The sequence below is a fragment of the Armigeres subalbatus genome, chromosome 1, assembly GCF_024139115.2.
Source record: "Armigeres subalbatus isolate Guangzhou_Male chromosome 1, GZ_Asu_2, whole genome shotgun sequence".
Taxonomy (NCBI): domain Eukaryota; kingdom Metazoa; phylum Arthropoda; class Insecta; order Diptera; family Culicidae; genus Armigeres; species Armigeres subalbatus.
In genome coordinates this window covers 309,094,144-309,218,532 of record NC_085139.1, presented here as the reverse complement: position 1 = coordinate 309,218,532, position 124,389 = coordinate 309,094,144, and the positions used below count along the sequence as shown (strand labels likewise).

At 42.4% G+C, this 124,389-nt stretch overlaps 1 protein-coding gene across 2 annotated transcripts; it reads left to right on the top strand.

The window, feature by feature from the left end:
• The first annotated feature begins 22,148 nt into the window (after window positions 1–22,148).
• On the top strand, window positions 22,149–97,217 carry LOC134207902 (zinc finger protein 2). Of its 2 annotated transcripts, none has more exons than XM_062683943.1 (6): window positions 22,149–22,196; window positions 53,799–54,235; window positions 54,302–57,437; window positions 57,495–57,680; window positions 92,215–96,077; window positions 96,137–97,217. In XM_062683943.1, exons 2-6 carry the CDS (start codon window positions 54,044–54,046, stop codon window positions 96,446–96,448), a joined length of 7,689 nt encoding a protein of 2,562 aa, XP_062539927.1. In that variant the 5' UTR covers window positions 22,149–22,196; window positions 53,799–54,043; the 3' UTR covers window positions 96,449–97,217. The 2 variants fall into 2 exon arrangements, with proteins under 2 accessions (XP_062539927.1, XP_062539926.1); XM_062683942.1 differs by having other exon boundaries at window positions 22,156–22,861.
• The last annotated feature ends 27,172 nt before the right edge of the window (window positions 97,218–124,389 follow it).

Here is a 124,389-nt window from a genome sequence, read left to right as displayed (position 1 = left end):
TCTTACCAGAACCCGTTCCACCGAACGTGTGACATCTGCCATGTACGAGTCATACATGTGCTGAAAGAGTACTCTCTCCACATAACTCCAAACTCGTTGTAGCTGTAAAGCCAGATGTAAAGCATCGAAGATGTTCTATCGAACGACCCAGCATAATAGACAGCAATGTTTCTAGTAATATGCCCTTATCTACTGTAAGGGTTGCTTCCTAAAAAATATCCATACTAAATTAAGGATTTTGTGCACCCGGATAACAGAAAAGTGTTCAAACATCACCTCGACCTGTTTCCTAGTTAGATTTGTGCCGACTTTTCTTAATTCTTTATGAGGGCAGCAACACCATGAGTGACTGTGACGGATTTCAAGTAGTTCGTTAAAATTGTGTAATTCTTGATTCCAAGCTCTCATGGACACCTAACATTAAGTTCAGAGTTAAAAAGGCGTGCATGGCTTTCAGCCAATGCCGGCGTACTTTTGGTAAAACTTGGGGAGACCAGTAGGATATAATTTAAATTAAATATTTGTAACGGCCTAATTTGCTTTCATGAGTCGATATCGAGTCATAGAGCATCAACTCATGGAGGTTTGACTGTACTTGATCATCCAAGTCCGTGTACGCAAAACAAATCGCAGGTTAACCTTATTATCATTGTGCATTTTGACTCAAATTAATTTTGGAGCACCTTGGACATTGGATCTCATGTTCATGGAAATAAGGATCATATGCTTATTACGCCGGATTGGGTAAATATCGATAATGAAGATATTGCGAAAGTCTTGATCGATCTGATAGATACCGTGGTCTGAACTACAGAACGTTTTGGAGTACCTTGAGCATCTCGTATTCCTGAAAATGAATCACAGGCCTAACGTTCAGGATGGCTCAACTTGTTTGCAGAACTATCAAGCAATGTGATTTAGGATTTACACATGCCAGATTAATTTGCTTGCGCTCACAAGCGAAATCTTCTCAAGGTTTCGGGTATCTGGGTTTTCAGAGTATAGTCCAACTTGACCCCTGATATTTTTCATGCAAAGCCAACATCCTGCTGGACAGTTTTGCTCTTCTCCGGAGGTGCAAGAGGTTGAAGATTCAAGGCCGGTTCTTCAACTTCAGCATAATCAACGTCCATAGCCCACACTCCGGAAGCACTGATGATGATAAGGACGCATTCTATGCGCAGTTGTAACGTGAGTACGACAGCTGCCCAAGCTACGACGTCAAAATCATCATAGGAGATTTGAACGCTCAGGTTAGCCAAGAGGAGGAGTTTAGACCAAACATTAGAAAGTTCAGTGCTCACCGGCTGAAGAGCGAAAACGGCCTACGACTAATTGCTTCCGCCGCCTTCAAGAATATGGCCATTCGCAGCACCTACTTCCAAAAAAGCCTTCAGTATCGGTACACCTGGAGAACACCTCTGCAGATAGAATCACAAATCGACCACGTTCTGATTGATGGACGGCACTTCTCTGACATTTTTGACGTCATGACATATCCTAGCGCTAACATCGACTCTGACCACTATCTGGTGAAGGTTAAACTGCGCCCAAAATTATCCTTCATCAACAATGTTGCCGCAGTACGACCTAGAGCTACTGAAGCAACCTGATGTCGCCTCTGCATTTGCGCAGCATTTCGAGGCAGCGTTGTCGGAAGACGGTGATCTTGATGGAACCCCTTCTGAGGATTGCTGGGATACAGTTAAAGCAGCCATTAACGACGCCTCGGAAAAAAGGTCGGGTATGTGGGACGAAGTCGACGGAACGATTGGTTCAACAAAGAGTGCAGACAGATTCTGGAGGAGAAGGACGCAGCGCGGGCGGTCGCGCTGCAGCAAGGTACCCGGCAGAACGTGGAACATTATAGACGGAAGCGGAGACAGCAGACCCGCCTTTTTTCAGGAGAAGAAACACCTCCTGGAAAAAGCGGAGTGCGAGGAGATGGAACAGCTATGCCGTTCTCAAGAAACACGCAAGTTCTATCAGAAGCTCAACGCATCCCGTAAAGGCTTCGCGCCGCGAGCAGAAATGTGCCGGGATAAGGATGGGAGCATCTTGACGGACGATTGTGTGGTGCTCGAAAAGTGGAAGCAGCACTACGAGGAACATTTAAATGGCATTGAGAATACAGGCAATGAAAGTCAAGACAGCGGAGGAGAAGACTACGTAAGTTCAGCGGACCATGGAAGCCAACCAGCCCCCACCTTGAGGGAAGTTAAGGATGCCATCCAACAGCTAAAGATCAATAAAGCAGCAGGAAAACCAGGACACTTGCACAAACTGATAGTCAGAATCTGGGAAACTGAACAGCTGCCGGAGGAGTGGAAGAAAGGGGTATGCCTCATCTACAAGAAAGGTGACAAGCAGGAGCGTAAGAACTTTCGAGCGATCACCATCCTTAGTGCCGCCACCAATAGTGAATGAGTTCGTCGAAGTTGTCAAGCCAACTTCGTTGACGACCGCTCGACAACAGACCAGATCTTTACTATACGGCAAATCATTCAAAAATGCCGTGAATACCAGGTCCCAACGTACCATCCTGTTAATTGATTTCATGCAACAGCATAGATCGCGTAGAGCTATGGAAAATTATGGACGAGAACAGCTTCCCTGGGAAGCTTACCAGACTGATCAAAACAACGGTGGATGGTGTGCAAAACTGTGTGAAGATTTCGGGCGAACACTCCAGTACGTTTGAGTCGCGCCGGGGACTAAGACAAGGTGATGGACTTTCGAGCCTGTTGTTCAACATTGCGCTAGAAAGTGTCATGCGGAAAGCCGGGTGTAAGAGCCGGGGTACGATTTTCAACAGAACCAGCCAATTTAATTGTTTCGCGTATGACATGCACATTATTGTCGGCCGAACATTTGCAAAGGTGGCAGAACTGTACACCCGCCTGAAACGTGAAGCAACAAAAGTTGGACTGGTGGTGAATGCGTCGAAAACAAAGTACATGCTTGTGGGCGGAACCGAGCGCAGCAGGTCCCGCCTGGGAAGCAGTGTTACTATAGACGGGGAAACCTTCGAGGTGGTCGATGAATTCGTCTACCTAGGATCCTTGCTTACGGCTGACAATACTGTTAGTCGTGAAATACGAAGGCGCATCATCTGTGGAAGTCGGGTCTATTACAGGCTTCAGAAGAAACTGCGGTCAAAAAAGATTCATAAACCCAACCAAATGTATCATGTACAAAATACCGGTAGTCCTTTAAGGACATGAAACTTGGACAATGCTCGAGGAGGACTTGCAAGCACTCGGAGTACTCGAGAGACTGGTGCGTAAGATCATCTTAGGTGGTGTACAAGAAGACGGAACAACATTTTTAACACAATACAATACAATCTAACAACTTTATATTATTTTAATGAAGTATCTGTACATATTAAAAACTTGCAGAATTGTACACACTTACTAAACAAATCATTAAATCCCTAAATTGCTAAACAGCACCAGAGAAAAGTGAAAATTTACCAACTAGCCAATCAAAAAATGCTGAACGCTTTTGTAGAGGCCCTAGATGATGTTTTCTTTATTCTTTTTCTCCGGGTGAGCTACCATTTTGAAAATTATTTCCGTCGTGCTGATTGGCGCGTTTTCAAAAGTGAATTTTTCAGCCACAGATTGCATAGCTGTGTAAAACAAGTGAAATGCATCATGTTTATGTTTATGTTTATGTTTATGTTTATGTTTATGTTTATGTTTATGTTTATGTTTATGTTTATGTTTATGTTTATGTTTATGTTTATGTTTATGTTTATGTTTATGTTTATGTTTATGTTTATGTTTATGTTTATGTTTATGGTTATGTTTATGTTTATGTTTATGTTTATGTTTTATGTTTATGTTTATGTTTATGTTTATGTTTATGTTTATGTTTATGTTTATGTTTATGTTTATGTTTATGTTTATGTTTATGTTTATGTTTATGTTTATGTTTATGTTTATGTTTATGTTTATGTTTATGTTTATGTTTATGTTTATGTTTATGTTTATGTTTATGTTTATGTTTATGTTTATGTTTATGTTTATGTTTATGTTTATGTTTATGTTTATGTTTATGTTTATGTTTATGTTTATGTTTATGTTTATGTTTATGTTTATGTTTATGTTTATGTTTATGTTTATGTTTATGTTTATGTTTATGTTTATGTTTATGTTTATGTTTATGTTTATGTTTATGTTTATGTTTATGTTTATGTTTATGTTTATGTTTATGTTTATGTTTATGTTTATGTTTATGTTTATGTTTATGTTTATGTTTATGTTTATGTTTATGTTTATGTTTATGTTTATGTTTATGTTTATGTTTATGTTTATGTTTCAGATTCAAACATGTCCAACGAACATCGCATCAAGGGTCTCAAATTGCTTTTGAAAGGCCTCATCGATCATCATCACCAAGGTATTCGTTAACGACCTCGACAGAAAAGCTTTATCTTTATTGGGAGTAGGGAAAAGCCCGTTCGAGTAGTGCTCGTATAGGCACTTTCTCGAATGGGCGCAAAACCTTCTCATCTTTTCGTATCAACAGAATTTACATTGACTCCAAATGATACATTATGGTCTTAAATATACAATTATACACTACTTATAACTAACATATGTACAGAAACAATTTCAAGAAAAACACTATACAATAAAACAAACAAAAAACTTGCTAACGTGTAGAGTTGGTAGTGGTAGTGATAAGAAAGGTGAATTTCTTTTTGAGGGTCAATCGTGAAAGGTGAAAATCGAATTCCGATGAACAACGGTTGAACGTTCTACACATACCAGTGAGAGGCTCATTATGTCCGTAATTTGTGCGAGCACCGTGAAGAAACAGAAAATTGTTTGACCGAAGCTGTCTATAGGGAATATTCAGACTAGATAAAAGGCTAGGGCAATCAACTTTGGAATTCAGAAGATCAGAAACATAAAGCGCTTTGGAGACGTCGCGGCGCACACTTAAAGGTTCTAATTCTATAAGCTTACAACGATCATCGTAACTGGGAAGATTGAAGGGATCGTTCCATGGTAGGTGGCGCAGAGCAAAATGTAAGAATTTGCGTTGAATGGTTTCAATACGTTGAATACTGTTGAGATAGTATGGTGCCCAAACAATGCACGAGTATTCTAAAATCGATCTCACTAGTGAACAATACAGGGATTTGAGACATTGAATGTTTTTGAAATTTTTAGCTATGCGGAAGATGAAACCGAGTGTTTTAGAGGCTTTTGAGGTGATGTATCCGATGTGGTCCTTAAAAGTCAGCTTCGAATCTAACAGAACACCTAGATCTTTGATCACTGATTCTCTTTTTAGACTGACAGCGCCAACTTTGTAGTCAAAATCGAGCGAAGAGCGTCGGCAGGAGAATGAAATTATCGAGCATTTACTAGCGTTCAAATCCATGCGGTTAACTGTACACCAATCGGTGAACCGCTCTAGGAATAGGGCATCGATTGTAGGAATAGGACACCGTGTACAGTATTAACTATCCAATATAGTTTGAAATCATCAGCAAATGAAAGCTTGAGGCATTTCAAATGTGGATGGACATCATTCAGGTAGACCAAGAAAATTAGCGGACCTAAGTGACTACCTTGTGGCACCCCGAGTTAACGAGGAAATAGGATGATATGATATCCCCAATCTTAATGGCCATTTCCCGGCCATTTAGGTAGGACTGTAACCAGCGAAGAAATGATCCAGAGAATCCCAATCGCTCAAACTTGGCGATAGTAATTTGATAATTAATCTTGTCAAATGCGGCAGAGAAATCGGTGTAAATTGAGTCGACTTGTTGACCTTTCTGAAGAGCTTTTGAGATGAAAGAAGAGTACAGCAGCAAATTATTATTCGTTGAGCTCAACGTTAAAGCTCAACGGATTAGGCTTCAGTAGGATTAGAAAAGCTGACCAAATTGGGGTCAGACTACGGAACGAATCAAAGTGAACTTGAGTCGCTAGATTAAGTGACGTAAGACGTATATCTGAAAAAACGAACTTCACCAGAGACAACATATTACAGGCATACCTCGATAGTATGTACCATCGATAGTACGTACCCTCGATTGTACGTACATTTTACCTGGATAGTACGTACAAAAAAAAAACAATTTTTTTTTCGTTCAATTTTCTGTACGATTTTAGTAAAAATTTGAATATGCTTTGATCATGGCACATGCGAGGTCCTTCATATGTTACGTAATAATTTTACAACTGATTTATACATCATCGTGTGGTTATAACGGTTAGTAGCAAAACTTTGAAAAAAGCAGCGGGTCATAAATGTTTTCCAGTCTTACGTAACACATATTATAGGGGGAATGACGGCTTTGGCAGGTTTTGTTCTATTATTGGCAGGGGGGTTTTTATGACTGACTAGGCTCAAATTTGGCCTAAACATTCTTTGCATATCAAAGAATATTGTGGCCAAATTTCATAAAATTTGGTCGACAAAAACCCCCCTGCCAATAATAGAACAAAACCTGCCAAAGCCGTCTTTTCCCCTACTATCATTTTGAACAATTTAAGGAACATCTGGAACAGCTGAGCGATGCGGAGCGCGTCCAAGCCCTCATCAAGCAGAATATCAGCAAGAGGAATTCTTTTGTCTTGGACGCGTTCGCACACGCACTCGCAAGAGTTTGTCACCGGCATAAGAGTGTTATCAGCAATAATTGAAATTTTATGGGTATAATTTTCTTAGAAAGCAGATTAGCTATCCACTTAATTGAACAATTATTATGTTTATGAATTATTTTATCTATCAAGGAAATTAGTTCCAGTTCTAGAACCCTTCCCCAAGCATTAGTTCATCTGATAGACCAGAAAATATTTCCCCGAGGATAAATTAATTCCATCATGGGAATGGTGATTCATAAAATTGAATTTTCGGCAAGATATTTTACTGTTTAATTAAGTTTACATTACATTTAGTTCCAATTTTTTTTTCTTGAGAAACAAATTAGCAGCGTTACTAAAATGAGGAAAAATTTTGGTCGAAAATTTCCTCTGAGACGTCTTACTGGGATTTCCGAGAAGTTTATCCTGGAACAGTAGTTCCTCCCAAGGGTTCTTGGTAGTTAGGTCGAAAATTCCATACATTATTTAACTCAATATTCTATCTAGACCTGCACGCCGATTGAAATTTTATCGACGGTGAGGCGTGATAGATAATTTTCACTCGGTGGCAGTGGCGTGGTGGTGATTAGCGGCGGCGTGAGTCAGCGTGAATCAATTTCATGTATTACAAGTTTTCCGGAATTTATCTGGATGTTCCTCCAGGAATTCCTTCGAAAGTTTCTCCGGGAATTCCTACGACAGTTTTTCCAGATATTTCTCTGAAAGTTCCTCCAGGAATTCCTCTGAAAGTTTCTTCAGAAATTCCTCCGGAAGTTCCTCTAGGAATTTCTCCGCGAATTTTTACGAAATTTCTCCGAACATCCACCTTAAATTATAGCCAAATATTTATCTGTTAATCCTTCCAAATATACCCTCTAAATTCCATTATTTTCTCTGTAATTTCTTCAGCCATTCACTTAGGAATTCTCTTAGAAATTTCCATATCCCCTTTCTCAGAACTTCCACCAGAAAATCATTCAGAAATTCCCATGTAAACTCCTCCGCGCATTCCCTCTGGAGTTACTCCAGAAATTACATCAAGATCTCTGAAGCTCTGGAAGCCCTTGATACTCACGCCCCGGAAATTCTTCCGGAAATTCTTGCAAGAACTCTCCCGGAAAATTGTTCCCGTTTTTTTTCTTCGGGAATTCTCTTGGAAATTCCATGCAAAATTCGTCTGCGAATTCATCTGGCTACAAAAATTAAATTTTGTCAAAACCAGTGCTGGAAATACTCGCTTCACGAATAAGAAAAGAGTGTTATTTACCAAGATACAATCATCCTTTATCACACCAAACCATTAAATCATCGACAAATCAGCGCAATTCAGTACAATAATAAACAGAAAACATCGAAGAAATGAAATCGATCTATACAAATATGTCCCTATGAAACTAAGCGCGAGAATTGTGTTCTTGCTCGAACATCCGTGAGAATCATGTTCCGAGGTTGGTTTATGACATTTTGCAAATTAACCCAAATGACTCGCGAAGCTCCACGAACATTTCTCGGGGTTCGCTTGTCTGTTTTCTCTGCGAGTAGTTGGTAGGTAAGAAAAGGCAAAAAAAGTGTTCGCGAGTATTTTGCATGGCCTACTTCTTGTTTTATGAACAAGGTTCACAGATTTTCACCACTGGTCAAAACTCTTTCGAAATTACCTACAAAAAATCCCCTAGAAATACCTCTAGAAATTATTTAAGGGATTCTCCCGGAAGATCCTGCAGCCATTCTCAAATTTTTTACGGTACTTTGCTTAAAATTTCTATAAAAAACCATCCAAAATGCCCTTCAGTATTTTCCGTAAGTAATTTTTTTCAGGAATTCGCAGCAATATCTTAAAACAATAACCCCGAAAATTATTCGAGAAACTCTCTCACTTTTTATTCCAGAAATTCCTCCATGTATTCCCCAAAAAATCCGCCAATAGTTTCCCCGGAAATTACTTGAAGAACTTCTTCAGAAATCTCTTTTGAAGTTCCCCCGAAAAGTTCTTCAAGAATTATCTGGGAATTCGTTTCGGAATTCCCACAGAATTTTCTCAAATTATTCTGGAGAAAATTCCTTCAAGTTCTTTTTTCAGGAAAAATAGGAGTATCCGAAAGGATTTACTGAAGAATTTCCTAAAGTAATTTTTGAAAAAACTTCACGATGGATTTCTTGGTTTGAGTTTGAGTATTAAAAAATTTTGATGGATTTACCTATGGATTTTCTGGAGATATTTTCGGAAAAAAAAATCCTAGAAGAATATCTGAAACAAATCTAGGAGAAATTTGAAACTATGAAGTTTTTTGAATGAATTTCCTAAGGAATTTTTAGACGAAAATATTTATGAATGTCAAAACAAATTTCAAATAAAGTTTTGAAATAATTTCAAATTAAAATAGGAAAAAAAATTGTAGAATTTCAGAGGGTGTTCTTGGAGTAATTCCTTAGTTTCCTGAAGAACAAACCCACATTTTCAGAAAAAGTATCTTTATGTTTGGCCGAGAATGTGTTGAATAGTGGCTATGTTGCCAAAAATTATCCCACGTCGCACTTTTTGGCCAGAGATCCACGCTAGTTGTAGTTAGATTCAAATACTTTATCGCCAGACACCAGTGGTACCTTAATTCATCAAGCTGATACCGATCAAGTATATAAAAGCCGGCCCTCCAGGCCTCCTATCCAAAAATCGTTTTTGCAGTTTATAGCCTTTTCGTTACATATTGTTGTACGAGAAAGGCATAAACGATTCTACAGACGAGAAAATTAATTTCGCTTTGGTAAGGAAGCGTCAATGGAGCCAATAGTGACAGTGACAGTTCAGGACAACCTTAAAACTTTTCATTTACATAAAATCTATAGGTGGAATCCATAAAATACGTCACGTAAAAATGTTGTTATCCACCCCCAATCGTCACTTTTTATAGTAACTTGCATAATTATGCATGATGTGTAACATATCTTTGAAACGTCACGAATATCACGTAATTTATGGATGTTCCGAAGCATTAACATACACAGAAAAAATAAAGAACCTAAAAAAAAAGTTTAAAGAACTCAACTTTGAGTACGAAGTTCAAATTTTTAACTCAATATTAGGTAGTTTTCTCACTCCCTCTCATGAATGATATTATAAACAAAGAGAGCTGCATCGACCCAACGTATGCTGTTCCGTGCACTGCAAAAAAATTTGACTTCTACTGGTAATGTAATCAATGAAACTAATGTAAATGCAGATCATGTAATCGTTTTCTCAATGTAATAATGCGTTGAAAATCATGCACATAAACAGAGCATGATTTAAACCGTATAAATACATTACCTTACCATTATTACTACACTCTGTTGACAACAATACTTTATTCACCATGAAAATTCATTTATAAACCATTAAGTTTACATGATATTATGTGAACCGAAACAAAAGATGGCCACGCTTGCGACGATCTCGGTAGAATGTAAACAAAACAAACAATTCCATCACAGCAGCGGCAAATGCAGCGGGAAACCTTCGTTTTCGACCACAGTCATATACTAAAGTGAAGATTTTCCATCACGACTACAAAGCAACATCCATTATGCTGCATTTCATCGGTGTACTTCATCAGGCGTTTACTAAAAGCGTTGGAAAAACTTCGAATTCTTGCACTTCATCCAGTCAGATTTTTCCCCCTGACGATGCGCATGCGTTTACTCAGAACATGTAAATTTACATTACCTAGACAGCACCCGATCACGACGGGTTCGATACTGGTATATTTGAATCGTCATAACTCAGAACATGTTACTCTTTGGGCAACATTGGATTCAAGAAGTGAAGCCGGTAGAGTGGTATCAGAACGGGCTATCACTCTGCGGACCTGAGTTCGATTCTCATGCTAACCATTTTTTATTTATATAGCATAAAATAGAAAATGTAAATTTAAAACAACACAAAAATTTGGGATGTTAAGAGATGTAAAAATAAAATGAAATGTATATTTCTATTGTTTATCACGCTCCAATTATGTGCATGATATTTGATGTAAATGTACATGATTCGTTCGAACAGTGTGGAAGAAGCCAAATTTGAGTTGTTTTCACTATAGTCTCGAGTGAGTGAAAATAACATAAATTTGAGTAGGTGAAACTTCATAGTGGGTGAAAATTCAACACGGGAGTAAAGGCAAAGTACTCACTGGATTTTTTCGCATTTTACTTATTTTTGGCTTCTTCCACGCAAGGGCGGATTTGAGTGAAAGGAACCGTAAAGTGAGTTGTTTCGCGGTTCCGTGTACAATATTTCATAAAAACAATAGCCTAATATTTACAAAGACGATAATTTTGCGCAATGCTACATGTAGGCACCATTTCAAGAAAAATCTGCATCATGCTAATCCGTTATGTACTATATCAAATATAAATTTGCTTAGAATACAGAGCCTTTTATCGAAATTTTGGCTTCCGAGCGGTTTTATAAACATTACACCAGTCCCAAATAAATAGAAAGGCAAAAAAAATGTTTTTGTTCGGTGATTTTTTGCTTCGCTACACTAAAATTACGGAGGTGTACATACTATCGAGGTATGCCTGTATCAGATAGCAGGTTTGCTATCCGCCCACAACGGATTTGCAGGCAGCTGCTTTTCCTTTGTAGGCATTACATCTTCCCCAAGAACATTGTTGCCAAAGGAAGCAGATGCAATTTCCAACCCGAAAATTCTCCTAACGGGATCGGGAATCGACCAGCTACCCTTTTTTAATTTGACGAGACAGTACCAAACAGAGGGTTTCGTCTGTCCAGTTTTTCTATATTGATATTATACCACAATACAATGCAATTCAAATAATTTTCCATACCAACATAACATAAAATTAATATAAGTTTCAAATATTTTATCATTCCGAAGAATTTCATGCAGGTGACTGCTGATTCCCAATTCTCGTCGTTCGATATCATATCGTCGGTCATGCTGAATTGAAAGATGTCGGTAGCATGTCGTTCATATTACCTACCTACGTATTTTTGAGAAGATGGAGGAAGCCTATATAAGACTGAAGAGGGAAGCTTAGCGGATCGGACTAGTCATCAACACGTACAAGACGAAGTACTTGATTGGAAAAGGCTTAAGCCGTTCACCACAACTTTGAATCGGTGGTGACGAAAACAAGATGAGATGGCTAAAGAATTCGTTTACTTGAGCTCACTAGTGACCACCGAAAATGATAGCAAAGGCATTCGGAGATGCATCGTGGCTGGAGATCATACGTACTTTGTACTCCGCAAGATTTTTTTATCAGATAGAGTTCGCCGCTGTACCAAACATACTATCTACAAATCGCTCATTAGACCGGTAGTTTCCTACGGACACGAGACCGTGACAATGCTCGTGGAAGACCAAGGTACACCTGGAGTGCTGAAAAGTGTTGAGTACTATCTATGGCAGGGTGCAAATGGAAGACGTTGCATGGAGAAAGCGAATAAACCACGAGTTGCAACAGCTTTTGAGAAAACCTTTCATCATTCATACCACGAGGATCGGACGACTATGTATGGGCCGAGCACATAGACAGAGTGTCAGATAGTAACCGGTGAAAATGGTTCTCGACAGTGATCCGACGTCGGCGTCGGTCAACCGGGCGGGTTCCGAGCCCGAGGACGGAAAGGGGTCCTCGTCAAGGCTGGGGCAGGCGTAGGCACCGCGTCGGCAAGTCCCTCTGTGTGCTGGCGAATAGGCCCTATCGCAGAAAGGTCAATTTGGGGTGCACGCGGCATCATCATTCTTGATACCAGTCGTGCAGAGGGAAGCAGGCGCGAAGTCGACCCTGCCCACCTTCCGAGGACATAGGGCGTGGTAAGGCCACCTGGAAAGCCGGCAATGCGCTGGCACGACACCATGGTATTCTTCTAAAAAAGCGAGTCACGATGTTCGATGCTGCAAGGACACGCAACTAACCTCGAGGGTGCGTTATGCACTGCCCCCCTTTGAAGCATTACTTTCTGGTTGTACCGAAGGGACGATGGGCTTGGCGGCAATGGAAACGGTTTAGCTGGTCGGGGATGCAGTCTTGCCTCCGTCATTGAAGGTGGCCCCTAACCCAGCACTTCCTGGTCAACCCAGGATGTCTGTTGAGCAGATTCCCCCTCCATTGTCTAGGAAGAAAAAAAAAAAAAAAAGTGATCCGACGGGCATAAGAAAGCCAGGCACGTAGTGATTAAGGTGGATCGATAAGGTGGAAGATAATTTTGCGGACCATCCGTGGTCGATTATTGGATCGAAAACTTTGAAATGAAGATGTAAATGTGAACAAAGCACAGTGTTGCTAACACTAATGGACTGCACTGCTGCCTGCCATTCATCTTTGCATTTGCAAAACAAAGGCAACATCGACTGGTGTTGCTGAGGTCATAAGTACTTTTCCATTTTGTGCCCTCGTCCACTACGTTCAGATAAGTCAGGACTCAACGCAAAACTGCAGGATTCATCGTTTCTAGGATTCGAAACTGAATCGCACATCAACGTCCTGTAACGCCATAGAATCTACTGCACATAACGTCTCTGAAGTCTGTCCGTAAATAACGGTTTTTAATCGGTACCGCCGCGCTTTGTTCGTAGTCAAGATAGCCAGGACTGAATCATGCTGCGCGTTCAATAACTTCATACTTGACCAAAAATCGTTCAAAATCCATATGTGAGGTACCCAATACTGTTTGACATCGTATATCAGGAAACCCCGCAAGCAAAATATGTTATCAGTCAGGACTAGTTCGTTGTTCCGGAGAAGACGACTATGAAAGCAGTCGCAACGGAGAGAAGGCACGTTTAAAAGGACGCGATTCTGGCAATACGGTCCCGGCGTAGTGGCAAAAGGTGTTTGTGCAGCACGTGTTCAAGGAAAAAAAACAGAAAGCCGTTCCCGAAAATGTCAGATTCTAAGACTAAAACTTCTTCTACACAAAATTCTACAAAAGTGTTGTCCCGATATAGATGCAGTATGAAGCATTATGAGTCAAACGATGTCCTGTCCCACTCAATAAGATTGGACGTCGCTGGAGCGTAGGGCAGCTGCTACTGAACCTCCGTAATAATGATTAAAGCCTAGGTAACCTAATTTGCGGACACATATTTAAGTTCATTGGGTTCAGTTTTAGTGCAGCCATGCTTCGGAAGTCGATTTCATATCTCGTTGAAAAACCCTGGAAAATCCACCTATCGGTGTTGGGGTCTTTCTTGTGAAAAAATTTACAAAAAAAATATGGATGAGTATTTTTTAGTGTGTTTTGGGCATAAAAAAATATTATTTTGGCCATAGCTTCTGATCCCATAGTCTGATCTGATAAATTTTTAATAGCACATGGGGTAGGACATGGGATTCTCCGTCGAATGGAACTTGTTCCGAGTATTTCGGACAATGCTAAGTTCCACAAAATGTTTTTACAAAATCTGTACACATACACATACACACACGCACATACCCACACACATACAGTCATCATCTCTGTTCGTCAAGTTTAGTTGATTGATATGTATATAATACTATGAGTCTTCGGGCATCCTATCGAAAATTCGTTTTTGAACTGATCATATAGCCGTTCGGTTTCTTTGTTGTACGAGAAAGGCAAAACGTCGTAGGGTTGATTTCTTCACCTCGGCTCAGGCCTTAAACCATTGGCTAACGAAAAATTCTAGGGGGGGCTAATTTTTGACGTAGGATTACGTCCTTTGCGAAGATAGGGAGGTAATTCTGCATATTCAAATTTGAGACCTTCACGAAAAGTACCGATTTTTGAGATTTTGGTATCAATCGACCGACGAACTCTTTAAGATTTTGCCCAACTATTAAAAAAAAATGGATTAGAATGCACTGGCCTGTGATGTTCTTCAATACAATACATATTATAAGTAAGCAATTCCACGTTTATTCACCGTAAACATTATTATTTATTCACACTCTACAATAACACTCAAATGCACGTCTACCGCAAACTACTCACTTTTAATCTACACTGTTATTCCAGAATACCACATCCTCCCCTGACAGCAATTATAATGTAACAGAAAAATGTAATCGACAGATGTGGTCAGAACGTTCATTCGTTCTTAAGTCCGTACGGTTGATGCTTTGTAGGTGTTGTGGCCGTTCGATTCATGCAGTACGATTATAGGTTGATAAGCGTTCATAGATACAATTTAATTGTCGTTTAATTCCATCTTCCTCCGGTGACACTAAAAGAAAGTGAATAATTAAGTTATATTTGTTGAAATAATAGAAATAAATTAACACAATTTATCAAACTGCTTGATTTCTATCCTTTAACATTTGGTTTTCTTTAGCATTCTTAGTAGCTTCCTACTTATATCTATGGCAATCCATTCCAGGGTGCTTGTTCTTTGACTGTCAATCATCAGTCTTCCTGTTCTCTGAATGCACATTATACGTCTTCTGCGTTTTCATATTTACAGACAACGAGCGTTGGGTCTCTGCAAAACATAACGGTACAGCTCTCTTATTTGGCAAACAAACTACATGTCCAGGCCACTGTAATGTTCCGTAGTATAAAGGCCTGTAGATGTCTATATTGTTGTCCACTTAGTACAGCTCATGATTCATGCGTCTGTGTAATTCACCGTTTTGTACCGAGCCACCAAGTATTGAACGTAGATTTTTTTTTACTAAAACACTCCGGGAATTTGATAATCTGTCTTGTTCTTCCGAGCTTCAGGACCGTATAGGGCGTCTGGAGGAATCAACGATTTATACAGAGCTAGATTTGGCCGTATTCATATACTGAATACTGTAAATTGCAATAATCCGACTCATTATAACACTCCATTAGCAGATGATTAGGTAGAATAAAGTAAGCAATAAATATCGTTGCAAAACAAATGAACTCGTCGATAACCATTAATCGTTTGAACTGCCTCGTTATTTATCCATATACTTGGTTTAGTTAGACATAGTTTTTGATCAGTCATAATATTTCTTTTTTTCAGTTTGCAAAACATGAAAGCTTTTTTTACTACTCTGCAAATGATGTCGACGCCATCCGCCAAGCCAAAATTAATATGTAAAACTTGTTGATAATGGTTCCGTTTTTTTCCAACGTCATATTGTATAGCAGTTTGGAGAGTGTATCGGCCTGATTCAATCCATCTAATGTCACGGGAAAATCGGATATCTCACTGGTTGTTCTGAAGCTCGATTTTGACCCATCCAACGCCGCGCAAATCAATTGCCACAGTTGGATCCATTTCATTGAGTCGCAGGCTGCCTCAAAGTCCACAAATAAATGATGAGTCCGTTAGAACGTAATTAATAGAGAATCTAAGGGAATATCAACACAAATTTTAACTGATTTATCATTACGTTTCGGAACTATTACCAAAAAAAACTTATTTCACACAGTAACGCTTGTAGTTTGAAAGCGAATAGTATAACACGAATATTTTTTTATATTTATGATAAAATTCCTAATATAAAATAAAAATATTATAGTAATCATTCACATATGTACAAAATAGTTTCTATCTTCTTGAAAAAAAAAACAATTTAATTTACATATATTTTTTTCGCCTTTTTTTTCACATAGCAACATATCAACAAATTGGGTTTCTTAGATCATGTCGGCATAATTTGTCTACTGCTGAGATGCTAACAAGACAACACCTTGAATTTAAGTCTCTTGATTATCATAAATCTGTACAAGCTCTATAATAATCTGGGTATAATAATCTAACAAATATTTTTTTTTCTGCACTTATATTTCTGCACATAATTATATCCATTTTTTCGGTTTATATATACGTATCAGCCTGGTGTAGCCATTTCTCCAATATTTTTTTTTTAATATTATTTAATGATTTAATTGAAACTACCTCTAATTTAACTAACTAATAGGTGACATCTTCTAGCGCAATTTTGAACAGAGAGATGGAAAGTAAGAAATCATCTATTTCCTCCTTGTTTCATCCATATAAGCTTAGAATAAGTGATCGCGATGCAAATGGTCATAAATTTGAATTATTCTCGTCGATTAAAAACAAATACCTGACATTAGCTAATGTTTTAGACTTAAATTAAAAAATGAAACACAGTACTGGTGGTGTTTAAGTTATTAGATAATGTTGGGTTCAACCAGATTCGTTTGTTTCAAATATTTATTTGTTTGAGGCATGTTAAAAACTTCTGTTAAATATGATTCATATTACACAGACTTTACTTTAGTAAATGTTTAACATCATGTGTATAATTTTTTTCAATGGTTAGGGAAAAATCAATGCTTTCATATGGTCACATGATAATCCCATGTGAATGTTTATATCTCAATGAGGCTAAACATTGTCTAAAATGTCGAATTCACATTTCCAATCAACTCAAACACCAAATACTTCATTTATAATAACAAGGTGAAATGCGAATGTAAGAGCTGCGGGATTCAATCCAAGTTTTAAGATATTTTGCTTGAAACCCGCAAATTTTCTTTTTTTTTTGTCTTTATTATCGAGACTTTCAGCCCGAGGCTGGCTCGTCTCGACAAATTTTCTCTCAATGCTTAATGTACACGTTACTATTTTCTCACAATAACTTATTATTATGCCCATCCTTTATTTTTTTTATTATTCCAAGGATTTCGTCGATTGCTTTGCATATGTAAAATAATTAATTCCGTTCATTCATATTAAAATCCTCAAAAGCTTTTGAATTACTGAAGAACTTGAATTTTGTTTGGAATGAACTATAGATAATAAGATTCAGTTTATTCTTTCGGCTTACAACTTTTCTCGGTGGATTAAATACTTTTTGACAATTTGCAGACTCTACCCGCAGTGCACAGATGTGAACGAAGTTTGAACGCGTACTGAGAACCCCGTATATTCTACAATATAACATGTCAAAAATATTATTGGGCAAGTTGATTGCATTGGTCACATTATCGATGAAACAAACTTCGGATGGCTTGAGTTTAACTTCTCACAACGATGTAACAAACACCAAATCTTGGGCTTTACTCGGTTCAACTTGTCCAACTATGTTACAAACAACAGATGGCCTTAGGCTTAACTCGACTCATCTAACTCCAATGTGAAAACAATGACTGGATGGCCGTGGGCTTAACCCGACTCATCTTTTTGAACTATGTAACGAACACCAAATGATCCTGGGCTTGAACCACTTATCTATCTCCGCAATGAAAACAATCACCAGATGGCCTTGGGCTTAACCCGACTCATCTCTTCCAACTATAACACGAACACCAGATGGCCTTGGGATTAACCCGACTCATCTAACTCCAACGTGATGACAATCACTGGATGGCCTTGGGCTTAACCCGACTCATCTCTTTGAACTATGTAACGAACACCAAATGATCTTGGGCTTGACCCATTCATCTATCTCCGCAATGAAAATAATCACCAGATGGCCTTGGGCTTAACCCGACTCATCTCTTCGAACTATGGCACGAACACCAGATGGCCTTGAGCTTAACCCGACTCATCTATCTTCGCAATGCAAAAATAAAACACTAGATGGCCTTGGGCTTGACCCGACTCATCTCTTCCAACTATGTATCGAACACCAGATGGCCTTGGGCTTAACCCGACTCATCTCATCCATCTATGCAACGAATACAGATGGCCTTGGGCTTAACCCGACTCATCTCTTCGAACTATGGCTCGAACATCAGATGGCCTTGAGCTTAACCCGACTCATCTATCTTCGCAATGCAAAAATAAAACACTAGATGGCCTTGGGCTTGACCCGACTCATCTCTTCCAACTATGTATCGAACACCAGATGGCCTTGGGCTTAACCCGACTCATCTCATCCATCTATGCAACGAATACAGATGGCCTTGGGCTTCACCCGACTCATCTATCACACTCGGCGCTTCTATTCGGTCTTGAAAAAAATATCAAAATGCAATGGCTAATTAAGCCCCAATTATACATCGTCTTCAGCTTTTGCTATCAGTTCTTGAAGAAATACACATTCCGATTCAAATCATTTAACTAAAAAATTCACACATTTTTACTGTCAAAAATCTATAAGTTCAGCCAATGATGTCTATAATCTCTATAATAGCACACCCAACCACTCAGCACCTCATATTCAAATGAAACGTATGTGTGGCCTCGTATAAGCAACAATTGAATTCAAGTGCAGCATCATATTATATTTGAGTGGTGCTATAGCAAAAACTAAAGTGTCTGCGATATGCATCTACAATGAAAAAAATAGACTTTTTTTTTTTACCTCACCTTTATTTAACAAAACCCGACTGATTCCTCACCATTCCCTTTCAGGCACATTTTTTTCAATAAAACGGTTTCCAAGTTTCCGAAACAAGTAATAAAACACAAACACTCAAACACATGCACCCTTTTTGAAAGTTACTCTCGAGCCCAAAAGATCTTTCTTCAAATACAAATACTGAAATACCCAATACAGTTGTAATATTTCCTTCAAATCGAAACCATTTCTATCTAAAGAATTTTCTCAGTATTGCAATGCAAATTTACATTTTCTTTTTTAATAATCATTCAATGAATACATCCCAAACAGAATCAACGATTGAGTAAATGCAAAAGATAAAATAATTAAATTGCATTATGTTATGAGTAATGTTTTATTTATTTTCCACTTAATTCGACTTTTATTCGAATTTATTTCTGAGCCGATTCACTTTACCGTGTATTTTCAAGAACTAACAGGGCATATAGACGAATTCACCAAGTCTCAATTCTCCTGTCACAATCTCACAATCATCGCATGATGGCTCCTGGATGGCTCCAACGCGATAGAAAAAATTTACCGTTTGCCAAAACAAAATACTTCGGTTTACTTCTCGTATCAATATTACCTTTCTTCCAGCGCACTTTTTCATGGCTAGGATCGCCAATGTGATGTTCTTCAATACAATACATATTATAAATAAGCAATTCCACGTTTATTCACCGTAAACATTATTATTTATCCACACTCTACAATAACACTCAAATGCACGTCTACAGCAAACTACTCACTTTTAATCTACACTGTTATTCCAGAATACCACATGGCCGTCGCCGAAAATAGCAGTACTCAAGAGAAATATCCACGCAATGCCTCTAATTGTATGCGCACGATAACCTTTGTAAGGGTGTGTAGCTTGAATCGCTCCACTCTGGCGGCTTGGTCAAATGGTACGCCTGTTTTTTTTTTAATTTTTTTTAAAGGATTACGGCAGGTATTAAATCAGTGACATCTTTAACAGTTTGAGGGATGTACTTAGATCAGTCATGCAATACTGCCTGCGACAAATTTTAGGCTCTGTTAGTAGATTGTCTTAATCTGTCACCTCAACTTTAAGGCCATCTTCAATGCCTTGTACTTGACTTGTCAGGCTTACAGTTGAGGTCGAAATTCGTATCAGTAGAGATTACAACATGGTGGAATTAAATGGAATAGTGCTAAACTAAACGTGTAATATTTGTTTCAAAACATTGCACCACAGTCCAAATGGCAAACTTTTGGAATAAAAACAATGTATTAGAATGCGCTGGCCGTCGCCGAAAATAACAGTACTCAAGAGAAATATCCACGCAATGCTTCGACTATCGTTTCGCTTCTATCAGTGATTAGAAAAGCCCTTTGTGGAAAGAAAATCTGTTCTTTTTAGGCGTCGATTACGGTCTCGGGATATCAGTGGTGGTGCTGAACTTTTATTCTTAGCGTCTTAGCGGTAAATAATCGAGCAGCCGTCGGACAGCAGCAGCAGTGAATTTTTAACGCAAGGTTCGGATTAACGTTTGATTGCTGTGAGTGATTCGGAAGACGTATTGTGGATTGAAAATCGACTCTGATCAGGACCAGCAGTTTATGAAAAGAAAGGGTTGATAGCAAACAATGACGTCGGTTGCATTCCCGCGGTACTGAAGGAAGTTTTCGTCAGTATTAGAATCACAAACGCTCGTCGGAGAGCAACGCCGCAGAAACGTTGGCGTCAGTAGCAGTCAAGTGATATTTTCTTCCAAAATTCAGATTTTATTTCTGTTTGTAATAGGAAAGGAAAATTATTGAAAACAAATCAGTTTTTCTCAGATACACTAGAGGAGGTAGACCCGAGACGAACATACTTCAAAGTGCAAATAATAATCGCTTGGCGACGATGCAGAAGTTTTTTCTTCATGGATGGCAAATCATCTGACGTTGATGTCAGAGTAGACAAAAGAAATTTTCTTTCAAAATTCTGATTATGCCTGTGATTGGAAAGGCGCATTGTCGGTTCGTCTGAGAACCATCATTTCACAAGAGGTTGAGTGTGCGTGACGATTTTTTTGTCGTCAGATTCCATAAAAACTTTATGTGATTAGAAAGACATATGAGCTTATAGTAAGACGCCTGTGAAGTCTTATTCATCCGAAAGAATTCCAATTCCTTTCTTATTTAATTTTTTGTTATGTCTTCTTGAAAACTCAAGATTTTGCCTTTCTGGAATCTCTTAATTGATTTTCTGGAAATAGCAGGAAAATCTCCCAAATTACCCTTCAAAGCTACAGAAAGAAATGCTTTCAAAATATCTGGATAAATACAGACATATGATACGTAGTATTTGGATCTCTCTTTTTCGGAAGGATTCTTTTGATAATTCTTTCAGAAGGCCATGCATCTTTAAAAACTATGAACACGCTAGGTTTAATTAAATATACTCGCAAAACTCTGTAAAAACTTTAAAATATTTAAAGATTAAATACTTGCTGAGAAAAACAATTTTAAATCAGGATTTTTTAGAAATATGCCGATAAGCTAAGCATCCTGTGTTCCTTAAACAATTTGTCCAACATTTTATGCTGTGTCAATATTAAGACCATACAGACAGTTCAGTATGCCACTAGAACTTTCTTTATCCAATCAAAATTTTAGAAACTGTGTTTGTTTTCTTAGTCTGTTGCTTCTATTATTTATTTAATCAGCATTCAATTTCCTGAAGTAATGATATATGGCGCTGGAGAATCAAGGGAGCGTACTATTTTTTGTGTTTAACATTCCTATCGTAAGATATAACAATTGTTCGAAGTTCGAAAATTTGTTAAAATAGATTCAATGTTTCGTAGAGAGAGAGAGAAAGAGATGTGAATGAAGAGAACTCATTCCTGGCAGTTACGCCTATATATGATCAGAGAAAACTGTTCATGCAAAATGACAAAAATTCTAGGGGGACTAATTTAGTTCTAGATGGGGCTATAGCCCCCCTAGCCCCCCTGTAGTTACGCCAATGCCTTAAACCATGTTTAAGCGTATGGGTAAGCACCGCTCAAAAGTCAAGCGGAGGTGAAGAATCTGGCCCTTAGATGCTACAAATTGGCAATGTGCAAAGATTCTTCATCGAGAGTCGAGACCACCCCATTTTACTTTCAGTGTAAAAATAGTCGACGTACATATCCCGCCAGATGTCTCTAACTGTCACCAACAAGCGCATTTCACCCATCAACGCAACCCTGCCCATTTGCGTGAGTCCCTGCCGATGCGAGTGCCCATCGCTCACTCGCTCCGCCTGAACTGGAGAAAAAGTCAATGTAATCTTAAGAATAGCAAACTCAACAGCTTCATTCGTGCTATCGCTGCAGAATTCGAATGGTCCTGGATTACTTTGGCTATTGGCTAAGTAGAATTAGTGCGTAGTGTGTAGTGCAAGCCGCGGGCTACTGAAATTTGGTAAAATCCACCGGAAACGGTCCCGATCGGGGTCATTTTTTGGCATTTTTCGTCGTGACCAGTGCCTGGGATCGTCGCCTTTTTTTCTGGTGAAGGAAATGTCGTCCGTCGTCTCTTGTTGGAAAAATTACTGCGCGAGTGTCCGCCTCGGGTGGTTGTGAGTGTGCGTGGACTGGATTGAACTCTGGAGGTGTGCGCCGGTGTGAGTGCGAAGGTGTATGGACACGGGAATAAGTGGGGTGGTGTTTGCGATTTTTTTTGTTCGTTTTCGGTCTCTCTTGGTAGCAGAGCTGGGAGTTGCGAGTGCAGAAGACAGAACCGATGGTTGTGGGGGTGGCCCGCGCTGGAAGGGAAGCCGAACGAACGAGATTCAATTAAAGCATCATTTGATAATGGATGACACTTTTTTCTCTGCCATTTCGGTGTGTTTGTGACTCGTGTGTCGCGTGAGACAGGTTTTTTTTCGGGGCTAATGGATGCAGAATGAAATCACAAATTAGTGCGCTCGGAGGGACGGAACAGTTAATCACGGGAAAGCAGAGACCAAAGCACGGCTGCTCTTTAAAAGCAAGTTCCAATTAGAATGTGTAAGTTTGGATCGGTGTGAAATCAAGTGCATGTGAAACACAGAAGACGGACAGCGCAGTGCAGAAATACGGCAGAAGAAGGCAGCTGCACTGTTCAGGAGGATTTTTTTTCTTTCCGTCATCTTGATTTTTTCGCTCCCTCATTATCATAAAAAGAGTCTCGTCGCGTCCCACGATATGAAGTGGAGAAAAAAGCGAAGCTGCTAGAGCTGCCGTTTCCCGTGATTCCAAGTGGGGCCACCTACTGGCTGTGTGGTATTGTGCGGTCGGTGAAGCAGGCGACGACTACGACGACGACGACATCGACGATGAGAAACATCAAATTGGTAGAGCGGAGTAGGCGATGGGTGCGCTTGCTAATTAGGGTGGCTACTTTGATGTGTGGTGGTTATTTTACCTTGGAATGGTATAATTACATGTTTGTCACAAGTGGCGCTGGCGGTTGGCGTGCATGTCGAAGAAGAAAATCAAATCGAATGACTTGGTGATGATTTTCGATGAAAACTGTGATTAGTTTGTTGGTGTGACGTACGTGAGTTGGGGTTCGTGTGCCTTATAGCTACGCATGCAACGAAAGTGCGGTGAATTGATTCAATCAACATTAGAGTATTACAACTTTAGAGATCTATTTGGATCTTTTTTTTTCGAACGTTTGAAGCTTTCAATTAGACTAACCTTCGAGATGAGATAAAATCTATTTAGTAATATGGGAAATGAATTATTTACCCACAAATGAACAGATTAGAACGCATGGTGATGCACCTTTGGACTTTCCAAAAAAAACCCAAAGAAAAGTTTATGGACACTCAGAATACTGAAATATGTAATAAGATTCTTTACTATCAAAAATATAAGGCCCATTTTCAATATCCATTTTAGACAGGCCCAAACAATATATATTTTTTAAATTTGTTATTTTTATGGAATCATATTTTTGTGGATCTTGTTTTTGCCCTTCTCGAATACTATTTAAGTCTACATACAGACTACAGAATTAGTCCAAAACCAAAGAATCGCTACAATGCATTCAAAGGAACACGAATAGAGGTAAAATGATGGAAATCGAGGAATTTATTTACCAAAAGTGATATTTTTGCCTCTCTCTGGTGTTTTCTCATTACATTTGGTAATAAGGGAGAAAGGCTAAGTGGATTTTTTAGATTTTACTTATTAATCTACAGCGACATTAATGCACACAGCTGTAAGACCATTTTTCCAAGCATTAGAAAGACAATTAATGTGTGCTTAAAATCTACTACGAAAACTAAAAATCGGAAAGAATGTTTGCTCCGTCCGTGAGTACTCCCGAAAATCCATTGGCAGGTTTTGGAAGTTGTAACGGATTCATGGATAAATGTCCGTAGACTTGTGCTCTGGAAGTTAAACAAAGCCTCGATGGAAAAAACAGAAGGAGAATTCCCTTGAAGTTTGTGGAATGGATTTATTTTTCAGAAGATATGACAACATTATTGAATAGTTTTCATAATGTATTGACAGTCATTCGAAAAAGTGTGTTTTTTTTTCTCAAACTAAGGGCTGATTTCGTCACCCTCGCTTAGTCACTAAACTAGGTTTAATCGTGGCCGCAGTGGCTGCAGAATTCTAAAAGTGTGCAAGGATTGATTTAAATTCGTGACGGATTTCAAACGAAAAATAACTCACATTTTACCCAGAATGTAGTCTGGGAGAAAACTTATTCGGTTTTCTGGATGAAACTTCCCCAAATTCCCTGGGAAATTTTCTGGCTTTTCGAAGTGAAATTCTGTGACTATGAAAATTCTCCGATTTAATGGAGGGATACTCTTTGATTTTACGGAAGGAAATTTCTGATTTTCCGGGAGAGTTTTTTCCGCTTTTTTGGAAGGGCTTTAAATTTCCGGAGAGAAATAATCCAATTTTTCGAAGGGATACTCTGCGATTTTTCAGAGGGAAATTGTTTGATCTGGAGGAAAATTCTCAACTTTTCCCCAGGGAAAATTCGGATTTTACAATTTTTCGTACGGAAATTATCCGATTTTCCGAAGGGATATTCCTCGATTCCCTGAGGAAAATTATTCGACTTTTCGGAGGGAAGTCCTCCGATTTCGCCAAACGGGAAATTTACCGATTTTCCGGAAGCCGGAGTTGCTCTTTAAGAGGGAGAAGTTTTCGGAGGGAAATTTTTGGATTTTTCAATTTTCCCGGGGGAAATTCTTAGACTTTTCCAAGGTATATTTTACGATTCTCCGAAGGATAATTCTCCAATTTTTGGGAGAGATACTCCGAATTTCCGGATGTTAATTCTCAAACGTTCTGGAAGAAAATTCTACTATTATCCGGACGGAATTTCTTTGATTTTCTGGATGAAAATTCTTCGATTCTGCGGATTGCCGAAGTTTCTGGAGGAATATTCTCTAACTTTCCTTTCTCCCCTTTTCCTGATCGGAATTTCTCAATTTTTCGGAGAGGTAATGTTCCAATTTTCCGGAGGAAAATTCTTAGATTTATTTGAAAGAAATTCTCCGATTTTCCGAAAATAGGAGTGCGGAGGTAAACTCTCTTTTTTCTGAAAGAAAATTTTCCCATTTTCCGGAGTAAAATGCTCCTCTTTTCCGAAGAAAAATGCTCCTTATTTCCAAAGGAAAATTCTTCGATTTTCCAAAGGAAAATTCTTCGATTTTCCAAAGGAAAATTCTTCGATTTTCCAAAGGAAAATTCTTCGATTTTCCAAAGGAAAATTCTTCGATTTTCCAAAGGAAAATTCTTCGATTTTCCAAAGGAAAATTCTTCGATTTTCCAAAGGAAAATTCTTCGATTTTCCAGAGGAAAATCCTTCGATTTTCCAGAGGAAAATCCTTCGATTTTCCAGAGGAAAATCCTTCGATTTTCCAGAGGAAAATCCTTCGATTTTCCAGAGGAAAATCCTTCGATTTTCCAGAGGAAAATCCTTCGATTTTCCAGAGGAAAATCCTTCGATTTTCCAGAGGAAAATCCTTCGATTTTCCAGAGGAAAATCCTTCGATTTTCCAGAGGAAAATCATCCTTCGATTTTCCAGAGGAAAATCCTTCGATTTTCCAGAGGAAAATCCTTCGATTTTCCAGAGGAAAATCCTTCGATTTTCCAGAGGAAAATCCTTCGATTTTCCAGAGGAAAATCCTTCGATTTTCCAGAGGAAAATCCTTCGATTTTCCAGAGGAAAATCCCTCGATTTTCCAGAGGAAAATCCCTCGATTTTCCAGAGGAAAATCCCTCGATTTTCCAGAGGAAAATCCCTCGATTTTCCAGAGGAAAATCCCTCGATTTTCCAGAGGAAAATCCCTCGATTTTCCAGAGGAAAATCCCTCGATTTTCCAGAGGAAAATCCTCGATTTTCCAGAGGAAAATCCTCGATTTTCCAGAGGAAAATCCCTCGATTTTCCAGAGGAAAATCCCTCGATTTTCCAGAGGAAAATCCCTCGATTTTCCAGAGGAAAATCCCTCGATTTTCCAGAGGAAAATCCCTCGATTTTCCAGAGGAAAATCCCTCGATTTTCCAGAGGAAAATCTCTCGATTTTCCAGAGGAAAATCCCTCGATTTTCCAGAGGAAAATCCCTCGATTTTCCAGAGGAAAATCCCTCGATTTTCCAGAGGAAAATCCCTCGATTTTCCAGAGGAAAATCCCTCGATTTTCCAGAGGAAAATCCCTCGATTTTCCAGAGGAAAATCCCTCGATTTTCCAGAGGAAAATCCCTCGATTTTCCAGAGGAAAATCCCTCGATTTTCCAGAGGAAAATCCCTCGATTTTCCAGAGGAAAATCCCTCGATTTTCCAGAGGAAAATCCCTCGATTTTCCAGAGGAAAATCCTTCGATTTTCCAGAGGAAAATCCTTCGATTTTCCAGAGGAAAATCCTTCGATTTTCCAGAGGAAAATCCTTCGATTTTGCAGAGGAAAATCCTTCGATTTTCCAGAGGAAAATCCTTCGATTTTCCAGAGGAAAATCCTTCGATTTTCCAGAGGAAAATCCTTCGATTTTCCAGAGGAAAATCCTTCGATTTTCCAGAGGAAAATCCTTCGATTTTCCAGAGGAAAATCCTTCGATTTTCCAGAGGAAAATCCTTCGATTTTCCAGAGGAAAATCCTTCGATTTTCCAGAGGAAAATCCTTCGATTTTCCAGAGGAAAATCCTTCGATTTTCCAGAGGAAAATCCTTCGATTTTCCAGAGGAAAATCCTTCGATTTTCCAGAGGAAAATCCTTCGATTTTCCAGAGGAAAATCCTTCGATTTTCCAGAGGAAAATCCTTCGATTTTCCAGAGGAAAATCCTTCGATTTTCCAGAGGAAAATCCTTCGATTTTCCAGAGGAAAATCCTTCGATTTTCCAGAGGAAAATCCTTCGATTTTCCAGAGGAAAATCCTTCGATTTTCCAGAGGAAAATCCTTCGATTTTCCAGAGGAAAATCCTTCGATTTTCCAGAGGAAAATCCTTCGATTTTCCAGAGGAAAATCCTTCGATTTTCCAGAGGAAAATCCTTCGATTTTCCAGAGGAAAATCCTTCGATTTTCCAGAGGAAAATCCTTCGATTTTCCAGAGGAAAATCCTTCGATTTCCAGAGGAAAATCCTTCGATTTTCCAGAGGAAAATCCTTCGATTTTCCAGAGGAAAATCCTTCGATTTTCCAGAGGAAAATCCTTCGATTTTCCAGAGGAAAATCCTTCGATTTTCCAGAGGAAAATCCTTCGATTTTCCAGAGGAAAATCCTTCGATTTTCCAGAGGAAAATCCTTCGATTTTCCAGAGGAAAATCCTTCGATTTTCCAGAGGAAAATTCCTAGATTTTCCAGAGGAAAATCCCTAGATTTTCCAGAGGAAAATCCCTAGATTTTCCAGAGGAAAATCCCTAGATTTTCCAGAGGAAAATCCCTAGATTTTCCAGAGGAAAATCCCTAGATTTTTCAGAGGAAAATCCCTAGATTTTCCAGAGGAAAATCCCTAGATTTTCCAGAGGAAAATCCCTAGATTTTCCAGAGGAAAATCCCTAGATTTTCCAGAGGAAAATCCCTAGATTTTTCAGAGGAAAATCCCTAGATTTTCCAGAGGAGAATCCCTAGATTTTCCAGAGGAAAATCCCTAGATTTTCCAGAGGAAAATCCCTAGATTTTCCAGAGGAAAATCCCTAGATTTTCCAGAGGAAAATCCTTCGATTTTCCAGAGGAAAATCCCTAGATTTTCCAGAGGAAAATCCCTAGATTTTCCAGAGGAAAATCCCTAGATTTTTCAGAGGAAAATCCCTATATTTTAGAGAAGGAGTGTCGTTGACTGTGCAGGGGATATTCCCTAGATTTTCCAGAGGAAAATCCCTAGATTTTCCAGAGGAAAATCCCTAGATTTTTCAGAGGAAAATCCCTAGATTTTCCAGAGGAAAATCCCTAGATTTTCCAGAGGAAAATCCCTAGATTTTCCAGAGGAAAATCCCTAGATTTTCCAGAGGAAAATCCCTAGATTTTCCAGAGGAAAATCCCTAGATTTTCCAGAGGAAAATCCTTAGATTTTCCAGAGGAAAATCCTTCGATTTTCCAGAGGAAAATCCTTCGATTTTCCAGAGGAAAATCCTTCGATTTTCCAGAGGAAAATCCTTCGATTTTCCAGAGGAAAATCCTTCGATTTTCCAGAGGAAAATCCTTCGATTTTCCAGAGGAAAATCCTTCGATTTTCCAGAGGAAAATCCTTTGATTTTCCAGAGGAAAATCCTTCGATTTTCCAGAGAAAAATCCTTCGATTTTCCAGAGAAAAATCCTTCAATTTTCCAGAGGAAAATCCTTCGATTTTCCAGAGGAAAATCCTTCGATTTTCCAGAGGAAAATCCTTCGATTTTCCAGAGGAAAATCCTTCGATTTTCCAGAGGAAAATCCTTCGATTTTCCAGAGGAAAATCCTTCGATTTTCCAGAGGAAAATCCTTCGATTTTCCAGAGGAAAATCCTTCGATTTTCCAGAGGAAAATCCTTCGATTTTCCAGAGGAAAATCCTTCGATTTTCCAGAGGAAAATCCTTCGATTTTCCAGAGGAAAATCCTTCGATTTTCCAGAGGAAAATCCTTCGATTTTCCAGAGGAAAATCCTTCGATTTTCCAGAGGAAAATCCTTCGATTTTCCAGAGGAAAATCCTTCGATTTTCCAGAGGAAAATCCTTCGATTTTCCAGGAGAAAATCCTTCGATTTTCCAGAGGAAAATCCTTCGATTTTCCAGAGGAAAATCCTTCGATTTTCCAGAGGAAAATCCTTCGATTTTCCAGAGGAAAATCCTTCGATTTTCCAGAGGAAAATCCTTCGATTTTCCAGAGGAAAATCCTTCGATTTTCCAGAGGAAAATCCTTCGATTTTCCAGAGGAAAATCCTTCGATTTTCCAGAGGAAAATCCTTCGATTTTCCAGAGGAAAATCCTTCGATTTTCCAGAGGAAAATCCTTCGATTTTCCAGAGGAAAATCCTTCGATTTTCCAGAGGAAAATCGTTCGGTTTTCCAGAGGAAAATCCTTTGATTTTCCAGAGGAAACTCCTTCGATTTTCCAGAGGAAACTCCTTCGAGTTTCCAGATGAAAATCCCTCGATTTTCCAGAGGAAAATCCCTAGATTTTCCAGAGGAAAATCCCTAGATTTTCCAGAGGAAAATCCTCGATTTTCCAGAGGAAAATCCTCGATTTTCCAGAGGAAAATCCTCGATTTTCCAGAGGAAAATCCTCGATTTTCCAGAGGAAAATCCTCGATTTTCCAGAGGAAAATCCTCGATTTTCCAGAGGAAAATCCTCGATTTTCCAGAGGAAAATCCCTCGATTTTCCAGAGGAAAATCCTCGATTTTCCAGAGGAAAATCCTCGATTTTCCAGAGGAAAATCCTCGATTTTCCAGAGGAAAATCCTCGATTTTCCAGAGGAAAATCCCTCGATTTTCCAGAGGAAAATCCCTCGATTTTCCAGAGGAAAATCCCTCGATTTTCCAGAGGAAAATCCCTCGATTTTCCAGAGGAAAATCCCTCGATTTTCCAGAGGAAAATCCTTCGATTTTCCAGAGGAAAATCCTTCGATTTTCCAGAGGAAAATCCTTCGATTTTCCAGAGGAAAATCCTTCGATTTTCCAGAGGAAAATCCTTCGATTTTCCAGAGGAAAATCCTTCGATTTTCCAGAGGAAAATCCTTCGATTTTCCAGAGGAAAATCCTTCGATTTTCCAGAGGAAAATCCTTCGATTTTCCAGAGGAAAATCGCTTCGATTTTCCAGAGGAAAATCCTTCGATTTTCCAGAGGAAAATCCTTCGATTTTCCAGAGGAAAATCCTTCGATTTTCCAGAGGAAAATCCTTCGATTTTCCAGAGGAAAACCCTTCGGCTTTCCGGAGGAAAATCGCTTCGATTTTCCAGAGGAAAATCCTTCGATTTTCCAGAGGAAAATCCTTCGATTTTCCAGAGGAAAATCCTTCGATTTTCCAGAGGAAAATCCTTCGATTTTCCAGAGGAAAATCCTTCGATTTTCCAGAGGAAAATCCTTCGATTTTCCAGAGGAAAATCCTTCGATTTTCCAGAGGAAAATCCTTCGATTTTCCAGAGGAAAATCCTTCGATTTTCCAGAGGAAAATCCTTCGATTTTCCAGAGGAAAATCCTTCGATTTTCCAGAGGAAAATCCTTCGATTTTCCAGAGGAAAATCCTTCGATTTTCCAGAGGAAAATCCTTCGATTTTCCAGAGGAAAATCCCTAGATTTTCCAGAGGAAAATCCCTAGATTTTCCAGAGGAAAATCCCTAGATTTTCCAGAGGAAAATCCCTCGATTTTCCAGAGGAAAATCCCTCGATTTTCCAGAGGAAAATCCCTCGATTTTCCAGAGGAAAATCCCTCGATTTTCCAGAGGAAAATCCCTCGATTTTCCAGAGGAAAATCCCTCGATTTTCCAGAGGAAATCCCTCGATTTTCCAGAGGAAAATCCCTCGATTTTTCAGAGGAAAATCCCTCGATTTTCCAGAGGAAAATCCTCGATTTTCCAGAGGAAAATCCTCGATTTTCCAGAGGAAAATCCCTCGATTTTCCAGAGGAAAATCCTCGATTTTCCAGAGGAAAATCCTCGATTTTCCAGAGGAAAATCCTCGATTTTCCAGAGGAAAATCCTCGATTTTCCAGAGGAAAATCCTCGATTTTCCAGAGGAAAATCCTCGATTTTCCAAAGGAAAATTCTCGATTTTCCAAAGGAAAACTCTTTGATTTTCCAAAGGAAATTCCTTCGATTTTCCAGAGCAAAATCCTTCGATTTTCCAGGAAAAAATCCTTCGATTTCCCAGAGGAAAATCCTTCGATTTTCCAGAGGAAAATCCTTCGATTTTCCAGAGGAAAATCCTTCGATTTTCCAGAGGAAAATCCTTCGATTTTCCAGAGGAAAATCCTTCGATTTTCCAGAGGAAAATCCTTCGATTTTCCAGAGGAAAATCCTTCGATTTTCCAGAGGAAAATCCTTCGATTTTCCAGAGGAAAATCCTTCGATTTTCCAGAGGAAAATCCTTCGATTTTCCAGAGGAAAATCCTTCGATTTTCCAGAGGAAAATCCTTCGATTTTCCAGAGGAAAATCCTTCGATTTTCCAGAGGAAAATCCTTCGATTTTCCAGAGGAAAATCCTTCGATTTTCCAGAGGAAAATCCTTCGATTTTCCAGAGGAAAATCCTTCGATTTTCCAGAGGAAAATCCTTCGATTTTCCAGAGGAAAATCCTTCGATTTTCCAGAGGAAAATCTTTCGATTTTCCAGAGGAAAATCCTTCGATTTTCCACAGGAAAATCCTTCGATTTTCCACAGGAAAATCCTTCGATTTTCCACAGGAAAATCCTTCGATTTTCCACAGGAAAATCCTTCGATTTTCCACAGGAAAATCCTTCGATTTTCCACAGGAAAATCCTTCGATTTTCCACAGGAAAATCCTTCGATTTTCCACAGGAAAATCCTTCGATTTTCCACAGGGAAATCCTTCGTTAATCCAAAGGAAAAATTTTCGATTTTTCGGAGGAAATTCAACATCTTTCCGGAGAAAAGTGCTTCTATTTCCCGGAAGAAAATTCTTTGTTTTTCCAGATGAAATTTTTTTTTTTTTCGGAAGAAAATGCTACGATTTTCTAGAGGAAAACTCATAGATTTTCCTGAGGATTTCTTTTTGATTTTTCGTAAGGATATTTTTTATTTTCCACAGGGAATTCCTTCGATTTTTAAGTGGGATTTCTTCGATTTAATGAAAGGATATTCACCTGTTTCTAGGAGGGCAGTTCTGTGATTTTACGACGAGAAATTCTTCAATTTCTCGGAGGGGAATTCTCCGCTTTACTGAGGGAAACTACTCATTTATCGGAGGGAACTTCTCCGATTTTCCGAAGAGGAATTCTGTTTGTTTTCGATTTTCATGAGGAAAATTCTCTGATTTTCGGGTGGGAAATTTTTATTTTAGTAGGAAATTTGCAGAAGCAGATTTTTCTCAAATGTTAGCGAAAAATCCTTTAGGATATTTTTCAGAGTTTTCCCTTAATAATTTAGTTTTTTTTTAATAATTGATCGATTACAACTCCACCCGAATCACAGCCATCTGAAAGCACCCGCCAGCTCACTTTCGTACACCGAAGCGCACCCATCGCATCCCATGCTGTCGCAGTTTGGATGCGGTATTCCCATTAAAAATACAATCGACGATTCTGACGACTGGTGATTTGAATATTTTCACAACTTACTTTACTTGGAACGACACCACGACGACGGACGATTATAGGAGCGGGACGCCCAACCACAACAACATCAACATAAACAAGTTGACACAATCAAAGTAGCAAGTGACAATGAATGAATGCGTGTGAAAGTGTAAGTGCGAGCATCGAATGTGCGACGATGTTGATGATGATGAGAGACCCCAAGTGCGCGCGTACGGGAAAAAAATTACAATAGGGCGCGTTCAATTAAAAATATTTCTTTGTATTGTCGGAGATTATTTCCAGTTATTCTTTTGCGCTTGGTTCGCCGCACCTCGGCCACGTCCTCGTGCGTTCGTACGTTCGTCGTCGTCGTTGCTAATGTTCGGTTTAATTACACTCGAAATAGGTTTTCCGTTTCGTTCTCGCTCTGTTGTACGGACACACAGCACCGTGACGGAGTCTCAGCGGCGGCGTTGATGGTTTTGTTGATTCGGTTCGGTCCGAGCTCTGGCTTTGATTGTAATTAGGGACATGTGGGCTTCCAGTTGCTTCGCGTAATTAGACCGTAATTAACCATTTCCTTCCAAATTTCAGCTAGAGCGTGCTTAAAATAGAATTCTTTCATTCAACAAGATACGGCTGCTGCTTAATAAAGTTTGTTTCTCAAAACCGCTGAAAAATTGTGTTTTATTTATCTTTGCAAATCAATCATATTTCCTTTAGGTATTTATTGTTATAATCTGCTGGCTGCTATGAAAAATGTGTTTCTCCAAAAGAACAAAATGTAACAAGCAACAAATCTATATATTTATTGTAAACCAATCAACTATTTTTAGATTTTCCTGCAATTTTGATTATACAAAATTTGTATGAAGTAGTGAAATTCTTAAAATATTTGAATAACAATTTTGCAAATTTGCTAGATTGTGTACATGTTAGCAATATTATTCTAATTGTTTTATTTATTCCACTATTTCGTACAGATTTTCTATATATTTCTGATGCAGAATTGCAAGAAAATTAATCGATTTAGCGTCTCTTATCATATTTACTACCTCAAGCAATTTCTCTGAAACTCAACTTGAAACAATCAAAAATGGCTGCTTTTCGCAAATCCCCCGACTACCAACGAATGGCATTTATAACTCATTAAATATTCCAGCGAAGCAGCCACACGAGAGGGTGGAAAAGGAAGGCACTCGCTCTTGCTGTACAAGGGAAGATCCTTCTTTACGACACCTCCGACTACCAACACCATCACATCTCGTTTCCACCCCTCGCCGAGTTTTCTTTTTTTTTAATTCGTTTCACTTCCTCGGAATTGCTTTTTTTCACTTTTTCGCGTTAAATTTTTCCGTTCATTTGCGTTCGTTTCCCTCTGCTCTGGTGGGTGCGCGCTGGCTTGGGTGGGTTGAGCCACCCTCGCAGTTTTTTTCTTCTGTAACTCGTAGATGTAGATTCTAGGGATATCGTTACTTGCAGATTTTTTTTCCTTTGAGTTGCCAAGCGAGGGGTGAGATGAGATAGGGAAAACTCGGGGGAAAATTTTCATTTTTTATGTGGTGGATTTTGTATTAATTTATCTAATTCGTTTCGTTTTTAATTCCTGCTCTGTTCGGATTTTTTGAACGTTTTCTCAAAATTACAATTGCTTTTTAGCTTCGATATATTCTTGAATATGCAAGTTACAAATAATTAGTTTCCAAGGATACGTCAGTATAACGGAGATTTTACTTAAAACAGAATATGAGGAACAAATTTCAAGAGTTCTTGTCAATTGCTGAGAAAAAGACATAAACTTGTCTCTGACTATGTATTGTGAATTTTTTGGCAAAGAATTTTGAAATAGCATTATGTGCTGCCTGCGATCAGCATCAGCACCAGGTGATAATCATTTATCTATCATTACATGCTCATTTCAAATCCCCTACATATTAAAATCAAGGCCAAAATCTACCCAATTTCCGCTACAATCTAAACAAAAAATAAATCCAGCATAAACCATATTCAAATTCTATTCAAATACAATCCACATTCAAATTGAGTTTAGTCTAAATCCACTGTCGATCAAATACAAATCCAACTTCAAATCTGTAACTAATCAGAATCTAATTTGAATCGAAATCAAATCCATGTCCAGTTAAAATCCAACTCAAAACTGATTGGAATATAAATGCAACTCAAATTCAATCCAGGCACAATGAATTAGTGGCAGTGGCTGATTTTCAACCCGCCGCTTCCACATCCAGGTGCTATCGTATATGCGCAAATAGCCAGCATGAGTTGACCGCCAAAAATTTGTATGGCGAAACAAATCTAACGCGGGTTTTCTTGAAATTAGGAACTTTTCTTTAAAAACTGTTTGGTACCGGTTATGAAGGACGGTGTCCGCTACTACACCTATCAAATATATTTTCGATTAAGGTGCTTAATTTTGAGAAATCGAACCTTAGATGCCTTTCGCCATACTGAATTCCGAAAGTTAACTCCTAGTGTGCCGCTGTAAGCACGCTCAAAGCAGGCTATTCATTGAATTCAAATATGCTGCTTTCATTCTAAACCCTTTATGATTTTTTACAACCGACGTTTCATTGGCCAGTAAAGACTGGAAGCCAAAAATTTATTTTCGAGATTGAAACAGTCGAGAGCCTACTAAGCTTTCTAAATCCTTCGTAGGCATCGTGACCGTGCGAAGGATTTAGTGTGCCTTATTTTTTGCTGTAAATGAAAATCAGCGTAACTGAAAATGGATCTGAAAACTAACGGCAAATATCTCTAACGGCTCTCCATAAAGCGGGCTGAAATTTTTATTCTGTGCAACTTTCCAATTTACAAGCTTCTTACAGGACTTTTATGACTATTGAAAGCTTCTATGCCTGAACCAATTGGAAGTAGGCTTCTGTGCCTCTTGAAATGAGGCTTCCCAGCCTCTTGAAAGGAGGCTTCCGAACCTTTTGAAAGGAGGCTTCCAAGCCTCTTGAAAGAAGGCTTCCGGGCCTCTTGAAAGGAGGCTTCCGGGCCTCTTGAAAGGAGGCTTCCGGGCCTCTTGAAAAGAGGCTTCCGGGCCTTTTGAAAGGAGGCTTCCGGGCCTCTTGAAAGGAGGCTTCCGGGCCTCTTGAAAGGAGGCTTCCGGGCCTCTTGAAAGGAGGCTTCCGGGCCTCTTGAAAGGAGGCTTACAGGCCTTTTGAAAGGAGGGTTCCGGCCCTCTTGAAAGGAGGCTTCCGAGCCTCTTGAAAGGAGGCTTCCGAGCCTCTTGAAAGGAGGCTTCCGGGCCTTTTGAAAGGAGGCTTCCGGGCCTCTTGAAAGGAGGCTTCCGGCCTCTTGAAAGAGGATTCCGGGCCTCTTGAAAGAGGCTTCCGGGCCTCTTGAAAGGAGGCTTCCGGGCCTCTTGAAAGGAGGCTTCCGGGCCTCTTGAAAGGAGGCTTCCGGGCCTCTTGAAAGGAGGCTTCCGGGCCTCTTGAAAGGAGGCTTCCGGGCCTCTTGAAAGGAGGCTTCGGGCCTCTTGAAAGGAGGCTTGGGCCTCTTGAAAGGAGGCTTCCGGGCCTCTTGAAAGGAGGCTTCCGGGCCTCTTGAAAGGAGGCTTCCGGGCCTCTTGAAAGGAGGCTTCCGGGCCTCTTGAAAGGAGGCTTCGGGCCTCTTGAAAGGAGGCTTCCGGGCCTCTTGAAAGGAGGCTTCCGGGCCTCTTGAAATGAGGCTTCCGGGCCTCTTGAAAGGAGGCTTCGCGGCCTCTTGAAAGGAAGCTTCCGGGCCTCTTGAAGGAGGCTTCCGGGCCTCTTGAAGGGAGGCTGGGCCTCTTGAAAGGAGGCTTCCGGGGCTCTTGAAAGGAGGCTTGGGGGCTCTTGAAAGGAGGCTTCCGGGCCTCTTGAAAGGAGGCTTCCGGGCCTCTTGAAAGGAGGCTTCCGGGCCTCTTGAAAGGAGGCTTCCGGGCCTCTTGAAAGGAGGCTTCCGGGCCTCTTGAAAGGAGGCTTCCGGGCCTCTTGAAAGGAGGCTTCCGGGCCTCTTGAAAGGAGGCTTCCGGGCCTCTTGAAAGGAGGCTTCCGGGCCTCTTGAAAGGAGGGTTCCAGCTCATTGCGTATTTTTGTCCAAGGTATCCTCTGGGGCTAGCAAAGACACCCCCAGGGGTACATGTACCTCAGGTTGAGAACCGCTTTTCTAGACGCATGTGCTATGATGAGTGGGTTTTATTACCGCATGGTCAGAACAAAACATTTTCTGATACGAAAATTTTTCAACTCTCTGAGTGTTGTGTAAATATCCTGTTCTGTTTCTCGCCAGCTGCTAAGTGTGCAATCTTTGCGACCTGTATTCTGAAACGGTGACTCTGTTTTTATGAATTCAATACAAATGCTATCCAACACCAGTCCAATTTCGATTTTAAAACAAATTCACTTATAGTTCAATTCATATGCAATACAAAACCCAATCAGAATCCAGTTCAATCCAATCGATTTGCAATTCAAATCTCTACAAATCCAAAGCCAAACCGAATCCTCTACATTTCAAACAAAAACCAACTCTAATCTCAATTTTGTCTAACCCAATTTCAATTCAAAACTTAATACAATTCTAATGTCAATCGAAATATATTTCTTTTACAGTTCAACAAAATTCAATCTAAACCATTTCTATCGGATAAATCAAATCCAGTGTGAATACACTTCAATCGAATTCAGCCTCCATAAAAATTTCTCTCAATACATATAATTAGAATCGAATCTAGTTCAAATCGTTTAAAATCTGCATTCCATTTCAAGTACAAATCCATTCTAATATTCCAATGCAATAAAATCCACTCTGTTGGTCAATTGAAATCCAATAAGATTCCTTTTTCATTCAACCCAATTCTGATCCAAGCCTCATAAAAATCCAGTCCGAATGTAATTCAAATGCACAACAATCCCAAACATTACGAACAATTCTTATCAGCTTCCTCGAGAATGTTTTACTGAAGTTCCATCAATTTTATAATAGGGCCACAAAACAAAGTCATCTCGGGATTTTTTTTTTTTCATTTCCTAGGGATTTTTTTTAACTGTTCGAAATTTCCTCGAGAATTTCTTTTTTTTTGGTATTTTTTTTGGGGAGCTCATTGGAATTTCTTTGAGAAACTCTGCAATTGCATTAAGATTTCTTTTTCGATTTTCTTTTTCATTTTTTTTTTAATTCCTTAAGAAAATCTTTTAATAGATTAGTAGCGTGATAGATTTTGGACAACGGCGCACCGTTGCAAAAATGTCGATCACTTTTATATCTGAACCCCATCTAAGCCCAATTCATGTTGATTCAAAAATCTGACCAAATCCAATACAAATAAAATCCAAATCCAAATAAAATACACATGCAATTTAAATCAAATCCAAATTCATCTCAAATTCAATCCAAATCTAATTCAAACTCATTTCTATTCGAAATACAATCTCTTCTAATTCAATCCAAATCCAGTCGCATTTCAATCTAATTCTCATCTATTCAGTCGAATGCTCCATATGCTCCAGATAATTTAAATCCTGCCATACTCCATTCCAATAAAAAATCAATCCAAACTCAATAAAATACCACTTGAATTCAAATGCATTTCAAATTTAATTCACCTTTGATCTAAATATTATCTAAATTGAATCCATTTGCAATTCTAAACCAATCAAAATGGAGATAAAATTCAATTCAAAGCCAATCATTCGTACTTTTATGTGCACGTCATCCATTTTCAGAACCTTTCAATTTGAATTCTAATTCAAACTATCAGCTAAATAATTAAAATCCCACCCATCCTAGTCCAGTTTTGAACCGACCCAATTTCATTCTAGGCCCAACAAAAAATTACAAAAATTCAATCCATATCCAAATTTAATTCAAAACTAGCTAAAGGTACCCGACTTCGTTCGGGTGTTTATGTTGCGAATGTCACACACTGAACAATTTGCAACATCGCACTCTAGATCATTTGTGCGAATGTTTTGCTTTCCTCAACGACTGACCCTAAGTTGTATTCTATTTTTTTACCTTTCCCCGTAAAAAAGAACCCAACTTTTCGCATATACAAACCTTGCGGATCCCAAAAACGAAGGGATAAGGGGAAAAAAATATTGCAAATCGGTGAACCCGTTCGTGAGTTAAATCATCAGGAAGGAACTTTCAACTCATTTTCATTTTATTCAAAATTCCCTTGCAAATGCTATTAACCTTTCCGTTCCTGATGTCTCTTTTTAAAGTCACTCCTGACGGAATCCAAGTTTAAAAGTGCTCGCGTTTTCGGAAGCACACCACTCGATACGGAAGCAACGCACAACTGTCATTTTTATCATTTCACGCATGCTGCGATGCAGCAAAGCTAAATCAACAAAAATGACAGTTGTGCGCCGCCTCTGAATCGAGTGGTGTGTCCCCGAAAACGCGAGCACTTTGGAACTTGGATTCCGTCAGGAGTGACCTTAAGGGCTTTCAAAAATCTAAACTGCTGTAAAAACCTGTTAAAACTATATTTCTTGACCGATTTGGGTCAATCCTCATTACGGTTCCAGAATCCGTTGGGGTCAGATGTCCCCGGAAAAGTGGTCATTAACAAATTTAAGTCAAAGCAGGTCGTGTGACACTTAAAACTTCATGATTTCACAAAACAATTATAAGAATGATATTTTAAGAGATCTTGGGTCATCAGGGTTCAATCCGGCCACAAATCGGGGGACTCTACGACTCCCAAATGAGTCAATACTCCGAATGCCATTACCCCGATTTAATCATTATTTCATGTTTATACTTCATTTCAATGAAAATATACTCAATAAAAGTTTATTCAGAATTCATATGAATACATAGTTTGCTCTTCGCCTGGAATTGTTTCAGTGCGGCATAGAACTAAGCCCCAGTAACATTTTAAGTTTTAAAACGCTCTTGAAGACCATAATTTACTTTACAAGAGTGTTATAAAACCATCATAAAAACAAAATGTTACTAGGGAGTATTCTCCGTAAAATCCCGTTCGTATGGCACGCTTCCAGAGTCCTGAAAGGTAGGGGGAGATTATGCAGCACGTTCTCATGCACAATGCAACAAGGGCAACAAGGTTGAAATTGTTCCTTGGTCGCTGAGGTAAAAGCAACGGATTCTGGATGAAGCGTGGTCTAAATCTCAGAATCGACGATTGGGTTAATGGGTGAGCAGGGAATGAATATTCGAGCAACGCCTAACAATAAACCCTTTGTCGTCAACAGAGTTTGTTACAGACAAACAAAAGATATTTTAGTTACTAGATAAAGATTGTCGCTGTCGTCGCTGTCCGGAACATCTTTTGCTGGCGAGGATAGGGGAGCTAAATGTCAAAGAAGGAAAATCCATACGATTTGACAGGTATGTACCACACATGTTTCGGACAGCAGAACAAAGGGAACCGAAGCGACAATCTTTATCTAGTAACTAAAATATCTTTTAGACAAACACACCTCGCAACAAGCCTTTATCAGAACCCAAACACAGTATGACAAAAATCATTTGCCTTGCATGCACTGATATTTCCGAAAATACTATGCTAATTTTGTAATCATTGAATTTCTAGCTTGATATCAATAATAAAACTTCGGAAATATTTTTGTTACAAAAAAAAACATTTATTTTCCAACATTTATTGCGTTTATCATGCTTTTCAACCCAAAAACAATGGTAGTTTTGCGCAAATGCAAACTTGCTGATGAGCATCTGTCAAAATATCAACATTTTTGGTGGCTGCACAAAAAAAGGTTCCTTCATTCATAAGCCTTTAAATCGATAAATTTCCCATATCAAAGTGAAAACATGGCCGTACACCAAACTTGTGGAACGTTTTTCACAAATTACACGGAATTTACTTCATTTTCGCTTTATGCTGTTGATAATTGAAGCTTATTAGAGTGATCCATAATTGTGATCGGAATTATGGATCACTCTAATTATGGATCACTTTCCATCGAAGTACTTTCCCAAATCTAGTGTTTCTCAGACACTGCCGTGTCGTTCTTGGGACTTCGCAGGTCCGCTAAAACCACCGAGATCTAATATAGACCGAGAATCTGTGGAAATCCGTTGAAATTGAATTTCAATCAGATTTAGTTCAAACCAGCTATCACTGTTTTAATCCATAGAATACGTCACGCAAAAATTGACGATTTTTGAAACACCCTCCCCCCTTTGTCACACTTTTTGCAACATATGTCCTTCACAAAACCGTGAAAAAATACTTTTTAAACTCTTCGTCGAGAGGTGGTCCTGGTGTTTTCAAAAATAGATAAATATCGCCCTGATTCAGGCTAGGCTAGGTGTACCAGTTGTGGCTATAGCACCAGTTGTCGCACTAGTGCTTTATATGCCAAATGGCCAATCAAATCACCGTAAACCAAGTTCATATCGATGAAACATATTCATATGATACGATAACACCTTTGATTTCCTCCAAAACAAGCAAAGCATAATTGTAAAAATTGATTTTGCTTAATTTTTGACGTCCTTTGCACCAGTTGTCGCACTAGTGGTCCCTATTTGGCCAGTCCCATAAGAAAACAATGGGATTTGCCAAATAAGGAACCAAAATTAAGAATAGTGCCACAACTGGTGCATGCGTTCCTATTATGGATTAATCAATTTTTAGGATAATAACAAATTTTATTGTGGTTTTCACAGCTGTTCTAAGGAGCAGGAAATAAAACCTTTTGTTTGGTATATAAAGTCCACCCACATGCCTTTTACTTATTTTTTTAAAAATAGTTGTTCTTATGTATGGCGACAATTGGTACACCCACCCTATATAATGATCGAATGGCAAAAAAAGAATTAGGTGTCCGTTCACGATAAATGTGGACTATCTGTTACGTGACAATAGGAAAATCTTGAACTGGACAAAATTTCAGCCAAATCGGTCAACGTTTGGGCGGTGCTAAACTCGTTGGAAGTTTATATGCAAAAATGTATGCAAAAACATCCAAAAACAGTGAATTGCAGTTGGAAGGCACAACTTACGATTAAGAACTATGATACTCATTCAGATCTTGAAGAATTTAATACAGAATGTTATGCAGAAAACCGCGAGAAGATTAGAGTTTGCCCGGCTAAGTTATTAGCATTTCTCTGAAGTGGGGTTTGCGCATATTTCGTTTCTTTTACCTTTAGGGTAAGAGCCTTTAGGTAAGAGAGGGTGACTGTGTAAGGGGGAGCGAGTAAGTTAGTGAGTAAGAGTGAGTGCATGAGTAAAATTGAGTGAGTAAGAGAGAGTGAATAAGTATGATAAAATTAGCGAGCAGTAGTGAGTGAGCGAGTAAAAGTGAATGAGTGGTATGGATGAGCGAGTGAGTAGGAGCTCATGAGCAAGAGTGAGCTAGTGAGTAAAAGTGAGTGAGTAAGTAAGAGTGAGTGAGTGAGTAAGAGTAAGTTAGTTAGTAAATCGAGTTAGTATAGTTAATGAGTAAGTTAGTGAGTAAGAGTGAGTGAGTGACCAAGAGTGAATGCATGAGCGAGTAAGAGTGGGAGAGTAGAAGTAAGTGAGTAAGAGTGAGCGAGTGATTGAGAGTAAAGGAGTAAGTCACTGTGAGTGCAAGTGGAGTGAGTAAGAGTGGGTGATTGAATAAGAGTGAGTGAGTGAGTAATAATTAGTGTGACAGAGAAAGTGAGTGAGTAAGAGGGTGTGTATAAAAGAGAGGGAGATCTTCTTTGTTTCGGGAAGTCGCGTTGACTTAAAGAAGGCATCATTTCTGTTCGGCTTATATCGGGCAGACGCGTTACTTTTAAAAAGGCATAATTGTCATTTAAAGCAGGCAATATTTTCCCTCTGTGACTTATACCGAGCAGAGGCGTTCATTTAAGGAAGGCTCTTTTGCTCCATTTCGTAGAATAAGGTAGAATGACAGTTTAAGTTACTTAGGGCCGTTTTCTTCACCTCCGCTTAACTCGTAAGCGGTGCTTACCCATACGTTTAAACCAGGTTTAAGCACTAAGCGGAGGTGAAGAAATTGATTGTATGACATTTGCCAGAAAACCATTTGCCAGAATCAATTTGCCAGAACGATTTTTGCCAGAAACCCATTTGCCAGAATGGACCATATGCCAGAAAGCCATTCCCCAGAAATAGTAAAACTGGAAATTCCAATTATTATTGATGGCTAAAGAATAGAAAAAAATATAAAGAAGGTAATTTTGCATTATTTTGTGATGGAGGGATTTGCGGTATAATTAATTTTCATAAAAGGGATTATTCAACATGTTAGACAATTTTCAGAAAGATGGATACTATTTATCAAAAAAATCATATTTGTCCCATCCAATCCCAAGCAAACTGTTTACGAATGGATATCATATTTCTTCGTCTCATTCCACACGCAGACTTCATTTCAAAATTAAATCATATCTACAATTGGATAATATCATTTTAAGTCATACTAGACGCCATTTGCTTTCATTGAAGAAGTTATATCTACAAGTCTAGGCAAAATATCTATTTTGAAAGAAGGAATCATATCCACAATTGACATATTCAAACACGGACACGTGCCACCACCTACGTTTAAAGAATTGGCAGTACATCCCCACTGGGACATAGCCGCCTCACTGCTTAGTGTTCATTTAGTACTTCCACAGTTATTAACCGTGAAGTTTCTAAGTCAAGTTACCATTTTTGCATTTGTATATCATGAGGCTAACACGATGATACTTTTATGCCCAGGAAAGTCCAGACAATTTCCAAAGCAAAAATTGCCTAGACCGGCACCGGGAATCGAACCCAGTCATCCTCAGCATGGTCTTGCTTTATAGCCGAGCATCTTATCGCTAGGCTAAGGAGGACACTGGGATAACATCTATCCTTGCCTTAATCGGAGCAAGCAGCTTTTTTTAAGAAATGGATCATATCGACCATTGCTTCATTTCTGATAAACGCCTATTTTCAAAGAAGGGATCACATCCACTTTTGCTTTAAATTGGACAAGCGCCTACTTTTAAAGAAGGAATCACATCCATCATTGCTTCATTTGAGGCAAACGCCTACTTTTAAAGAAGGGACCACATCCACCATTGCCTTAATCCGAGCAAGCGCCTTCTTTTAAAGAATGAATTACATGCACAATTACCCTTATCCGGAAAAGCGCCTTCTTTTGAAGAAGGGATCATATCGACCATTGCCTTAATCCTGGCAAACACCTATTTTTAAAGAAGGGTTCACATCAACCATTGCCTTTATCGGGGCAAGCACCTAATTTCAAAGAAGGTATCACATTAACCATTGCCTTAATTCGGACAAGCGCCTTCTTTTGAAGAAGGGATCATATGCACCATTATTTTAATTTTGGCAATCGCCTATTTTTAAAGAAGGGTTCACATTTACCGTTGCCTTAATCCCGGCAAGTGCCTGCTTTTAAAGAAGGGATCACATCCACCATTGCCATAATCCGGGCAAGCGCTTACTTTTAAAGAAGGAATTACATCAACCATTGCGTTGATCCGGACAAATGCCTATTTTTAAAGAAGGAGTAACATCTACCATTACTTTAATCCGGGTAAGCACCTATTTTGGAAGAAGGGATCACACCCACCATTGCCTTAATCTGGGCAAACACCTATTTGAAAGAAAGGATCACATCCGCCATTTTTGCCTTAATCCTGGGGAATGGTGCATTCTGGCAAATGGCTTTCTGGGGAATGGTGCAATCTGGCAAACGACTTTCTGGGGAATGGTCCATTCTGGCAAATTGATTCTGGCAAAAGGCCTTCTGGCAAATGACTTTCTGGCGAATGTCATACAACCAAGAAATTGACCCTTAGACGAAAAACCAAAACTATTGGTTTAACAGAATCTTTAATGCTTTTCTCTAAGTAACTCTATTTTTTAATTCTTTGCCAAGATTGTCATTTTTCGACTCGTCGACATATGTTGGTGTTAGACATAATAATGAACTATTAAAGATTCGAAATGTTTTCGGGGTAATGGATTTCGGGATAGTGTCCCATTCTGGTTACTGACATTTGGGGTACTGAGGTACCGAGCATCCGGGACCTCCGAAATAGCCATTTCCAAAATTGAGACAAAACAGGTCGTGCGGCCTCCTTAGCCGTGCGGTAAGACGCGCGGCTACAAAGCAAGACCATGCTGAGGGTGGCTGGGTTCGATTCCCGGTGCCGGTCTAGGCAATTTTCGGATTGGAAATTTTCTCGACTTCTCTGGGCATAAAAGTATCATCGTGCTAGCCTCATGATATACGAATGCAAAAATGGTAACTTGGCTAAGAAACCTCGCAGTCAATAGCTGTGGAAGCGCTTAATGAACACTAAGCTGCGAGGCGGCTCTGTCCCAGTGTAGGGATGTAATGCCAATAGGAAGAAGAAGAAGAAGGTCGTGTGACACCTCAAACTTTATGATTTCACAAAGTGTTGATAAGAATGATATTTTCGGTTCCTGGGCCACTCGGGTTCATTCCAGAGGACAGAATGGAAAATTGAGTCAAAGCACGTCGTGTAACACCTTAAATTTCATGATTTCACAGTACAATGATGAGAAAGCTATTTGTAGGGTTCCTGGGCTGCTTGAGTTAAATCCGATATAAAAGTGGCACAATCCGGTGGACTTGCGGAATGGCCACTTCCTTTATTGAGTCAAAACAGAACATGTCACACATCGAACATCATGGATTTACAAAACAATGAGGAAATAATATTCTAAGGATTCCTGGGCCACTTGCGTTCAATCCGGTAACATCGGTCACAATCCGAAGACCTATGAAATGACACTTTTTAACCCAAGTGGCCAAGGAACCCCTTAAAATATTATTCTTATCATTGTTTTGTGATTTTGAGGCGTCACATGAACTATTTTGGCTCTATTTAGGGAATGGCCATTCCTGAGGTCCCCCGGATTGTGTTCGGATTGAACACAAATTGCGCAGGAACCCAAAAAATATTCCCAAAAAATATAACCATATGATGAACCACTAAGCATTGCAAACAAATGGCATGTAGGGTTCTACTTTATGATTTGAAGGTTGCAAAAATTTTCTTTCTTATTTTTATCTCGGTTCTCAAGTTTCTCAAAGGGTGTATTTGTTCTCGGATGGCAGTCGTCTAAGACAAAGACAAGACAAGGATGTGGCTAGGGCTCCGATGCATGGCCAAAAACAGTATCACTGTTCTGTTTTCTCAAGAAAGGATTGATTTCCTATTGATAAGGGGCGCGCCTTCAATGGGTTTGCTCTCTGTGAAGGGTCTAAATAGTGGGACCTTGTCATGTTGCTCTTGAGAAAACAAAACAACAACTGTATCGAAAACGATACTGCATTGCTTATCAATAGTAATGAAATAATTCGACATGCACTTAAACACTAAGAATACGGGTAACGCTACAATAGATCTAGTAACAGGTCGCAGTGGCACACCTGAACACGAAAAAAAATCGTTCTGGGGTTTCTGAAACTATTACTCATGTAATAAGTATATTGTTTGACCATCTATTTTCAAGCGGACCCCTTTTTACGAAGGGCGAGAAACGCGCCATTACCGCTAGGTGGATTAATCTGGATTTTTATCAATCGTTTGGTTACAAACTGAATTGATTGTTCAGGAAAATCTTGATGTCGTAACTATACTGCCCATAGCATATTTGTCCCATATGAATAGGAAATCCAGCAAAAATATGGGACTGATATGGGATCATAAGCAGTATATAAATCGCTAGTAGTGCGTATCATTGATACAATCGTTTGCTGAAACAAACCGAAATTATGCCGTAATATCTCTTTGCTCCAGGTAAGTATCCATTCCAAGAAAATTTAATCAAAACCCAGGTTGAATGCAAAAGTATCGTAGGACTACGCACACACCCGGCCAAAAGTTTAAGTTCACCCTCGAAAAAAATTGAAAAAATGTTGGCCCTATTTTTGCCGCCGATTTTCGATTTTTTATGTTGTTAGATCAGTACAAAGATTATGAGATTATTAAAACGATCAATTTTGAATTGTTTAAGCACTTAAATATTACCTTAAGATACAATTTTTTCTTAAATTTATGAGAATATGTTTTTTTCTCTTGAAATTGAGCCCACAAAATTTCGAAATAAAAAGTGGAATGAAACCCAACTTTAATTATTTTTGAAAGCCATTGATGAAATTTCGGAGAAAAAAAAATAGTTTTGTTTAAAAAAATCAAAATTTATAATCAAGTGCAAGGTCCCTAGCAGCAAAATTCGGACTGATTTGATTGCTGCAACTCAACGAGTCAAGTACGAGACACTGAAGTCGGCCTTACTGTTGAGGTCGAAATACGAAATATCTGTCAAGATACAATTAAGTGGTGGAATTCAATGGGATTGTACAAACTCGTCTTATGACAAGTGAACTAAAAATTGTTCGTTTTAAATACCTACTCATAATCTTTGCACTGATCAAACAATATACAAAATCGGATGTAAGACGCCAAAAATACGGCCAAAACGTTTGCTTATATTTTTCGAGAGAGAACCCAAACTGTTGGTCGGGATTATATTTCATCCTCCATTGTAAGGCCGTCTTCAGCGTCTCGTCCAAGACAGATTCCGGAAATAGCGAAACGGATCCCACTTGATCGGGTCAAGTACGCTCGGCCTTGCAGTTGAGGTTGAAATACGTATCTGAAAAGCTTACAAAGTGGTGGAATTAAACGGAATAGTTCTAAACTCGTCTTATAACAGATGTATTTTTTATCTTTATTAACCTTCCTAGTGCATTAAAAAAAAATGATACGTTGTGCATTAGTGGGTCAAAAACGACTCCAACTTCAATTCGTCCCCAAAAGCTCATTTTCAAACGAATGTTCAAACTTTTAGAAGCAAATTGAAGATATGGATTCCACGGACTAATTTTTTGTATTTTAGCCATTCTAGTTCCTTGGAATCGATTGCGAAGGAACATGGATTATTGGGCAAATTTTTGTCGTGATTTGGAATTGGAATTATGCCAAATTATGCCATAATAGAAATATATTTTCTGGGTTACCGTGATGGTCCCTTGAAACAGCTACTCGAGGATTTTCTATTCCACACCTCGATATTTCCATGAGTCGACGGTCCCTTCAATATCGACTCATGGAGGTTTGACTTTATCTTTAGAAAAAACCGCGTTTTTCTATGATCAGTTTCATGAGATCCAATTCACCACTTTTACGGATGTTCCGAATCTATTGGAGGACTTCCGGTTGCCGCACATATCCACCACAATCATTTGTTGCTCATAGCTCGATAATGGAAAGTTTTGAATAAACCCGCTTCCCATAATGACACTGGACCGTGGAAAAATGGGGAATTGTTATGATCCATGCAAAATAGACAATTGGTGCATTTTATTGGGATTTTAGCACCAACAAAATTGTGAGCATTTCCAAAATTACCCTTGGAAAAGCAATAAATCTAGACCAACATTTGAAAAAGGGCGTAACAGCCAAAATTTACTGCTTCTGATTCTCCGTCTACATATAAAGCTATGTATGGGGACAAAGAATCAGAAGGATTAAATTTTGGCTGTTATGCCCTTTTCAAATGTTGGTTTAGAAATCACGCCAAAATAGGCCTAAGAATCTACGATCCTTTAAAACCGATTACTGGGAGCCAGATTTGCTTAATTTCAAAAATCAGTCCGTAACGACATTTGTTATAATTTGGTTACAACAGATTGGAAATTGGTTCGAAAATGAATTTTTGGGAGCGATTGATGAGGTTGGGGTCATTTTTGACCCGCTCATGCACAATGTGTCTTTTGTTGTTGTTGTTGCGTTCCCTCAATTTTTCGTTTCCAAAGGAAAAGTCAGAAAATTTCAAGTCCCTACCTTATTTTGTGACAAAACTACAACGTTTTTAAATCATCTCTAGGCCAAAATAGACCCCAATGCACTAGCAAGGTTAACGAGATTTTCAGCCCGAGGCTGGCTCATCTCGTGACTGGTGAGATGAATTAATCTAGATATGAAACTTATTTAGGGTTCAGAGCATATCCTCTCATGGTCATAACAAAAATAGTACCAAGAGGCCCGTTTCGGATGGTTCTAACAGCCTGAATATGAATAAAGCCAATTTGGACACAAGTACAAATGATCTATAACAGAAGTAGAATACCTTCAGACATGGCTTTTTTGTGTAAATAAGGCGCTGTTTCGGACATAAGAAATACAGCTCGCGAATGACTTGAAATCCCACAAAAATTCTCCTATTGCCAATGGAATTCACTTCGGATAACAAGGTTGATCTGGAGAAACCAGATTACATTGCGAATCCAAAAATGGTTACTCGTTTGCAAATAATAAATCCGAGACAAATCTTATCAAATCCATCGAGAATCCGACATGAATCCCCTCTTGGGAGGCTGAGACAGATTTCTGTCGGTAGTCAAACACGAACTAACGGGAGTCTGAGACGGATTCCCGACGCACCTTTGAGACGAGAATTGCCGACGGAAGTCCTAGGCGGATCAGTTTCGGAAACCGGTCTCAGGCCGGTCCCGGATTGCTGCCGAAATCCTTGTTGGATCTCGACGAATCCTTTCCGCATATGAGACGGATCCCAAACGAGTCTCATCGAGAATCTGAGACGGATCCCATTGGGAATCCCGATGGGTGTTCGAAACGGATTCCTACCGGAAACCTGAGACGGATTGCAGACATAAGTTCGAGACAGATTCCTGTCAGCAGTTCAAGACGAATCCTCGTCGAGAGTTAGAGACGGATTCCTATCGGGAGTTCAAGATAGATTTTCGACGGTAGTCTGGTGTAGAATCCGTGACCAATCCCTACGAGAATCAGAGAAGGTTTCCACTGAGAATCTGATACAGATCCCATCGAAAATCTGAAATTGGTTCCGTCAAGAAACCGAAATTCCACCGAAAATCTGAAACGGATCCATTCTGGAGCCTAAGACGGATTCCAGACGTGAGTCGGGAATATGAGATGAACGTCTGAGACGGATTTCCGTCGGGAGTCCGACGCGGATCCGGTTCGGATTTCTGTCTCAGTAGAGAATCCAAGGCAGATCCGGTGGAAACTCAGAGACGGATCCCGTCGAGAATCGAAACGAGTCCCGTCAAGTCCCGATAAACTTGATCGTCGACGGATTCTCATCGGTAGTCCGAGATGGATTCCCATCGGGAATCCGTGAGTGACTCCCAACAAGAGTCCAAAACAGATTCCCGACGGGACTACGGAACGGATTCCCAAAGTGATACCGAGACGAATTCCGGACGGAAGTTTCAGACTGATACCCATCGGACGTCTGTTACCGATACGTCTCGGATACCTGAGTAGGATTTGTATCAGATCCGTTTCCGTGTTAGACTACCGAGTTGGATTGCATCGAGAATATTGAACAGATATCGTGGAGGATCTGAAAAGGACTTCAAACGGACATCTGACGAGAGTTCGAGATCGTTAATCCAAGACGGATTTCGGACAAGAATTTGAGACTGATTGCCAATCAAATCCTGTGATGCCAATGCCTGGTCCGTCGCGGAATCCGGTCTCAGATTTGAAACTACTGTTTCCCTGAATCGTCATCAATCAGTACCTAGGCCAGACCAGGACACAAGAGACTCTCCGGCAATCCCAGGGTCGGCTAACTACTGGGTAATCAAGGGTTTTTCGCTGTAAACAAAAACTAACAACACAGGAACTTTCACTTTACTTGTATAATTTTATTTTTCCTATTTGTGGCGTGTGCGTGTTGTTCTGTGTAATAAAACTATGTATTTTACCGGCCGGAATAGCCTGCACAGTGACTCCAGTCCAGCTGTGCGGCCAGAATTCTCGCCAGAATAGCGAAGCGGGTGGCAAGGCGGACGATTGTCGTCCAACAAGACCAGCGGGCGTTGCTGCACGATGGTGAGCAGGCGTCTTCCCTCGTAGGCGCGATCGACCGGCCGTGGCTTAGCCACCTTGGACGGCCGAGAGGGGAATTCCTCCTTGACGATTAGGGCCTACTGCCCGAGGAATCGTCCAGTGAAGGACGTCACAATCCTTGACGGATTAGGCGCGGAAGCCAAATGACTTCGCGGGCCAAACCGTGTGCTGGACGGAAAAGCAGTCCGAAAAAGACGTAGAAAAAGAAGTGGTCCTGAACTCTTTTCCCCAATGTGTTATTTAGCTCCTGCTAGAAAAAGGGGGGAGTTGGTCACTGTTCTCACTGCACTCAAGACACGTCTACAGCACACGGACGCCTGATATTAAAAGCCCGAAATTTGGCAATGGCTTCTCTTTTCAAAGAATTCCCTTAATAATATTCTCGCTAATTTGCATTTTTCATCCAACATGAAATTTGCAGAATCATGATGCCATGTTGGATATTTGGTACCACCCTCATGTATAGACAGCGGTACAACCCTAACGCTTCTGTGGTAACTTCTTCTTCTTCTTATAGGCATTACATCCCCACACTGGGACAGAGCCGCTTCACAGCTTAGTGTTCATTAAGCACTTCCACAGTTATTATAACTGCGAGGTTTCTAAGCCAAGTTACCATTTTTGCATTCGTATATCATGAGGCTAAAACGATGATACTTTTATGCCCAGGGAAGTGGAGACAATTTCCAATCCGAAAATTGTCTAGACCGGCACCGGGAATCGAACCCAGCCACCCTCAGCATGGTCTTGCTTTGTAGCCGCGCGTCTTACCACACGGCTAAGGAGGGCCCTGTGGTAGCTCTGCTGTTTTATACGAGAAACGTGAAAGTTCCGAAACATACAACAATATACCTAAAAAAATCTACAATTTGTAACCAAACGGTTACATATTCATCTCGGAACTGGTTGGGATCCACACCGGATTCCCGACGGGATGCGTAACGGATCCTCGAAGGAATTCGTATCTTCATTTCCTTCAGTTTCCCGATGGGAGTCCGAGACGATTTCCGTTTAGTTTTGACTCAAGCTTCCGTTGATGACCCGAGTATCAAACTTCCGACAAGGTCCGGGTATTGGTTTTCCGGGAGAATGGCCATTTGGCCGAATACTAATACGGCCAGATGCCATTTAGACGAAGGCCACTAGGCCGAAAATTGTTTGGCCGAATATACAATTTGGCAGAACAGACCATTATGCTGAAAGTCATTTGACCGAATGGGTCATGTGAAAAGTGAGACGTCTCACTTCTCACTGCTTACTTCCCACTTCTCACTGTAAAAAGTGAGTAGTACGAAGTGAGAAGTGAGACACCTCACTACTCACTTCTCATTTTTCACAGTGAGAAGAAAGACTTCGCACTACTTACTTTTCACTGTAAAAAGTTAGAAGCGCGAAGTGAGTAGTGAAACGTCTCACTATTTACTTCGCGCTTCTCACTTTTTACAGTGAGAAGTGTGAAATGAGGAGTGAAAATTTCACTGTGAAAAGTGAGAAGTGAGACGTCTCACTTCTCACTTCTTACTTTTCCCAGTGAGCAGCGAGAGTTTAGAAGTAAGACGTCTCACTTCTCACTCTTTATTTTCTACTTCTAACTGTAAGAAGTAAGTAGTGCGAAGTATGGCATGAGACGTCTCACTACTCATTTTTCACAGTGAGAAGTGAAAAATGACGAGTGAGAAGCGAGACGGATTCTTTCCAAAGGGAACTGTTCTGTTCGGCTTCCCAACGAGATTCGTATCTTCTAACCGGAAGAAATCCGATCCGGCTCCCGGTACCACTTTGAACCGGTTCGTTTCGGGAACCCAACACTCGGATCCCGTCGGGAATCCACAACTCGAATCCCACCGGGAATCCGCAACTTGGATCCAGTCATCCAGATCCTGTCGAGAATTCGGGGAAGGGTCGTTTGGCCGAAAGCTATTTGGCCGAATGCCATTAGCCCGAACAAATCATTAGGCCGAAACCCAAATAACTTATTCGGCCAAATGTCCTATTCGGCCAAATAACCTTTTTGGCCAAATGTCCTATTCGGCTGGATGACCCGTTCGGTCAAATGACTTTCAGCCAAATGAGTTTCGGCCTAATGGTTTGTTCGGGCTAGTGGCATTCGTCCAAATAGCTTTCGGTCGAATGGGTAACGGCCAAAAGACCCTTCTCCAAATTCCCGACGGGATCCGGATGACTGGATTCAAATTTCGGATTCCCGATGGGATCCGAGTGTCGGATTCCCGATGGGATCCGAGTGTCGGATTCCTGACGGAATCCAAGTTTTGGATTCCCAACGGAATCCGGGTTCCCGGCAGGATCCGGTTCGAAACAGTACCGGATTGCGTCGGGATGTCGGATACGAATCCCGTTGGATAGCCCAAACAGTTCCCTTTGGAAAGAAATCTGTAACGAAGCCACGATAGATCCACCGGCAAAGCCGAGATGAATCCCTTCGGGAAAAGGAAAATAATACTATCGGGAAGTCGGGCTGGATCCCGACTGAAATTATGCACCGGGTTCTACTGCGAATGATAGTCAGAATCGAGCTGCTGATCTCGGTTGGAGCCGTAGTGGATCCCTTCGGAAAGGAGTGAAAAATCACGCAAAGAAGCCAGGATGGGGCACATCCTGTCATAAAGGCGACATTAGTCTCATTCGTAAACCAAAATTTATCCTTTCTGGGGAAAGGGACAAATCCCGCCGGTAATCCCTGACGTATTGTTCTCACATCGGAATGGATTTCGTTAGAAATCCGGTAGGCTGTTGTAATCTGCCACGGATTCCGATTCCATTGGGAACCTGCTGTCAAACTGCTGCTAAATACATTCGTTGAGGATCAAAGTCAAATTCTGTTGAAAAACTCTCTTCATTGCCAAATAAATTAAATAGGTGGAATAATTATATTCAAAAGGGAGGAAAATCAAAAAAGTGAGTTCTATTAATTTCCTCACACTTTATTTTTATCCATCGATTCACATTTTTAACTGATTTTTTGTTACGATTTTGACTTGCTTTGAAAGGCGATAACAAAGCGACGTCACAAAAAGATTGAAATTCGCTTACCTGTCGAGATGCAAATAAATTATCGGAATGAAATAAAATATTACGGAATCTTTTTGATTTGTATGAACTTCTACTAAACACATTGTAAATGATTTAGCGTTTTATCTCTATGTATCACGAGCCAACACCAGGCTCCAAATCACCAAAAGAATTCTTTCAAATGTGACTGATCCAACGGGACCATAAAGGCTGCAAATGGTCCTGTTGGTATCATCAAAAAGTCACATTGGCGCCGAACGGACGGCCATCATCAATGGTAACAAGCTTTGGCTGCGTGCTACAAAGGTGTTCCCCCCGCGGTCCTACAGAACCAAAATCCTAACTTTCCCCGTTCTTGCATTTCCGCTCTCTCCGTTACCCATTGCAGATATCCCGTTCGATGAAACAAACACACCTAGCTATAATGAAATTACGAGAAAAAATACATTTTAAGATTTAAACTTTAGAAAAAGTTTTACAAAATCATAAACCTCGCATTATTTATAAATTAATTTTAACTATAATTAAATTTTAAAAACAAAATTATTATATATTAAATTAATTAAAACAAAACAATTGTAAACTAACACACGTAACTCGCAAACATTTTAAATCAAAAAACACAAACACAAAATGGCTTCTCGGAAAAACGCAAAATTCTCCACCAAAATCCAGTTCTATCTGAAACACAGGGAATCGCGGATACTGAAGCTATGCAACGACACCATCAGCCCGGTACCGAACGATTCGCTCACGCGAGCCATCTTCAAGCTGCTGTCGAAACCGGTGGACAACAGGCGGATCATTCAGCTTCTTGCCGACAAGGTGCGTAAGCGCGAAGCTTTGGTCGATCGGAATTACAATTGCTTATAACTGATTTTCCCATTGCAGAAACGTCCCTCCACCAAATCGACTGCCTCGCACAGCACCGTGAAGACGGCTCAACCAACGGCGGCGACAGCGACACCAACGCCGACAGGTTGCACAGTCACAGCAGCACTGACAGCGGCGGCCATCGCAGCATCGACAGCCACCTCGTCCACTGCTTCCACACCTGTCAGCGCCCTGTCCCTGTCTCTGCCCGAGTATCAGAAAGATGTGGAACGGTTTCGTGGCCGCATCATCTGCCAGGACAACACGTGCATCATCGATCCGGCGGCCTCTCCTAAGAACGACAACAATTCGAATCCTCGCACTCATTCCTTCCGAATTGTCTCGTTCAGCAAGGAGACCACCGGCACCGGCAGCAAGTCAGACACTTCCTCGTCGCCACTTGGCGGTAGCGACGGCGGACGAGATTCGGTCGGCGAAGAGCAGGCCCAGAATCTCAGTTCGTCGTCACCTTCGTCTACCGCATCGACACAAGCTGGCCACAAGGCAATTCTGATGTGCTTCAGCTGTAAGCTCAGCTTCGGCACTTGCCGATCGTTCATCGCCCACGCCAAGATGGAGCACAGTCTCACACTGAATGACTACGAGCGAATGTTGCTCGAGAGAAACTACAGCAGCGCCATCATCCAGACCAACACGGAGAGGCAGTTTTACTTCCTGGTTCCTTTCGAAGAGAAATCTTCAGCCAACAGCACCACCAATAACAACAACAACAGCATCAACACTAGCACTAGCATTAAGACGACGATGATGGATAGTGAAGAGCGGATAAGAAGCGGGAGCGGCATCAACAGCAATGGAGGAAGTCAACAAACGTCTCCACAGCAACAACAGTCCCTCCAACAGCAGCAGCAACATCAACAACAGGCGATACAACTGCAACAACAACAACAACAACAACAGCAACACCAACAGCCACAGCAGCAACAACTATCGCCTCAACTACAAACGCCGGATAAAAGCCCCGGTTCCATCAGCTTCGACGGTGGCTTCCCGAAACTCACCCCCAGCAGTATGCTCTACGACATGGACAACAAGCTGCAGGCGAGTTGGAAGCTGGCGGCCGAAAAGTACAACAACGCCATGAACGAAAGCGTTGCGGTGGCAGCAGCTGCTGCCGCCGCGGCTGCCGTGCAAGAAGAAAAGAACGCAGCCAGCGGAAAAGCGTTGGCAGATTTTCTGACTCAGCAAAAAATGCTGTCGGCTGCGGAAAATCTGTACAGCAAACAAAACAAGTTCCTGGAGTTGATGAACTCGAATCCACTGGCAGCGGCGGCAGCGAAAGCGGCTACCGTCAGCACAGGCGTCGATGGAGCTAGCGATTTTCACCTGGCCAAAAAGTACAATGCAATGGATCTTTACAAACAGTTGATGGCTGCCAACAACTTCCGACCGGAGGGGCTGGACACGCTCAAAGAAGAACTAAAGCCCGAACACCAGATAAGCGTTAAGAAATTGGAGACTGATCCGACAGGGGCGTTCCGCGGCAATTCCTTCGCACCAAATATTTCCACGAGGAATTCCTGCAAAACGCTCAAATGTCCCCAGTGTAATTGGCACTATAAGTACCAAGAAACGCTGGAAATCCACATGCGGGAGAAGCACCCGGACGGAGAAACAGCCTGCAGTTACTGCCTAGCTGGACAACAACATCCCCGTCTGGCGAGGGGCGAATCCTACACCTGCGGGTACAAACCGTACCGTTGCGACATTTGTAACTATTCCACCACTACGAAGGGTAACCTGTCTATTCATATGCAAAGCGACAAACATCTGAATAACATGCAGGATCTGAACGGAATGATGAACAAAAGTAATCAGAACTTTTTGAATCTTGCAACCCTTCAAACGAACGAGAAGGTTAACACGTCTCGCAACCAATACATGCAAGCCACCTCACCATTGTCCCTAACCACGAAGCTCACCCAACAGCAAGTCAAAGAAACTCAGCACAGCAACTACGATGCCAACCGGTCAAAGTCCTTCTTCAAATGTGACATCTGCAACTACGACACCAACATAGCTCGAAACCTGCGAATTCACATGACCAGCGAAAAACATATCAGCAATCTGAACTCCCTGCAATCCAGCTATAGTCAACTGAAGAACCTTCAAACCATGTCTTCACCGGAGGGCCTCGACTACTTGAGTGCGTTGAACCTCAACGCTCTCAAGGAAGACAACCCCCTCAACCGCGTGGAAGACTACACCAACAGTTCTCTCAAGTCCCTGTCCATCCCATCGTCCCCGTTTGCTCCCATCGATCCCACCCCAGTCAGCACCGCCAACAGCACCCCCACGCCAGAATCCCTCTTCCTCAACAACCCCTCACCTTTTTCCGGTGGCAGTGAACCCGATCGCAGCACAACCGGCCCCATCGACTTCCAACAACAGCTAGACGAAGACAAAAACCCGCTCCACTTCGAACCTCCGATCAGACTCACACTGGACCCGTCGGCTTACTACACCTGTCTGATCTGCTCGGACTTCGACACCAACAACCTGGAAGAGCTGAAGAAGCACGTGATCAAGGATCGCCTCACCTCAAACATTGCAATGGATAGTATAGTGATCGCGGCGGCCAGCTGCGAGTGTCACCTGTGCGGCTTCCGGTCGCCAACGGCGGACAAACACGACCTCGAACGCCATCTCAAAACGGAAGCCCACCTGAAGCGACTTGATCTGATGATTCATCTGCTCGAAGGGCGGGACAAGGCCATCGGCAAGCTGAAACAATTCTGCGGCCCGGAGCTGTTCAAGAAACTCTCGCTGATCTTCCCCCTGCCGGAGGAAACGAAATTTCCGTACGAAGAAATGCCAAGCATTGGTGAAATTTCGCGTTCTCCCCTGACGCTGCTGCTGGAACCGAAGACGGAACTGGTCGAGCGGGAGTTCAACGGAGACTGCGAGGGCACCCAACCGCACCCGGACAACGTCCAGATCAAGTGCAACTGCTGCAACTACTACACGACCTCGCTGGAGAAGATCGGCATCCACAGCCTGTCGGAAAAGCACATTTTCCGGCGGATCTGTTTCGACTACTTGCTGCTCATCTCGAGCGAGAAGAACGCAGCCGCCGCCGCCGGTGGCGGTTCGCTCAGTCCGTTGAACCTGCAGCAGAGCATTAAAAGTGAAGGTACGTGTGTTCTGGGAAGATACGAATGGTTGTGTTTATTTGGTGCGATCGTTTCAGATGGACGTCCGGGAAGTGCCGCAGCTATGTTGCTTCGTGGGAGCCAACTCATGTTGACGTGCGTACCGTGTGGCTTCAAAACGGATCACATCTACTACATGATCCACCATCTGAAGAAGTCGTGTAAGGCGGAGCAGAATATTAATCTGCTCGGACTGCGCAATATCTTCAAGTTGACCCCGAAGGGTAAGTACCGCATTCAACTTGCTGATAAACATGTTTAGTAATGAGGTTCAAAATGCTGCACAGTGAAAGAAAAGTGGTTAGAAAAGCTCACATATTCAATATCGTGATTCAGTGTGAACAATTATTTGAATAATTAAGAGGTAGTGATGAATGACAATGACCACAAAAAGCTGCAAGAAATAAATCCAGTTTTCCCCCGTACACGTCTAAGCGGGAGAAGAGTCATATTTCCGTTCATTTAATTTATTAGGCTTACATCTAAACAGATAACAATGAATCAACTATTTGACGACACAATACATGGTTCGAGGCCACATCTCTTCATCCTCGGTTGCTCCCCACGCTCGCCAACTCATTGTGAACCTGGTCAGCCAACCCCACATGCTGCGCTCCACGACTTCTTGTACCTGCCGGGTCGAAGGGAACACCACAACACCATCTGTGCACGGTTACTGTCCAGGATTCTTGCAACATGCCCTGCCCATTGTATTTTTCCAACTGGGTTCACCGTAGAGTTGGGCGAGCTCGTGGTTCATTATTCGCCGTCACACACCGTTCTCTGGCGGTGTGCCAAAAATGGTCCTAAGCACGCATCTCTCGAATACCCCGAGTGCTTGTAAGTCCTCCTCGAGCATGGTCCAAGTCTCATGTCCATAGAGGACCACTGGTCTTATGAGCGTTTTCTACATGACACGTTTGGTGCGGGTGTGAATCTTATTTGACCGCAATTTTATCTGTAGCCCGTAGTAGGCCCGACTTCCACATATGATGCGACTTCGTATTTCACGACTGACATTGTTATCAGCCGTTAGCAAGGATCCAAGGTAGATGAATGCCTCGACCACCTAGAAGGTATCCCCGTCCATTGTAACACTGTTTCCCAGGAGGGCCTTGTCGCGCTCCGTTACGCCCACTAGTACTTTGTCTTTGAAGCATTCACCACCAATAGAACTTTTGTTTCCTCATGTTTCAGGCAGGTGTACAGTTCTACCATCTTCACAAATGTTCGGAGAAGGGCCGTTTGGCCGAATACCGTACGGCCGAATGCCATTTGGCCGAAGGTCACTAGGCCGAAAGTTGTTTGGCCGAAAGCCATATGGCCGAAAGGGTCATTTGGCCGAATAGGACATTTGGTCGACTAGGTCATTTGAAAAGTGAGAAATGAGGAGTGCGATGTGAAACGTCTCCCTTCTCACTCCTCATTTCTCACTTCTCAAAGTGAAAAGTAAGTTTTGGAATATCTTACTAGAGTGAGAAGCGAGTCGTCCCACAACTCACTTCTCATTTGTCAGTGTAAAAAGTGCTCACTTTCTGCTCACTGTGAAAAGTGAGTAGTGGGATGTCTCACTACTCACTTCGCCGAATAGACTTCTCATCTCTCACTTCTCACTTTTTACAGTAAGCAGTGAGAAATGGTAAATTAATAGTGAGCTGTCTCACTTCTCACTCCTCAAATCGCACTTTTCAAATGACCTATTCGGCCAAATGTCCTATTCGGAACGGCCAAACGTCCAATTCGGCCAATCGTCCAATTCAGCCAAACGTCATTTTCGGCCAAGCATCTTAATCGGCCAAATGTCCTTTTCGGCCAAACGTTCTATTACACTCAGCGAACTGGACTATCGAAATTCATAACTGGCGCCTTATGAATCTTCGGCCGATTATTCCACCATTAGTGCTTCTTATACGCAGTTACCTTCCTGAGTATTCAAGCGTCGATGGGCGTGTGGTTTACATACCGGCCTCTCAACCCCGACACCCATGGTTCGAATCCAGTCTGCCGCACTTCACTTTTTTTTAAATGAAAATCATCATTCATAAGGCAATATATTGAAATTCATACCGATTCCTTGTGGCAAATTTTCATAAGGCGTTTGATTGAAAATCATACGTCCATTTTTCTCAGTGTAGGCCAAATGTCCTATTCGGCCTAATGGTCTGTTCGGTCAAATGCTATATTCGGCCAAAGAACTTTCGGCCCAGTGGCATTCAGCCAAATGGCATTCGGCCGAACGGTATTCGACCAAACGGCCCTTCCCCGTCCTTTTCGGCTAAACGTCCTATTCCGCCAAATAACATATTCAACCAAATGGGTTTTTCGGCCAGATGGGTTTCGGCCTAATGGTTTGTTCGGCCTAATGGTTCAGCCTAGTGGCATTCGGTCAAATGACTTTCGGCCGGATGGGTCCCCGCCAAACGACCCTCCCCCGTTCTGAGATTCAGATCCTCCAGATCACTAGGAACGAGGGTGAACGGAGAGAGAACACTCCCCTCCTTGTCGTAACGTTAAGCAGGACCTCAAGACCAGAGTACATCTACTTTGGTTTCTTGAGGTGCCCAACTAGACCATACTACCCGTCTACCATGCAGTGCTGATGGGAGTTCGGACACACTAAGACTAGATCTAAAGCCCCCAACGCCACTAGATCTAAAGCCCCACAACGCCAAGTGTAGCAGTGGCCAACACTCTCGCAGAAATAGAGCCTGCCCGGCGTATAGAATAGAAAACGACGTCCAACAGATAAAAGCCAACTGGGACTGTACCTACCCCGAAGCTTGATGTATCCTGCAGCTGGAAAAGAGTGGAGAGCTTTCTTTGGAGTCGTTCACTAATTACGTAAGCATTTTTTCTTGTTTTTTGGAGCCCCTCCCCCCTTGTAAGATTTTTCCCATCCAAATTATTTTTTGTTTATATGAAGAGTAAGAAAATGACAGACCCCCCTCCCCCCATATGTGCTTACGTAATTTTTGAATGACCCATTTCGCCGATGTCGTCAACGCAGGTCAAACCTCTACGAGAAACTCTACGCGGAGGGTGCCTGAAGAGCGCTCAGAGTTATGTGGATCAGACAAACTGACAGTCGCTACACTCCTTGCTGTCCTCGCTGAAAAAGACGAGAGGATTCGCAAACTGGAAGTCATGATGCAGAGAAGCTTCCGAAGAAACGTTGAGCTCCAGACCGATTTCGATAAAATCATTGATAGCTAGCTCCTTCTCACAGCATCAAGTCCCCAACCAGCCGGAACTAAGAAACAAGACTCGATGGACGACACACTCACTTCCATCGAGAAACCGGAAGGGCTTAGCCCCGCACCTTCTTCACAACCGTTGAACCCACCCCTCAGACCTCCACCAACGCTGACTTCCAGGATAGTTCTCGGATCTCGCCCTCAAACTCATTTATGACAAGTGTGTTGCTCGGGAACTCGACAATCAACAGTGTCGCGAAAGTGCAGATATCCTTCTGGCTTCAGGATTGCCGGAAAGAGGAGTATCGCCAGCACATCGCCAGAACCCACACTGCCGCGACAAAGAACATCCCGAAAACCCAGCGGCTAAGTTCCTAGAACAGCGGTTCTACCGCCAAGTAATTGGGACTATCAACTATAGCGCATTAGCCTGCAATATGCCACAAAGCCCAAACACCATCAACGAGCCGACGTACGATCCAGATAGCCGAGGCACCATTGGACCTCACGAAAACCTGCCTGGTATTCGCCGACGAAGGACTCCTCAAGCGGCCTCAGTCTGTTAAACAGGATACGCGACAGGATTTTGTACGCCGAGTTCAGAAGAGTAATCCCTCTGTAATTGGCACACTTTAGTCTGTGCCCTTTCTTATAGATTGGGCATATAAGACCATCCAACCAGTCGGCAGGCAGTTCTTCATCCTCCCATATTTTCAGGATAATGTGGTGGATTGATTGATGCAGCTGCTCACTTCCGTATTTGAGAAGCTTGACAGGGATCTCGTCCTTCCCAGCAGCTTTACTGTTTTTCAACTCCTTTAGAGCCTTCTTAACCACGTCCAGCGTTGGTGGTTCCACAGCTTGACCGTCGCCGACTATGTCCGTCCTGTTCCTTAATACACCTTCATTTTCACCGTTCAACAAATCTTCGAAGTGCTCCTTCCATCTGGCTGCCACCATAGTCTTGTCTGTCAGCAAACTCCTTCGGTTATTGCACATGGCGGGCACTGGTCTTATGCCGCGCGTAATTTACAGTTGCGTAAAACCTCCGCATATCGTTTCTACCCATGCTCTCCTGCGCTTCAGCTATCACAATCTCTTCGTCTTGCCTTTTTTTCTGCGGTGGATTCGTTTCTCTTCTGCCCGTGCTACACCGTGTAGCTCCCTGTTGAAACGGGTACGAGCCGCTAGCATTCGACTCCTAGCAACATTTTTCTCGTCCGTCACTCGCTGGCACTGCTCATCAAACCAACCATTTCGTTGGCGTGGCTGTGCAGTGCCCAACACTTCCTGCGCTGTTGTTGCCACAGCTTCGTGGATGTTTTCCCACAATCTTTTGACGTTGCCAGATCCGGTGGCATCTCCTATCCGTTCGTCCAGCTTCTGGTGGTACTGATCTGCAACTCCTTCAACTGATAAGCGTTGGATATTGAAACGCATCGTTTTGTTGTTTCGTGAATTCGTGACGAGTCGATGTTCGGACCTCTGAAGGACCTTACATCTATAACATTCGAGAAATGTCGTCCGTTGACCAGCACGTGGTCTATCTGTGAGCAAGTGTCTCCACTCGGATGTTGCCGGGTGTGTTTGCGGATATTCTTACGTGCGAAGTAGGTACTGCTTATTGCCATCCTTCTAGCAACAGCAAAGGTCACAAGTCGCAGACCATTATCATTGGTAGCGGAATGAAGGCTTTCTGTTGTGTATTGAGCTAGTAACCCACGATATTAGGGCACCGTTATGCCTAGTAACCAAGCGCTGCTTAGTAGCAACCTAGTTTGTTTAATTGAAGTAATTAGTTAAATAAATTTTCATTAGTCCCTTTGAGCCCAACCAGTATACACGCGTCTTATTAACTCGCAAGAGGTTATGGGCACAGAGCTGGTCAAAGCTTGAAGTAGTCAAATCAAGAATAGTTCGTTCAATTTCAAAAGGATGATTCCACGGGATAATTCCAATTCAGATGGTGAAAGGCGTACTGGTACAAGTGCGAGACAATCAGGCGAAGGTGATGGACCGGCTACAAGCGGAAGCAGTGTGCGGTCTTTAACTGCTAGTCGGACGCAATTTAGAAGTGCAGTAGCTTTACCGGCCATAGAGAAATTGAAGGGAAGGCAGAACTATGCATAGTGGGCGTTTTCAATGAAAATGTTGCTCATACGAGAAGGGACGTGGCGTGCAGTAAAACCATCGGCGAATGTGGCGGTTGATCCGGATATGAGTGATCGAGCACTTGCAACTATATGCCTAAGCTTGGAGAAGCACAACTTTAGTTTAGTCAAGAATGCTGGTACCGCAAAGGAAGCATGGGAGAAACTGCAGCAAGCGTTCCAGGACGATGGACTAATCCGGAGGTTCGGTCTGCTGGACAAACTTACAACTGTCAAGTTAGAAGATTGCGAATCCATTGAAGCTGACCAGTTGATTACGGCTGCAAATGATTTAGGAGAAATTGGTTTTCAAGTCAACGATCAGTGTCTGGCGTCTTTGCTCCTGAAAGGACTGCCTATAAGAACTACTATAATCCGATGGTGATAGGTCTTCAAGCCTCAGGAATTGCATTAACTGCTGATGTTGTGAAGACGATGATTATCCAAGATGTCAAATGGCCGCTGAAGAGTTTCAGCAGTGAAGGCGCCCTCTATTCAAAGCAGAAGTCGAAGCGAAATAAAGGGAATGCAGAAAGAAAGAATGGTGCTTGTTTCAATTGCAAGATACCGGGGCATTTCGCTGTGAATTGTCCTCAGAAACAAGGAGCAAGTTCTTCGAAATCAAATAGGAAAGCTTTGTGTGTATCGCTAGCTGCAGGTATCGGCAAAGAAGATCGATACATTCGATCGATACAGCAAGCAGTCAAAGCATCAAGTCGATAGCAAAAGGACATACTTGCGCATCTTCGGGAACCAGAACTTCTGCTGCAATCGCTGCAACACCTTCTCTTCATCGAAGTGGTAGGTGTGAACCAGCCGCCAACGAACTCGAGTGGGTACCACGAAACACTTCTCACCTTCCACTAATCTCACCAATCTGTGCTGCTCCAACCGATAGTTCTGTTTAATTTGCCTCTCTTCATCACTCACGGGTTCTCTTCCTAATACATCGATGATATCACACAAGCGGGGATCTTGTCTTTGTAAAGCCACAAGAAAGTCAGTATTGCTCACTTCGATAGACATCATATCACACATGACTGGATCCACACTCCTCGCCCGGGTTTCTGCTTAACGCGTCGACGTGCCTCATAGAGCTGCCTGGTCTGTGCTCTAGTCGAAAGTCATACTCGGTGAGTGCATTCGTGTCTCGTTTCGCGTGTCTTTCACCGCCCTACAGTCTGTTCGCAACACGAAAAACTTCCCTATCAAGTAATGGCGAAATCGTTCCACGCTTGAGACCACCGCTAACACATCCAGCTCATAGCTATGGTATTTTCGTTCCGCTTCTGATGTTCTCTTGCTGTAATAGCTGATCGGGCGCCAACCCTCTTTTGTGTGCATTGGCAAAATTCCTGCTAGCCCGTCCTGTGATGTATCTGTGTGGAGCTCTATCTCACTATTCGGGTCAAACAACACTAATAGAGGGCGCTCAGTCTACGACTTTTTCAGCTCTTCGAATGCTTGCATTTGCTCACTTTTCCACTCAAACTTCGCCTCCTTCTTCAGCAGTGAGAAGAGAGGGGCTGCTACGATGCTGAACTGTGGGATGAATCTTCGAAAAAATCCCGCCAGCCCAAGAAACTGCTGAACCTGTAGCACACTCTCCGGCATCGGGAACTCTGCGACAGCACGAGTCTTCACCGCGCCTGGCCGGATTCCTTTCCTCGACACCTCGAAACCCAAAAATTCAACTGACGTCTTAAAGAAGTGTGACTTCTTGAGATTGATCGTAAAACCACTTTCTTGGAGCACCTCTAGCAGTTTTGCGAACTTTTCCAACATTTCTCCTTCGTTTTTCCCATCAATCACCAAGTCATCGATGTAGGCCACAATTCCCTGTTTTCGGAGTTTTCCCGTCAGCTGGTTCATTGCCCTCTGGAACACGGAACAGCCATTGGCCAACCCGAACGGCATCCGAAGGAAATGGTAATGTCCGTCACGAGTCGAAAATGCAGTACACTCTTGGCTATCCTCTCAACCTTCCACCTGAGACCTTTCCACTGCGCTGGGACAGGCTACAGCTTTATGTCCCGGCTGATTACATCGATAACAGTTCACCACCTTCTCTCTCTTCTTCTCGGCTACTCGTGTAGTAGTTGACTCCGAAGGTGTATCGACCATACCCTCCATCCACTTCAATCCACTCCTCAACCGTTTCAATTTTTCCTCCCAGCTGTACTCGGCATTTAGAGACGAACTCTCCCAAACCACCGATTGTATATTTCAATATTACAGCTTCATCTAGGCCAGCACGCTTTCCGAGGGCTACTTGTGAATAAACGTACTTTTCAATCGTTTCTTCAATCTTGCAGTTTTCTACGTTTGGTCATCTGAGTGTGGTAGTATATGGTATCGCGTGATGACGGATACGCGCGCACTAACTTCTGCGAAAACAGCGTCCATGTATTCACTTGATCCTGTACACCAGCCCACCACAACTTTGAGGAACCTTCCAGATTCAGACGAGCACAATGCAGCTTGGTCGCGTCATCCCAGCCATAATGTGTGGCCGTAGATTCGATCTCCTGAATCCACTCTTGTGCCGACAGACAAGTTGCTTCTTTCGGGTTGAACTTGCTGACTAGCTCTCTCAACTCGCGAAAATCTGGTCGTCGAACAACTGCCTGGTCTTGATTGTTCGCCGATTCTCTCGTGGCGATGGTCAGCCGCTGCTGCAAGCGTTGTATTTCGGCAACCTTAGCCTCTAACTCCGCCTTCAATGCCGCAGCTTCTTGATCGCCGCTTCGTGACATTTTACCTACTTGTAGCCACCATTTGCTTCCATTGATCAATTGTCCACGCGGTTCTTTTGTTTCCGAGATCTACTGTTCGAGAACCTTTGTCCGCGATCACGACCCGAACTTCACCACGCGCGGCTGTGAATCCTGTCTACGGCTTGTAAACTGCGTCCGAACTGCAGAACTTGACCAACCTTCTACGTTGACCCAAAAATCTCGCGACTTACTCCCCGACGCTTTCCCAGAACCACAGACCCGACGAACAACTGTGACAAACTGGACAAACGCGACTAGCTCGCTTGGTTGCTTTTAGAAGACTAACTTATATATTTTTTTAAAATATCTTGGATGGGCATATGCACAGCACATGTGTCGAAATGGACAAATTGATATGGAATTTGCGAGAAAAAATCCACGTGTCTTGGAGGGACTCAAACCCTCAACCTCCTACTCTCTCGAACCCTCAACTCTACTATCTAGAGAGTAAGTGGTTGAGGGTTCGAGCCCCTCCAAGACCCGTGGATTCTTTTTCGCAAATTTCATATTAATTTGTCCATTTCGAAACATGTGCTGTGCATATGCACAACCAAGATATTTAACAAAAAAATGGTTTTCGAACGGCCGAGTTGCCGAATAATATGCAATTAATTATAACATACATTGCTGAAATTTTTACATCTACAGCAGGGGGTGTTCTATATCCATACGCACACAGCAATAATCGATTTGCCCGTTAGAACCTGCTACAAAATAGTTCACACCAGGATGCCCCAAAACAAATTTTGGAATATCTTATGGACATGCTTGAATACATATCCAAGTTCCTAGTGACGAGAAAAGCTAGTGTCGTAGCTGTTGATCGCAAGTTCGGAACTCAAGGATAGTTTGGATGACCCAGGATATCCCAAAACCATCTAACCAAGTCATGGGCAGCAGGGACTATGTCCAAGGGCTTGACGATCCCTCCCCAGGCCATCTGCGAGTTGTGGCGCTTGCCTAGGATGTGGTGGGGTTTGACAGTGGGCCCTGTTAAACCTCTATAAAAAGCTGCATGTATTCGCAAGTAGGCTCCGCCAAAGCGACCGTGTGCCGCTCAAAGCGCACAAGCCCAAATCCTAGTGTTAGGTGGGACGCTAAACAGCCCTAACACGACGGCCCTCCGACGAGACAGGAGGTTTGCGCAGGCCCAATAAGCCGCCTTTAAAAACAACTATTACGAATGACATAGAAGATAATACGACTCGATACAATCGGCAACGACCTAGGCGACGAATAAAGGACCACGATTGGAAGCTTGGAACATGGAACTGCAAGTCGCTAGGCTTCGCAGGTTGCGACAGGATAATCTACGATGAATTACATCCCCGCAACTTCGATGCGCTGCAGGAAATCTGCTGGACAGGACAGAAAGTGTGGAAAAGCGGGCATCGAGCGGCTACCTTCTACCAAAGCTGTGGCACCACCAACGATCTGGGAACCGGCTTCATAGTGCTGGGAACGATGCGCCAACGCGTGATTGGCTGGCAGCCAATCAACGCAAGGATGTGCAAGCTGAGGATAGAAGGCCGTTTCTACAACTATAGCATCATCAACGTGCACTGCCCACACGAAGGGAGATCCGACGACGAGAAAGAAGCGTTCTATGCGCAGCTGGAGTAGACATACGATGGATGCCCACTGCGGGACGTCAAAATCGTCATCGGTGACATGAACGCTCAGGTAGGAAGGGAGGAAATGTATAGACCGGTCATCGGACCGGATAGTCTGCATACCGTATCAAACGACAACGACCAACGATGCATAAATTTTGCAGCCTCCCGCGGAATGGTAGTCCGAAGCACTTTCTTCCCCAGCAAGAATATCCACAAGGCCACATGGAAATCACCTAATCAAGTAACGGAAAACCAAATCGACCACGTTCTAATCGACGGTAAATTCTTCTCCGACATCACGAACGTACGCACTTACCGCAGTGCGAATATTGAATCCGAGCACTACCTCATTGCAGTATGCCTGCGCTCAAAACTCTCGACGGTGATCAACACGCGTCGGAGTCGTCCACCGCGGCTAAACATTGGGCGGCTGCAAGACGGTAGACTAGTCCAAGACTACGCGCAGCAGCTGGAAGCGGCACTCCCAGCGGAAGAGCAGCTAGGCGCAGGGCCACGTGCCACAGCCCGATATGTGCAAGGACATAAACGGGACCCTTCTTACAAACGAGCGTGAGGTGATCCAAAGGTGGCGGCAGCACTACGAAGAGCATCTGAATGACGATGTGGCAGACAGCGGTGGCGGTATGGTAATGAACCTAGGAGCACGCGCGCAGGACATGCGACTTCCGGCTCCGAATCTCCAGGAAATTCAGGAGGAGATCGGCCGGCTGAAAAACAACAAAGCCCCTGGAGTTGACCAACTACCAGGAGAGCTGTTTAAACACGGTGGTGAAGCACTGGCTAGAGCGCTGCACTGGGTGATTACCAAGGTTTGGGAGGATGAGGTTCTGCCGCAGGAGTGGATGGAAGGTGTCGTGTGTCACATCTACAAAAAGGGCGATAAGCTGGATTGTAGCAACTACCGCGCAATCACATTACTGAACGCCGCCTACAAGGTACTCTCCCAAATTTTATGCCGCCGGCTAACACTAATTGCTAAAGAGTTCGTGGGGCAGTACCAGGCGGGATTTATGGGTGAACGCTCTACCACAGACCAGGTGTTCGCCATACGTCAGGTATTACAAAAATGCCGTGAATACAACGTGCCCTCACATCATCTATTTATCGACTTCAAAGCCGCATATGATACAATCGATCGGGACCAGCTATGGCAGCTAATGCACGAAAACAGATTTCCGGATAAACTGATACGGTTGATCAAGGCAACGATGGATAGGGTGATGCGCGTAGTTCGAGTTTCAGGGGCATTCTCGAGTCCCTTCGAAACGCGCAGAGGGTTACGGCAAGGTGATGGTCTTTCGTGTCTGCTATTCAACATCGCTTTGGAAAGAGTAATACGAAGGGCAGGGATTGACACGAGTGGTACGATTTTCACGAAGTCCGTCCAGTTATTTGGTTTCGCCGACGACCTTGATATCATGGCACGTAACTTTGAAAGGATGGAGGGAGCCTACATCAGACTGAAAAGGGAAGCTACACGGATTGGACTAGTCATCAACACGTCGAAAACGAAGTACATGATAGGAAGAGGCTTAAGAGAGGTCATTATAAGCCACCCACCACGAGTTTCTATCGGTGGTGACGAAATCGAGGTGGTTGAAGAATTCGTGTACTTGGGCTCACTGGTGACCGCCGATAACGATACAGGCAGAGGAATTCGAAGACGCTGGTGGAAGTGGAAGTGGCTGGAAATCGTACGTACTTTGGACTCCGCAAGACGCTCCGATCGAATAGAGTTCGCCGCCGTACCAAACTGACTAACTACAAAACGCTTATAAGACCGGTAGTTCTCTACGGACACGAGACCTGGACGATGCTCGTGGAGGACCAACGCGCACTGGGAGTTTTCGAAAGGAAAGTGTTGCGTACCATCTATGGTGGGTTGCAGATGGCGGACGGTACGTGGAGGAGGCGAATGAACCACGAGTTGCATCAGCTGTTGGGAGAACCATCCATCGTTCACACCGCGAAAATCGGACGACTGCGATGGGCCGGGCACGTAGCCAGAATGTCGGACAGTAATCCGGTGAAAATAATTCTCGACAATGATCCGACGGGAACAAGAAGGCGAGGTGCACAGCGGTGGATCGATCAGGTGGAGGACGATTTGCGGACCCTCCGCAGACTGCGTGGTTGGCGAAGTGCAGCCATGGACCGAGCTGAATGGAGAAAACTTCTATGTGCAGCACAGGCCACTCCGGCCTTAGTCTGATAATAATAATAATAAATCTAACCAAGTTTCCTGATCTTCATGTGTATGTTATAAATATGGTTGAATGCATATCCAAGGTTGGAATGACGAAAAATACATATCCAATAGAGTGGGGCGCAGTTGTATGGAAAAACGCAAACTTCGTCCGATCAAGTGAGATCAAGGTTTTTCTGAATCGTTTTGGGACCCCAATCAACTGTGCAAAATATGGGCTCGATTGGTTGCAACCTCGCATGCCGCATCGCGTTTTAAATTTACATGGAGATTAGTATGGGAAAACGTACTTTTCTGCTCTTAGCGGCTTCAATTTATCATCAATCACGTGACTCAATACGTTAGCATATAGTCTGGAAGATGCCGAAAGACTTTGCTGAAGAAGGTACATAGCTGGAAGGTCTACAAAAAATGTTATTACGTTTCGAAAATTGATTGTTCAAACCATATGCAAGAAATCAATGTTTCTGCCAGCACTACCGGACAACCTATGGCTATCCAAGGGCAAAACTCATTTTTCTTCTTGTCGGATTTTTTTCTTTGTGGAATAATTCCGAATAGCTCCCATTAGCTCAATAGCCCTATGAGATCAATTATTTTGAAATAACACTCAGTTAAACTATTGCTCTACGTAGTACGGCAGTGCTGGCAGAATAAACGATTTTTTGCATATGGTTTGAACACTCAATGTTCGAAGCGTTATAACTTTTTTCGTGGACGTTCCAGCAACGTGCCTTCTTCAGCAAAGTCTTTTGGCATCCTTTGGGTTATACTTTAACGTAATGTTCCAGTTTTGGATGTAGATCGCAAGTTCTGAACTCAAGAACGGTTTGGATGACCCAGAATACCCCAAAACCATCTTACCATGTCTCATGTAGTATTTTATGAATATGGTTGAATACATATCCAAGCTTCTAGTGGCGAAAAAATATAGTCTCGTGGCTGTAGATCGCAAGTTCTGTACTCAAGGACAGTTTGGATTACCCTAGATATCCCAAATCATCTGAACATGTCTTTTGATCTTTAGGAATATGTTATGGGCATGGTTGAATACATATCCAAGCTTAGAGTGACGAAAAAAGCTCGCATTGTAACTGTAGATCGCAAGTTTTGGACTCAAGGACAGTTTGGATGATCTAGTACATCCCGAAACAATATTTTTCAACTTGTTTTGTCAGTTCTCCATTATAAATTACGAAAACAAATGGAACATATCAAAGTTACTGCTTAATATCGCTTAGAAAAATGTGGGTCTGAAAGGGTTTTGCGATAATGGTCATGCTCCATGTGCATCAAAATAAACGTATATTTCCATAACTTTTCTGGATGTGTAAGACGAATTTGTACAATTCCATTTAATTCCACCACATGAGTGTACCTTTAACAGATACGTTTTTCGACCTCAACAGTAAGGCTGTCTTCAGTGTCTTGTCTGGACTCGACGGACTAAGTGGAGTTTTAGTATATTAAAAATTTTGGATGAGATTATCTCAGCGTGTTTTTATATAAATAATAATCGTATTTTGACCATAACTACTGATGAATCGTCTTTGAAGTGAATATATACACCTTGGTGTACGAGAAAGGCAAAAAATACTATTATCTGAAAGTGGGGATTTTATCTGACAGTATGTAGTTTTCGAAACTACTAGCAATTCTTATAAACGTGCTTATTCTACAGAAACCACCAGTTCACCGGTTCACTACTAAAACCAAACCATCATAATAATATCTGTAGGTGCTATGCCCTTTCTTATAGTTTCCAATGCTCATGCCGAGCAACCATTAATCCCTCAGCTCGATTCAAAATCATTATCGTATTCATGCTCTTTCTATTATGATGTTTCTCGTTTTGCTTCTTCCTCCTCGATTCCTTCTTTGTCCTCCAAACTCTCTTCATCCGTTCCGTAGCATAGCACCCATCGCTCTCCCTCCCGTCCGTATAGGTGTGTATCTTCCCATTGCCCATCTGGGAACATCCATTCATACAAAAATATCAAACGCTCATATCGAGGCGAGACCTTTCCTATACATTTTATTTTCCGATGTATGCCGAGCGAAAGAACATGACGACGACGACGACTCGCCAAAGAAGCCCAATCCCAATCATATATCCCGGCCCCGCTTGCTTGGTTGATGCGATCACCACCGCACCGGAGAGCGGTTGATGTTTGGAGTTCGCCTCACCCGCCGTTCGCCCTAAACTAAACCAAAACTCGAACAGAGACAGACAAGCAGGCCGCGCGCATACCAGTCCTTTTGTTTACCTTTTGTAGCAAACCAGGCAACGAACGTGACCCGAGTGCCAGGAGGTTGGAGAACAATTTTGAATCGAATGGGTCAATAAGATATTTGCAGGGACCGAAACTGTCTTCAATACCAGCTCATTTAACTTTAACAGCTGTTTTTGACTCAATCTGGAAAGTCGTATCCAGAGTTTTCCATTAATTTGTCTTCTTTTCATTGATAAAACTAATCGCATATTCTTACCAGAAACCAAAAGCTCAAAATAGAACATTTAACAAAATTCGACACCGCTTTGTTCTCGTTCCCTTGTCGGAACGGCAACTCGCAAGCAAACAGGCAAGGAGACAAGGCAAGGCAAAAGAGCCAAACGCGCAAACGGACTCGTCGATTGGACTTGGAATTGGTTCCTCGCAATTTCATATATTTTTTAGGGAGTTTAGTTACCATACCAACAGCAAGCGCGCAACACCTTCTTAGATTTATCGGGTGACGAGTGTTTGATGGTTCCAGTAGTGGTTTTAATTAATCGAAGCTGCCCTGCCCGAAGGATCCGTTCATGACCCGACTGGATTACGATGCGCTAAGTGAGTTTTGTTCTCGTGATAAGTTTTGTTTGAACAAGTTGGGGAAATTTGAAGACAAGCCGTAGCATGTGGGCACCCACATTTCGCTTTGTTGAAACACCCAAAAAAAAGTCATTCAATAATGAGCTACACCGGATTCGATATCGGGCTTCTCAATGCGTGATGAATGCAGATATAACGTAGTTCATCAAACATCGAAATGAAAAAGAAAATGGAGAACGTTCAGTTAACACCCTTGTGCAAGCGCGTTTATGAATGTATGACGAATGGATTGATGAGTCATTGACAAGAGAAATTGGAAAACTTAATCGAATTTATAATGTGGCTCGCGGTTGAGGTGTGATTAATTTCTGAACCGGTTTCTGCGTCGTTTTGTGCGGTCCCGTACTTAACCGTAATTTGCATCTGCTCCAGCTCCAAGCTCCGATTTAGCACCGAACGCGCGTGATACTGCGAACGCGACTGGAAATCACGTGTGGGGCGATCCGCCGTCGCCTGGCTTGGGCGCCAATGTTGGGGAGTTGGCGCCGTTCTTTTGTTTTTGTTGACGTTCGCTTTTGTCTTAGCGATTCGTACCACACCGACGCAACGCAGCGAAATGCAGTTCAAGTGGATGGATGCGTCGCGCCGCCTTTTGTTGTGATTTGAAAGGTAGAAGAAAGGTGTTTTTTTTTTCTACTGGGCGCAGCTGTGCAAACTGGACATCATTAATTGCGTATTGTATCCCACAATTCGTAAAAGGCCGCATATCTTTGATAATGTTGGTAAAAAGAGTGCGGTATGATGAAATTTGATTGTGAATGTGATTGTTCGAATGGCAATTTTGATTATTAATAAATTATTCTGCAATTGAAAATTACCCCATTAATAAAAAGTTTAAGACGATTTTCGCCTGAAAGACTGAATTAGTCAAATAATCATGAATCGTGACAGCTTTGTGGTACATATTTTTCTTTAAATGGTTAGATGGTTAAATTGTTGATTTCGGAATGCTGATGGTTTGCAACACAAGCACAAGTTCACATTAATCTAGTGATTCGTTAAATGATTTGTAAATTTTCATTATTATTTTCCCACTGATTTGAAAATTTCGGATCTAAGGTTCGTCGTTTGTGAATATTTCATTCAATACGTTGAAATCTCTGATAACCTTTGTGGGCAAATGATGAAGAACATGAAGAAATTTCGATAGTCTGGACTATTTATGTCATCGGGAATGTTGCTCAAGGAATCAGAAGCCACACAAAGGCCATTGCACAGTGGAGAAATTTTCAGCAAAAAGGAGCATAATTCAAAAATTTTAACCGAACGGGATGTTCTATACCTCTACCAACGCAGAATCTTACCAAGAATCGAATGCATGCAGTGATGCAGTGGTTACTGATGGTATCCGGTGCAAGTTGGTCTTTTTTCACGATTTTTTATTTCGTATCTTGGGTACAATTGTCTTCAAAATGCATAAAACAGATTATAATGCCAAACCTGAATACAATTACCAGTAAAGCTCCAATTACCCTCAAATGTTAGCTTCTTTCAACAGCTTTTTGGAAATTGCAAAACATTGCTGCTACCGACAAGGTTGATTTATTTAGTCTACATCTAAACAGATAACACTGAATCAACAATTTGACGCCACAATACACGGTTCGAGGCCGCATCTCTCCATCCTCGAATACGCCTCACGCTCGCCAAGTCTGGCCTGCCCATCTCGCTCGCTGCGCTCCACGTTGTCTCGTCCCTGCCGGATAGGAAGCGAACACCATCTTTGCAGGGTTGCTGTCTGGCATTCTTGCAACATGTCCTGCCCATCGTACCCTTCCGGCTTTAGCTACCTTCTGGATACTGGGTTCGCCGTAGAGTTGGGCGAGCTCATGGTTCATTCTTCGCCGCCACACACCGTCTTCTTGCACACCGCCAAAGATGGTCCTAAGCACCCGTCTCTCGAATACTCCGAGTGCTTGCAAGTCCTCCTCGAGCATTGTCCATGTTTCATGTCCGTAGAGGACAACCGGTCTTATAAGCGTCTTATACATGACACATTTGGTGCGGTGGCGAATCTTTTTCGACCGCAGTTTCTTCTGGAGCCCGTAGTAGGCCCGACTTCCACAGATGATGCGCCTTCGTATTTCACGGCTAACGTTGTTGTCAGCCGTTAGCAAGGATCCGAGGTAGACGAATTCCTCGACCACCTCGAAGGTATCCCCGTCTATCGTAACACTGCTTCCCAGGCGGGCCCTGTCGCGCTCGGTTCCGCCCACAAGCATGTACTTTGTCTTTGACGCATTCACCACCAGTCCAATTTTTGTTGCTTCACGTTTCAGGCGGGTGTACAGTTCTGCCACCTTTGCAAATGTTCGGCCGACAATGTTCATGTCATCCGCGAAGCAAATAAATTGACTGGATCTGTTGAAAATCGTACCCCGGCTGTTACACCAGGCTCTCCGCATGACACCTTCTAGCGCAATGTTGAACAACAGGCACGAAAGTCCATCACCTTGTCTTAGTCCCCGGCGCGATTCAAACGAACTGGAGTGTTCGCCCGAAATCTTCACACAGTTTTGCACACCATCCACCGTTGCTTTGATCAGTCTGGTAAGCTTCCCGGGGAAGCTGTTCTTGTGCATAATTTTCCATATCTCAACGCGGTCCATACTGTCGTATGCCGTCTTGAAATCAACGAACAGATGGTGCGTTGGGACCTGGTATTCACGGCATTTTTGAAGGATTTGCCGTACAGTAAAGATCTGGTCCGTTGTCGAGCGGCCGTCAACGAAGCCGGCTTGATAACATCCCACGAACTCATTCACTAATGGTGACAGACGACGGAAGATGATCTGGGATATCACTTTGTAGGCGGCATTGAGGATGGTGATCGCTCGAATGTTCTCACACTCCAGTTTGTCGCCTTTCTTGTAGATGGGGCATATAACCCCTTCCTTCCACTCTTCCGGTAGCTGTTCGGTTTCCCAGATTCTGACTATCAGTTTGTGCAGGTAAGTGGCCAGCTTCTCCGGGGCCATCTTGATGAGCTCAGCTCCAATACCATCCTTACCAGCTGCTTTATTGGTCTTTAGCTGTTGAATGGCATCCTCAACTTCCCTCAAGGTGGGGGCTGGTTGGCTTCCATCGTCCGCTGAACTGAAGTAGTCATCTTCTCCGCTGCCTTAACTTTCACTGCCTGTACTCTCAGCGCCATTCAGATGTTCCTCGTAGTGCTGCCTCCACCTTTCGATCACCACACGTTCGTCCGTCAAGATGCTCCCATCCTTATCCCTGCACATTTCGGCTCGCGGCACGAAGCCTTTGCGGGATGCGTTGAGCTTCTGATAGAACTTGCGTGTATCTTGAGAACGGGACAGCTGTTCCATCTCCTCCCACTCCGCTTCTTCCAGGCGGCGTTTCTTCTCCTGAAAAAGGCGGATCTGCTGTCTCCGCTTCCGTCTATAACGTTCCACGTTCTGCCGGGTACCTTGCTGCAGCGCGACCGCCCGCGCTGCGTCCTTCTCCTCCAGAATCTGTCTGCACTCTTCGTCGAACCAATCGTTCCGTCGACTTCGTCCCATATACCCACCGTGTGTCTCCGCTGGGTCGTTAATGGCTGCTTTGACTGTATTCCAGCAGTCCTCAAGAGGGGCCCCATCGAGCTCACCCTCTTCCGGCAACGCTGCCTCGAGATGCTGCGCGTATGCAGTGGCGACATCAGGTTGCTTCAGTCGCTCTAGGTCGTACCGCGGCGGTCGTCGGTACCGAACATTGTTGATGACGGATAGTTTTGGGCGCAGTTTAACCATCACCAGATAGTGGTCAGAGTCGATGTTAGCGCCACGATATGTCCTGACGTCGATAATGTCGGAGAAGTGCCGTCCATCAATCAGAACGTGGTTGATTTGTGATTCTATCTGCAGTGGTGATCTCCAGGTGTACCGATACGGGAGGTTGTGTTGGAAGTAGGTGCTGCGAATGGCCATATTCTTGGAGGCGGCGAAATCAATTAGTCGTAGGCCGTTTTCGTTCGTCAGCCGGTGAGCGCTGAACTTTCCAATAGTCGGTCTAAACTCCTCCTCTTGGCCAACCTGAGCGTTCAAATCTCCTATGATGATTTTGACGTCGTGGCTTGGGCAGCTGTCGTACTCACGTTCCAGCTGCGCGTAGAATGCGTCCTTATCATCATCAGTGCTTCCGGAGTGTGGGCTATTGACGTTGATTATGCTGAAGTTGAAGAACCGGCCTTTGATCCTCAACCTGCACATGATAAATTCCTTTTGAAAAGCGTCTTTTGTCGGAGCCATGATGCATTTTAATTAGTTTTGCACAGCTGTGCAAATAAAAGGTCTCCAATGGTATTTGTACGAGAACGAAACATTTTATCATAGCTTGTTGGTGGGGATGCTTCATAGATTCAGTTTCTTCACTTGCACAAAATTGCAGTAAACTTGTTTTCATGGTTTGAAGTAATGGAAAGAGAATTCAATTTAAGTCTCTCATTTATCGTCGTACATTGAGAGCGCATTTGGCAATCCCTATCTGTGGATTGCCATGTCCTGTAGATGGGCAGCATCGAGGCCGAAGCCGGTCGACAAAAATGGAATTTAAAAAAATCCTTTTCTTGTTTCGTCTCGCGTCGCGTTTCATGTACGTTTAAACCCACGCTTGATTTGAATCGTACATGAGTTTTGAGAATTTGAGTTTTACCCAACACTCAGCCAAGTGGAGAAATCTGGACTCTGGATCCATGGCTGAATAAAGGGGGGGGGGAGGTTGCCCCGGAATATTCGCGAACACCTCCAGTTTAGAGTACGTTTCGGTAAAGACCGCCACGTCTCTTTCCTTCTCTTCAAGAAAATCCTTCAGTTGGGTTGTTTTGTTCTAGCCTAGCAGCTATAGGGAAAAAGGCCCCCTTGACTCTGGAATCAATGTAACGGATCAGGTAAAGTATGTGGGACTAATTCTTGATTCCTGGGCACCTAACATTGAGTTCAGATTCAAGAAGGCGTGTATGGCTTTCGACCAATGCCAATTTTGGTAAAACTTGGGGTCTTAAGTCCAAATATTTATATCAAATGGATTTACACAATAGTTGTTCGACCAAGTTTGGCTTATGGTATCTTGTGTGGTGGCAAAAGGGGAAGTGAAGACAATTCAGTCTAAATTAGGCCATCTTCAAAGGATGTGCCTAATGGCAATGACTAGTGCGTTCTCGTCGACTCATCTCACACGTTAGTAGTTTTTCTTATAGGACATTTTCAACGCGGGATGAGTGGACATGTGGCTATTTGGAGAGAAGTATGTCGAACAGCATTGTTTGTTACACTGACGGCTCCCTCCTGGAAGGTAGAGCAGGTGCAGGAGTCTATTCGTGTGAGCTGAGATTGGAACAGTCACACTCACTGGGTACACACTGCACTGTCATTCAAGCGGAAATATTTGCCATCATGTGTGGAGTGCAATCTGCACTGCAGCAACGCATTATGGGCAAAGTAATATACTTCTGTTCAGATAGCCAAGCAGCTATTAAAGCTTTCGCTTCGGCCAACTCAAGGTCTAAGTTAGTAGTCGCATGTCGAACTCAAATTGAGGAACTGAATTCAGTTAATACTTTACACCTTATATGGGTACCTGGCCATTCTTCCATAGCTGGAAACGAATTGGCTGATGAGTTAGCTTTATTGGTCCTGAGTCAGCTATTCCAATATCCAAGTGTTGGGTGAAGCGTTTGATTAGCTCTTGGGCTGTCATTCAGCACAAATGGCATTGGAGTAGTCTGGATTCATGTCATCAAACAAAATTGTACATCCGTGAGCCATCTCCGGTAGTAGCAAGCTATTTAGCTAATCTGTCTAAGCAGTCTACTGGATGTTCAGGATCGTTGCTCAGGATGATGAAAGATGTCGCAGAGTTGACGTTGCAGATTACCGGGAACAAAGAAAAGGACCAGGTAGATCTTACGAGAAAATGGTAAAATATTGGACCTGCAATTACCTTTGCAGAAACGTAGGTGAGCATGGAGCAAGTTCCTCCTCAAAGGGTTGCCCTACCTGGTTTCTGTTATGTTGATCTCGATGTCGGAAGTAGTGCAATACGAGCTACGGCACGCACCACCTCGTTGGAGTTTCCTCCAACAATTTTTCCCAGCGGCCAGTTTGCTGGCGGAACGTTGTTCTCCTTGATGATGACGACGGCGCCCACCTCGATGGTGACGAGCGGTGACAACCATTAGTGGCGCGGAACTGCAACTGTTGCCAGTACTCCGGGTATCAGTGGGACCAGATCAGCTGCAGATGCTTCTGAGTGCGATCCCAATGATCCAAATGGTTATCGACGGTCTCCTTCCAGTATGATTCCGGAACCGCTTGGAGGTTGCTTTCGACAAGGAAGTGTCCTGGGGTCAGGACGTCTAGGTCGGTTGGGTCCTCCGCAGCGCCGTAGCGTGTGGTTGGCCAGGTTGACCCCCGCCAAGGGCGCCAGACCTTAGGGGGGCGCCGAAATCAAGGATTTCGCGATTAGTTGATGTCCTCGGTAATCAACGATTCCGTAATCAACCGTTTGACTAGCATCCGAAGAACCCTTTTCCGTTAATAACTGATACTGGTATCAGAAGGTCAGCTCAGGGGGCACGTTTCCCCCATTTTGGGAGATTTGTACCATCACCTTCATTGTCTTTTATTTGACAGATAAGGACGGTAGATCCAAATGTTAAGAACAGGAAATGCAGATGGCAAGGAGCATGGAACAGGCTTCTAGGGAGAAAACCATTAAGGGGCCGTCCAGAAATCACGTGGTCATATTTTTGAAGATTTTCAACCCCCCTCCCCCCATGTGGCTTATCGTGGTCATTTGGCAGACCCCCAATCCCCCCCCCCTTTGACCACGTGGTTTTTTTCAAGTAATTTTTTTTTTAAAACCTTATATAACTAAAACATATGGTTAATCCGATCAATTTTGAAGACTGACAATTTTAACTGATTCAAAATCAAACTAAACCCAGCATGGAAATTATAAATTTTCATGAATTCGAACATTTTGATTATGTTATCAAGTTGTAATGTGTATCAGGTATTAGTATATCTAGAACTCGCACACCTTCGATGCATCAGGAGGAAACAAAAAAATGTGGACTCGCGAATATATTATACAAATTTTGAGAAATTTTTTTTATTGGTTTAGAAATATTACAAAATATCCCTATATATATATATATATATATATATTTTTTTTTTTTAATTTCTTTATTGATGATTTTTTTAAAATAATTATGAAGTTCATCACTGAATATCCCTATAGATTCCTGAGAGTATTTGGGATATTCCGTGGCTCTGGAGGTACTGAAAATTCTTAAGATATATTAACCTCAGCTAAGCATCTGAACTGAACTGAAGGTTTTTCTAAGGGCATACAAGTTTTATTCAGAATCTTAAAACTCTCTTCATTATGCCAAGATTCTATGATTCTAATCAGAACCGTAACACAATGTCCTTAATATTCCTTTGCCTGAATTATACAGTTTTGGCTTAAAATGCAAGTTTTCATTTTAAATCTACAGTCTTTAATATCTTTGGGTTCCTTTTGGTATTCTAGAATTTATTGTTATATTTTGGTATTTAACCCTCTCAGGACGTTTTTTAACATGGATTTAACGTACATATTTAGGGGTTTCCACTCGATCTTGCCAAAACTAGTATAGAAAGAACTAAAAAGTCGTACTTTTTTCGGGTGTCATAGGCCAAACTGCTCTGAAGTACATATCCTCGAAAGTATCAAAAATCATGTCAAGAAACAAAATGTCCCAAGACATAATATTACGGAGTTTTGAAACGACCCGATTAACCAAGTCCTGAACGATATATCCGTGCATCGCTAAGCAGGTCCAGCAGGTCCATTGAGCCGATACGATTTCATTTATTACTTTCAATGTTCTAAGATACGATATCGACTGAAATGAAAGCTCAGCCTAAAAAAAATTATAAAATTTCCATAACAATTAGGAAATTTCCAATAAAGAAATCATGGAATTAGCAATAAAAAAATATCAAATTTTCTACAAATAATGCAAAATTTCCATAAACAATTAAGAATTTTCCACAAAACAAAAATAAATTAATACTTTTAAAACCAAAAATTACAAACATAAAAGAAGAATTTTCCATAAAGAAATCAAAATGTTCCACGTAAAAAATACAAACATTCCATAAATAAATCAATATTAGAAAAAAAAATATTACAAAATTTTTAACAAAATAAATATTTTTTTAACCAAAAATTAAAACCTTTCCATGAAAAAATCAATAATGAGCATTGAAAAAAAAAGGAAATTTTCTATCAAAGAATATAAAAAAGCAATAAAATTAAGCATTTTTCCATAGATTAACCCTTCTTTAAAAGCGTTTGAAGTTCATGGAAAATTTTATCAATTTGGTTGCTTATTATTTTCTTAATTTTTATTGCTCTTTATTGATGTGGAAGAAACCCAGCATTGCCCAGGTGTTGCAAATGTCACAATGAACTATTTGCAGCATCGAACTCTAGATCAATTTCCGTGCGTTTGTTTTCTTTTCCTCAAAAGCTGACCAAAAATTGTATTTTAATGACTTTTTACATTTCCCCGTTATATTCACTAACTTTTTGTATATACAAACCTTGCGGATCCCAAAACGAATCGATTAGGGGAAAATCTTGCAAATCGGTCAACCCGTTCGCGAGTTAAATCGTCAGGAAGGAAATCTCAACTCATTTCTATTATATAGAGATTATGTGTAAAAAAATATCTATTTTGTGAAAAATGTTGTAATTGTTTATTGCTAATATTGATTTATTCATGAAAATTTTGTATTTTTTGTATTTTTCGTGGAACATTTTGATTTATTTATGGAAAATTCTTATTTCACAATTGCAGTTTTTGCTTTCACAAGTACTAATTTATTATTGTTGAACATTTTTTCGGAATTTACGCAGGAGTTGTTTTGTTTTTTTTTTTCATTAACAATTGGTAGCAAAATTTCCAGGCCAAACTTTTCACATAGAATTGTTCAAAAATCATTTTACAGGCAATTTCTTCACTGGATTTTTCCTGAATCGTAGGTTTATGGCGTTTTTCGGAATTTACGCTGGAGCTGTTTTGTTTTTTTTTTTCATTAACAATTTGTAGCAAAATTTCCAAGCAAAATTTTTCACAGAGAATTGTTCAAAAATCATTCGGAATGCCAGCACTTTATCAGGATTGTATGAAGTAAAGTCAAAGTTTTTACATGCAATTTCTTTACTGGATTTTTCCTGAATATCCCCAAGAAATTCTTAGGAATTTTTTTTTCTTGGATTATTGTAAAAACATGAACATTTTTCAAAATTGTAGCTGTAGTCCGCTAATGCAAAAGTGTCGGCGGCGTGATGCCAAAAACCATCTGCGGCGGTGGCGCGGCGGATTTTTTCTTTATTTTTTCCCATTTTTCCTTTCCAATTTTTTTTTATGGAAATTGAGACTGAATCGCAACCTGTTTTTTCGTTTATTTTTTTTATGGAAATGGGCTAAGGCTCAGATGGTCAAATAACGCAGATACGCATCGACGTTGCGACCGACGCTACGTTACCGGTTATTTTCGATGCACACCTACGTCTTTTCAACGCTTAGTTGAAAAGACTCTACGTGGGCATCGGTTCTAAGATGCGCTTTGCGTTTAATGATTTGTATTTTTTACACCGCTATTGTTATTCACCAAAAACTTTTCGTATAAAAAAAAGACCACGTGGTTCGAGAGCAACACCCCCCCTCCCCCCATGTGGCTTATTGTGGTCATTTTGCAAACCCCCCCCTCCCCTCATATATGACCACGTGGTTTCTGGACGGCCCCTAACAGAGGACTTTTCAATACGCTTTAGGCGAAACACAGTAGACTGTAAAAAATTTATACCGTTTTGACTCAAATTCCGAACATGACTCATATTCCGTACTCTCACCTTTATATGGCCATTTTGGCTTTATTCGTGTAAATTTCTCCAGAGGATCTTTGTTTCGTTTGTAATCTTGATCCTCAGTCCAGAAAACCACTGAAATATTAGTTTCAGGGCGGTAAAACGACAGTGTTCGGAATTTGAGCCAAAACGGTACACGGAAGCAATGATAAGGAGTTTGTTTGTATTTGAGATAAATTTACTCATTTTGCGCAGACAAACTATACAAACTATATGAGGTCCGAAAATACTGGTCAAATGCCATCATGATATCCAGTGATTTTTCCGGTTCCATTAAACCAGAAACTTGTCTCATACAATGGAGAAAAGACAAAACGATGATGTTGAATATTCGATGAGCATTTATATAATATAAATTTGATTTTTCCTCTTGGTTCTATATAAACTGCTTTAATCGAGGATGAGTATTTGGAATGACGTCACTTATCTAACAGCATGCTATACACAAGAAACTGCATCGAAGGATTTCAATAATGATGGCGACTGATATACTTCAAAGTTGAACCTAATTTTGTCCAAGCAATTTCACCAGTGCCACCAAACTACCGATCCGATGGCCATTAATCAACCCACTCCAGACTCTGGTTTTTCTTGATACGAAGGTTTAACCGTTATTCCAACCATATACGATTTTACTACAGAGTTGAATTTTATTAAAAGTTCTGTAATTTCTTGAAACCACCGACCTAGCCACTTTAGAGCTGGATTTTTCTAAATCAATATCCAGCTTTCCACGCTCGCCATAATGGCGGCTGCTATAAAAAGTTTGACATTAACTGCTTCCAAACACTGAACTGTAATTTCTGTCTAAGCAAGCATTGATTTTGTTCGTTGTCAATAACAGCCAAATTGTTGTTTGGTTTTCATCAACAATAATTACTGTTTGGAAATTCGAAACTTTAGAAAATTATTCTGTAAATCTGACTAATTTTTAATTCAATTTCAGATTTAAGGACCGTTTGAAGCTCTTCATAATCTTCAAATATATCAAACGTTTCTGGTGCCACAAGAAATTATTCAAACTTTATGTGTCTGTTTGTGACACATTGACAAATAGGAGCCCCCCGAAAACATATTTATACCAACATTTTACAAAATTGGGGAAAAAATAGATGTTACATGATATCATGTATCCGTGTTTTGGAGCCAATTCCCTTTAATTGCATACGCAAGTCTGCCCGCCGTACGAGAGAGGAAAACCAAATTGTATGTTGAGCTTCGTGAAGACAAAAATCTTTGATTTATAAAGTTCTCCCATTCAACTGGATCAAAATTGAATCAAACATAGAGTCTTCAGCCTTCTTGAGGAAGTTATTGACGTGATTTCCGTCTATGGACGAGAGTGTTAGTTATTGAAGAGAGTTCTGCAGGTAGAACACTACTTCTTAGCTTCATAGACTTTGCATGTCCGACTGATCTTTATCGTTTGATATCTTATTATGTAGGATTTGGCATGAAAATGATTATTTTCTGAATGTTACATAAAGCTTTTTTTAACTCAAATGTAAGATAGGATAAAGCTAACACTAACTAGTTTACATTTATCGAATAATTTCCAGTATTGAATAATAAAATATCAGAAATATCAAGTTCTAAAACTACGTTTGAAGCCAAAATTCATTAGATAAAGCTGTTGGGCAGCATATAGAGGATAAATCTAAACATTTTCATGTATATACACAGTTCTCAATTTCTGGGCGGTTTGTATTTATGATATATCAGGTAAGCTGAAGGCATAATAGCATGATTTTTTTTCTGGCAGATTGGTGACACCGCTCTGTTTCATTCCATTCTAGTGGCATGTAAGCAGTACCACTATGTCCATGCAGGAAGGTTAAACAACAGTTTAATAGAACTCAGGGCATGGTCTTATGGTTCGGGGTGAGCAACGTCTCATACGATTCCAGTCGACTGGCTGAAGCACCAATATCCACCTTTCCGAATAGCTTCATAATGTCTAAAACAAAATATTTGATTAAGAATGCCGTAATGCCTAAACAAAATAGGTGATAAATTGAGAAGCACCGATGCGTTCCAATCCTTAGCAAATTTTCTTGTTGATAGAAAATGACAAGTTTGGGATGTCATTGGCAACGAAACACATCAAGGCTTGCTTGGTGAAAATTTCAGTTCAGTGTCGGGAAGCAGTTAATGTCAAACTTTTTATGGCAACCGCCATTATGGCGAGCGTGGAAAGCTGGATAGAGTTTCTCTGAAAGTCATTTAACCCACTCCAAAGTCGGGTTTTATACTCTTCTAGGACCGATAGAGCTCCAAGCACTGACCAGTACTCATTTTATTGGCCACTAGTGCGTGAATTCACAACAAAGTTTTTTGTCGAGAATCCGCGCACTACTAATTCAAGTTATTTTTAATTGCGTAGGTTTATGGAATTCAAAAATTCGTGAAAATTTCAATGGATTTCTAAGAATTTTAAGGCTTTTGGTAATCCTTACTGCCTACCTATATATTGGAACATATGAAGATAATAGAAGCTTAAGGAATACATAAAGCAAATTTTAACACACGCAATTAATTGATTTCAAATCTCTCTTATTTAACACGCTCTTTGTTTTGAACTTATGCAAAATAGTAAGGGACGCTCAATAAGGTTTCGCCAAGGGCGTCGACATGCCACCCTACGGCTCTGGTCCTCCGGTATCGGTGTCAGGGGCCGAGAACTCTGACACATCTTGACTTGTGCCAACAAGGTCAGCAGATCCTCGTAGGCAAGGTTGACGTTACCGACTACCTTCAGCAGATTATTCTTCGCCGATTTGACTGCGGTCTCCCAGAGGCCTCCGAAGTGTGGTACTCGCGGTGGAATAAACTTCCAGGTAACGTCGATGCTGGAACAAAGATTTGGTTTCGATCAGCGGCTTCAGTTTTCAACATGCGATAGACTCGGTTGAATACATGCGAAGCTCCTTTGAAGGTAGTGGCGGTGTTCGAACGGAGCTCGATGATCCTTTTGTCTCGAGCGATAAATCGCTCACTAGCTCAATGTGGACAGCATTGGTCGAGAAGCAGACGAATATGGCCACGTAGATTTTCGTGGGGCCATGGGCTCGTACTGCTGACTCCACGTAGAATGGTCCACAACAGTCGATACCGTAAACGGAGAACGGACGCGTCGGCGACACTCACGATACTGGCAGATCAGCTGTGCTCTGTTGGACTAGAGTGGGTTTGGATCGCAAACAAGTGTGGCATTGGTGAAAGATGGACTTGACGTGTGGCGTTACATTGGCGTCCACCGACGCGAAGAGTACCGTCTTCATCCACGAACGGTTTCAGCCACTTCAGCGATGATGACTTGGCGACACGTTCGCCATTCGAAAGATCCGACAACTCCTTAGCAAATGTTTCGTTATGCGCTAAACGGTAGAATAGGTATTCAGCGTGGTGGAGCTCAGAAGTTGTGAGTGGTACGATGGACGATGAAATGATTCGGCTACTAATGATCAACGGAGGAAGAGATGATCCGGAACTGCGCAACTCTATACGCTCCTTCAATCGCTGGATGTAGCGGCCGCAGAATGCAACTACTCGACGTATTTTTTGTAACGAAAGTAGCGAGAAAAAAGATCTCCACAGAAATCTGCTTGTTTGGCGGTCATTGCTATAATTGGAGCTTTACCCCCCTCTTCGGACGCTGCGGGGGAGTTTTCGTGGTTGATGACGGTCTTGGGCCAATATGCAGGTGACAGTGCGAGCCAGGAAGGGCCGTGCCACCAACGGAAACAGTTGATTATATCCGTACACACCTAATTTTTTTCGCCGAGATATCAGCATTTTTTGTTTATTTTCCCGAGGTGGGCACCGCCGAGTTTCAGCAAACATAATTTTTGCCAAGATCTCAGTATACATAAGTGACGTTTCAGTTGCCGAGATACAGCAAATATTCTGCTGAGAATCAGTAATAAACGAAATTTTCTGCCGAAGTTCAGTTTTGAAATTTACTGAACTACAGCGGTGCCCAATTTTGTCGAGTTCGGAATAGAAAGAGTTAGTGTGTAGGGTTGAGGCCACGCGAAATGTCGTCGGCAGGATTTTCGGACTCAGCTATGTGCCTCCAGTGGTCTATACTTGTGGTGGTCTGGATCTTCGACACGCAATTAGCGACGAATGTTTTCCAGCGGGTTGGAACGGCGAGCAGATATTAAAGTACGGTGCTGGAATCGGATCAAAAATAGGCGGACATCCACCTTCTTGAAGAACTGTGTTGCCCGAAGTGCTGTACAGAACTCTAGTTTTGCGATGGAGTGGACAATGGCGCGACTTTTGACTTCGATGTCAACAGGCGGACTTGTATACCTTCCGCCGATTCCGTGCGGACAAAGCAGCAAGCTCCATACGCAACGTAGGATGCATCGGCGAAGAAATGAAGCTGAATAGTAGGTGCTGATGAAAACACGAAGCGAGTAACATGGACTGTAGCCAGGATGCGGAGTGTTGTGTGGAACTGCTTCCACTCGTGTGCAGCTGATCTGACAATGGAGAATCCCACTCGCAGAGAACATCGCCATGCTTCAATGTCCATAGACTCTGCATGAAAAGCTTTGCCTTTGTGATGACCGGACCCAATAGAACCAGTGGGTCGGTGACCGTCGGACGAGGTACTTCTACCATGAATCGAAGGTTGTCGACCTTTAGATCCCACAATAGGCCGAGTGTGGAGTTCATCTGCTCATCCTGCAGATCGTGGAGAAGTTGAAAGGCCAGATCTTCTGGCGGAACATCATGGAGCACTTCTGGAGTGTTCAACCCCCATTTCTTCAGCGATGCAATAGTGGATACGAAGGAAACGGCGATCGTCGGAATGATGCAATACCTGCCTGTACATCTTCTCGACGTCTGCTACTATGGCAATGCGTTGTGTCCGGAATCTAGTGTAAATGGAGTAGAGGTCTTGCTGGACGATAGGTCCAACAAGAAGCGTGTCGTTCAAAGAATAGCCGGATGAGGTCTTGCATGACGCGTGGGTGGGGGATATAGGAGTGTTCAATTCGATTATCTACAGATTCTGGTATCTCCTGCATGTAACCAAGTTGTAGATACTTCTCCATGAATCGGTGGTATAATTCCTTGGTAGCAGGATCTCTATTTGGTCGCCGTTCCAAGCTCGGGAAGCGACGATCGGCAATTGACTTTGATTCTCCGGGAACCTTTTCGGAATCTTCAATCCTCGGAAAACGCACAATGTACCGCCCTGCCAAATTGCGCGTCGTAGTAGCAACGTAGTGTTCTTCGCATAGAATTTCCTCATTAGGTCGAACTGGAGCTGATGGAATTGTTTCCATGTCCCAGAACTTGCGTAGACTGGCTTCCAGTTATAGTCGCACGAACAAAGCGGTTCGTGACCGGTTAATAATTTCCCGAAATAGTCGCTACTGTGGACTAGCAAAATTGTCCTTTATAAACAGGAAGCTTAAGCGCCACCTCGTTAGAGGACTTCCCGCTCATGTACTAATATTGCCCGGTCTGAGACCCATCGAAGTAAGTCCATTGAGAAAACCTTTAAAGAAAGGTTCAAGGACAATTCCGCCTGCACCACTTTCCTAGCGTCCGACTTACTAGAAAATCACGAAACCAGAACCGAACATTACTCACTCGACCCTAACGCAACATATTGAAGTAGAACTTTCCCACATAAAGTTCAACTTATCATCACTGGAAATTCCGCCACTGTTTCCTAGATGGCGACACCGAGTCAAAAGCATATGACTAATTCATAAATCCCTCAACTAGATACGAACGCGTGCAAAAGGAAATAATTCGAATGAATGACTAGCGGCATGAAGAACATTACAGGGGAGGGAAGGTTTGTGTAGTGATGACGACATCTCGCTTCATTTCAAAAACAATACTCATTTATTACTAATCTACACATTGGTCATTCCAGTCCTTCGGCCTATCGTCTATCTATGCGTGCGTGCTCTCTACTCTCTAAGCTGTCTACCCCCAACACTGACGTCACATGTGCACATGGATTAATTTTAACTTTCTGACTTACTCTCGTTACCGCATTCTAGCGCCGGCACGGCAGCATGGTCAGCTCGGCTTGATGCTGTCCCTTTGTGTTACGGCGTGGCTTGGCTCCTATTGTTCACCTCCGGTATTGTCTGTGGCTTGGCTTGTGGTTTACGGTAGCGTGGGAATCGCTATTGTTCGCCGGCGTGGGAAGAAAGCAGCACCACGCGACGATGCATCCACCTACCAGAGCAAGCCAACCTTTCTCGATGATCGGCTTCGATCACAAGCGTGATGAAATGGTACTTGGACACGGCGAATTTGGCGAAACGGTGTTGAACTCTACCTTGGTTCCGAATGCTACGTGGTGACGGTACGCCAGCCGGAAGCTCAACAAACGATTGGGTACCCACGTGGTCTTCGGCGTTGAACGGGATGGGGCGCGATGTTGACGGCGCAGCCCTTCCGGCTCGAATGGATGCTGGCCGGTTTGTTTGCCTGTCGAAAATGATTAGCGGCGGTGGTCCTAGTTTCCTGTCCGAGAGATAGAGCCGTCGAACGGCTGTTCGACAAAAAAGTTACGAGAGCACGCCGACTACTTATGCACGACTTTATTACCTTTCTGGCTTCACTTATCACTAGGATTAGCACAACTTTCTTCACGGGGGAAACTGACTGGGACTTCTGTAATAATCAAGACTAATCAGCACTGAAATACTTCCTTTTACTATATGGTCTCACTCAAAAAGGTTTCACGGATCGCGGGAGAACTTCCGAATCGTTTCGACTATCTAGGCAAAGTGGTAAAGAATCAGATAAAATAGTCCGGGAAATCGTCAACTTCTAGCAAAGAGTCTCGAGTCGGTTTTCATTGTCTTGTTCTGGTTTCTGGCATCTCGCTCCCACCAGTAGTCGCAGAGCTGACTTCTTTGTCCTAATCCCCAATCCCCCCAAGGTCTCCTACAAACTTGACCTTCGGCTCATCCCCGATCACGGGCAATCAATTAACTCTCGCGAGAGGGTTAACAGCTATTATGTACAAGTTCAGGTGTTGTGTCCAGTGCTAGCCTATGCGTAGGCGAATCGTGAAACTTATTTCACATGCGTAGTTCTTAAGATGGTTTATGTTACTCTTAGGTCATTCCATGTGGATCGATGCAAACAAATATATGTACATAAAGATATTTATTTAACTGATTAATATTTACAAATTCGCTATTGTAACGGGCTACCGTTACACAGTCGATCGCCACTAGTGGACAGGTAGCAGAACCGTGGAATGCAGGTTGCCGAGCGAGATGCGTGACCAGTGACCACCCAACCAAAGAGAGTTTCGACTACTCACGGAAAACCTTCACCCAGAGAAATCTTCCGTCCCGTGTGTTTCGCTACCGATGACGAGGTCTACGTTTACGAGAACATTGAACTGTGGATCTGCTAGCTCGACGCTTGGAATTGTCCACGCTGAAATGTCGATCGGCTTAGATAGCTGCTTCAGTACCAAAACCTGCAATTTCATCGAGATCGTTCGATCTCCCGACTCGATGGTTGCTGTAATAGCACTACTAATCTACTGTGTGGAGGATCCGATGTCTGCGACGGTTACGTCCACTGTAGACTGGCGGCTGAAGAGGTTCTTCGCCAACGGTTTCGAAATGAAATTCGACATCGATGCCGAATCGCAGAGAGCACGTGCCTTGTACGAGATGCCGTGGTCGTCAACGATGTTTAGAACAACCGTTTTTAACGGCGGGCGTCATGACGGGATGTGGATGGAAGCGGTCAAGATGAATACACCACTAGGTGTTCCAATGTGCCAAACTCACGATTCAGCCATCTTGGATTTTAGTATGGGAGAGCCAGCCGGTTTGTTTTCGTTTTGCACTGAAACTGAATTTTTCACCCCCGCCTTCTTCTCTTCCACAAACTAAGCACATTGCAACACCTAGCTGTGTATTCATCTTGGAAGCGGTTGCTGAACGGAGGAAACTATAGAAACAGCGGGCTTCGACGACACGGCTGGCTCTGTTATGCTTGCTTGGATTGCAGAAGCGAGTGGTGTTTCTCATTTCATGTACTGCAGATGTATTTGGATTTGCACTTCTTGAATTGATGGCCAACGCTGAGGCAGTTCCAACATAAGCGCTTTTGGGAAGCTAACTCTCGGCGTTGACTGACGTTCTTCCCAAGAAACACCGGACAAATGTGGATGGAATGACTGTGCGAACAGGAGTAGCTGGGAGTGGATGAGGCTGATCCAATTGGCCGACACATTCTGTTTGAAGCTTTTCTACTGGAAGCCGGCCACCTTCGACGAGGCTGATTGATGACTGTTTGGCCCGACGGAATTGAGTATACGCCACTGATATAGAAAATCGACCAGTTCTTCATATTTTACATAGTCCTTGTGGCTAGTCTTCTCTTCCCAGGCGCGTAGTGTGGCTAGGACACGAAAATGTCTTTGATAAACGTCGACCAAACTGTGGATGCGTGTTGCACACTTCTGCTTCACTGCGGGTAACTCGTACAGCGCCGTGAAGAGTTGCTTCTTGAGGTATTTCCGGTGGTCGTACCTCTTCAGAAAAGCGTCTTCAAATTGTAGCGTAGCTATCGGCGGCGATATCGACCGATTCAAAGGGTTTGTTGGTGCTACCTTCGAAAGATTGGAGAAGGTATTGGAGCTTGGCGACTGTGGAAATATCGCCGTTCGCGTGGATCATCGATGTGAACGTGTCCCGGAACGAAATCCAACGTGAAAAGTCCCCTTTGAACTTCCGTAGGTCGATTTTTTTGCATACGGAGGTGGAAGTTTGCCTGGTGTTGCTGTGGAGCGTGTACCGAATCGTTTAACGCTGAGTGGTTGGGATCCCCGGCGCGCTTCGAGATAAGGAAACTCAAATTCAACGCGTTCGTCGATGTGCTCATCCAGAGCCTTTGGCGCATCCAGCTTCTCGATCACACTCTGATACTCCGCCTTGTCCATTGAACGGTGTAACAACCCTTCGCGACATTTCAAATTCGTAGAAAGTGGATCGTTTTATAACCGAATCGATCTCTCCTTCCCGTCGCGAGAAAACCAACTTCTACGCGGTATCGCAAATCGAGAGCGCGACCGGTTTTCCATTCGATTCGCGGCAAATAGCAATTAAATAAAAGCTACCAACTTTCTATCGTACTAGAAACACGGCTACTGTTAGCCACATGCAGGACTAACGTGAAACCGACTCACCGGGGGCTAAAAGGATGAAATTGCGCCCAACGGATCCAATGGCACCGATGGCGAGCGATGGCGCCGAATCTTGCTCCAATCCACGCTAGCAAGAGATGAAGATGGCCAAAGATGAATAGGGCAAATCACCTTCTCACAACGGCCACATAAAGTTGGCAAGATGGCCAGGAACAATGTCCGATCTTCTTCATATCACTAGAGTAACACTCGCCTTAGTGCACTCTCAAGCGCAAAATTGTTCACGCAAATCACGCACGAAAAGTTTGCTGACGGCAGAATGTGTTCCAAAAGTTTGCTTCTCACCCGCGATTGAAACACTTGAACAGATAGTCACCAGTCTGGACACCAAAATACCGTCGCAATGATTGATATGCATGATTTATTACTCCCACAGCTGCCGAATAGTACCCGCCTTGGTACTATCCCCAGGCCCGAGACAGTCACTAAGTGCGCTAAATAAAAGTAATTGTCTCCCACACGAATTAGGTCTACCCGCCTTGCTAAAGACTCCCAGTGCACTCGCACTATTAGTTCGCAGAAAGCAATCGATAACCAGCGCGCGCGGGAATCACTTTCCGGTATGAAATGGCTTCGATCCGGCTCAAGGACCAAATGTTCACGATACTCGCATGCCGTCACTCGAAAGACTTGCGTCGCTAATTGATTATCAGCCCCAACAAATTCCGCGAATATAGAAGACATTCTACTAAACAAGCAAATAATTCATTATACAAACATTTTGTTAATTTCTTCCTCACATTTCTAACGCCAAAATTCGTCTCTTGTTCTATCCACCAGGCGCCGACTCCCAAGATGCAATGGACTCGGCCTCGGCGGCCACCGGGGACAACAACGGTGCCACCACGGTCAACGCCCTGTGCAGCATCCTGCAGGAGAAGAAACCGTGGAACGGGGAGAACTGCAACGGCAAAGGAAACGCCACAGGGGGCACTGCCGGAAGCAATGGAAACGGCAGTGGCTCGTCCAATTCGCCCACCGAGGGCACCTGCAAGGATCGCTGTCTGGTGTGCAGCGTGTGCAACAATTTTTCCTCCAAGAAGATCAACGTCATGCAGCATCTGCTGCAGAACCACAACGTCGGCAACGAGCTGCTCGCGCAAGACTATCCCAACTTGAATGTGCCATCCGCGTTGCAGAAGAAACCGTTCGACTATTTGCGCACGCTGACCGAGGCTAGAAGCGCCCAGAACCTGCGACTGATCGAGAAGGTCACTTTCATGAACGATACGTTCGGCATGAAAGAGAACTGTAACGATCTGAAGCATGGTAACTTGGCGGAGATATTGGAAAACTTTATGGGAGGGAAGGACGAGGGAGAGAAGGTGGAGAAGAATTCGATCCAGACGGTTTCCTGCCCGCTGTGTCCGGAGACGTTCCTGGATCAAGTAAACGTGGAGACGCACGTGATTCGAGTTCACAACATCAAGATGGAAGGCTTGAACAGACTGCTGAAGTTGGTTGATACCTCGCAATTTCTTAAGACCACTAAACAACAACAGCAACTCGGCAGTCCGGACAAGTCGCCCAAGAAGGAAACGTCGCCCTCGCCGGAGATTAAATGTTCCTTCTGCAAGGTCTGCTTCGACTCCATGGTAGACCTGAAAATTCACTGCAACGAAAGCAATCATTTTAAGCGTAATGCCGACTCGGAAGATCTCGCCTGCTTCTTGAACGACTGCAAGGACGCATTCGACAATCTGTCCGATCTGCACCAGCACTTCAAGGCAAACCATCTGAACTTTTTGATCTCGGAGAATCACACCTACAAGTACCGCTGCAAGCTGTGTCCGTTTGCGTTCAAGACGCACGAGAAGCTGAACAGACATCTGTTCTACCATTCGCTGCGGGAGTCAACGAAATGCTTCTACTGCGATGCACACTTTAAGAACATCAACTCGCTGACCAGCCACATCGCGGAGAAGCACCCGCAGGAGTCGGCTGCGCAAAAGGGAACCGACGGTCAGCAGGAATCGGCATCGATCTTGTTCTTCAAGGATCTGAAGAGGAAGATGATGAACCACAAGAACGGGATGAGTCCGAAGTCGGACCGTAGTCAAACGCGGGATAGCGCGGATGAGGATCGTTTGAGCGAGAAGTCTATGAGCAGCAAGAGCAGTTTGTACTACGAGAAGAGTTTGGACGGATCGGATGGAGGGGCAGCTGGGTTGAAGTATTCGTGCAACGACTGCAAGTTCAGCTTCATGGATGCGGCGGCTCTGGAGCGGCACGTGACTACGGTGTTCCACATGCCGAAGGAGAAGGATAAATCGACAGGAGAGGGTCTGGCTGGAATGGCGAATAAGCAACAGCTGTTCTACGACATCAAGTCGGAGAAGTTCACCAACCCGAACAGGCCGTTTAAGTGTACGATCTGCATGGAGAGCTTCACACAGAAGAATATTTTGTTGGTCCACTACAACAGTGTGTCGCACTTGAACAAATTGAAGAAGTTCAAATCGGAGAAGCAACAGTTTCCGTTTGCGATGGGTGATGGTGGTGGAGATGGGTGCGAGCATGGAGGTGGGAAGGATATGGGTGGAGGGCAGCAGCTCGATTTGAAGGCTTTTGGCTTGCCAATGTTCGGCGATGTTGGAGAGAAGCGGAAGGACATCGAAGAAAAGGAAACTGCGCGGAAGAAGTTCAAGTGCGACATCTGCAACGTGGCGTACACCCAAGGAAGCACGCTGGATATTCACATGCGTAGTGTGCTTCATCAGACTAGGGCTTGTCGTTTGCAGGAAAGGAACATGTTCGGTCAACTTCAAGTAACTGACAAGAAGAAGCCCGAATTTCCATTGATACAAACAATTCCGGAAAGTCACGAATCCCCGAACTTCATCGACGATACACCACTACGAAAAATTAAATCTCCGGCTGAACAGCAGCGGCAGCAGCAGCAGCAACAGCTGCAACAACAACAACAACAACAACAACAGCTTCATCAGCAAGAACAACCGCAGCCCCCGCCAATGCAACAACAACATTTGCTGAATCCTATGCTCGGTGCGTTTGGTCTGGGTGCTGCTGCTGCCGCTGCAATCGATAAACCTGAGATAGCTCTGTGTGAATGCTGTTTCCAAGTTTTCCCAAATAAGGCTACGCTTGAAACGCATCTTGAATTAAGTCCCGAATGCTCGGCCGTTAAGAAGAAGATCATGGAGAACAACGCTGCACCGGAGAGCTTTAACGACAGCTTCCAGCAGCAAGCTCTCAATGAACTCGCCAAGGTGAACAATCCCCTCCCCGGGTTCGACTTTACCCCGGAAGCCCTTTTAGGAAAGACTCCTTTCCCACTGGATCCGACCGCCAATCTTATGGATCCGAACTTTTTGAAAAACGCCTCGCTCTTACAATTTGCCACCGACCCCAACAACAAGCTCGGTCCAAATGCTCTAAACGTACTGAACTTTATGCACTTCCATCACCTGATGTCCCTCAGCTACTTAAACCTCGCACCGCAGTTGAACTTTGGAGCTGTTCCACCGAAGGTTCCAGATATCAACGCCAAGACCGATCTTGAAAAGGTCATTCCAGTAGACAAAACCAAGTTGTCGTCGGTCGTACTACCACCTAATTTAAACGGGAAATCTCCACTCGAAATGAACCTCATGCAGCACAGTCTGGAATCCAAGCTTCCTCCACAACCCCCTCAACAACAGCCGTGCACCCAAAAACGCGCCCGAACTCGCATCACCGATGACCAGCTCCGCATTCTACGCTCGCACTTCGACATCAACAACTCGCCCAGTGAAGAGAGCATCCAGGAGATGTCCCTCAAAGCAAACCTCCCGCCCAAGGTCGTCAAGCATTGGTTCCGCAACACGCTCTTTAAGGAGCGCCAACGCTCCAAAGACAGTCCTTACAACTTCAGCATTCCTCCTTCAACCAAGCTCAACGTCGAAGAATATGAACGCACCGGCGAAACTAAGGTAACCGATCTCCAATCCAACGACTCACAGGACACCTCGCAGAACTCCACCGATACGAAGCTGAACGAGATCAAACAGAGCTTCTCGAAATCCTTGATGGAATCCTTGTCAAAGCATCAGGCCAGCCAGGAGATGGGAAACCTTCAGCTAAGCAAGAATCTTTTTCCGGACCCTTTTGGGACCCCGGACTTTCAAACCCAGCACGAGCAAGCCGCCCAACTTCAAGCCAACGTGGTCAATTTTTTCTCCCAAGCCCCCGAAGTAACACCAAGTAAAAAGAAAAAAATCAAATCCGAATCCTCCAATGCGTCCCCCATTCCGGCAGATCTCCAAATCGATTCCACCAACTCCAGTCCTCTCCCGATGCGTCCTCCCAGCGCCATCTCCCTCAAGAAACACATGTCCGACCCGCGCCCCTCTCTCGGCACGCCGATCATGATGGAAGAACTAAAAAATCCTAGTCCCATTGACAGCCCGGTCCTATCACCGCCCAGCTCTATCGCCGGTGGCATGCTCCCACAGCAGATGTCGCAGAACCAGGCCATCACCTGCTCGAACGGAAAGCGCGCCAATCGCACCCGATTCACCGACTACCAGATCAAGGTGCTGCAGGAGTTCTTCGAGAATAATTCCTATCCCAAGGACAGCGACTTGGAATATCTCAGCAAACTGTTGATGCTCTCGCCGAGGGTCATTGTCGTGTGGTTCCAGGTAAGGCAGATGATATTCCAGCTGGAAAGCTCGAAGCTATAATCAATTTCTGTTTACAGAACGCCCGCCAAAAGCAGCGTAAGATCTACGAGAACCAACCGAATCCGACCTTCGAGACGGACGACAAGAAGGGCATCAACATCAACTACACCTGCAAGAAGTGCAACCTGGTGTTCCAGCGGTACTACGAGCTGATCCGCCATCAGAAGAACCACTGCTTCAAGGAGGAAAGCAACAAGCGGTCGGCGAAGGCCCAGCTGGCCGCGGCCCAGATCGCCCATTCGTTCACCAGCGGCAGCGAGGATTCGGACTCCAGCATGGACGTGAGCCGTCGCGAGTTCCAGCCGCGCGAGAACGATTTCCCCCTCTAGGGGTCAGCCCCGGACACTCGAGTGCTCGAGTGTTCCAACTTCTTCGGTAACTTTGGTTAATAGAACCTCGCATCCCAGTGATTCCACGCAGCAAAAGTCTTCTGTTAACTGTGTACTACTTTTATTGTGTATCGTCGCGTACCACCGCCAGTTTCGATCTATTTACCCTAAGTTTGTCTGAATTCCTCAGGAGTTAATTTTAAAACTATATTTTCCAGTGATTTCGTACATTCCAAACCCCTTTATTAGTTAGTAGCGCTGGCGCCATTTTGTCTTTCTTTTTTTAGGTCGTCCAAATTATTCGATTGATTCTTTTAAACCCCTTTTTATAAAGCATGGATTTTTCTAATGTTTGAAAAATATTTCTTTTACATTCCAAAATCAAATCTACACTATTTTTATATACAATTTATTGAGAGAAAATCGTAACGAAAATAATTCCCCGCATCAAATGTAATGTGAAAGTTCCTAAAAGTAAAAGCAAGCAAGATGAACGAGAACGGCGTTGTAGTGAAATGCGAAACGAAAGCATTGTTTGTAACTCATTTGCCATAATTGAAATGAATGAAAGAGCGTCGAGAAACTAAGAAAAAGAAACAACAGCAAACATAGCAACAACTAAAAGAAACCAGAACTGCTATAAAACACATATAGATAATTATATTGTTTTGTCATTTTTATTATTGATAAATTTTATTGAAAAGCAGGCGAATAAATCCAAGCAACATCATGGAGATTGTTATGAAAACAAAAACTAAGCAAAAACCAAGTAGTCGTTGATATCATCTGACTGGTCCGAAATATCCATCACAGCTCCAATCAAAGCATGCGCCTCGCAAGGAAGACAATGGAAACGCATGGTTGTTTGTTGGCACATCCCGTTGTTGTTATTATCACCGCGCTGTCAAATCATCATACCTTCATTTGATGTTTCAGAAGGATCCATTGAAGCACGTGAGAATATTGCTGTTGTTATTGTCAACCAGGCTTGTAAAATGTCATCTGCATGTCATTTGACTAATTTGTTCATAACTTTCCGCTGAAGTCAAATTTGCTTCATAATTTTGGATGTACGCATAACGCTTGAGTAGTTCTATATGTTTGTCCAAGGGTACATTACTCTAAATATAACATCTGAGGCTAGAGAGTGAAATCTCTCCAAAATGTCACGTGTCATTTGACATAATGTCATTTGAATGGCATTTTGCCTCCCACGCCCCAGATTACATATTTACAGCAATGTCTTGTTAGACAAAGTTGTAGCCACATTAAAGCGCTATAAGTTCGTCATACTTGATAGTTGATATCTAACTACTGAAAAAAGTTCTGGGATAATTATACAAACGAATGCAAATGACATTTTACAACACTGTGTCAACCATTAGTTTATTTTTAAGAATCGTAAATCAAAGCTAGTAGGCAAAATTGGTTCAAAATGCCCAGACAGATAAAACGGGTCATCGCTTGTCGTCGCTAATAGACTCAATCCAGTGAAGGCTCTAAAAACATGAAACATGTGTAGACCTGTGCGCCAATCTACTTTGAACCGGCGGCGGCGTGAATGCAATATTCTAACGGCGGCTCGGAACAGCGTGGTCCAAAATTTTTTTTCAAACAATATCCTTTCTTTAAATGTTGGCATTTCTCGTGCTTTTAGCACGCTTTTAGTGGTAAGCATCATTTATAATAAGTGCACTATTGATTTTTTATAAGGTACACTGGGGGAAGTGGAAAAAGGGGGAGAGTGTAAAAATTGACTCGAAAAATTGGAATTGTACATACTTTACAGTTTTTACCACATCATAACATTATGCAGGAATATATTTTGATGCTCACACTAATACTATGTTGAAATTTGTATAATACACACACTAACACGGTTAACGCTTGAACTTCAATTTTAGGTTTCGCGAGAAGTTGATTTTGACATTCATAAAATCAATTCTTATTTGCACCAATTGTCCTTTTTTCAAGTGAATTTATATCATAGGTGACCATTATAATACATTTAAATCATCCCATTCAATTGGTAGCGGTTTGTACCAAGAACGCAAATAATTCAAAGATTTTACACTTACCCCAGGTATCCAACACTGCACAATGGGGAAATTCGATTTCAAAGGTGGAAAAAATTGATAACTTTCTTAACGAACAACTTACAGAAGAGATCAAGAGCTTATTCGAAAGGGAATTTTGCAAAGAATTCAGTGAGTTCTGTTTCATGGACGTGGAACGCTTCTGTATGTAGTTATTGAGCTCGTTTTGCCCTAATGCCCCATATATGCGAGTTTCCAAACTTTTTGTCATTTTATCTTCAAGACATTGTTCTAAAATTGTGTTTATCTCTTCACTGTGGATCCACAGAAGGGTACTAAATATATTTTGTTAGTAAAAGTTGGAAATTTAAGGGATTTTGGGGTCAAATAAGCATCAAAGTGCATTTTATGTACAATTTTCATGTATTCTGTAAAAAATAGTAATATTTACAGATAAGTGTTGATATTATTGTCTCAAAGTTTTGAACAGATATTGACAAATGTTTGCCGAACAAAAATTAATGAAATAAATCGTTTCACAAATGTTTTATTTGGTTATTTATTGAGTAAAAAACGATTTTCAAAAACTTTCGAATAGCACCGATCCTAAACGTTTCCAAACCATACCCGATAGCACAACTAGACAAGAATAGTCATATGTTATGAGTCTTGATGTGATCATAGATAGGAGGTGATGGGAGATACTCTTTTTTCTTACCTTTTTGCCCAAATTCCCCTATGAAATAATATAGCTCAATGATTCTGAGGAAGGAAATGATGTGGTAATGTTAATCTAATTAATATTTTCCAATAATATAATGAAAATAACAAATAATCATATAATTTATTAAAAATATTGAATTATAGGGGATTTAGGGGTCATGCAGCTCATTTAATGTAATTTTTTATTCAAAATAGGATAACATTTTTCACAGTATTGTACTAAAGATTTGTTCTCCTCTTCATTATAGATCCATAGAAAAGCACTATACATCCTTTGTTTGTAAAAGTTGGAAATTTAAGGGATTTTGGGGTCAAATAAGTATTAAATTGCACTTTACGTGAATTTTTCATGTATTCTGTAAAAATTAATAAAATTATTATTATTCTCCCAAAATGTTCTACAGACATTGATAAATGTTTGCGAAATAATTTCTAATAAAGTAAATCATTTCGTAAGTGCTTTGTTTTGTGATTTACTGGGTAAAACCCGATTTTTTAAATGCTTCTGAAAAGTGCCGATGCCAATCATTCCCAAACCATACCCGTTTGCACAACTAGATAAGAGTAAATATATTAGTCGATGTGATAATAGATAGGAATAGATAGGAAATATTCTTTTCTCATGACGTTTCACCCAAATTCCCCTTATGAAATAATATAGCTCAATGATTCTGGGTTAAGAAATGATGGAGTAACATTGATTCAATTATAATTTGTCAATGATACAATACTAGCTTGCATTGAAAAAAAAATCCAAGGGTTCAGGGCTCAGAACCTTTTTTTTTATTAAATACATAATTAATGAGTTTTTTCACTTATTTGTCCCAAAATACCTTAAAAATCAATTTTTAATGTAATATATGGATATTTGTTTTTTTATGGTATCAATTTCTGTTAAAAAAAATTATGACAATAATATCAACTATTATCTGTAAATATCTGAATAATCAATAGGCTGTAGATTTCGCCAAAATTGACCATATGTAGAGCTACATCAATGCTTGCAAGTTTTTAAATCACCGTATAATAACCCTGAATGACCATTTGACGTAATGTAGTGCAAATGATTTCTTGGGTATTATTATTTTTTACAGAATACATGAAAATTCACATAGATGCAGTTTGATGATTATTTGACCCCAAAATCCCTTAAATTTCCAACTTTTTCCAACAAAATATGTATAGTGCTATGTATGGATCTACAATGAAGAGGAAAACAGAATTTCAGTGTAAAAGATAAAAGTACCAAGATATGAAAAATTTTGGTGTATGGGACATTGGGGCAAAACCAGCTCAATAACTACATGCAGAAGCGTCTCATGTTTATAAAACATCACTCACTGAATTTCTTGGAAAATTCGCTTTCGAATAAGCCCTAAACCTTATCTGTGAGTCGCTCGTGAGAAAAGTTATCCTATTTTGTATAAAAAGTTACATTAAATGAGCTGTATGACCCCTAAATCCCCTATAATTCAATATTTTTAATGAATTATATGATTATTTGTTATTTTCATTATATCATTGGAAAATATCAATTAGATTAACATTACCACATCATTTCCTTCCTCAGAATCATTGAGCTATATTATTTCATAGGGGAATTTGGGCAAAAAGGTAAGAAAAAAGAGTATCTCCCATCACCTCCTATCTATGATCACATCAAGACTCATAACATATGACTATTCTTGTCTAGTTGTGCTATCGGGTATGGTTTGGAAACGTTTAGGATCGGTGCTATTCGAAAGTTTTTGAAAATCGTTTTTTACTCAATAAATAACCAAATAAAACATTTGTGAAACGATTTATTTCATTAATTTTTGTTCGGCAAACATTTGTCAATATCTGTTCAAAACTTTGAGACAATAATATCAACACTTATCTGTAAATATTACTATTTTTTACAGAACACATGAAAATTGTACATAAAATGCACTTTGATGCTTATTTGACCCCAAAATCCCTTAAATTTCCAACTTTTACTAACAAAATATATTTAGTACCCTTCTGTGGATCCACAGTGAAGAGATAAACACAATTTTAGAACAATGTCTTAAAGTTAAAATGGCAAATAGTTTGGAAACTTGCAATATATGGGACATTAGGGCAAAACGAGCTCAATAACTACATACAGAAGCGTTCCACGTCCATGAAACAGAACTCACTGAATTCTTTGCAAAATTCCCTTTCGAATAAGCTCTTGATCGCTTCTGTAAGATGTTCGTGAAGAAAGTTATCAATTTTTTCCACCTTTGAAATCGGATTTCCCCATTGTGCACTGCGGGGAAAGTGGATAATGTTCTAATTACGCAATTTGTTTCTTCCCGCCAGGGTTTATTTCGATAGCTGTGAATCTGAATATGTTCCTTCTTTGTTATCATTGTGATTCCAGTGGACTAATATAAATGAGAAAATGCCTGATTAATCCAACTATCGGTATTGATGCCTTTCACATGTTTTACATATGGAAAAAAATATATAAGAAGGTTAAAAATAGCACTGATAGGTAAATATATTGTATAATTCACATATTTTTTTTTTTTCATAACATGTTTCGCCGTTGAATGCAATTTTTTTTGCGAACAAATTGGTTAAGGACTTAAGTGTTTAAGTGCTTAAGAATAGCTGATAATTTTGTACGTGCTTTGCGCACACACATACATACAAATACGCACATACAGACATCATCTCAATTAGTTAAACTAAGTTGATTAGTTTATAACCCTGTAGTTCCCATTTTTCCTTTAAAAAGTTCGTCTTTGGGGCGAACATATAGATTTTACATAAACAAAGTGTTCGAGAAGGCAAAACCAGCCCTCCCCTAGCTATAACGAGAATTCCTTGAGGATCTCTTCCGTTAAGGTAATGAAATTATTCCACAAAAGATACTCAGAGCAATTATCGTATTGATTTTAGTTATATGTAACTACTCATCACTATTGAAGTCCAAGGTAACATGGGTTTTCCACTTACCCCATCCTACTAGGGTAAGTGGAAAAACAACTCCTAATTTTAAAATCTATTTCCATAAATTTCAAGCGACCAAAATGGTATGAATTACCACACAGTTGGTGCAAAATTGACTGTTTTTGATAGTCCATTTTGATTGAACGCATTTAGATCATTTAAACTGGTTTTACACTAATTCAAACATGCACTATCGATTTTTCCTTTTCCACTTCCCCCAGTGTACCTTACTGCAATGTGATGATAAAGTGTGCGAAAACTTTTGGTGTTTAACTGATTCAATACGGATTTTTTTTTCGTCGTATTTCAACATAAATTTTGGACATACTGCTTCAAAAACAGATGCAAACCATAAAAAAGTTGAAATATGGGGGTAATTTTTTTTTTTAGATCTTTTAGGGCTTCCAAACCGTCCTTGAGTTCAGATCGTGATGATCTACATAAACAACAAAGCGTTTTACGGCGCCGCAATCGTAATATGAAGTTGGAAATGGTACTCGAGACATAATTTAACTATTTTTATCAAACCACAGTGTTACCACAAGATCAACGGTAATCCAAACTATTCTTGAGTTCAGATCTTGGAGGTCTACAAGATCAACAAAGTAATTCATAGGTTCCCGAGCTTGTGTGTTAGTTGGATAAACCTCATGGGACATCCTTACACCAGTCTACACAAAATACATCGTTCCCAGAATATTTACGGTACTCCAAAAAATTCTTGAGCTCAGATCTTGAAGGTCTTCAAGATCAACAGAGTGCTTCATAGGTTACTGAGCTTGTGTGTTAGCTATAGAAATCCCATGGGACATCATTACATCAGTATTTCAAAACAGAATCTACATTCCCAGAATAGCTATGGTACTTCAAACCATTCTTGAGTTCAGATATTGAAGGTCTATAACACCAATAGAGGGTTTCATACGGTCCGGAGCTTGTGTATTAGTTGGAGCAACCCCATGGGACATCATTACACGAGTATACACAAATCACAACATTCTCAGAGTTCCTGCGGTACTCCAAATAATTCTTGAGTTCAGATATTGGAGATCTTCAAGACCAACTGAGTAATTCATAGGTTTCCGAGCTTGTGTGTTAGTTGGTGAAGCCCCATGGGACATTATTACATCAGTATATAAAAAATCAACATTCTCAGAATATCTAAGGTACTCCAAACCATTCTTGAATTCAGATCTTGGAGGTGTACAAGACCAACAGAGTGATTCATAGGGTACTGAGCTTGTGTGATAGTTGGAGCAAACCCATGGGACATCATTACACCAGTATACACAAATCACATAATTTTCAGAGTTCCTGCGGTACTCCAAATCATTCTTGAGTTCAGATATTGGAGGTCTACAGGACCAACAGAGGGGGCCCTCCTTAGCCGTGCGGTAAGACGCGCGGCTACAAAGCAAGACCATGCTGAGGGTGGCTGGGTTCGATTCCCGGTGCCGGTCTAGGCAATTTTCGGATTGGAAATTGTCTCGACTTCCCTGGACATAAAAGTATCATCGTGCTAGCCTCATGATATACGAATGCAAAAATGGTAACCTGGCTTAGAAACCTCGCAGTTAATAGCTGTGGAAGCGCTTAATGAACACTAAGCTGCGAGGCGGCTCTGTCCCAGTGTGGGGATGTAATGCCAATACGAAGAAGAAGAAGAAGAACCAATAGAGTGATTCATCGGTTTCCAAGCTTGTGTGTTAGTTGGTGAAGCCCCATGGGACATCATTACACCAGTATATACAAAACACAATTTTCCCAGAATATCTACGATACTCTAAAGCATTATTAAGTCCAAATATTGGAGGTCTACAAGATCAACAGAATAATCCATAGGTTTTTGAGCTTGTATGTTATTTTGAGCCCTATGGGACATCATTACACCGGTATATACAAATCATAAGATTTCCAGAATATCTACGATACCATACATGAGCTATTCCAACTCATGAAAATAGTTGAGACATCAAAGATCTTTTTGTTGATCCATTTGAATATTAGGATCTGACCTCAAAGACAGTATGGAATGTTGTAGAAATTCAACAAATTCTGTTATGTGTCTAAAATGGTGTTACGAGGTATCTTGAAGCTATTCCAACTCATAAAAATAGTGGGAACATCAAAGATCTTTTAGGATCTATTAGGATCTGAGCTCAAAGACAGTTTAAAGTGTCGTAGAAGTTCAACGAATTCTGTAATGTGTCTATAATGGTGTAACGAAGTCCCGTTGAACAACTCCAACTCATAAAAATAGTTGAGACATCGAAGATCTTGTTGATAGTTTTGAATATCATTTTGAATATTAAGATCTGTACTCAAGGACAGTTTGGAATGTCATAGATATCGAACAAATTCTGTGGTTCGTTTGTAATTCTGTTACGTGGTACCTTGGAGCTATTCCAACTCATAAAACTAGTGAGGACATCGAAGATCTCCATGTTGATCGATTTGAATATTAAGTTCTGTACTCAAGGATAGTTTGGAGTGTCGTAGATATTGATCGAATTCTGTAGTGTGTCTATAATGGTGTTACGAGATATCTTTGAGTTATTCCAACTCATGAAACTAATAAGGACAGCGAAGGTCTTCATGTTGATCGATTTGAATATTAAGATCTGTACTGAAGGACAGTTTGGAATGCCGTAGATATTGACCGAATTATGTAGTTTGTCTGTAATGGTTTGTTTGTTTGTTTTTATGAACGGCATTTCACACCACTGGAGTGCATTCATGCTGAATCAAAAAGTTCCAGTCGACAACCGTCTCTTTGCCGTGGTCCCGCATTGTGGGTCGATGTGTGCGTCGTCGTCGTTCTCATTGTATCTGTATCGTTGCGATTTTGGTCCATCTCTTTACTCTGTTGTTCGGCGTTGTATGAAACTGTTCGTTTTTCTTGCTGAGTTCCTTCGCTCGATGTCACTTGTTTGTTTGGGCTTCGGAAAGTTACAAGTGTAGATTCGTTATCTATCACGCGACGGTATTTGCACCTCCATCCTCATCCGTTTCACTCTGACACCGTTTGGTACCCCAGGAAAGAAGTTCTTCCACACTTCATTTTGTATGGAGATCACTTTTCCATATTGCTCCATGTGTTGGGTGATGGTTGTGTCAGACATACATGGTAGTAGGTCATGCAGCCTTACTGTGGTAGTGGGGCCATCGACATATATAGGGATAGAATACTTCACACACTGATATCGGAATGTGTGTCGGAGATGATGCTCTTTTTGCAGCCGTAATGCCAAGCCTGCATCGTTCAATTCGATGAACACACAGTTTCTTAAGTTGTGCAGTTGAATGTTTCTAACATCTGCCATGTTAAGCTTCAGATCAACCTCGATAACTTCCTTCACTTGTTCTAGTGTGGGTCGTTTCCGAAGAACACCGAAATCGACGACTAGCGTGTTTGCCTGCTTGAAGACATTTTGCGATGAATGCAAACTTGTTTCGCGACAGGATCCACAAAAAATATGCAATTTTCCGTAAGAACGGAGCGAGCTATCCGAAAATACGACTATCGCGCACGACAAGTAGTTGCCAACTGGTCTGTAATGGTGCAATGAAGTCCCGTGGTGCTATTCCAACTCATAAAAATAGTTGAGACACCGAAGATCCGATTGATCGATTTGAACATTGAGATCTGTACTCAAGGATAGTTTGGAGTGTCGTAGATATTGATCGAATTCTGTGGTGTGTCTATAATGGTTTTACAAGGTATCTTGGAGCTATTTCAACACTCATAAAACTAATGAGGACATCGAAGATCTTCATGTTGATCGATTTGAATATTAAGATCTGTACTCAAGGATAGTTTGGAGTTTCGTAGATGTCGAACGAATTTGGTAGTTTGTCTGTAATGGTGTAACGAAGTCCCGTGGAGCTATTCTAACTCATAAAAATAGTTGAGACATCGGAGATCTTCATGTTGATCGATTTGAATATTAAGATCTGAATTCAACGATAGTTTGGAGTGTCATAGATATTGATCGAATTCTGTGGGGTGTCTGTAATGGTGTTACGAGGTATCTTGGAGCTATTCCAACTCATAAAACTCATGAATTTCAATAGCCCTTGAATCCAGCATACTGCGTTCCCTCCGTAAATCATTACCTCCCTTGCTCGATATTCTCTAAGTCGAACAAATTTCCCAATGCATTTTACCTCGCTAACTCAATGTTGTTGTTGACGAACAAGGTTGAACCCCTAATACGAATGCAGCCACAAATACGCTCTGTCGGACAAGGCGATTTACTACCTGGCCGCTCAATTGGTCACTCATCACTGGAACGATCTCGCTGAATCTGATGACCACACGACGAAGAGATTTAGGAGAAAATCAATATCGGCTAGTTGTCCACTGCTACTACTCGCGATCGGTCGATGGAGGGCGAACCTCTTATCAAATTATTGTTCTATGTTTACCTATAATTAAGTTTAATAAAATGTTATTAAGTTTAATAAAAGTAGTTATTTCATGTTTTTAAAATAAAGTGTAGTTTTCAGTTATGTTGTGTGTTTAGTAATAACGTGTGTAGAAAGTGGGAATATTGAGACAAAACTTCCCACGAAACATATGCATGCTAGCTGCATTGTAAAAGCGAGATTGCGCAGCCAGAAGGAAGGTCTTGTGAAGGACAACATAAACTACAGGAGAGCAAACGATCGTTCTGAAGGTATCCCAACAGTTGTCAAAATCAGTTCACATGCACGGTATGTACGATGTCAAGCCATTTGGCCGAATGCCGTTTGGTCGAAAGCCGTTTGGCCGAACGCCATTTCGCCGACTACCGTTTGACCTAACGGATCATTTGGACGAATGACGTTCGTTAGATCGAATAGATAAAAAAAAAAATGATTGCGAAGGAAAGAGTGAAGTTGTAGTGAAAAGTGAGTGATGAGAAGTGTAGAGCGAGAAGTGAGGAATGAGACATTTATCACATCTCATATAAAATAAGAGAAGTGCGAATAATAAGTGAAAAGTGCGAGGTGAGAGTGAGACGTGAAAAGTTAGGAATGAGAAATTTGAAGTGAGAAGTCTAAAATAAATAGAGAAAATTCAGGAGAGAAAAGTGAGGAGTAAAAAAAAAAAAAAAAAAGTAAGTATTGAGAAGTGAAAAGTGAGAAGCAAGAAATTAGAAGTGAGAATTCAGAAATGAAAAGTGAAAAGTAAGAAGTGAGAAGAAAGAATTGAAAAGTGAGAAATGAAAAGTGAGAAGTGAGAATTGCTAAGTGAATGGTTAGAGGAAGTGTGAAATTTGAAGTAAAAAGTGTGAAGTGAGAAGTGAGTGGTGAAAAGTAAAAAGCGAGAGAAGTGAGAAGTACTAAGTGAATGGGTAGAGGTTAGAAAAGAGAAGACCGTTTTTACCTCTGCGTCTCCATAAGAATCACAGGAAGGATTATCAGATAGTAGGTAGGCATCGTTGGATCTGGATTCACTATGGTAAGTGATGTGACAGTACCAGTTTTTTACACAATGGAAAGAACTAACTACCTGCATACCTAACAGGAACACGACCAAACGCGCACCAATTGCTTCATTCTCGACCACACAAAGCACAAAGTATACCGGATCGTATGAAGTGTTTAAGAACCGAGCATGAACACGATCAAACGCGTTCTCTACACCATGCATGTCCAGTAACATATGCAAACTGTGAAGGCCAGCCGTGACACTAACGCACGATACTCCAAACACAAATCAATATATTTCACTGTCCTTCGATGAAAAATCAATGTACACCATGCGCACCTCGTGGCATATGCAAACTGTCGACGAACGCGTTCAATCTTGCACTAATTTATTTACTCATCGACCGCACAATGCATGAACCAGGATCTCGCGACTTAATATGAACGCGTCCAATATTGCACTTCTGTCGTTCGGCCGAAAATGCCGTTTGGTCGAAATGGACAACCGGCCAAAAGTGTCGTACGGTTGATGATGATGATGATGATGATAATGATGATGATGATGATGATAATGATGATGATGAATATCAGGAATTAATCATTTTGTCGGAAAAGTCGTTCGTCCGAATGGTTGTTTGGCAGAAAAACACATTGTCGGGTCAAATGGATCTTTCTACCAAAAGACCATTCTACCAAACTGAATTTTTCAGCCAAGACCTGTTACGGCAAACAATTATCTAAGCCCAATTACCAGTTTTGCCGAATTTTTCGTTCGGCTGTATGTCGCTTTCAGCCAAATGACATTTTCAACCAAACCATTTTCGATCTAATAATCATTTCGGACAAATCGGTACCAACATTTCATAGGAGTAAAACTGCTTTTGTAAACAAGAGCTTCACACGTCACTGGTGGGCCTATTTGTGCAATCCAGCGCCAATTAATAAACGAAGAAGATTTGCTGCTTCCATCCCAAACAGCATATTTCGAACAGATTTGGTTGCAGCACCTTCAATGTAACTGCATTCGGGAATAAAAACGTTGGGGCAACTAAATTGAAACATGTGTGCTAGTCGGGTCAGTGGTGTTGGATTGCATGGGTGGGCTAAAATTGGACCACCAGCGACGTAAGAAGCTTTTGTTTACAAAAGCAGTTTGAAATGTTGGTTCCGAAATGTATTATTTAGCAAAACAAAATTTGGCTAGAAGTCATCGGCTTAACGTGTTATTCGGCTTAGTGGCATTCGAATGAATGAAAATTCATTCGAATGCCACTAAGCCGAATAACACGTTAAGCCGAAGACTTCTAGCCAAATTTTGTTTTGCTAAATAATACATTTCGGCACCAACATTTCAAACCGTTTTTGTAAACAAAAGCTTTTTTTGGGCGGAGGCCACGAGGCCGGAAGCTGTTTGGCCGAATTTATTATATGGCCAACACCCTTCTAGCTGAACTGGGGGCAGGGCTATGTCCAAGGGCGATCCCTTCCCAGGCCATCTACGAGTTGTGGCGCCTGCCTAGGATGTGGTGGGGTTTGACAATGGGCCCTGCTAAACCTCTATAAAAAGCAAGCCGCAAGTAGGCCCCACCAGAGCGACAGTATGCCGCTCAAAGCGCACAAGCCCAAGTCCTGGTATTAGGTGGGACGTTAAACAGCCATGACACGACTGCCCTCCGACGAGAAAGGAGGTTTGCGCAGGCCCAATAATCCGCCTGGAAAACCAATAATTACGAACAATATAAGAGAAAATGCGACTCGATATAATCGGCAAAGATCACGATTGGAAGCTAGAAACATGGAACTGCACGTCGCTAGGTTTCGCAGGTTGCGACAGGATGATCTACAATCAATTACATCCCCGCAACTTCGACGTCGTTGCGCTGCAGGAGATTTGCTGGACAGGACAGAAAGTGTGGAAAAGCGGGCATCGAGCGGCTACCTTCTACTAAAGGTGTGGCACCACCAACGAGCTGAGAACCGGCTTTACAGTGCTGGGTAAGATGCGCCAACGTGTGATTGGGTGGCAGCCAATCACCGCAAGAATGTGCAAGCTGATAATAAAAGGCCGTTTCTTCAACTATAGCATCATCAACGTGCACTGCCCACACGAAGGGAGACCCGACGACGAGAAAGAAACGTTCTACGCACAGCAGGAGCAGACATACGATGGATGCCTACTGCGGGACGTCAAAATCGTCATCGGTAACATGAACGCACAGGTAGGAAGGGAGGAAATGTATGACCGGTCATCGGACCGGATAGTCTGCACACCTTATCGAATGACAACGGCCAACGATGCATAAACTTTGCAGCCTCCAAAGGAATGGTAGTCCGAAGCACCTTCTTTCCCCGCACGAACGGGGCACGATATACACGGGCGCGGAACAGACAAAACTCGATTTTCCGGAGGAAAAAGCGCCAGCAGGAAGATCGAGACCGTGAAGAGACGGAGCAACTGTACCGCGCTAATAACAGTTCTATGAGAAGTTAAACCGTTCACATAAGGGCCACGTGCCACAGCCCGATATGTGTAAGGACATAAACGGGAACCTTCTTACGAACGAGCGTGAGGTGATCCAAAGGTGGCGGCAGCACTACGAAGAACACCTGAATGGCGATGTGGCAGACGAAGATGGCGGTATGGTGATGGACCTGGGAAAACGCACGCAGGACATAATTTTACCGGCTCCGGATCTCCAGGAACTCCAGGATGAGATTGGCGGCTGAAGAACAACCAATCCCCTGGGGTTGACCAACTACCAGGAGACCTATTTAAACACAGTGGTGAGGCTCTGGCTAAAGCGCTACACTGGGTCATTACCAAGATTTGGAAGTTTTGCCGCAGGAGTGGATGGAAGGTGTCGTGTGTCCCATCTACAAAAAGGGCGATAAGCTGGATTGTAGCAACTATAGCGCAATCACATTGCTGAACGCCGCCTACAAGGTACACTCCCAAATTTTATGCCGTCACCAAGCACCAATTGCAAGGGAGTTCGTGGGGCAGTGCCAGACGGGTTTTATGGACCAACGCTCCACCACAGACCAGGTGTTCGCCATTCGCCAAGTACTGCAGAAATGCCGCGAATACAACGTGCCCATTAGGGTGGCTCAAATTAGTATGGGAAAAAAATTTTCAATTTTTTAGATGGGCCGCTCTCTTATTCGGTTCTATTTGATGCCCTGATGCTCTGGACATCTTCTCGCGGTTTTCAGCATAACATTCATTCATTTCATTTATTTAGTTAACATCTAAACAGATAACACTGAATCAACAATTTGACGCCACAATGCACGGTTCGAGGCCGCATCTCTCCATCCTCGGATACGCCCCACGCTCGCCAAGTCGTTCTGCACCTGGTCTGCCCATCTCGCTCGCTGCGCTCCACGCCGTCTCGTACCTGCCAGATCGGAAGCGGACACCATCTTTGCAGGGTTGCTGTCCGGCATTCTTGCAACATGTCCTGCCCACCGTACCCTTCCGGCTTTAGCTACCTTCTGGATACTGGGTTCGCCGTAGAGTTGGGCGAGCTCATGGTTCATTCTTCGCCGCCACACACCGTCTTCTTGCACACCGCCAAAGATGGTCCTAAGCACCCGTCTCTCGAATACTCCGAGTGCTTGCAAGTCCTCCTCGAGCATTGTCCATGTTTCATGTCCGTAGAGGACTACCGGTCTTATTAACGTCTTGTACATGACACATTTGGTGCGGTGGCGAATCTTTTCGACCGCAGTTTCTTCTGGAGCCCGTAGTAGGCCCGACTTCCACAGATGATGCGCCTTCGTATTTCACGACTAACGTTGTTGTCAGCCGTTAGCAAGGATCCGAGGTAGACGAATTCCTCGACCACCTCGAAGGTATCCCCGTCTATCGTAACACTGCTTCCCAGGCGGGCCCTGTCGCGCTCGGTTCCGCCCACAAGCATGTACTTTGTCTTTGACGCATTCACCACCAGTCCAACTTTTGTTGCTTCACGTTTCAGGCGGGTGTACAGTTCTGCCACCTTTGCAAATGTTCGGCCGACAATGTCCATGTCATCCGCGAAGCAAATAAATTGACTGGATCTGTTGAAAATCGTACCCCGGCTGTTACACCCGGCTCTCCGCATGACACCTTCTAGCGCAATGTTGAACAACAGGCACGAAAGTCCATCACCTTGTCTTAGTCCCCGGCGCGATTCGAACGAACTGGAGTGTTCGCCCGAAATCTTCACACAGTTTTGCACACCATCCACCGTTGCTTTGATCAGTCTGGTAAGCTTCCCAGGAAGCTGTTCTCGTCCATAATTTTCCATAGCTCTACGCGGTCTATACTGTCGTATGCCGCCTTGAAATCAACGAACAGATGGTGCGTTGGGACCTGGTATTCACGGCATTTTTGAAGGATTTGCCGTACAGTAAAGATCTGGTCCGTTGTCGAGCGGCCGTCAACGAAGCCGGCTTGATAACTTCCCACGAACTCGTTCACTAATGGTGACAGACGACGGAAGATGATCTGGGATATCACTTTGTAAGCGGCATTAAGGATGGTGATCGCTCGAAAGTTCTCACACTCCAGTTTGTCGCCTTTCTTGTAGATGGGGCATATAACCTCTTCCTTCCACTCCTCCGGTAGCTGTTCGGTTTCCCAGATTCTGACTATCAGTTTGTGCAGGCAAGTGGCCAGCTTTTCCGGGCCCATCTTGATAAGCTCAGCTCCGATGCCATCCTTACCAGCTGCTTTATTGGTCTTTAGCTGTTGAATGGCATCCTTAACTTCCCTCAAGGTGGGGGCTTGTTGGCTTCCATCGTCCACTGAACTGACGTAATCATCTCCTCCGCTGCCTTGACTTTCACTGCCTGTACTCTCAGCGCCATTCAGATGTTCCTCGTAGTGCTGCTTCCACCTTTCGATCACCACACGTTCGTCCGTCAAGATGCTCCCATCCTTATCCCGGCACATTTCGGCTCGCGGCACGAAGCCTTTGCGGGATGCGTTGAGCTTCTGATAGAACTTGCGTGTTTCTTGAGAACGGCACAGCTGTTCCATCTCCTCGCACTCCGCTTCTTCCAGGCGGCGTTTCTTCTCCTGAAAAAGGCGGGTCTGCTGTCTCCGCTTCCGTCTATAACGTTCCATGTTCTGCCGGGTACCTTGCTGCAGCGCGACCGCCCGCGCTGCGTCCTTCTCCAGAATCTGTCTGCACTCTTCGTCGAACCAATCGTTCCGTCGACTTCGACCCATATACCCGACGTTGTTCTCCGCTGCGTCGTTAATGGCTGCTTTGACTGTACTCCAGCAGTCCTCAAGAGGGGCCCCATCGAGCTCACCCTCTTCCGGCAACGCTGCCTCGAGATGCTGCGCGTATGCAGTGGCGACATCAGGTTGCCTCAGTCGCTCATTGTTTTGGGCGCAGTTTAACCATCACCAGATAGTGGTCAGAGTCGATGTTAGCGCCACGATATGTCCTGACGTCGATAATGTCGGAGAAGTGCCGTCCATCAATCAGAACGTGGTCGATTTGTGATTCTGTCTGCAGTGGTGATCTCCAGGTGTACCGATACGGGAGGCTGTGTTGGAAGTAGGTGCTACAAATGGCCATATTCTTGGAGGCGGCGAAATCAATTAGTCGTAGGCCGTTTTCGTTCGTCAGCCGGTGAGCGCTGAACTTTCCAATAGTCGGTCTAAACTCCTCCTCTTGGCCAACCTGAGCGCTCAAATCTCCTATGATGATTTTGACGTCGTGTCTTGGGCAGCTGTCGTACTCACGTTCCAGCTGCGCGTAGAATGCGTCCTTATCATCATCAGTGCTTCCGGAGTGTGGGCTATGGACGTTGATTATGCTGAAGTTGAAGAACCGGCCTTTGAACCTCAACCTGCACATTCTTTCATTGATCGGCCACCACCCGATCACGCGCATTTGCATATCGCCCATCACTATGAAAGCTGTTCCCAGCTCGTGTGTGTTGCCGCAGCTCTGGTAGATGGTATGATTACCTCTAAACGTTCGCACCATTGATCCCTTCCAACAAACCTCCTGCAGCGCTACGATGCCGAATCCACGGTCCTTGAGCACATCGGCGAGTATGCGTGTGCTCCCGATGAAGTTGAGAGATTTGCATTTCCACGAACCGAGTTTCCAATCGCTAGTCCCTTTTCGTCGCAGTGGTCTTCGCCGATGGTTCCGGTCCGTACTCTCTTGTTGATTGTTCGTTGCTTATGATTTTTTAAAGGCTGGCTTGCAGGGCCTGACACCAAACCCCCTAAATTTCCGGAGGACCATTCCTCCTTATTTCCGGTGGACCATGGTGCACAGTTTCACTTAGAGTCCCTCGCTGGCACTCGGACGATGATCAGCCGCCCTAACATGGAGAACAGACGCTGTTGTGAGCCGATCCTGACATGGAGAACAGACGCTCAATAAGATTTGCACCTCCGGAGAGGAGCAAACCCCCCCTTCCCTGTCAGCATACGACCATAGTTCCCACCGGGGTTGGTTACCCGATCTTCCCTAAGGTTGCTCGTATCCCGGCCAGCACCGCGGGGAGGTAGGGATAGGAGTTGCTGGGTAAGAGGCTAAGGCCCGCGAGATGGGGCCTATTTTATTCCTTCAGGTACGCGAAGTACCAATGGTACGCTTTACCCAGCATTTGCCGTGCCCATAAGCACTTCAGCATAACATTCTGTATTTAATTCTACAAGATTTGAATGAGTATCATGGTTTTTGATCGTAAATAGTGCCGTCCAAATGCAAATCACTGTTTTTGGATGTTTCTGCATACATTTTTTCATATAAACTTCCAACGAGTTTAGCACCGCCCAAACGTTGACCGATTTGGCTGAAATTTTGTCCAGAGCATCAGGGCATCAAATAGAACCGAATAAGAGGGCGGTCCATCAAAAAATTTGAAAAAGTGTTTTTTGAGCCACCCTAGTGCCCATTCATTTATTTAGTTAACATCTAAACAGATAACACTGAATCAACAATTTGACGCCACAATGTACGGTTCGAGGCCGCATCTCTCCATCCTCGGATACGCCCCACGCTCGCCAAGTCGTTCTGCACCTGGTCTGCCCATCTCGCTCGCTGCGCTCCACGCCGTCTCGTACCTGCCGGATCGGAAGCGAACACCATCTTTGCAGGGTTGCTGTCCGGCATTCTTGCAACATGTCCTGCCCACCGTACCCTTCCGGCTTTAGCTACCTTCTGGATACTGGGTTCGCCGTAGAGTTGGGCGAGCTCATGGTTCATTCTTCGCCGCCACACACCGTCTTCTTGCACACCGCCAAAGATGGTCCTAAGCACCCGTCTCTCGAATACTCCGAGTGCTTGCAAGTCCTCCTCGAGCATTGTCCATGTTTCATGTCCGTAGAGGACTACCGGTCTTATTAACGTCTTGTACATGACACATTTGGTGCGGTGGCGAATCTTTTTCGACCGCAGTTTCTTCTGGAGCCCGTAGTAGGCCCGACTTCCACAGATGATGCGCCTTCGTATTTCACGACTAACGTTGTTGTCAGCCGTTAGCAAGGATCCGAGGTAGACGAATTCCTCGACCACCTCGAAGGTATCCCCGTCTATCGTAACACTGCTTCCCAGGCGGGCCCTGTCGCGCTCGGTTCCGCCCACAAGCATGTACTTTGTCTTTGACGCATTCACCACCAGTCCAATTTTGTTGCTTCACGTTTCAGGCGGGTGTACAGTTCTGCCACCTTTGCAAATGTTCGGCCGACAATGTCCATGTCATCCGCGAAGCAAATAAATTGGCTGGATCTGTTGAAAATCGTACCCCGGCTGTTACACCCGGCTCTCCGCATGACACCTTCTAGCGCAATGTTGAACAACAGGCACGAAAGTCCATCACCTTGTCTTAGTCCCCGGCGCGATTCGAACGAACTGGAGTGTTCGCCCGAAATCTTCACACAGTTTTGCACACCATCCACCGTTGCTTTGATCAGTCTGGTAAGCTTCCCAGGAAGCTGTTCTCGTCCATAATTTTCCATAGCTCTACGCGGTCTATACTGTCGTATGCCGCCTTGAAATCAACGAACAGATGGTGCGTTGGGACCTGGTATTCACGGCATTTTTGAAGGATTTGCAGTACAGTAAAGATCTGGTCCGTTGTCGAGCGGCCGTCAACGAAGCCGGCTTGATAACTTCCCACGAACTCGTTCACTAATGGTGACAGACGACGGAAGATGATCTGGGATATGACTTTGTAGGCGGCATTAAGCATGGTGATTGCTCGAAAGTTCTCACACTCCAGCTTGTCGCCTTTCTTGTAGATGGGGCATATAACCCCTTCCTTCCACTCCTCCGGTAGCTGTTCGGTTTCCCAGATTCTGACTGTCAGTTTGTGCAGGCAAGTGGCCAGCTTTTCCGGGCCAATCTTGATGAGCTCAGCTCCAATACCATCCTTACCAGCTGCTTTATTGGTCTTTAGCTGTTGAATGGCATCCTTAACTTCCCTCAAGGTGGGGGCTGGTTGGCTTCCATCGTCCGCTGAACTGACGTAGTCATCTCCTCCGCTGCCTTGACTTTCACTGCCTGTACTCTCAGCGCCATTCAGATGTTCCTCGTAGTGCTGCTTCCACCTTTCGATCACCACACGTTCGTCCGTCAAGATGCTCCCATCCTTATCCCGGCACATTTCGGCTCGCGGCACGAAGCCTTTGCGGGATGCGTTGAGCTTCTGATAGAACTTGCGTGTATCTTGAGAACGGCACAGCTGTTCCATCTCCTCGCACTCCGCTTCTTCCAGGCGGCGTTTCTTCTCCTGAAAAAGGCGGGTCTGCTGTCTCCGCTTCCGTCTATAACGTTCCACGTTCTGCCGGGTACCTTGCTGCAGCGCGACCGCCCGCGCTGCGTCCTTCTCCTCCAGAATCTGTCTGCACTCTTCGTCGAACCAATCGTTCCGTCGACTTCGACCCATATACCCGACGTTGTTCTCCGCTGCGTCGTTAATGGCTGCTTTAACTGTACTCCAGCAGTCCTCAAGAGGGGCCCCATCGAGCTCACCCTCTTCCGGCAACGCTGCCTCGAGATGCTGCGCGTATGCCCATACATCATCTATTCATCGACTTCCAAGCCGCATATGATACAATCGATCGGGACCAGCTATGGCAGCTAATGCACGAACACGGATTTCCGGATAAACTGACACGGTTGATCAAAGCGACGATGGATCGGGTGATGCGCGTAGTTCGAGTTTCAGGGGCATTCTCGAGTCCCTTCGAAGCCCGCAGAGGGTTATGGCAAGGTGATGGTCTTTCGTGTCTGCTATTCAACATCGCTTTGGAAGGGGTAATACGAAGAGCAGGGATTGACACGAGTGGAACAATTTTCAATAAATCCGTCCGACGACATAGATATTATGGCACGTAACTTTGAGAAGACGGAGGAAGCACACATCAGACTGAAGAGGGAAGCCAAGCGGATTGGACTAGTCAGCAACACGTCGAAGGCGAAGTACATGATAGGAAGAGGTTCAAGAGAAGACAATGTGAGCCACCCACCGCGAGTTTGAATCGGTGGTGACGAAATCGAGGTGGTAGAAGAATTTGTGTACTTGGGCTCACTGGTGACTGCCGAAAATGATACCTGCAGAGAAATTCGGAGACGCATAGTGGCTGGAAATCGTACGTGCTTTGGACTCCGCAAGACGCTCCGATCGAATAGAGTTCGCCGCCGTACCAAACTGACAATCTACAAAACGCTTATTAAACCGGTAGTCCTCTACGGACACGAGACTTGGACGATGCTCGTGGTAAACCAACGCGCACTTATAGTTTTCGAGAGGAAAGTGCTGCGTACCATCTATGCAGGGGTGCAGATGGCGGACGATACGTGGAGGAGGCGAATGAACCACGAGTTGCATCAGCTGTTGGGAGAACCATCCATCGTTCACACCGCGAAAATCGGACGACTGCGGTGGGCCGGGCACGTAGCCAGAATGTCGGACAGTAACCCGGTGAAAATGGTTCTCGACAACGATCCGACGGACACAAGAAGGCGAGGTGCACAGCGGGCAAGGTGGATCGATCATGTGGAAGATGACTTGCGGATCCTCCGTAGACTGTGTGGTTGGCGACGTGTAGCCATGGACCGAGCCGAATGGAGAAGACTCTTATATACCGCACGGGCCACTTCGGCCTTAGTCTGAATAAATAAATAATATATCCTGTCGCAACCTGCGGAGCCTAGCGACTTGCAGTTCCATGTTCCAAGCTTCCAAGCGTGATCGTTTATTCGTCGCCTAGGTCGTTGCCGATTGTATCGCGTCGTATTATCTTCTATGTCGTTCGTAATGGTTGTTTTTAGGCAGGGCCTATTAGGCCTGCGCAAACCTCCTGTTTCGTCGGAGGGCCGTCGTGTCAGGGCTGTTTAGCGTCCCACCTAACACCAGGACTTGGGCTTGTGCGCTTTGAGCGGCACACGGTCGCTTTGGCGGAGCCTACTTGCGGATACATGCAGCTTTTTATAGAAGTTTAACAGACTCGTCCCTACCGACATAGAATAAAAATGGATATTCCTTCAACATTTTTTGCATCCCAGTTCATATAAGACTTTCCTGGAGTGTAGGTCTTGACCTCCTTCAGAACTGCTAGGTTTTCATAATCATTTATGTTGATTGTGTTGTTTTTTAATTGAATTAGATGAACGTTCAACTATGTTTCCATTTCAGTTTATCCGAGAATTCCCTAGAGCTTAGGCGTAAAGTTCTGCACGGGTATCCTAACAGCTATTATCTGTTTTTGAAAATTGACAAAGTGTCTTGTAATCTATAGAACCAAATGCCCTCAAAAAGTATATTACCCCAGTTCTGAGGATTTTCTTGGAGTATACGCCCTATTGAATGCCTTTTTTTTTAAATAGTTCATGCTCTGTGTGATCCATATAACTAAATTAAATAAGCCTCAAATATGGAGTCAAATGCCATTCGATTCAAATGATCACAAACAGCGAGGTTATCCTGAGCCATGTGGTAATATGCGATAGTCTACAAAGCAAGACCAAGCTGAAGATAGCTGGCTTCGATTTCCGGTCTGGTCTAGGAAACTTTCGGATTGGAAGTTTTCTCGTCTTCCCTTGGCATGAAAGTTTTATCGTGCCAGCCTCATATACGAATGCAAAAAATTGTCACTTGGGAATTGCTTGATGTGTACTAAGCAACGAGACGGTAATGTCCCAGTGAGATATGTAATGCTAATAAGAAGATCACTAACCACATGCTCATTTCTGAAAGATGCAAATAGATCTTCCGTTATGCGTATTGAATGCATTTACACACTAAACCAGCACACGTGCTTACGTGATGAACTTAGCTGTAAACATAAAAAATCACTATAATAAAGCTTTAAAAAAAAGCACACGTGCTTAGTAGTTGCCAAGCTCCCACACGGAAGTGTACTGGACTGTCGGACTTGACCGTACCGGAAGTACCCTTGGGCTCCGCCATCGTTTCTACCAGGGACTACCTCCCACCATTACTTCTGGGGGTTTGTTATGCGTATTGACCTTTAGACCTGTACTCCAATTGTGGAAGATCTTAGCTTGGAATGGAACAGGAATTCAATTGACCTTTCCTTGTGTGTCGTTTTTATTCAGTCGATTCTTTGTCCAACTTTTCCCAAGAAATCACATTTTTTGAACCCTTGACCTATTTTAAAAATTGGAACCAAAAAATGAAAAAGTGCTGCACGTATGAACTAGCCTGAAGAATTGAACTGATGTTGGTTCAAGATCGGGCAAATATTAGGCTAAACTTGGAAAACAGGGAAATCTTGAAAGGCCTGAAATATTGGACGATAAAATATCCATCAAAAAAGTTCAACTAGTGGACGTAGTGGTGTCTTGCCCCCCTGGGCCTTTGAATCGCTAGCTATAATAATGTATCAAATTCAAAAGTATCCAGAGATCCATGAATTAAGTGAAAAACAAGTAATATGAACAACAATTCTTTGCTCATCATATTCGTTTTACGTCCTCCCAATAAGTGACGTAAAAAGAAGATTGATGGTCATATTATTTCAACGGCGTAGCCGAAATTTTTCACACGTATATAAGGCTTTGAACGGAATTTTTCTTCTAACAAATTGAGGGAGATTTATGAGCCCCTAGAGTCCTACAAGAAGAGTAACGTCATGTACCACGTTTGACAGGTCTCCTGCTCGTTTAGAACGCGCATTTGTATGGAACTGACAGACGATTCTGTTCCAATTCTGACACTTGACGACACTGTTATTATAGTCACTGTATGAGCCCCCAAGACCAAACTATTTTACCGGCTCGCCTAAAATTCACCAGCGCGGTCTAAAAATTGCAGCGGCGCGCCTGTCAAAAATGGTGGCGGCGGCGGCGCTTAAAAATCGTCGGCGACCGCGGCGCACAGCTCTATCATCTGGTGGAAAAAGACTGTCTTGTGACAAAAAAAATAGGAATTTTACAATTAAGCGGCGCTATTGTGCTTGCAATGTTGGGATATGACCCCAGAGCACAGACAACGAAAGTTTTTCGATAAAAGTACGCTATAGGGCTTACTTTCAAAATGATTCGAGCGAATTTGAACCTAAGGGACAGATCTCGGCGAGTTTTACTAAACTACCAAAAATTAGGTTTAAAGATGAGCCAGCCTAGGGCTGAAAACCTCTCAAACATAGACAAACAAAAAAAAATAAGAGAATCGGTTGAAAACTAAAAAAATGGCAGCCTTTCAAAGTGGCCTGGGGCCATATTGACCCCATAGCACAGACGAAAGTTAAATAAGAAAGAGGATCTCTAAAAATACTTCACAAGGGCCTCTTGAATCCACCCCACGGCTTTGCCTCTCTAACAAAGTTGTACTGATCTGGTTTATATCTGATTACATTTACATTCTGAGCCAGACGTCTTAAATGTTGAGTCTGATCACTTGAAAAAAAATAGGATGGCATAGTTGAAGATATTTTTCGTTTTCTGTTGGACATTTCTAACAAAACTCTGAAGACGTTTTACAGAAGAAATTTAAATACGTATTTATCGACTGAGAACGGGATTATGTTTTGAGAGAACTTTCGACTGAGAAAACTTGTAGTAAAGTGTTTTTCGGCGTTGTTGTCTCGAAGAAATTAAAAACTATTTAGTTTCAATGTCCGACGTTTCGATGTATTTAACATCTTTATTGATGATTTGATAAAGATGTTAAATACATCGAAACGTCGGGCATTGAAACTAAATAGTTTTTAATTTCTTCGAGACTGCAACGCCGAAAGACAATTTACTGAACGGGATTATGTAGTAAGTGTTAATAGGAAAAAATCAGAAGGGTCATATACAAGATACGACCGCCCAACGTAAACTACGTAAAGCAGATCATAAGATAATAATTAATTTGCTTAGGGCTTAGAGTGATTGAAATTTTGACTTTTTCGCTCCCCTATGCACGATAACATTTGCTGTTTTGATGAACCTCCTAAATTTTCAACTGAATTGGTCGCAATTTAACTGAGTACGAGCAGTTTGAAGTTTTTATGGAAATCGCCGCGTATGTGAAAGATCGCTTCGTGAGGTGGCTCATTAACTATTTAGGGGGAGATCCCCCAGCGCAAGACACCTCCCAATACCGGACACTTCTTAAAACGATACTTGCAGAGCTCCCTCCTTCAGCATATCAAGTGCAAAAGGAAGCTATTTAAAAGGCTTTTAACGGCATGGGATATCAGATCTTCATGTGGTAAGCTTTGTACAAAATATTAAATTGAATAAAAATGTTTAAAATTTTGATGTTTCGCGTTATTTTAAAAGGCTTGAACCAACAATGTTAAAATCAATCTAATGTATTCTGATTATGTGAAGATGGTCCATATAAGCCATATTTTAAATAATGATGATGATTTGTTAGATGTGCCATGTAATTGTGGTGGTCGGACATTCAGATTTTTCATAGCCATTTTTAACACCTGTTTTGTTACACTTAGGTACTTCAATTCAATTGTTTCTTCTTGCTGAGAAAGCTGAGAAAGAAATTAGCAGAAACAAAAATTGAAGAGGACATTCAAAAAGGTGAGAATTTGGATTAGGATGTTCTCTACTAACACTCTACTAACAATTTTTAATATTTACAGCTTGAAGCACGTAAAAATATGATTATTCTGAATGATGTCTTTACTCATGGAACAGGAACTTAGTCACATTTGAACAATATTTGAACATTTGATGCAATTGTGTCCGGTACTTGGAGACATTTTTCTGAACCGTGAAATTTTTCTCCAAAATTCATCGTCGTAAAACGTGTTCAAATGATCGAATATAGCTTGTATAAATCTGCTATGGACATATTTTATGATTTATTAGGAGCTGAGTTATGTATTTTTGGATTTATTGATCGAATCGTGTCAGCCGAAAACCATATAAAAGTTCATTTAATCATCATACAATGTTCTGTGAAATTGTTCTGTAGCATACCAACTGCCGTTTTTGCAATTCTGAGCTCAATCGAGCAATCACAGCCAATTTCCAGATCGAATGAGTGACGAAGGTGTATTTTTCTATATATTTTGACTGAAATCCCCATACCAACTTCAAATCAATTGCAGCTTATGCAGCGATTGAGCTGAAATTTTGAGAGATTGATTTTCTCACCCAAAGACACAATCTTGGGAGGTGCCCCGTGGAACTCGACAACTTTTTGTTTCCTGGGCCAGTCTAATGAGCATGATTGACGCTACGGTTGTTACTCTGTTTCTGCCAGACCAGATGTAATTACAAAGAGAACCAACAGATGATATTGGAGAATAATATAACCTTCAATGTGTACAAACGGGTAACCCAAATTTAAGTAATACCGGTGCCGGCCGTGTCCGAATGCGGGCCAATTAATGAATGGGTAGGAATATGTTGACGTGATACTCGTATTAATAGAGGCAGACGAGTCATCTGCACTCGTGGAACCATTGGGATGTTGGATATATGTAGTCTATCCGGAACAAAGTTGGAACGCTTTTTATACCAAAGTTGGATTTTTCTCCAGATACAGGCAAATTTCCAACTTCGGAAGCAGTGCGCTGGATTCGCCTAAAGATGCGCTGAACAACGCTCGCTTAACTTTTCAAAAGGACCTAAGTAACATTTTTTCATGAATTAATTTAAATAGCGCAATCAACAGAAAAACATGAAAGCTTTTGGTTGCAATACTCAAATTAAATCATGAAAAAAAATATGTTACTTAGGTCCTTTCAAAAAGTTAAGCGAGAACGCATGAATTAGTTTGACAGATAAAACTTCGGAAAAAAGTTCGGTTCGGGAGGTAGCGAGGTTCGTTTTGGTAAACGTTTTGCCGCGTGTATTGTGTAGTTTTTCCGCAAATCATGTTCGATCGCACACCAATTCATTTGTGTTTCGAAAAAAATTAGCGTAACTCAATATATGAAAATGGTTGGATATGACAATTTAAAATTTTCATTTAAAAACCCCAAATTTATTACATATTGCGCAGTTTTGATGATGCCTTTCCTTTCTCCGACTGTATTGTGACTTTTGTGTTATTTTAAAGGGGTGCTGCCTAAATAGTAAGATAACCTTGTTTATAGTTGATAATCAATTTTAATGATCACTTCTTGCTTACATCAACATGTCCAGCATCTGTAGCACTTTTTCATAAACACTATTTTTTGGCCCGACCGCGGTCATAGCTCTGTTCTTTTGTTGTACTTTTTGTGCGAATCACCGCACAAAAGTAGAGCGCAAGAACCAGACGGCGGCGGTCGTAACGAAAATCTGAAATTTTACTGGGTTGGTAAAGAATTGGAATTTTCCATGTTTTTACGTTGATAATTAATAGTTCCAATGAACTTAAAAAAATGCTGGAGAGTTTCCGATTCGATTGATAATAAAATCTCGAAAATCCATTGAAAGATAACGGAGCTATTAACGTTTGAAATCTTACATGATTTCGTGACGGTCTCGAATTTGGAAATTTTCATTTGTCACCCTGTATCCGATTCTTCCCCTTAGACGTAGTTTACGTCAAAAATGTATAACATTATGTTTTGAAAACAGCTCCGATCCCTCTGAGGTGAACAACGCTCTCGTGGAATATTTTGCCGATTCAATCTCCGTCAACGACTATACAGCTGATTTTCAGCGGGCTATCCCCAGTATCTTCGTCTCTTTTCAACTTTCCAGTCCCTCTGGATCTTCAAAACTCCATTTTTAATTCTACGTTTTCCGCGCCAGAGCAAAACAACTTAAACTAAACGATTGGAATTTTGTTATCATTTAGTCGAAGTAACTGAAACTAAAGCTACAACTCAGTTACTAGTGGAATTCAAACAACTAACCATTAGGCAGAGTTGTAAAAAAAACCTTCGCACTAGAAGTCCACCATACAACATATTTTGAAATTCAGCTTCTGGAATGTGTTATTGGCAAACTACTAAATGATCGAACGCAAATTACTGAATGATCGTTAACATCCTTGGGGACAAATTAGAAGCCGATGGTAGGTTCGGCTATCGCCAACACGCGTTCCGCCCGGGATACGGCACGGGCACTTATTTTGCATACCTGGGAGATGTACTACAGAACGCCTACAACGACGGCAAGCACGTGGATCTAGTTTCCTTGGATATCTCCAAGGCCTTCAACAGGACTTGGACCCCCTTCGTCCTCCAGCAGTCGAAAAGGTGGGGATTTTCCGGCAACCTCCTTGTTATTGTCCGGAATTTCCTCACAGGGCGCTCTTTTCAGGTTATGATTGGTAATCAATGTTGTAACCAGTGGTGTGTTGATCTGTCCAAGATTGTTGAGATTTTCTGGGTTTTTGTATTCGGTTTTTATTGTTTATGCCTTG

Coding starts and splice junctions, on each gene's coding strand:
- LOC134207902 (XM_062683943.1), top strand. CDS start 54,044: ATGGCTTCTCGGAAAAACGCAAAATTCTCCACCAAAATCCAGTTCTAT. Junction 57,681..92,214: donor CTTCAAGTTGACCCCGAAGG/GTAAGTACCGCA, acceptor TCTATCCACCAG/GCGCCGACTCCCAAGATGCA. Junction 96,078..96,136: donor TCATTGTCGTGTGGTTCCAG/GTAAGGCAGATG, acceptor TTCTGTTTACAG/AACGCCCGCCAAAAGCAGCG.